Source organism: Saccoglossus kowalevskii, chromosome 21, assembly GCF_978046115.1.
Source record: "Saccoglossus kowalevskii chromosome 21, keSacKowa6.1, whole genome shotgun sequence".
Classification (NCBI taxonomy): Eukaryota; Metazoa; Hemichordata; class Enteropneusta; family Harrimaniidae; genus Saccoglossus; species Saccoglossus kowalevskii.
Window position 1 is genome coordinate 7,727,792 of NC_140661.1, and position 143,026 is coordinate 7,870,817.

Here is a 143,026-nt window from a genome sequence, read left to right on the forward strand (position 1 = left end):
TAACCCCATCATGCATTGCTGTTTGAATTCTGTTTTAGAAGCAGAAATGAAAAGCATCTAACCAAGGAAGTATATGTTTGAAATTCTCTTCTGTGATACATCAGTGTGGGAAATTCCCGCAAATAATGTGGTAGGCACCAGGGGTACCAACATGGTAGTATTCTGTAAAGGAAAATACTTGGGTGACGTCGTCAAAAGCAGCCATGTTGTGATGAATTGTTTTACCGGTTATAGTGTAGAGAAATGTGCGAATCAATGCTAAATTTTTCCAGTGGTGACGTTTGAGTGTAAAATCGTGATTTACCTTGGGGCTTCATTTTGTAGGTAGTATTCTGTAAAACTATGACCTTTGGGTGACTGCTGCTAAAAGCAGCCATATTATACCATATTTGTTTTGATTAGTGTATGGTTAAGAGATGCGTTTATTAGTACTTAATGTCTACTCATTTTCGGTCTTCATTTTGGATACACCTGTACTTGTAACCAGTATGTTTACAACAGGCTAGGTATCACTGTTTGCATAGACTTGTTTTGTTTTTAATTTGCGATGTATTATTGTTCATTTGCAACAAGTTACAACAAGATTGTGAAATTGTCCTGTTATTGGTCATCCTTCAGGTTGTTTTGTAACCAATTTTTGAATACACAATGTATCAAATTCTACTACATGTAGTTTATGTCATTACTCCACTAAGAAGGGTTGCATAGAATTTCTTGGAATGCAACATGTTTTGAAATATGTAAACCGAATCTTGCTTGTTAAACGTTTTAATTCACATTCCAAGTGTTACAATGAAGAAACAACAGCAGTTACATGAAGCTCTTACTTAACTCTTTAATCAATTCTTCACCGTGATTGGCTGTCAAGCTGGCAGTTATGAAACTCATTAACATATTTACCAGTCAAAAAATTGATGGATTTCTCAATTGCACCTGTGAAGGCAAAACAGTATTTGCAGTCTGGATGATTTCTTAATCGTGTCAAATAGTTTGTGAAACTTCCATTTTTGCTTATCTGACAGCACCATGCAATCGTGCACAGAAGAATTCCACATACATATGACATATTCAGTGACAGAGGGGCGGTCGCCCCCTTCGAAAAAAATGTTGGGGGGGCCTCCAAAATAGAGCTGAAACCTTTTATGTTAGCAAAATTTGCCCCTCAAAATGCAGGAAATAGCATTTCAGAGGGTCTAAATTTCCAAATGTTTAAGGGAGAACATGCCCCTGGACCCCCTATTAAGGTTGCCTAATCGGCACGAGGTTGGTGAGTAGATCTCGATGGCTTATTGAGTTTAAATATCAATTTAGGTATATTACAAACATTAAATATGTGTTGTGTTGTGTTGTGTTGATTTAGTTAGAAAGCAAGCCGTTATGAGGGTTGAATTGACTGGACAACAGTGCTCTGCCTGCTTCTAAGCAATATCAGTATTGTCTAAATTTAAGCATGTTTATTTATTGATCTATAATTTTATTTCTGATATTTGTGCTTATCTCCCGTGTTTTGAATGGTTTCTTCCATTCTCACCTGGAACCTAGTCGACTAATTTGCTGATGCATGATGGGTAACGTAAAATACAGTAACTGAGGTACATTTTCCAAGATGGCGGCGCGGAAGAAAGACGGAGGTGCCGATATTAAATTTTGGGAATCTGGAGAGACTATTGCCCAATTTGATAACATTAGAACATGGCTACAGAAAAACTGCAAAAAGGTAAAAACGATTGATTTCTGTTTGACCTGCAGATTAACGTCATATCACCTCGATCACTGTTTTTTATCGGCTCACATGGTCGTTCTGCTTTGTTGTCTGTTCGTTTTCATTGTTCAAACGGTTAATACATTGTCAACATTGAGTTATATTCGCCGAATTATGAACCAATGATCACATAGCAGAGTGTACACTTACTCGACATTACGGTGAATATGTTAGGCAACGATGAATTTGAGATGTTTTCTCATTTCTGAATGCAACAACGGCCAAAATGCTGTGCGAGTCCCTTTCCAGTACACTGCTAGACACTCGTCTATCCCCACTGTTTCGGATGGTATTAGGGAATGAAGTAATCCATTTGATTACGTAATTCTCTATTTACAATTTCGTGTTGTTTATATTCACTAGGGTGCAACAGTACATGATATTTCATAATATGTCGCTTTTACTATTTAGCATCAGTAAATACTAAGGATTTGTTTATTGAGATGATGAAGTATTGTGAAGAAAGTCACATTGCCTTTTGGTCCGAAACTAAAAAGATGCCTTGCGATATCACAAAATACTGTAAAATACTTTATTTTAGCTGGAATTAATTTTCGCTGAAAAGACTTTTATGGGTGTTTTATATGGAATTTATTTTCACTGATTTTTGACAAGTTAGATGTAAAATATATAAAAAAAAAGTTCATTCGCTAGATTTTATTTTAACTTAATCATTCCTTCAGTTTAAATAGCGAAAATTAATTCCAAGCAAAAATAAAGTATTTCACAGTGGACTTTTTTCCCGCTCAATATGAAATCCTGTGTTATACATAAAACCAAACATTAAAAAAAAAGGTCATAGTGGTGTCAAAACTTCTTGCGGTATTCAACAAATATGAACATAGTTTTGAGTATAATGCTAATTGAATGTATGATACACATTTGATGATTTTGGTCTGTTTTGATGAAGTAAGGGTTTCTCAATATTCCCCTCTTGAGACATCAGCATTTCAATATAAATTTTAAAATCGACGTTCAGTCTGCACCTGTCATGCAATACACAAGATCCCACAGTGAATGGAAAGTCAACTTTTCTGCTTCCCATACTTCATTCCAATTAACAAGGATTTCAGGATTGTCTGAGGGCAAATTTTGTAGTCAACATTTCATTGAGGTCTTTAAAAGCATGTGTAATGCACCATGGTAGGCACAAAAATAAACTGATTGGGAAAACCTTTTTCTTCTCATCAGTCTCCCCTTGTACTATTTTGAGGAACATTTTCAATGGTTGTTGTTTTGACTTTGGTACTTTTATTCCCAATAAGCCATTGCTCTTTTACGCCAAAATGGTATTTATGGTCTGATTTACACAGTCTGAAAAGAATTCTGTGAAAGCCTAGTATTGGGCAATGAATTACAGTACCTTTAACAGAATTTTGTCTCCACAAGTTAAATCAGAATCACGAAAATATATAGCAATAAAAGGGGTGTACATGCGCAACATAGACAGCAACTTTGATTTTAGCGTAGAAAAATACAATTTTAATTATTGGCTCATCATTTCATAAGTTTAAACAATTCTGAAAGCAATTTTCTGGATATTAGCAACTTTGAACTACCCCATTTGGTCAGTTAGCAAAACTTTAAATTACCCTCATTTGCCTGTTTACCTTTGTATACCTACCTGTCCCAGCTAAAATCTGCCTGTCTGGTACATGTGGGCCCCTGCCTTGGATGATTGTAACAATGATAATTTAAAGTAAAAATTTAGTACACATTGACTCCAGATCAAAATTCGCGGTCTTATTTGGGGAGTGTATTACATTGTAGATTGTGAGAAAATCATTGTTTATCAACACAAATTTGCACATAAGTGGCACAATGACCACTGCCCTCAATTTCATAATAAACTGGTTTACAGTAAATGTAACAACACTATTGACTTGGTTGAAGATGTCTGATATTGTTTTGTGTATCTACAGTATACCCAAATGGAACCACCCACCAACAAAAGCCTGGCTAGCTTGGTGGCACAGCTTGTGCAATTCCAGGAAGATAATTTTGGCAGGCACGTCAGTAAACCAGCACTGACCAGGTTACCGGTATGTACTACCATTTACTAGTAATTATTTACCAACCATCATTAAAGTGCCTTGGTTGTCTGTTTGTTTCATGTTCACAACATATAAACAATGCGTTTTACTTGTGTAGCACTTTGTGTCATATGCAAGTTGTATTGAATACAATGCGTTGCAATGACTGTGGTGTTTTATTCTTTTTCACCACGAGACTTTCTCGCCCATTTTTTTCTGTACTTTTTTTCTTATATTCTTCAATATTTCTGAAAGTAAACCCTAATTTTGGGGCCAACAGAAAAATTTGAGTAAATTTTCGGTTTTTACCCCAAAATTTTGACTATTTTTGCCCCAGTTTTCTGAAGGAAATTGCAGACTATAAACCAGATAATTTTTTGAATTTGTGATGAAAAGAGGAAACTGGTGGTGAAAGATTAAGGGTGTTGCTCATGGCACCATGCCGTGTTAGATATGCTATATGCTACTAGGTACTGCTACTACATGAATGACAGACATCCTGCTTACATACAATTTTCTAGAGATTTACATTGTATGGATTCATTTTCGGGAAAACGGTTCATTATGTGCTAGCTAAGGCCTCTGAAAGTCGTCATGTTCAGATCCATAGAAAATAACAATGGTAGAGGATTTTTTTATAGGATTAACAATTGATTTTGTGCAAGCGTATTTCAATTATTTTGTTTCAATATCCAGTGGTTCTCCTGAGGATAGAAACAGTGTGACTTTGCCACAGTTACTATCCTGATGCCACAATAGTATGTTATTAATCATTAAAATTTCTGTTTGGAACATTTTTACCCTCACAGTGGTTTAAATTTCTGTGGAGAAAACTGATATCAATGCTTTAAACTTCAGGGTTGATGTCATTCTGTGACTTCTTCATACTGAACATGCATTCACTGCTAATAAGTAGAGTACCAATATTTCTGAAGTCTATGACCAATCCAATGATGATACTGATATAATTGTACATGTTGCTTATAAACTGCAATTAAAAATATTGCATTATTATTGTTTCAGATGAAATGTTTTATGGATTTCAAACCTGGTGGTGGTCTATGCCATATTTTATCTGCTGTGTATAAATTTAAAAGTGATCAAGGATGGAGACGGTTTGACTTCCAATCACCATCCCGTATGGATCGTAATGTTGAGATGTTTATGAATATTGAAAGAACGCTGGTTCAAAATAAATGTTTGTCAATGCCGATAGTTTTCCTCAGATCGGAGATTGATGGCAAACTTTTAAACAGGCTAAAAGACATCGTCACAAGGCATAGGGTAAGTTGGTTGGTGTAATCATCGCACTAAGCATGAGTTATGTACTGTAAAATACTTTATTTTAGCTAGAATTTCGCCGAAAAGACTTTTTGTATGAAATATACATTCACTGATTTCGGATTAGTTGAATGTGAAATATAGAAAAAAGGGGTATATTCGCTGGATTTTATTTTCACTGAATCATTCCTTCAGTGAAAACGGCGAAAATTAATTCCAAGCGAAAATAAAGTAAGTGTTTCTCTAGTATGCATGTACATTGACTGGTATTTGTATGGAACACCAGCGATACAGTGATCAGCACTCTTTATATATTGTAAATGGGCTTCCACTAAAGATAAAATAGTTTAAGCCGCATTGGCTAAGTACTGAATTGTTTTTCTTAGCCAACTTATTTAACCATTTCGCAAATGAGAGGGAATGAAAAATAATGTGTCAGATTTGTGTAGGAAATTGTAATATGCTACTGTAACATACACATTATATCAAACAAGATTTGCAGAATAATTTATTTTTTGAAATGACTTTAACCCATTTGTGGCGAATACAGTTGAAAAGTTTGCGGAAGCCTAACATGATTCTAAATCTATAAACAAGTTCAGTTACTATGATTGCTATGTTTTGTGTCGACCCATACACATGGTGTTTTGATCAATTTACAATATTATCTTTTACAGGGTACAATCACTGAGGATGAAGACTGTGCTACTCATATTGTATTTCCACCTCCATCACAACCTGTAGAAGGTAACGATTGCTGGTCTTTATAACGAATGAAATATCACAGAATTCTGTTTTTTGTAAAGATTTTATGTTGATTAGACACCAAATTATGAATGTGCCTTTGTAAACTTGTAGAAGTTTTAGTTTCTATACCTTAACCTTTTTTAAATTGTACAATTGTTGTTTTTGTATTCAAAATTAAACTATTCCACACCTCAATCAGTAGACGTTAAACGCAAATGGTTGCCGATGTTTTGTTGAGAACATGAGCCACTAGCATTGTTTAATACTCTTTAAGTTCTATTCTCTCCTTTCATCTCGTCCACTGTAACGATAGAAAATAGAACACTGTAATGGGCAAACAAACAATTTTTGTGATTTCTTTGCTCTACAAGATTTTGGTGGCCATTTGCAGTTAAAGTCTGTTGCTGTTTCAAGATGAGCCTTATAGATGTACTGTTGATTAACTTAGTTATCACCATGGTTTGTATTTTCTTTGTCATCAGAGGATTGGCTTCGTCCAGTTGTACGACGTGATAGGAATACATTAGTACATTGGTGGTATTATCCTGACAGCTATGACACATGGGCTCCTAACTCTGATGTAGATCAAGAACCAGAAGGCACACCATCTCACCAAGGAGAGTGGGAGGTAGGATTTACCCCTACTATTGATGCTTTATGGACCTTTGTCCAGCATGTTCTGATTTGCTTCTATATATGTAAAATTACACAAAGACTGTTACATCACATGTAATGTTCTGAGAGAGAACAAACTTATCTTCGGTAGTGCCTTTTTGTTAGTCTTTTGAATGGAACTAGATATAAAGCAAGTTGATAGCACTTGTACTTATACTGGGTAACAAAGATGTTTCTTTAAATTCATCTGAAGATTACTTGCTGAATTTTGAACATATTAATAGTCAGAATCTTGAACAGTAGCAGTTAAAATCATGTATGTCTGCTTCCCAAGTTTTACTTAATTCTAAAGGACTTCGGTGTCCCTGGGCCCCATGTTAGTTGTTGTTTATTATCTAACAAAAATGTTGTGGCCTTTGATTTCCTTTGTATTTACTTATTTTTGTTATAAAATGTCAATTTCTTTTGCCAAAATATAAATTCCATAATTATAATATAATATTTATCAAGATCACTAGATTAATGTATGATATTATGTTGTGTTAATGATGTACCAGTGAATTAACACAAGTAGCTGTGTCACAGCAAATCTATGTGCATATGGACTTAGAGGTCACACTGGTTCTGATCTTACTTGAGAAGGCTGCATAATATGAATCTGACTTGATTTGCAGGTGAATGCTAAATGGTTACTTGATTTAGATGAGTTCAATGAGTGGATGAATGAAGAAGATTATGAGATGCAGGAAGAGGTGGGTCATCTTTCAACTACTGTAAAATACTTTAAATTATTTTAGCGGGAATTAATTTTTGCTTAAAAAATATTTTGGTTGTTTTGTTTGAACCTTATTTTCACTGATTTGTGAGGAGTTGAATGTAATGTAAATTAGATGTAAGGTGTTAATGAGATGCTAATTTATTCCCACACTGGGAGTTCAATTACGTAAAACAAACATACCAGCAAAAAACAAAATCTTAAATGACACGACTTTTTAATATCTTTGAGAGTGGACAAGAACATCACAGTTGTATTAAAACAAGATTTCACAGTAAGGCTTGACTTTAAGCATAACGATCAACACGATACATTGCATAAATACCTTCCTGTCAGATCGGTCGCTTCAATCAATCAAGAGCCAAGATGCAAAGGATCATAGGGCTAAATGTGTGATTGTTGGGTATCTATCTTCTCAACAGAGTCAACAGTTGAGGCAGCTAACCATAAACTGATCAAGAAAACAGTTTCTTTTTGTTTGTCAGATGCACAAGTCATTGACAGACTTATAATGCTGTGGGCCAATATTTGGCATCAAAAAAAGTTTACAAATAATTGCCAATGGTCTATTCATAAAAGTTATTTTCAGTAGCTTTTCGATGCAAGAAAATAAATGCCTTGCCTGACATGAACTGATTGACACAGTCCACAAAGCGTAACAGTTATGTAAAACCATGTTGTTATTCAATAATCCATCGATAATTGAAATGAAACAAATTGAGAAAACGTTACTGTAAACATCATTAAACATGGTTTTGTTGAGTATTCAGCAAGCTAGCACAGAGTGAACTAATTCTTAAAAAAATAAATAAAATAAAATCTAATCTAATCCAATCTACCATACTAGTTTTTAAAATGGATGGCCTAACAATGAATACAATAAATTAGTCTATTATAGTGTTAATTAAATTAGCCACAACTCTGATATTTTTATTTGGAGAACACTGCGTTTGTACTTCAATGACAGCTTCAGCTCTAGCGGTTCTAAATTTGGTTGATATATAGTGTAATATATGTACACCATACCCTACGGTAATGTGTAGTCGTATTGTGTTTTATGTTCAGGGTGATGTCAAGAAAGAGTCAGGTCGGGGTAGAAGAAAAGGATTGCGAGCTAAGACAGCTTGTGATGAGGTTGGTCATTTCATCAGTACCGTATTTGCTCTGTTTGTAAGCGCATGTAATTAACATAAATGCATGTCTAAGATCAAAATAAGTTGTTTTCATGATCAAAGCATTCCATAAATATTTGGTTTATGTGCACTTCTAACAAAGCGAATACCATAACCTCCATCTTGCTTTATTATCCATCAAATCATCAAAGTCTAAACCATTGTAATATAATGAGCAATGAATTTCTGTGAGTTTGAAGTGAAATTTAACTGAGGTTCATTAGAAAGTGGGTAACATTCAATCAGTGAATTTTTGTCATAGTGTGAATGAACATTTTTTTTGTCAAATGTAATAGTAGAGTTGTACTAGTGTGAAAATCATGCAACTAGTCATAGTGACTCATGATTTTTATTAAAGTGTGAAGATAATTGTGTTCTTTAATTATTCATTCTTTAACCATTCTCATGATGTAAGAGTTTTCCCGACTAAATTTGGCAGAAATCATTGCGATTTTTCATTCATAGAATCTCAATGATTGACAGATTTTTCCTGACTTCGAGAAATCACACACACACCATCAAAAGCTGAGTAAATTTGACATTAGAGCTACAGAATTGCAGACATATTGAAACTCAGCTTGTCTATTGCACTTTTGCTAGTCCAGGAAACAAGGTGCAATTTGTATTATAGAACACCTAATAGTTAAACCCCCATAATTGGGTAGGCATGGGATTTCTGCAGAATTGAAAAGTAGTGATTGTTTGAGCTCTAGATACGAGTATATAGATGCTTGAGATATGACATTTTGTGGTGTGTAATCATGTCATACACAGGTGTCAGAAACATAGACTTGTACCCATTATAAATCAGTGCATTCTTTCCCACTGTTCAGTTAATTCAATGTATTCATTCTATTGCAGGTTGCTCCAAGTCCTGAAACAGACAGGAGAGAAAAGAAATCCGCATCATCCAAGAAACGAAAGAGATCTCCATCCCCAGCTGATACAAAGAGGAAAAAGAAAAGGTATTTATTATCACATACAAAGTAGTTTTGAAAATAACATATTCAACCTCTTTCTATCATTTACATTTGATGACAATCCACTATAGCGATCAACTAAAAAAAAATTTAAAAAAAAAACAAACTGTTTTTTTTTTGCCATTTTGGACCGTTATCTCAGATTAATTTACTGCAAGAACGCTGGCTGTATGGGATTACATTGACTTCCACTACCAGTCACTTGATACAATAGTAATTCTCGTGATGACCTCATGTTATTGACATCAAACTGTGGACCATAGATCACAAGCGATTATATGCATGTCAAAAAATATGATTTATATTAAAAAACATGTTTAAAGCAGTTTAAAGATAACTGCATTAAGTAATATTAATTATTTATACCAATTAAGTGGACGTCCAAGTGCGGCTACCAAGAAGAAACCTGCTAAGGAGGAAGAGCCTGAGGATTACACAAAAGATATGGATGATCCACCAGAAACACCAAGTGTAGAAGAAGTAGTTTTACCAAAAGGTAATTATTAAGAGTCTGCTGAATTTTTACAGTTTATTTATACTCTCTAATTAAATATAATAGCTGATTTCCCTTATTTATTAATATCTTTCACTTCATATAAACAAGAATACCACAAGGTTTGCACAAAAGCAGTACAGTGAACTTCTCCATACTTGAGTCAAAGCATGGTTACTCATTTGCATATGATATATTGTTAATTTACATATGAATGTATCATGGTGTAATTAACATATTTATAACTTCTATGTTTTCATGAAAACACTGCCATGCCTAAAAGGCAAGTGAGAGAACACTGGAGTAGCAGAGGCCAATATGTCATTTTACTGCCTCAGTGTGTATTTAACAAAATCCTTGGATGACTTTCAAGTCATCAAGTTTAAGTCCTTGTTACTCATTCTAATTCCTTTACCTAAATTAAATTGTTTATTTCAGTATCGAGTAGTTCTCGTTCCAGTAAAGATATCGAGACTCAACCTATCAAAGGAGGATCATTAGCTGACTTAGATGACACAGACCCAATGGTAAAAACATCATCATCATAACATAAAATCATTTATCAAATTGATGCTGTATTTCAATACTAGTATTGCTTTCTTCAATTTAGTTCTGAGGCAAACTCTGATCTGCTCTATAATAGATAAACATTTATTAGGGTTAATAAGTTATCATTGACCCTCTGCATAACTGAATTCACCTTTGGAATTCAATCAGTATTTAATGTCCTGGATAGTCTCACGGATTGCACAAACCCCCAATATTAGACAGGAACATTGTAGTACAAGAAAGAATTATATTAGTGATAAAGGGCACACAGACCATATTGTCAACTGTTTTGTCACAACTGCATACATTCAGACACTCTAACAGATGTATGACAAAATATGTTTATCACATTGTATTTATGTCACACTCTGTATATTAGACATAAACAACATTTTATTTGACAGGCTAAATTTCTTCAAATCTGTCCACTTCAACTGTAAATTACAAAATAATCATAAATAATCAACAAGTCTGTTAATATATAGTTTTTAGATGGGCTCTGTTAATTATTCGACCTATAGTATAACCCAGCATAAAAGACGTACTCTTACATTTATTTTGTCCCACTGTACCACACACTTCATTTTGTTTATTCAAATCATGTGTGTTTGCATTCACAGGATGATAGTGATTCTAGGATGAAATCTGGTCCCACTACTCCCGCTTCAGAAGATAAAAGTCAGAAAGTGAACGAGGTTGATATTAAGGAAGACAACGTAACTGAACAAACACATCATATTATTATACCAAGCTATGCAGCATGGTTTGATTATAACAGTTTACATTCCATTGAAAGAAGAGCATTACCAGAATTCTTTAATACGAAGAACAAATCGAAAACCCCCGAAGTGTGAGTAACAAATGTAGCGCATCCTTAATAAAGGCGCATGAGAGATAAATAAATACTAGATTTGGTTCTATTGAAATGCATCAGCTGCACTCTGTTTTCATTACTAGCTTACTGGTGTATGTAAATCAGTAATAAATAACTGTTATTAGTCCCAGTCGTGTCATCAACCAATTTCCCAGGCATGCCTGGGCCAATTTTATTCAAACTTTGTATGAACACCACACATGATGTTTTGTTTGGTGATCATGTTCAATTTATTTGTACGTGTATTAAACTATTGCTGTGACATCAAAATTGATATGAAAACAAGACATAATTTTGTTGCTTTAAGTATTAATTCAGCAGAATACAAAGTACTGTAAAATAATTTATTTTAGCTGTAATTAATTTTCGCTGAAAAGACGTTTTGGGTGTTTTGCATGGAATTTATTTTCACTGATTTTTGATGAGTTGAATGTAAAATATAGAAAAAAAGGTATATTCGCTGGATTTTATTTTCACTGAATCATTCCTTCAGCGAAAATAGTGAAAGTTAATGCCAAGCGAATATAAAGTATTTCACAGTAGACTTAACCTTGCTTGCTTATATTTTTCAGATACATGGCATATCGTAATTTCATGATAGATACTTACCGCTTGAACCCTGCAGAGTATTTAACATGTACAGCATGTAGAAGGAATTTAGCCGGGGATGTTTGTGCGATCATGAGGTAAGATACCCATTTATAAATCTGCCTGCAAATAAGATTTGTGTATTTGATTCAAGTTTTGTCTTTCAATAATTGAAACCCTAGTTGTACTTATGAAAATAAAGCCAGATATGTCATAGGTACTTTACTGGTTTGCCATTCATCTCTCAAAATTTTTTCACTCATGGGTACTCTGGGCAACATCAAAAGTTGATGTAGGATAACTAACATAATCCCTTTGGGGTTTTTTTTTTTTTTGGGGGGGGGGCTTTTCTAAATGAGTTTCTATCTTACAAAAACGTTTTTTTATTTTAGTCCAGATGAAGTATTTGTTGGCCATGCTTAAAGTATATATGGCAAATTTAATGCTCTGAAAGTAAAAACCACAAGGTAGCATTTACTATGGAAATAATTTACATAATAATGAAACTTTGTCGTTTTGTATGTTTAATATAATAGATATGTTTTTACTATGTTCACATTTCTACCCAAATTGAACATATTGCCAATTTCATGTGTAAAAGAGGGTTAAAGTGGAGAGAATCTTCATTTGAGTTTAAATGTTGCCCCTTGTACTACATTTACTGATACCTATTACAACAGTAAGACACACAAGTTGTGATGTTCATCGTTTTGGATGCTATAACGACTGTATTATGCAGATAATTGGATATTTCCTTCAAATGCATTTAAAATTTCAGTGCCTTTATAATGTAGAAGTTGGAGTTCTTCGACTAACTGCACCAGTGAGGTTTAATTATAAAAATGTTTTCTTATATTAACAGAGTACATGCTTTCCTAGAACAGTGGGGTCTTATTAACTACCAAGTAGATGGTGATAATAAAGTAACTTCAATGGGACCTCCACCAACGTCACATTTCACTATATTAGCAGATACACCATCAGGACTACAACCATTACAACCATCTAAAACTAGCCAGGTATGAAATTATTAAATGCTAGATTTGTGCATTTCACATATGAAGAATAACCTTTTTAAAAAAGTATTTACTGTCCTTAACTAATATTTACCAACATTGATTGTTCTCTACTAATATTACTAACTGTTGTTAACTAACAATGACTGTTGCTAACTAACAATGACTGTCCCAGACAAACACTAACTGTTTAAGATTAACAGACTTTTCCTGGAAAACGCTGACTTTCTCTACCTAACATCAACTGTCTGTATGTCTAATTGTGTCTCTAGAGACAGTAAAATTGTTTTTACCATAATAATATTTTGATATTTTTGTTCACAGCAATCTGCAGCTCAGCAAGTAATGCAATTTAATGAGCCTAATAAAGATGAGAAAACCGGACCTGATTTGAATAATTTTGGTCTTAGAACTGACATGTATGCCAGCAAAAAGGCAGCCTTTGTCAAGGTAAGTAACCTTTATTTATTCATTGGTTCAGAATTTACATAAAAATTATAGAAAACTATATAAAAAAAATAAAACATTCAGAAAATAATGATGTTCAAAGGGATAAATAATATTTTTCATGTAAAATTAAACATTGTTTTTTTAGGATTTTAAAATTCAAATAAAAAAAAAACACATGCAATGTTTTTTGCAAAATAAATTGACCTGAAACTATGCTTAAAGATGCTTTCTAATTGGTTGACAAATCATGAGTCAAAAATCCACAATTTTGAAAAATTAAATTCTCTGTTTATAACCAAAATAAGCATAAAAACAAGAGAAATCAGTGGCCACAGTATCTTAAGTTTGCGCCTACAATACAGACCTTTCTCTAGCAGTCAACTTGATTTTGTTTTGACTTCAGATCACTACAAAATCGGTTCTTTTAGAGGGTACACTGCATTGGATCCATATCGAACATGACTTGGTGTGATGACTGTGATACTTTAATAAACATCTGCTGCTTTTTTTTTACTAGCATACAAATCGTACAGTAACAAGTCGTGATTGGGCAGATCAAGAAACATTACTTTTATTAGAAGCATTAGAAATGTATAAAGATGATTGGAACAAAGTGGCAGAGCATGTTGGTAGTCGCACACAGGATGAATGTATTTTACAATTCTTAAGATTACCCATAGAAGATCCATATCTTGAAGACGGTCCAGGAGCTCTAGGTAAAGACATGTACCGATATATTCAAATGAAGACATTTCAATATTATAAAGGATCTCATGTTCAAATCTAGAAATTATAAAATGTAGGCCAGCAAGCAATTCTCCTTTCTACAGAGTTCCTTGGGCACCATTAATTATTCTGACCAATAATGTTGCAGCAGCTTATTTCAAATCTCCAACACAGTATAAGTTTCAGGCCACTAGTGAATATATTCAGCTGACAAATGAGCTTGAATACTTGTACATGTGTGCCTGGGAAGAACTTGTCTTTCATTGTGTAGTTTGCTAATAAAATGTATTGTATTTTATAGGTCCATTGGCTTATCAACCTATTCCATTCAGTCAGAGTGGTAATCCTGTAATGAGTACTGTTGCGTTCTTAGCATCTGTTGTGGATCCGAGAGTAGCAAGTGCCGCTGCTAAAGCTGCAATTGGTAAGTTTACTACCCTCTAACAATCATTAATGGTGGCAAGTCTACTGCCCTCTGTCAGTCATTCCAGGGTGGTAAGTCTACTGCCCTCTATCAATCAATCCTAATTTGTTTGGTAATGTAAATAAAAAAAAAAGATGTATCATACCATCTTCGTTTCTTGTATAAATACAAAAATAAATATTTTGTTTTGTAGAGGAGTTTAGTAAAATGAAAGATGAGGTTCCAAGTGCTTTGATAGATGCGCACATAAAGAAAGTAGAAACAGATGTTGCCAGTGGAGTGATCAGTTCTAAACTAGGGTTGGATAATAGCGGTATTGCCGGTACTGGTCCAGATGGTGACGCAGGTGTGCAGACCACATCACATACTGAGGGTAAAGAGAAAGATGCAGCAAAAGATGAAGTCAAGTCAACGGATAAAGATGAGAAGACTGCTAAACCTGAAGTTAAAGAAGAACCTAAGGTACTGTAATCACATTGATATTTGTGGGGAAGGAGTAAATAAGACATAATGGAATTACTGAATTCTTGTCTTTTACAATTTTGCCTCGAGCACAAGAATCTTATTCATAGAACATTTTTGATATATCTTCCCACAAATTTTAGAAATCATTTTCAAAATTGTTAAGTTATTTTGGGTTTGGCTTTCCAATTGAGTTTGAATCATGCTGGCTATGAGAGTGGAGCCTCTCCCATTACTGGTGTACTAACTCAAGTTGGATTAAAACTCTGGAATTCTTGATAAGCCTAAAACGACAACGCTTTCGCTGTGATTGGCTGGTTCAGCATTTCTCACTTATGTGAGTTCATGCTTAGAGGGAATAGTGTAGAAATAAATATGACTTATTCTCAAATACAGGAGAAAGAAGAGACAGATGATGAAGCTATGGATACGGAGGAAACTAAATCAGAAAAACCAGAAGATGAAGAAAAGAAAGTGGATAAGGAAGAAGAAAGTGAGAAAGGAGACAAAGAAGAAGACAAAAAAGATGCCAAGGAAGCAGAAGAGAAAGATGATAAATTGAAAGAAGATGGAGAGAAAGAAAAGGAGAAAGATAGGGAGAAGGATGAAGAGGAAAAGAAAAGAGATGCTGAGAAGCTGTCAAAGAGGGAATTAGAACTGAAAGAAGGCAATATATCAACTGCTGCTGCATCAGCACTGGCAGCTGCAGCGGTTAAAGCTAAGGTAGGAACTAAAACTACTCTGTGTCATTAAATCCCATGTAAAGACATTTTGTGGCTTAATGACTGAAGAATTTTGTTGAGGAAGATAGCAGAATTTTGTAGAACTGAACATTTCACTAGGTCATGTTTCGACAATAGCTGAGAGACAGACTTGTGAATTTCATATCCGGTCTTCTCCCAATGCATTTAAAGCATGTTGCGTTCACAATGTTTGACCACTAAAATGCCAACCTTTAACGTTACAGAAAAAAAAGTTTTTGATATTTTAATTTATATTGCAACAAATAAATATGCAAATTAACTGACATTTACTATAGTAGCTGAAGACGGATAAATTATCTTTGTTAGTTTTCAATTTTGTATAAAAAATATTATTAGTCAGCAGTCTCTTTACCTCCAAAGTCAATGTTAATTTGATTTCATTGTGTATTTAACATAGAATAGTATTGTTGAAACATTACCATAAAAACCTTGTTATTGTTTTTGTTGACAGCATTTAGCAGCGGTTGAGGAACGTAAAATAAAGAGTCTAGTCGCGTTGTTAGTGGAAACACAAATGAAGAAACTGGAAATAAAGCTTCGTCATTTTGAAGAATTGGAGACAATCATGGATAGAGAAAGGGAAGCAGTAAGTTACTATAATCTTTTTATCACTTCTAAATGATAATAAAGAAGGTTCAGATGAATCGAAGATTGCTGTCTTTGTCATGCTTTTGTTATTATAGGTTAATTTAATTCCATAAGGATACAGAAAAAAAATTGGGGTTACTGAACAATTTTTCAAGAAACAATTGTCCAAAAAGTAAAATGGAAAAATTTGCATTTTTACACTGGTTTCTATGGTGAAATTATTTATTTATATCTCAAAATTTTGATCAGCGACGTATTATGAAAAAGCCATATTATCATTGATATGAATTCTAATTTTGTGAAAAAAATTGACATACTTGTTAGTTTAGTCAGTTTCCAGGGTAATAAGTTTTCCCATTATTTACAATAAGAAGTTCTCTCCCATAATGCTTTGCATATGTCTGCATTAAAATGCAGATTATAAACATTAACAGTGCAAAATTCGGTAAAAAACTGTTGTTCCTTTATGTAAAGATGTTCTACAATGATTCCTTGTATTCTAAAACACTTTGATTGAATCTAAAATTATTCATTGTTTTCTTGTTAGCTTGAATACCAGAGACAGCAGTTATTATCTGACAGGCAAGCATTCCACCAGGAACAGTTGAGAGCAGCAGAAATGAGAGCACGACAGCAAGCACAAGCCATGGCTGCTGCTGGTTTACATCAACAACAACAGACATCACAACAACCACCACAAGGAGTACAACCAGTACAACCAGCTGTTGTGCAAGCTGTGCATCCAAGTCAACCATTGCAACCAACTGTACAACAGGGTCCACAGTCAAACCAAGCACAAAGTACACCACCACCACCACCGGCCGCGGTACCACAGGAAAAACCTGCAGTTCCAGAACCAGCACCAACATCAGGTCAACAGACGCCTACAACTGGTCCGGCGACACCGCTAACACCAGCTGGGAATACTCAAGAAGAAGAACCACAGCAGCAGCAAGGACCAGGTAATTATTGCTATTCTTTGATTGACTTGTCTTAAGATTATAATCATTGTGAATCTGTAAACCAATTAAGTCCTTGTAATCAACTGTTGTGTTGTGAAATATTTTCTTATACTAATATCAATAATGTAAGGTTTACCATGCACTGAGTGGGCAAGGCGCAATATTGCAGTATGAGACACTGTTTTGCTACAAATAGTAGTTACATTACAACAAAGTGTTGCCACAGGAAGCAATGGTGACATTGAGAGCAGCAAAGCTATACCATTAGCAAAACAGTGTCTCATACTGCATTGTCACTAAGTGATCACAGTAATTTGTTTCCCCATCCTGAAAATTTTCTTTCTTCTTTATTTTCAAGAGTGAGCGGAAATCACAAAATTTTGTAGCAGTGAAAATTTCTATTGTAGCAAAACAACTTCAATAAACATTCAATGCATTCGCTGTACATTTATTAGCAATGTTGGCAATAACTTGAGTTTAACATTTACATGAACAATATCGTTCAAAGAATGACTGACATGATAGTAACAAATCGTCACATCACGTGTAACACTCCAGCACGTTTTCATCACCAGAATTTCTTGTATTGTCATGTACAAAAAGACAAAGCCAAACCTCTGCTTTCATTTAAAACAGTTTGTAATATGATTGCAGGTACACCGTCAGTGGGTAGTGGACCAGGTACACCAAACCCTAACCAAGCAGCAACACCAACCCCACCACCTGATCTACAGACTGGTAGATCTACACCAATAAGTGGTAAAAGTACACCAACATCAATTGTTAGTCAAGGTATGTGTATACTGCCCTCTAGTGTTCATTTTTCAGAGTAGTAGTTTGCTGGTATGCATTAATTACTCACTGGGTTTAATTTTACTTTTAGTATTTTTGCTGATATGTAAAATCTGTTAAATTAAATTTTGATGAACAATAGAATGCATTGTTTCAATGGTAAATTCATAAACATAAAAATATGCTCAAAATAGTGAATTTATATGCCAGCGAAAAAAAATGTTTTGCAATATAACAATAGATGTTTATATATGCATATGTAATTTAATTCATGGTCAGTGTTCTTGCTTCATTGTAATGAGCCAGCATACACTAATTTAAATTTTTGATTCAGAGTATAATAAAATAAATCTTCTTCAGCCAATGTCCATTTGGTTACTTACCCCCATGTTAGCATGCCATTCTTTATTGTTCAAACATTTCTCTATTGATGACCAATAATTTAAAAATATATATACTTAGTTATATACAAAGATGATAGAATTCCACAACTATTGATGGGAAACATTCCTTTTCAAATCGTTTTAAATAAACAATGTTTACATTATATGTATTTCGCTTTAACAATATAGAAAGCTTACAATAGTTCCAATATTTTTCATTTCTATAGGTAACCAAGGTGATGCAAGTATACCATTCTCCACATCAAGTGATGCAGTATCATCTCCAGCAGCTCCTTCACCCAAACCAATGGAAACAAATTCTTGCTAGTTGTATGTGCTATCATTATAGATAGGGGTGTGGGGCTAGTGATGGGGGTGTGAGTTTCATTGGATGACCATTTTCCTTGCACAATACTGACAGACTGATAATTATTTATAATCTAAACTCTGTTCACAAATAATAATTTTTTGAATAAAACTGAATCATAATATGTTACTTGTACTTATACAAAAATTTTACTCAATTGTCCATATTAAGGAAAATAATTATTTGTAAATGAAATCATTGGATTTGATTGAACGTGAAATAGCCACTGCTGAATTTGACCTGCATACTTTATGCATACTCTTAAATTCTCGTACTAAGCATGGAATTCATAGTTGGTAATGGTACAACTCTTCATTACTGTATTCTGCTAGACCTATTCATGATTTCATGGTTTTAATGGCGTTTGTGTGGACATTGTTTCAAGAAAGTTACTGACTTCTCGTTTTTAAGGGAAAAACCCAGTGAAAGATGTTCAGTGCTTTTAATTTCCCTGACTTGCAACATTTGTCTCGCAAAATTAAAGCTGTTTACCATCTATCGGTGTCAACTATCATGTAAATTATGGACACTCTGATAATGGTGTTAAATTTGAAGTAAAAAGTAGACATATTTATTGCATTTTATACTTATTTCTTTAGAAAACTTACGAATAATAAAATCACATTCTTATGTATATTGATGATTTTTATTTGTTTATTATTGTTCTGGTGTATAACTTAGTGAATATTGTCCACCTCTGTAATGCACTGCTTTTGTACAGATTTATTTTATCACATTTATCAAAGGATTTCAAGAATTTACTACTAAAGTGACTTTTTAAATGGATCATGGCTGCCCATATTTTTACCAAATGTAAACATGTGGAATAAGATGTTAGGATGTTCATGTTTCACTGTGAAATCTTGCGTAATGTGTGAAAGACGCGAACCAAATGTCTGCTGGAAAAATCTAATGATTTGATTTTGAAATTTAATTTGTCTCTTTTATAGTTCAGTGACGAAATGCTTATCTTTCAGAGCGGAATATGACTTTGTGATATTCTTACTTCATCAAAATTGTCTATCATCATATGTGTATAGCACATTATTTAGGCGAGTAAATACCCCCAAAAATCCATTATGTTTGTGAATCAAAAATACTTTCACTTTTATGAATCCCACACGATGTTCTGATGTAACTGTTTAATTTCATGCAGGATCAGGCAGTGAATGGGAAAAATGGTCTATTTGTTTACCATTGGCATATGTTATATGATACATAAACACTTATTGGTTATCACTAAGATTATGTTGTCACAATATTTCATGTTTTTTCAAAAAATTGTAAAAAACATTCCTCATACACTTTTAAAATTGAATCGTGTCAAAAGAAAGTCCTCTACAAGATGACACTTTGAGTAGTAAATTACTTGTATTTTTGATGTTTACTTTTCTCAAAAACTGCCCTAATTTTTTAAGCATTTATAGACTTAGATATTCATGTTGATTAAAACTACCAGTGTATTGGAATAAAAGCTGAAAGTGAATTCTTGGTGATTTTGTTCATTATCAATTCTTCGTAGACTGCCTTCAAATCAAGACAAATGAAACTCATTTTTATGAAGACTAAAATCATTTATTGTTAGCATCTAAGTGTACTGAAGTTATTCTGTCCCAATAAACTTTTCATATAACTGTGTGGTTTTCTTTTTGATGTTGAATTATAGATATAAATACCTGGTGTGCATGCCAGTATTGATTGTATTATCATTAATAATACTATTTTTTGGCTTGTCTGTTGTTCAGTCCGTGATAGTGGACAGTTTTCGATCAGCATTTACTAAGAAAGTACTCAACATGTAGCTCACTATATGTGCATGAATCAAGTGCGATTTCACAAGTCATTGGTTTTGTCAGTTTATACAAAAGGAGTTGTATAACACGTGTACACTTACAACCCACCCAGAGAGACTGCAGAAAAAAAGCCTAATTCTCTCAAAATTTGGCGTATTACCGGTAATCATTAAAGTTTGGCAAAATTTGACTTTAATTGTTGTAAATACCTCAGTCCATGGACCCCAAATAGGCTAACTAACGCTAGCAACTATTATAGCCATTCCTTAACTTTTAAATATGAACACCTTGTGTTGATTGGACATCATGCAAAGACAAATCAGGCTGATTGGATCATTGTTAGATTTAACCTTTTCACTACCAGACTTTCTCACCCAAATTTGTCTGCACTTTTTTCTTTTTCAATATTTCTGGAAATGAACCCTATTTTTAAGCCAACAGACAAAATGTTAGTAAATTTTCGGTTTTTACTCAAAAAATTTGGTTATTTTGTTCCAGTATTCTGAAGGAAAATGCAGACTATAAACAGGAGTATTTTGTGAATTTGTGATGAAAAAAGGTTAAACGTAATCTGGATTAGCATTAGGTATAAACACCTTGTGTTGATTGGATTATCATGGAGAAACAGGTTGTCTGCACTTTTTTCTTTTTCAATATTTCTGGAAATGAACCCTATTTGTAAGCCAACAGACAAAATGTTAGTAAATTTTCAGTTTTTACTAAAAAAAATTTGCTTATTTTGTTCCAGTATTCTGAAGGAAAATGCAGACTATAAACATGACTATTTTGTGAATTTGTGATGAAAAAAGGTTAAACGTAATCTGGATTAGCATTAGGTATAAACACCTTGTGTTGATTGAATTATCATGGAGAAACAGGTTAAGCTGATTGGATTATCATAAGGTGTAAACACTGCTGATTATAACTAGATTTAAAAACATTGCCTTGATTGGATGTCATCACTGGGTATAAACACCTGGTGTTGATTGCATTTTCATTAGCTTTTTATTGCTGTGTTGTTCCCATGTTGTGTATATTTATTAGCTGCTAGTTATGATGTATTATCACCTGCAGGCAATAGTGTAGTGTTATTTCTAAGAGTATTGCCAGGTGCCAAACAACTATGACGTGGTTAGGCCTGACTTTTTTTATTCCTTGTTTCTCGAGTTTTTATAAGGCTTTTTTTTTTGAGGATGGCGGAAAAAAATTAAATTAATTCTTTTTTCCATTAGATTTGTGTAATTCTCAAAGAATTGTAAGTGAAATCATTGATTGGAGAGAAGAAATGAAATAAAATGTTATTCTATGTTTCTCATCTGCGCGAGACTTCGGTACTCGCACGAAAATGCAACTTGGGTTTGTTACGCAGCGGGCGGTAAAAAAATGAAGATAAAATAATATTTGTTAGCATTTTTTGCGCTTACAAGTCGGCGGGCGCGAGAAATTACGCTGAAATAAAATTTTATTTTTATTTCATTTTCGGCTCCTGTTCATTCGACGGGTTCGCGAAACAAGGGATAATAATGGCCTTACATTTACAGACACACAAATCTCATCCCAACCTCCCGCCAGCAATAATGGTGCATCCTTAAGTACTTCCGGTGATTGAACACATGGCATTTTTTAATCCGTATCGTCTCGATGAACAAACTTAAAAACTTCCTGTTTGTCCCAACTAGTTGTGCACAGTTATCAACGTATGAAGGGAGTGCTTTGATTTAGGATGCTATTGCTACATCCTGTAACCAAGGCAACCAATGACCATGTCTGGATCGGAAATGACTATATTTCCCAAATGATTAGATTTGACCATGGATTTCCTTTTCCGGCGGAATGGGAAAAGATTTTTGGTCATGGGTTATCGTACTAATAAATACCCCCCTCCCGGTTAATGGCTCACCCTGCCTTTTCATTGACATATGTGCTGTCCATATGAACATATTAACTACAAAGTTGTCACCATGATGCCGGGAATGCAAACTGTTATAGTAAAAGACATAATAGTAATCGACCTTACAAAGTCACCTGATAGGATTTTTTAGAAAGCATAATGTGGGTTTCATACGATATAGTCTCAATAGTTAAACATCGAGAAATATAATATGTTTTTTGTTCAATGGAATGTAGTCACTCCAAACTAACTACAACATGATGTCTGTACGGACACTAATTGGGGGATTATGGAAATTACTAATATAAACGATATTGTGTAGACTTATAATTTGTTGTCATATGTTGTTTGAATACTGAACTCGATTATTGGACGTGGTGACTACATATCATTAGTGAATCACAAAAAATAAGAATTCACTCGGAAAACAGAGTTATGATAGAATGATCATTCGAAGTACATAAACACATAGTTAGGTTCAGGTAAGACTCCAAGCTATAAGTCTACCGATTCCATCTTAAAGTGGGGGAGTCGTCATCTGTGCATGGGTCAGTTGGCCATACCATGTAATTGTTTACAAACAAGCGTTTACCATAATCATTTGCGCTTTCAGCGTGTGTTGTTATCGTTGCTTGGGACTCAAATCCCGCGCATGCGCAGGTGACAACCCTCCCGCTTTAACATTTTGTTCATTTTGATTGCCCCAAAACCAATATGACCGTGAATTATGCGACTCTCTTGCAATATGCAGACCAATAATTCCTAGACCTCAAATGATACGTCAAATATTGATTTTTTTTAAATAAATTGAGCCAATATTATACTTAAAGCGCGGTGGTCGTCGCGCAGTGCGTGTTCGAATTTCATGTAAATAAACAAGGTATTTTACTTGCGTTGTATACGTCGCTATGAGTCCCATATCGAACAGAACGCGGCGTGGCCAACACTTTCATTTAATATGTATTCATTGCTATAATTGTATTGCTCAATAGCATTTTACTTATTAGTCGTCCAGATCCGTACTTTGTAAAATCGTGTTTGTGTTTCTCATATTCTCCGTATAGCATTTTTCGTTGGTCGCCGTGGAAACGGACGTATCTTAGTAAAATAGTAGTCATCTACAGTCGTACTTTTCGGTTATATGAACTCGATACCCACCCCAATGTATTGGCTAGGCGAATAAATGCGCCTGACTGGCAGAGATGATTTTTTAACGCATATCGCAAATTCTACTTTATATTTGTGTTTTTGGCTGCAATATGCTGGCCAATAACCCCTCCCTGTCGAGTCCGTTTCCAGATCTTGTTTTTTTTTTTTTACGGAATCGATAAATTACATCAGTCTCTTCGATTTTGGTACATAATTTAGAAATATGGAATAAATTCGTTTTTGCGGCGCTAGCAAGTAACCAATTGTATAAGTATTGTTTTTTTTTAAAGGACATGACATGTACGTATCGCGACAACTACTGTGTATGCGGGCAAGATTTACATAACTCGAGATTGTTGTGATAATTTGCGGTCATTAAATATTCATAAAATAACTTTATCTTTCTATACTACATGTATGGGCATCTAGTTCACGTCACTTGGCCCATTGGTCCCTAGATTAGTAATAAATAGGTTCCACGGTTGTTTTCAATATGACATAGTTTTGTAACCAATATTGTGTTGTTGTTGTTGTTGTTGTTGTTTTTGTTTTTGTTTAGGGGCAGGTCGAGGTTACTTTAATCAGATGATGACAAATATACATAATGGCCAAAACATTTCTGCTGGCACTTCATTTGACCAATGATTACGTCATATACCCTCGCGTCGATTCTACCGCTTACGTCCTGTCTTCCACAGTACTACGGACCTACCCTATCATATTTAATACTTGAACTTTATTTCTTATTTTTCTAACTTTATAGTTCCTAGTTGTGTTGTATTTTGTATGTTTTTAATAGCCTTTTTTAAAGACAATACTGCTGTAACTTTTTGCGTCAGTATCGCGTCAATGAAATGAAATATTATTATTATTGCATACTAAAGGGGGGTGTTACAGTAATCAGAACAGCCATGATCGTTGTAAGCTGAGCTGTCTTGTGGGAGCTTGAGAGAAAGACGAAGTCGAGCTCAGATTTCTTTACAGAACTACTGTGGGTTATTGATGGTCAGTATGTTTCCAACACAATAATCGTGAAATAATCCGCTTATACACCCAACCGGTGAGTACATGAGTGTTTCATAACCGTTACTTTTAAAATATCCCAGCAAATTACGTCGACCTACACGACACTGACTCGGACCCGACAGGAAATCGCTTGAACTTGGATAATTACACAGATTCAAAGTACTCAATTAACTCTACCAGTCAACGTGAGCAGGATACTACTACTTTCCGGTACAAAGAACAGACATAATCACTGCAACAGCACCATCGGTTCAAAATATTTCTACGGTAACCATTTGTTTGTGACTGGGTTTTAACATTTTTGAATGTTTGCAGCAGACGAAACCCTAACCCACGTATAAGCCGACACTCAGGACAAAATCATATTGTCACAAAGTACAATGCATTCAGCGGCGACACCCCTACAAGTATAGTATGCATTTCATTTGGTTCTTTTCAGAACTAAGAACTGACAACCTTTGTTAGACGTCTGTCAAATTGAATGACAATAGTCAGACCGAAGTGATCTGTTATTTAAAAGTTCAGTCGTCTGTAGACTGAGGTTTGACGTATGAGGCTTGCTGACGATGCACACACGGATTGTATAGGCCGTTGCTGCGTTTGGTGGGTACCGTAATAGTATATGTCACCTTACACCGGCCTTAATAGTATTTACAAAGTTTTTTTATTTTTTTATTTTGAGCTGCAGATAATAGTTCTTCTGTTAGCATAATGTTGTTTTCTTTCTTATTCTTGTTTTCACAGTTAAACCATTTAGGTACCCAGTAACCGTTTGTCAAGTATCACTAAGTTGTGGAGTATAGAATCAGGGTTTCCAATGATATTTAGCGTAGGGGTCAGTTTATAAAAATAGGGAGTTAAATTTTCATTCTCAATTGAACTATTAATTTCTAATATAGAAAGTGAAGTACGGCTGCTTACCATCTTGTAATGAAATGTCTAAACACGAAAACAAAAAAGTGTTTAAAGTTTAACCTTTTCACTGCCAAAGTTTCTTTCCCAAATTTTTCTGCAGTTTTTTTTCTTATATTCTAAAATATTTAAGCCATAATTTTTGAGCCAAAGGACAGCAATTTTGTAAATTTTCAGTTTTTACTCAAAAACTTTTGTTATTTTTGTCCCAATCGTCTGAAGGAAAGTGCAGACTATAAACAGGACAATTTTGTGAATTTGTGATGAAAATAAAGAACTGGTGGTGAAAAAGTTAAACTATTTTTATTTATTCCTAACTTGCAGGTAAAAGTTGACTTCACTGTGGTCGTTGGCAGGATGAACTTAAAAGACTTGTGAGCTACAGTGGAAGATTCAATTTAAACAGATGTTGTAATTTAAAGGAGTCGTATCCCAAATCAATTGGAGACAGGCGACTACTATTTCCACTCACAAAGCAGTCTATTATTGTGGATTACAGAAGGACGTTTAACAAACTCAATACTTGACTTATCATTTGGGATTAGACATACAGACAGTATGTCCAGTCTTCTGTTTATCATCGTTTGCTGTCATTTGCCTGTATTGGTAGTCACTTTGGATCATTGGAATCACTGCCAGCCACCAGTCACTCAGATTATCACCTTTCAAGGTAAGAGTAACCCTTCTTATGAATATTAGGCTCAAGGCATACAGAAGTTTACCAAATGGCAAGTCTCACTATCATAGTCTGTCAGTTTAAATATGCTGTGTTGACTCCCAAGCTACCACGCAAAATATCACATTACCATTCCATGACCCTAATTCGCAGTTCTTTAATTTCCTTCTTGATAGGATTTGCTGAATGAGAACTTTTCTTGTAGATAATTTGAGATATATCCATATTAAATTTCATATAATTGCCTGTGCAGCATGTTTCATTTGACAATCTGATTGTTAAATTTCACTCCAGTCACAATAATTATTGCTAGGGTTCTGCTGCGTCAGTGTCGGTGTTATTTGCACTGTAGTATTTAAAGTGAAATGTACCATTGAATCGCTCTGTGGTATTAAATCCATAATAGTTACATTAGATGGTGGCAATTCATGCCGTTTATATAATCATGTTTGGTAAACTGCCTACATCTGTTTTAAGGTTTTCATCAACTTTTAATTAAAACAAAATAGCCCTCCATGTTAGTTTATACATGAGAGTTACCTTCCATGGTTTCCCAACCGCATCGAGGTCATTTGGAGCTCTTAATTATTAACCTTCCAACTTCCAAACCCTTGAATGCCAAAGTCATCTTTATTCACCTTTCATAAAATAAAGCCAATGTAATTTTTTTTTCATATTTAAAACATTTTCAGCAAGACCTGTACTCAAACACTTTTAGTGTGAGTGGCCACTATGCTTGTGTTAAAGCAGCAGCCATACACAATAAAGTTCTAGGGTGCAAGACCTGTAGTCTAATAGAAAATATGACCATTTAGTCTAAAATTAACAAGGAAACTAAGAAAAATTCATAAAAATAGTCAAATGCAACATTTTAGTGCGGACAAGTTTGTGAAATGGTGAAAGGTTCACATAATGTTACTTCACTATCCGTTGTCTCTGGACGTATGTTGTCAGTTTTGTTGTTAATTGACATATTTTACCACACTATGAAACTCACTATGGACACTAGGTTTTAACACTCAATATGCATTATTGTACATCTTTTTCACAGCCTTATTAAATTTCCTATTACAGTTTAATACAACACCAGTTAAAGACCTGATTGTATTGGTTATTTTAAATTCCAAGTCGTATATATTTATAGTCTGCAGAGTTTGAAGTGTTCTGTTTATCAACAATTTGATCCATTGCACTTTGCAGTTTCCAGAGTTATGACCTCAACTAAAATTGCTAGCAAGCTTTTAAAATTGTTCAGTTCAGTACAATTATGAAAAAATTGATGTGACAAAATATTAAACAAAGTTAATACCATGCTCCCAGGAACTTTTGGTCTGTGTGCACAGTATGTTGAAACCTATTTATATTGGTGTATATAAAAAGAGCCAAACACTAAACTGCATTATAACTGTAACAGAGATGTCCATATATATAGGATATTTTATTTGTCACATAAACAATACATTTCAATTAAAAAAACGCTTAAAACTCCTTGGAAATAATCAAAATGGTTACATAACCAAGACAAACATACACTCGTCAACAAAATTCACAATGCACAAACAATATTTACGGAAAAATAAAATAAAATGCAGAACTCAATATATAACACTGTAAAATGCAAAAAAAAATTATATAGTGCTTGAGCCTATAGCCCGGACTTGAAAGTAATATTTTTGTTGGGAGTTGGAGTAGGCTTAATGGGTAGCCAGAATTTGTGATGTCTTTGCCCTGCTACAGTCAAATAAAAATAAGAAGTAGCAATACAATAAGCTAAGAACAAACACCTTATTTTCTAAGTGATACATGTAGTAGAACTTATATACTAGTATACAACAGGAGTGTGTTCATGGTCAAAATAAGTCATATTGTAATGATCCAAGTTAAAATAAATGAAATTTTCAGAGGTAGAGATAGAGTTCTATCGAAATGTGCTTCTAATATACCAAATATGGTATATTTTATTCTAAAAAAGGCTGAAAAAAAACACAATTTTAACTTGCAAGTTATATTGCTTGGAAAAAACGTGAGTGTCTTGGAGTTCTGGTGTGAGATTATGTTGCAGTAGCTCAGTAGTGCCTAATCCACTCATGCTGTTATCATAATGTAACTGGTTACAAAATAATCATTTGCATATTTCATAATATTTGTACATGGCATTCTATCTTTGAAAGGCAATCCTAGCAATAACCTTATGTAAGAACAGATTCTAGTGCATTGTTTTGGGGTTCATGATGTGTATAATGCTAAATATTTTATTTGCTGGGTTTTATTTTCATTTAGATTATTAATAAATTCAAAATAAATTCAACAATAAAATGCATTTTTTGTTGTTGTAAATTAATGAATTTAAAAACCTTCTACAGTAACTCGGGGTTCTTCTAGAAATAAAGCATGACATCATACCTAATTTTCATAACAATACATTATGTTAATCATATTTGTTGTGTCAAAAGTATAGTGTTCTGTTGTTGAAGGGCAGTAGTCGTTGCATCGCATTCTGTTTGATATAGGACTCACAGCAACGTACACAATGCATGTAAGATACATTGTTTATTTACATGAAATTGGAACACAAGCTGCATGACAATCACATTTAAATTTAATATATTAAAAAATAAGAGTAATGTCATTATTAGTAACTATGGTTGTAGCATAAAAAATGAAAGTGCCTGTATAAGGACATTGGGGAAAAAGATGGTAGTGAGTAACCAAAGGTTTGTAGTCCATTTTTTTGTGACACTGCATTGTTAATGCAATGAACAGGAATCTTTCAATCAACAAATGCAGACTGTTGTAATTCAGGCCAGCATTGATGTCTGTCAAAACTGTAGTGTGCTGTCTAATAAGATGGGGTGGTTGAGTAGGCTGGCAAAAAGCCTTCCAGCCAGATATACTTCAACAAATTGTATGGTACAAACCAGTGTGGGGTTATGGATGTTTTATTTTGGTAGCTGTGGAAGAGTACAGCTGTTTTATGCCATGCACTCAGGGACCAATAAGATATAGAAAGAACATAAATACATCAACAGTTGAAACAGCTGCTTTAGTAAAACATCTGCAAAAAAAGTTTTCAGATACTATTTTTAAAGAATAATGATAATAATAAAAACCGGTCAACATAAAACTGATGAAATAAACCTTGAAACAGTGATATATCATAATATATTGAAGCTGGGATTATCTTGAGAATGGGTAATGGTATGCTTTAAATATTTTGCATAGTGTAGTACCCGGTATATTGTAGTGCTGTGTAATAATCAATACTAGATATAGTAGTATTTGTTAGGTATTAAAGTTGTGCACCAATCTTGTACGAGATCTGACATACATCTACTAGATGGAATTAATTATAGTAGTGTGACTTATTGTAACAGTCATCAATGTGTTGACTTCATTCCCTATACCAATAAATTAACCACCTGACTTTTCACATCAAAGTCATGAGAGTCCATTGTTATAATGCTACCAGTAGTAACAATACTCAATTGTTATGTAATTAAGAAGTGAGAATTAAACAGTTTTTATTACAGTGACATTTTAGGATAAATATGCCGTACATATGTTGTGAAAGATAGGACCAGAATAAAAAGGTCCATGTTTTGGTTCATCACACTTCCTGTCAGAATATTTGAAAAAATTCAAGAAAATTAATAAAGTTTTCATGAAAAATCATAATAGTTCAATGTCAAAATACTGATCTTTCAGAGAGGAAAATGACTTTGCGATATCCTTACTTCATCAAAATTGTCCAACATCAAATGTGTTTATAGCACTTATGCGCATAAATACCTAAAAAATATTTTTTTGTTCATTGAATCCCATGTAATATTTTGACGCTGCTATGACGCTTTGGCCTTTGTTTGTCCTGTTTTTATGTTTGATTTCATGCATAACGTGTGATCTTGCAAAATGGTCTATTAAAAAGTAGAAAATTGATTTGGTGTTTTGAATATACAAACAAATTTAATTATAATAGCCTCATTATAATAAAATGCTTTGTGGGACATACCAATATATCATAGACATCGAATCATAACATTATTATTTTATTGACAGTAATAGTATTTCAGCAATTACTAGCAGTGAATGCCATCACAGCTAGCCCAGATTGCAGATAAGTTACATACTTGATATGCCAACATGATGACACCAGGCCGGGTTCAACTATTCGAATGGAATCCACTCTTTGAGTTCAGTCAAGTATTTTAATGCTCATGTCTAAACTGTTTGACTAAAATGACAGCGAGAGTGAAAATTGTTTATTTGACTGAACTTTTCAATAATTCCTTTGTATTCATACATGTAGTATTCAAAATAATTTGTCTTCTGGATGGCAAGTTGGAAGTAAAATTTGTCATAATGTATGTTGCCTATATATTTACTGTATTTTATTACGGCAAGTGAATACTGTTCAATTTTCAGAATGGAAATTTTAGACTATACATGTCACAATCGTAAAGGGAGTGAGGAGTCGGGTGTGTATTGTTCGCTGTGTGGTATTCTTTGAGTCGTTGAAACTCACTTAGCAGCGGAGGTACAGTGATCGTTGATGTACACCCATTCAATTAGAATTATGCACAGAGACAGGAAACACACTAAGATTTGAAGATTGCTTGAAGGTTTTTAGTATATAATCTCACCAAGCTAGTTTGTCCAAAACTTTATACTTTTAAATTAGTGTAAAACTTTGACATTGTCATTTATATACATAAAGAGGTCACATAAAACATGTTCAATTTGCATTTTATGTAGAGCATTTATAGCACTTGAACTTTTGTATTCTGAGGTCAAACATTTCCAATGCCAAAACTTCTAAAAATGCATAAAATTAATTGAAATTGTGAAGGATATACCAAAGAATTTTTAAAGCACCAAGGCAGTCATGACAGACGTCAAATACAACTGCCTTCATGGCATCTGATTTCAATCTCTGAAACGTGAAAGTTGCTGTGTGATGGGGTAACTGTAAGAATGCAGTAAATTAATGATGGAATGAAAATACACAGTATTATAAAATTGTTAGCTGGTCTATATTGACTTTAGCATTAATGTGTCTAGGTACTTTATGATTAATTTCTTTGTTATGATAAGTTTACTGGCACTGATTAATTGTCTGAACCTGGTTTTTGCTAGTTGTTTCTGCTCAATGCACAGCAAATTTTGACCCATTCACCCTATGATATTTTCCAAAATGGAATGGCCTAACCCTGGATATCATGTGTAACGTGCAGGTGTATAAGAGGCTTATTTGTAAAACAAATAAGATTGGACCCTGCAACCCTGAGAATTTTCAAGTACCTGATTTGAAGTTAATGCTATTGATAATTTGAGAGAAAAATAAATGTTCATATGATTGAATACCTAAGTGTCTTGGTTTTTTCTTGTTTGTTTTTTTCAACTACCAACCCTCCTTAATGTTGATTTATTTGCACTTTTCCCTCCCGAGACAGGGCTTCCAATAGTGTAGAAAATAAGCACATGGGAACTATTGTGTTCAGCCAATAGACCGCAAAACAAGAAGTCTATAATTAAGCCTTTAAACCGATTCTATGAGTTTGCAACAGACTGTTATTTTGTTTAGATAATACTTCAACTGCAATTGTGTAATGTTCATTTATTTTTTTAACTACAGGTAATTTTCTGGTCTGTATAACAGTCATACAAATTCTATGAATTCTATGAATCATTTTAACCGATACCATTTGAAATGTTTATTTCCTTTCTGCATTATGCTTAATTTAATGGTTTAATATATGTCTCTTTAACTTGCACAAAGCCTCAGGACTGTTATTCAATAAATCTACAGCTTTTATCTACAATCTACTAACTTGAATGCTTCAGAGTCTTTTAACTTTATTGATGTATATAGTCTGACTTTTTAAAACTATTGAACTGCATCACCAGTTTCTGTGAGAGTGTTTTCCGATCAAATGGATGCATTATTTTTCATGAAGTAAACTATATTATCTTACTCAAAGCAATATATAATAAGTTACAGCCGACTATAATTTTGAGGTGCGTTTGCATCTTTCCTTATTTGAAAATCCCCTGATTTTCTACCCCTTACACAGTTGTGAGCTCCACCACACAATTGTTATATATTTAGATGGGAGAAATTAAAATTTTGACTACCTTCTTGAAATTCTCCAATGATTCAATGTCACTTTTTTTTCTATCTGAGATGTATTTAAACTTATAAAAGTTATTTGTCTGAATGTATAATAAATCTCATAAAAATCCATGACAGTACATGGAAGTGTATTGACTATGGCAATGTAGAGCCAATTATTTGTTTAATATCATATATATAGAAATACTGTAATTGAAATGTTTACTGTAGTATTTTGCTAATTAGTATTAATTATACTTAATTAAAGGCATTATCCTGCTGTTAAGTGCACTGTTTTATTTACTGTGAGTATTTTGCTAATTAGCATTAATTATACTTAATTAAAAGCATTATTCTGCTGTTAAGTGCACTGTTTTGTTTACTGTGAGTATTTTGCTAATTAGCACTAATTATACTTAATTAAAAGCATTATTCTGCTGTTAAGTGCACTGATTTGTTTACTGTGAGTATTTTGCTAATTAGCATTAATTATACTTAATTAAAAGCATTATTCTGCTGTTAAGTGCACTGTTTTGTTTACTGTGAGTATTTTGCTAATTAGCATTAATTATACTTAATTAAAAGCATTATTCTGCTGCTAAGTGCACTGATTTGTTTACTGTAGTATTTTGCCCAATTAGCACTAATTATACTTAATTAAAAGCATTATCCTGCTGTTAAGTGCACTGTTTTATTTACTGAGTATTTTGCTAATTAGCACTAATTATACTTAATTAAAAGCATTATCCTGCTGTTAAGCGCACTGTTTTGTTTACTGTGAGTATTTTGCTAATTAGCATTAATTATACTTAATTGAAAGCATTATTCTGCTGCTAAGTGCACTGTTTTGTTTACTGTGAGTATTTTGCTAATTAGCATTAATTATACCTAATTGAAAGCATTATTCTGCTGCTAAGTGCACTGATTTGTTTACTGTGTATTTGGCTAACTGTGAAGAGCACTCTTTTTGTAAACATGACTTTATTAGCAGGAGTCAAAAAAAAAGAGGATAAATTGTTATTACAGGAATAAAGAAATCCCGATTTTGGTGTGATAGCTGTCATTTATAGTGTGTCTTCACTCTTTGATCAAACACAGGATTGAAAATGGGACTAACACATATTGAATCATTGTACTTGTGTGTAGAATGAATCATATTTTATTTTAATACACCCACATAGTTTAGACTATAGGTGTTTATTCTGTGTTGTTTGTATTGTAATAATAATAATAATTATAATAATAACTTTATTGCATCCTTAGAATTACAAATGTTCTATTGGTTTACAGCAATAAATATATAAGTGATTAAAAAAATCAAATTGTAGTAAAAGGACCATTTTGTTTGCACATTTTATCAGTCTGAGTCAAAATCAACAATGACTTAAACTACTGTAAAATGACTAATTTTCACTGGGTTTAAATTTCACTGATTTACCATTTCAGGCATATTCAGTGGGTTTTAAATTTACGGTTTCGTCATTTAGATAATGTGTTCTATGCTAAATTTTACATATTCACTGGGTTTTAATTTAGCGCATTTTCCAGTCAGCGAAATAAGCCAAATTAAAACCCAGTGAATAATTACCCCCTTTACAGTATGTTGTTCATTTGCCTGTATGCCACAGTTTGGTTATCCACTTGTACTAATATACCGGGTAGTACATGTATCATTAAATTTTGGTAAAGTACTGGTAGTATTTATATGCATTTTAGGAAGTCTTTGATTATACATATATATATGTTTGATTAAACCAACAAAATAAATGTCTCTTATTCTATTCTATTCTATTCTATTCTATTCTATTCTATTCTATTCTATTCTATTCTATTCTATTCTATTCTCTATTCTATTATTCTATTCTCTATTCTATACTTTTAGAGGACACTTATTTTCAGGGCCAAAATTAATGAAATTCCCTCAAGGCCATTTTAATGTTGACGTTCAAATAGTGTCTTATCTTCTCCACTGTTCTAAATACTAGTGAACACGATAATGATGGAAATGAAACACTCTTTTGAGACGCAAAAACAAGTCTTGTGATTCTCTCTCTTGCTTCCTTTTATTGCTATTTTTGTGGCCAACTAAGCAGATGTTAAAGATTTGAAAACCCTTAAAAATAAACCATAAATATTATAGATACATTCCACTAGTGTAACTGACTGATTCAGTATTGAAATAGAATCTAATAAAACAGCAGGCAGAAATTTTGAATTGGAATAATATATATCATAATTTGTACCACAGAATTGACACAATGCTCTTTTCAATAGAAAAGTTGACTTTTGTAGTGGTCCAACACAGCCTTATAATCGATATAGTTACAGCAGTCAAGAAAACATGTATGCTAAGGATTCATCCTGGAGTCACTTTTATTGTCTAAACAGTTAAAGTTATGACTTGTGACTATACTGGTAGCTCGATACGCTGCAGATTCTATCATATGCTCCAAATGCCATCAAGGAATGGTATGAGCTTAACCACATTTACAATCACTTATGAATGAAAAGAAGATGAATCTTTGAATAAACATGCCAGATTAGTCAGATTATTGTATTACCATGTTTATATGACAGCATTTTATCTGAACACCTAGAACCAGCAAAAAATACTGTAAACGTGTTCAACTCAATCTGTTTTCAACTGTTAAATCTTTGGGGTTGAACTCAATAGGACTGAGCCCCAATTGTCTAAACAGCTCTTGGTCGACCACAACCATATAAAAACACTTCAGATTCTGGTAATTGGAACAAAAAACTAAAATAAAATGCTATCAAGTAAACCTAGCAATTATAGCATGAACGTAGCTTTTATTTCTGCACTGTGATTGTTATATAATGTATTTTCTGTACAGTTATGTCAAGCTCTTTAAATATAGTGAATTAGCAGATCATACACAGGACCACATCAAAATTTTGAAAAAGTTGTACTGTATTGGGCGAAAAAAAGTATGTTTTGTTGATTTCAGAACATTTTTCTATTGTTTCCCATAGCAATGATAATTCTCAATATTGATGCATTAAAATGTTTTGTCTGAATAAATGACACATTTAAGCTATGCATATATTCCCAAGGATAGTATGGGATCCATATCATCTACACATGATCCTGGCGACTAGTGTAAAACAATTAATTATTCACTGGGTTTAGTAAAATCCACTAAATTAAATCTACATAAACATGTAAAATAACAATAAAACTCATTATTTTCTTGACAAATTTGTGAACTTAAAACACAGTGAATATGCTCAAAACATCAAAATTAAATGTCAGTGAAAATAAATGGTTTTAGAGTACCTTTAATTATTAGCTGTATTTTATTCCATGTTTCAGATGAAGTTGGAAATCAGAGATTATAATTTTGGTTTTGTATGTCTGTCTAGAACCATGTTTTAAATGTGCTTTAACCAATCTCATTCAACTTATCACAAAGACCATGTAAGGTGACTTACAAATGCACATTAATTTACATTATTATTTGATTGAATATGGCTGACTGGTAGTCTGTAATTTTTCTGGGAAACAACTTATTCTGACAACCGATAATACCAACCATGGACTATGCGTTGTTAGTGCTTGTTTTCTTTATTTCACTGATAGATAAATGTACTATAGTTAAAACTGAGTGAATATGCAAATTTAATATAAAACCACATGAATATATTTCCATGCAACATCAAATCCACTAAAATAAAATATTTGTGTGTCAGTACTTGAGTAGTTACTTCTGATTTATAGAAAGTCATTAATGAATCTCAGAGTTTCAGTGCACTGTGTTATATGTCTTCCTTAAGGCCACATCATAACACTGCATGCAATGCCTACTGGGGTACATTCTGTGGGTACAAAGACATCAATATTTTGTAGTATTCATAAAATTGGGGAAATGAAGGAATATAAAATATGTAATTTGAGGCTATTTACATGTTATTTCAATTGTTCCAATAAACATTGGTCCGATTTTCACCCATTAATGTCAACTGCAATAATGAGAATTGCCTCATATGTCCGTGGACGATTGAAGTAAGGGAACTGATCATTACCACCCAGCCGGTTTCCTGTGAGTTTGACTCGGTTTACCGTACCGGTCGTTGCTTTACCGTAGCGGTCATTGCTTTACCGTACCGACCGTTGCTTTACCGTACCGGCCGGTGCTTACATTTTATTGTGAATGAAAGAATAAATCATCTGCCATTTAGTTATATACCGGTACTCTTAGGAGTGAACATCCAGGCATTTTCACTGCCTTAAAACCATCGCCGTTGAAAACAACACTTAGAAAACTGTACTTTGGGCTAGTTGTTGAGATTCTTACATGCACAACATATCAATTTGGTTGCTGAGGATTACATCAAAGTTGAGGTTGTGCTGTTTTCTTGACTTTAGCTGTTTTCATCAGCTCTTATTTGACCAGCTTATTTGAAGCTTATTTATTTATTAACACACAACATCCCCCGGAGGGGATGAAAAGGGTTACAAATCAGATATTAGTAAAAGAAAAATAACCACATAAAAAGTAAGGGAACAAAAAGGCATAAAAAAAAAAAAAAGATAATAATTTGAATACAAGGAATGTATTACTGGCTTAGTTTATGTAGGTGCTGCTGTCTTGTATTAAAACAGTTTTTTAAATATTGCGCTAAAGGAATAGACATTTTCTCGTCACTTAGTAATGATATGAATTTATTTTCATTACTAAATTTGTCAAAATTTGGTATACGTTTATTAGCTACAATGTAAAGTTTTAATCTTATTTCATTGTAATGAGGACAATTTGTGACAAAATGTTGTTCATCTTCAACATGGTCATTGTCGCACATATTCAACAGCATTCAACAGAACCCATAGAAATACATGATACAGTAGTGCTCATCCAAACAACACAGCTCTATCCCAATAATAGTACTAATTTTGAATGATGTCAAAAGCATTTCATAATTACAATGATTCAGACAAATATGTGAACAAATTAAGTATGGAACAAACATTTATAATGGTTGTGACACTGAAATAATTTAGCAATAACTTTGTTCAAAACAAATCAAAAGCAACAACAAAGAAATTGGGCTTGAAAAGATCTGCACATATTGTCAGCATTTGATCTTTTTCATATGCTGACATGTTCTATCAGTTCTATTTTTATATCCACATTTGTATCTCAGATATAATTTGTCATTTTTTCATATTAGATTTTTTCCTTATAGTATCATAGAATAATTACTTTGTCTGCATTTGTTATTTACTAACTGTATTTTCCTTTCATTGACAGATTTAAAAGATATAAATATATTCACAAGAGATGGTGTTACTAACTACCTGAGATTAATTGTTGATGAAGAAAATTCTCAGCTTATTGTTGGTGCAAGGTAAGACAGATAAAACGGACAGGCTTCTTGTTCTCTTTTTCTTGGGGTACCACAGTTACACTGCACAAGTGAAAGTGCATGAATTAGAACTTGTTATAATTCTACTTATCACGAATGTGCATTTTTATGCATTTCACTATACACTATACCATACTATACAGTTTTGGGTTGTCTGTTTTATTCATCTTGATACAAATTCTAATTATGGTGTGAAACCTATAGCAACCATGCAGTCATCACTGGTCAAAGACATCAGTCTATTTCATAATCTCCAGATTGAATCCCACATCGTTCTCAGTCTCAGTAATGATTGGTTGTTTTATGGACAAGGGAATGTAGAATTAAATTGGAAACTGCCAGCTGCTTGAACACACAGTTTGTCTAATAATAAAAACCATACATTGTGTGATAATCCTCATGAGGACATGTAATTTAATGTGTTACCAGTGGAGACTAGGATCAAAGCAGCTTGACTTATAGATAGTTGCAGGACATCTTTACAAATAACACTTTAAAGGACAGATAATTGTGAAAACAAAAAGAACAAGCCGGTAGGCTGGTTGGCGATCCGCTCCGCTCAAAAACAAGCAACATGTTTTTTGGCTGTTTCCATGGTGACATAAACGTGAAGCTGACGTTGGTTTATAACTAATACGAAGTTCGCAAACACCATTCAGTCTTTAGAAGTCACTTAGTTTAGTACTAGGACCACAGTTACTCTCTCCTAGTAGAGTGACTGTGCTAGGACGTATTCTGCTGTTACATTTATTATTTCCAACCGTTTTGCGATAGCATTTTTTAGAATGAAGCGTTTCCCGGAAATGCTGGAAAGCGAAATAATGAAATAACGAAATGGTAAATATTTACCTAAATTGCAGTGTGTTGACCTTCATAACAATATACTTCATAATGCAAAACACTAGTCACAGTGAGTAATTTAAATATACGACTCCTAATCGAAAAATATGACCACAGTCCAAAATTTCAGACGGATATTAAGCAACCTAAGAGCATATCAGAAGCATTTACTCTAAAATATAAAAAAAGAACTGCAGTCAAAAGTCAAGAATGCCAGCAAATAAAGGACTCTGTCCCACAATCCTTTGTGCGCGTTATTACGGACACGCGCAAAAAACTGTACCACGCTTGTCAAATCTGGGTCAAATATACAGTACGCTACTATCTTGCCACAGATTGTTTAATAGTGGAGTGTTCGGTGACCATTGAATTAGCCCGTGATTCATATTTTATGTGTATTAATTTATTCATCAATTTTCGTGACTGACAGTACTGCCCAAATTTTAGTCAAAAAACGCAACTGGTGAAACAGAAGAGCATCGCCAGGCGATGGACGCAGGGCTCTTTGGCAACGACCGCATAGAGGTCAAAATACGCGGTCTATTTTTACGCGTTAAATTTGGCTCTTCCTTTTCGCCCCCTCCGGAATGTTCTACTTTTGCAGCCTAATAGCAGGTTTTTCGAAAAACGTCTAAAAAACACAAGAATTAGTAGAAATGTTCCTGTTTTGGGCGGATTATTGATAGAGAATAATGTCTTTATTACAAAAATGCTGAAAAACCGTGAGTTGTTGCCTTAGTTATGTTTTATTGGCGAAAAACTGCGAACTCGGCAAATTTGGTTGCACAACTTCCCTTTATCATATACACCCAGCGACACCGATGCCAGCTGACTGTGTACAAAACTGGTAGGAGGTAATACATTTGGGGCGAAAGTATTCAAAAATCAGTTTTTGGATGTTGCAATGGCAGTGGTGGGCCAGGATTTTTTTCCAATTAGTGACGGCACGACCTACCTGTGAAGTATGAACAAAACCAGCGGAGCCGTTGCTGGTGAAAAGTTACCCCAACTTTGGGGTCAAATTTCTCGGTAATGAAAACAGATATCAAAAATTCAAATGGTAACTTTGTGCCCACACTCAAGCTGAGTAGAATGAGCTATGTTTGAAGTATTTTATCCCAAATTTGTAGGAGGAGATACATTTGGCGCGAAGCTATCCAAAAATCAGTTTTTTGGCTGTTGCTATGGCAACGGTGGGCCAAAAAATTTTTCCAGATTTTTCCTTATAACTAGGGTTAAGGTGTGACCTACCTGCCAAGTTTGAACGAAATCGGCCAAGCCAAAAAAATCACAGAAGAAATAATACGTGAACACTGGAACACTGGAAATGTACACACACAGACACACACACACACAAAACGACAAAAGTGATTATAAGGGCAATCCTAGCAGAGCGGATCGCCAATAAATTTATAAAATATGTTGTGTAAACATTTTTCAACGTTTTTAAAAGATTTACTCAGTTCTAAATCACCACAATGAGAATTAAACAAATTTAGTTAGTTTTTGTTTAAATTAATTTACTTGCGAATAGTAAAGCTATGACACCATAAAACTTCTAATTCTGATAGTGGTGTTTTTATAATAATTTAAACTGCTCATATTTGCTTTATATTTTTACCTCTGGCCATATAAATCAATCTAAAATCCTTGACTTCCTGGGAAGCCTACAGCTGGGCAGTTTAAGGCAAAGCTAAACACGTAAAAAACATCTTCTTATTGGCATAATTCAATAAAATTTAAAACTATATAAGGCACGTCCTCAGGGTTTGACATTAACATCTAAGCTCACTTTATGTTGCCTATCTATTTACTATAAAGGCACGTCCTCAGGGTTTGACATTAACATCTAAGCTCACTTTATGTTGCCTATCTATTTACTATAAAGGCACGTCCTCAGGGTTTGACATTAACATCTAAGCTCACTTTATGTTGCCTATCTATTTACTATAAAGGCACATCCTCAGGGTTTGACATTAACATCTAAGCTCACTTTATGTTGCCTATCTATTTACTATAAAGGCACGTCCTCAGGGTTTGACATTAACATCTAAGCTCACTTTATGTTGCCTATCTATTTACTATAAAGGCACGTCCTCAGGGTTTGACATTAACATCTAAGCTCACTTTATGTTGCCTATCTATTTACTATAAAGGCACGTCCTCAGGGTTTGACATTAACATCTAAGCTCACTTTATGTTGCCTATCTATTTACTATAAAGGCACGTCCTCAGGGTTTGACATTAACATCTAAGCTCACTTTATGTTGCCTATCTATTTACTATAAAGGCACGTCCTCAGGGTTTGACATTAACATCTAAGCTCACTTTATGTTTAAATGCCTATCTATTTACTATATAAGGCACGTCCTCAGGGTTTGACATTAACATCTAAGCTCACTTTATGTTGCCTATCTATTTACTATAAAGGCACGTCCTCAGGGTTTGACATTAACATCTAAGCTCACTTTATGTTGCCTATCTATTTACTATAAAGGCACGTCCTCAGGGTTTGACATTAACATCTAAGCTCACTTTATGTTGCCTATCTATTTACTATATAAGGCACGTCCTCAGGGTTTGACATTAACATCTAAGCTCACTTTATGTTGCCTATCTATTTACTATATAAGGCACGTCCTCAGGGTTTGACATTAACATCTAAGCTCACTTTATGTTGCCTATCTATTTACTATATAAGGCACGTCCTCAGGGTTTGACATTAACATCTAAGCTCACTTTATGTTGCCTATCTATTTATTATAAAGGCACGTCCTCAGGGTTTGACATTAACATCTAAGCTCACTTTATGTTGCCTATCTATTTACTATAAAGGCACGTCCTCAGGGTTTGACATTAACATCTAAGCTCACTTTATGTTGCCTATCTATTTACTATAAAGGCACGTCCTCAGGGTTTGACATTAACATCTAAGCTCACTTTATGTTGCCTATCTATTTACTATAAAGGCACGTCCTCAGGGTTTGACATTAACATCTAAGCTCACTTTATGTTGCCTATCTATTTACTATAAAGGCACGTCCTCAGGGTTTGACATTAACATCTAAGCTCACTTTATGTTGCCTATCTATTTACTATATAAGGCACGTCCTCAGGGTTTGACATTAACATCTAAGCTCACTTTATGTTGCCTATCTATTTACTATATAAGGCACGTCCTCAGGGTTTGACATTAACATCTAAGCTCACTTTATGTTGCCTATCTATTTACTATAAAGGCATGTCCTCAGGGTTTGACATTAACATCTAAGCTCACTTTATGTTGCCTATCTATTTACTATAAAGGCACGTCCTCAGGGTTTGACATTAACATCTAAGCTCACTTTATGTTGCCTATCTATTTACTATATAAGGCACGTCCTCAGGGTTTGACATTAACATCTAAGCTCACTTTATGTTGCCTATCTATTTACTATATAAGGCACGTCCTCAGGGTTTGACATTAACATCTAAGCTCACTTTATGTTGCCTATCTATTTACTATAAAGGCATGTCCTCAGGGTTTGACATTAACATCTAAGCTCACTTTATGTTGCCTATCTATTTACTATAAAGGCACGTCCTCAGGGTTTGACATTAACATCTAAGCTCACTTTATGTTGTCTATCTATTTACTATAAATGCACGTCCTCAGGGTTTGACATTAACATCTAAGCTCACTTTATGTTGTCTATCTATTTACTATAAAGGCACGTCCTCAGGGTTTGACATTAACATCTAAGCTCACTTTATGTTGTCTATCTATTTACTATAAAGGCACGTCCTCAGGGTTTGACATTAACATCTAAGCTCACTTTATGTTGCCTATCTATTTACTATATAAGGCACGTCCTCAGGGTTTGACATTAACATCTAAGCTCACTTTATGTTGCCTATCTATTTACTATATAAGGCACGTCCTCAGGGTTTGACATTAACATCTAAGCTCACTTTATGTTGCCTATCTATTTACTATAAAGGCACATCCTCAGGGTTTGACATTAACATCTAAGCTCACTTTATGTTGCCTATCTATTTACTATAAATGCACGTCCTCAGGGTTTGACATTAACATCTAACCTCACTTTATGTTGCCTATCTATTTACTATATAAGGCACGTCCTCAGGGTTTGACATTAACATCTAAGCTCACTTTATGTTGTCTATCTATTTACTATAAAGGCACGTCCTCAGGGTTTGACATTAACATCTAACCTCACTTTATGTTGCCTATCTATTTACTATAAAGGCACGTCCTCAGGGTTTGACATTAACATCTAAGCTCACTTTATGTTGCCTATCTATTTACTATAAATGCACGTCCTCAGGGTTTGACATTAACATCTAACCTCACTTTATGTTGCCTATCTATTTACTATATAAGGCACGTCCTCAGGGTTTGACATTAACATCTAAGCTCACTTTATGTTGCCTATCTATTTACTATAAATGCACGTCCTCAGGGTTTGACATTAACATCTAAGCTCACTTTATGTTGCCTATCTATTTACTATAAAGGCACGTCCTCAGGGTTTGACATTAACATCTAAGCTCACTTTATGTTGCCTATCTATTTACTATAAAGGCACGTCCTCAGGGTTTGACATTAACATCTAAGCTCACTTTATGTTGCCTATCTATTTACTATAAAGGCACGTCCTCAGGGTTTGACATTAACATCTAAGCTCACTTTATGTTGCCTATCTATTTACTATATAAGGCACGTCCTCAGGGTTTGACATTAACATCTAAGCTCACTTTATGTTGCCTATCTATTTACTATAAATGCACGTCCTCAGGGTTTGACATTAACATCTAACCTCACTTTATGTTGCCTATCTATTTACTATAAAGGCACGTCCTCAGGGTTTGACATTAACATCTAACCTCACTTTATGTTGCCTATCTATTTACTATATAAGGCACGTCCTCAGGGTTTGACATTAACATCTAAGCTCACTTTATGTTGCCTATCTATTTACTATAAATGCACGTCCTCAGGGTTTGACATTAACATCTAACCTCACTTTATGTTGCTATCTATTTACTATATAAGGCACGTCCTCAGGGTTTGACATTAACATCTAAGCTCACTTTATGTTGCCTATCTATTTACTATAAAGGCACATCCTCAGGGTTTGACATTAACATCTAAGCTCACTTTATGTTGTCTATCTATTTACTATAAATGCACGTCCTCAGGGTTTGACATTAACATCTAAGCTCACTTTATGTTGCCTATCTATTTACTATATAAGGCACGTCCTCAGGGTTTGACATTAACATCTAAGCTCACTTTATGTTGCCTATCTATTTACTATAAAGGCACATCCTCAGGGTTTGACATTAACATCTAAGCTCACTTTATGTTGTCTATCTATTTACTATAAATGCACGTCCTCAGGGTTTGACATTAACATCTAAGCTCACTTTATGTTGCCTATCTATTTACTATATAAGGCACGTCCTCAGGGTTTGACATTAACATCTAAGCTCACTTTATGTTGCCTATCTATTTACTATAAATGCACGTCCTCAGGGTTTGACATTAACATCTAAGCTCACTTTATGTTGTCTATCTATTTACTATAAATGCATGTCCTCAGGGTTTGACATTAACATCTAACCTCACTTTATGTTGCTATCTATTTACTATATAAGGCACGTCCTCAGGGTTTGACATTAACATCTAAGCTCACTTTATGTTGCCTATCTATTTACTATATAAGGCACGTCCTCAGGGTTTGACATTAACATCTAAGCTCACTTTATGTTGCCTATCTATTTACTATAAAGGCACGTCCTCAGGGTTTGACATTAACATCTAAGCTCACTTTATGTTGTCTATCTATTTACTATAAAGGCACGTCCTCAGGGTTTGACATTAACATCTAAGCTCACTTTATGTTGTCTATCTATTTACTATATAAGGCACATCCTCAGGGTTTGACATTAACATCTAAGCTCACTTTATGTTGCCTATCTATTTACTATATAAGGCACGTCCTCAGGGTTTGACATTAACATCTAAGCTCACTTTATGTTGCCTATCTATTTACTATAAAGGCACATCCTCAGGGTTTGACATTAACATCTAAGCTCACTTTATGTTGCCTATCTATTTACTATATAAGGCACGTCCTCAGGGTTCGACATGAACATCTAAGCTAACTTTATGTTGTTATCTATTTACTATAAAGGCACGTTCTCAGGGTTTGACATTAACATCTAAGCTCACTTTATGTTGCCTATCTATTTACTATAAAGGCACGTCCTCAGGGTTTGACATTAACATCTAAGCTCACTTTATGTTGCCTATCTATTTACTATATAAGGCAAGTGAGCTACTTTAGAATACTTTATTTTAGCTGGAATTAATTTTCGCTGAAAAGATGTTTTGTATGGAATTTATTTTCACTGATTTTTGATGAGTTGAATGTAAATTATAGGAAAAAAGGTATATTCTAAGCGAAAATAAAGTATTTTACAGTATTCCGTTGTCCAATGCAATTTTTACTTATGGCCCTGTCTGTAAGACTACCCATATTGTCAAGCCCTGGTACGCCTCTTCCACTTTTTAGCTCCGCTGTCGACTTTGTCGAGCCGAGCTTATCATATGAGTGATTGTCCGTCATCGTCCGTGTCAATGTTTTACTTTTTCGACTTCTTCTTGAAAACTACAAGCCTGAATGCTTTGATACTTGGTGTATATGTACCTTGGGTAGACCTCTCTCAGATGTGTTCATTTCATGATGATATCTTCAATTCTCTAATTTTGGTGAATATTTTTGTCATTTTGGGTAAAAAGTGATATTTTCAACTTCTTGTTAAAAACCGCAAGTCCAATTGCTTTGATATTACATATATAGGTACTACATGTGGACCTCTCTCAGATTTGTTCATTTTGTAATGATATCTTTAATTCTCTAATTTTGGTGAATATTTTTGTCATTTTTGGTAAAAAGTGATATTTTCGACTTCTTGTTGAAAAACGCAAGTCTGATTGCTTTGATATTACATATATAGGTACTACATGTGGACCTCCCTCAGATTTGTTCATTTCATGATGATATCTTCAATTTTCTAATTTTGGTGAATATTTTTGTCATTTTTGGTAAAAAGTGATATTTTCGACTTCTTGTTGAAAACCGCAAGTCCAATTGCTTTGATATTACATATGTAGGTACTACATGTGGACCTCTCTCAGCTTTGTTCATTTCATGATGATATCTTCAATTCTCTAATTTTGGTGAATATTTTTGTCATTTTTGGTAAAAAGTAATATTTTCAACTTCTTGTCAAAAACTGCAAGTCCAATTGTTTCGATATTACATGTGTAGGTACTACATGTGGACCTCTCTCAGATTGTTCATTTTGTAATAATGATATCTTTAATTCTCTAATTTTGGTGAATATTTTTGTCATTTTTGGTAAAAAGTGATATTTTCGACTTCTTGTTGAAAACCGCAAGTCCAATTGCTTTGATATTACATATATAGGTACTACATGTGGACCTCTCTCAGATTTGTTCATTTTGTAATGATATCTTTAATTTTCTAATTTTGGTGAATATTTTTGTCATTTTTGGTAAAAAGTAATATTTTCGACTTCTTGTTAAAAACCTCAAGTCCAATTGCTTTGATATTACATATATAGGTACTACATGTGGACCTCTCTCAGATTTGTTCATTTTGTAATGATATCTTTAATTCTCTAATTTTGATGAATATTTTTGTAATTTTTGGTAAAAAGTGATATTTACCACATCTTGTTGAAAACCGCAAGTCTGATTGTTTTGATACTATACATATTGTTCATTTTTTAATGATACTTTCTGTTCTTTAATTGAAATGTGCATTGCTAACAGCGGAGCTATCTCAGCCGAGAGGCTGCTTGTTGTACTTGAGTTTTAGATCCAATGTCCTATTCAACATATTCTACTTTATCTAATCTATTTATGATTTACTCAAGGCAACTTTGATTCTACATTCAGAGCTAATAAATCATATTAATCTGTATCACAAACAATGATGGCTCCACATACTATTAGTTCATCTTATCATGATGACCATACGCTGCCAGATAAGGCAGACACACAACAGAAATAGATTCTAAAGCATATTTTTGAGATTCTACATATAATTGATTTCCTGTTTTTCATGATAAATTATGACACTATAATGGTATTCACAACAACAGTTTGATTGGTCAAAACTGTGGTAATGTTATAGTTACAGCATATAAACCATGAGCACAAGTGGAATGTGTCATAACCAACAAGTGATCATGATTTTAACGGCAATGTAATTTGCTACTTTTGGCCATTCTAATTGCTGTTATGACTACACATAGCTTTACCTCTTTACCTTTTGACCACCAGTTCCCTCTTTTCATCACAAACTCACAAAATAGTCCTGTGCATTCCTTCAGAAGATTGGGACGAAAATAGTCAAATTTTTTGACTAAAAACTGAAAATTGACTCAAATTTTGTCCAGAAATATTGAAGAATAGAAAATAAAAGTGCAGAAAAGTCTGGTGGTAAAAAGGTTAAATAGTAGTTGATTTGTTGCATATTTGGAGTTGTCAGGACTTTGATCTCTTATACCATGGCATAACCAGGTTACGTCATGTAACCTTTGAAATTCTAGAATGCCCATTGGCCAATTTTAAATAGCATTAGAATCAACAATTACTCTTTGGAATGACTATAAAGTCAGATTTTATATGTAACCTTGGTTCGCCAACTAATAATAATGAAATTTGTGACAACTATTCTTTACACAAATTTATTTGACTCTGTAAAGTTCATTAGTTGTTCATTAGTTGTCCGCAGTTACAAAATTTACCCTAACCGCCAAAGTTTAATTCTCTAATTATTAAGTGACTTTTCATTCGTTGTAATACAAGAACACTGTAACTTTAAGTGTGTGCCCGGCTGGAAGGCCAGTCCTCACCGGTTCTCAGTGAGGTTATCATCCAATGTAAAAGCAAAAATAACGCACACGAAAAATTTTTAAAACCGCATCCTATTGTTATGCGCAGCCTAGAATTATATATGTACATTACATTTTATTGTGAAGTCTTGTGCACTAGTGATCAACAAATGACTAATTTTGTTATCGCAAAAATAAACATCATTATCACATTCCATCCTTGTATGCACTATGTCTTTGTTATGTAATCACTGTCACTCTCATCACCTATGAAGTGTTACAAAAACCTCTGACCTGAATTTAAAGTTAGGAGCATGTGTACATATCTTTACAATGCAGGTTGTGAATGTTCCTATATTTTTACCATTCTGAGAATTATTTGGACAGTCAGTCAGCAAGATGGCTTGCAACTTTACAAAACACTTTGGTTTTTGATCAATCCAGACTTGAAGGCGCCATTCCATTGACACATAAGCACAAAGTTTCAGATCATTCCATTATCATACCAAACAAGGGTAAAGTGCAGTTTTTCAAAATGATACGTGACAGAATACGTGAACAGGTTATTTTGTAGTTTTTTAACCTTTTCACCACCAGTTCCCTCTTCCTGTTACAAAATAGTCCAGTTTGTAGTCTGCACTTTCCTTAAGAAAATTGGGACAAAAATAGGCAAATGTTTTAGGTAAAAACTTAAAATTAACTCGAATTTTGTCTGTTGGCTCCAAAATTAGGGTTTATTAATATATATATACAAGAATATAAGAGAAAATGCAGACAAGATTAATATTTCTTGAATCACATACAATGTAAATACTCAAAAAATGAATGATAGTTATTGAATATGTACACTAGATTAGCAAATCAACATGTTGACAATTCCTATAAAACAGTGAAAATCTTGGTGCCGTCAAGTCTAGAACAATACAAAAGTCTAGTGTTCAGCAAAGCTTCAAGCCGTCTTGCTAACTGACAATAAATTGGCATTTACTATGGTTCTATGCTGTAACCTTGTTATAGCATTTTATATGAGATCAAAATAATGACAAAACAGAATATGCATAAATGCAGTGGTACAAATTCAATGACCAATTGACCATAATTTATCTAATATATACTACAAGTTCATGAAGATATTGCCTGTTTGTTCATTATTAAATTTGAAAAGATGGAACTTTAAAACTCAAAACTAACACAAACAATAATTTGTATTATGACTTCAGAGTTTAAAAATTAGTGTTAGAAGTCTTATAAAAGTCTGTGCATGCAAAAATGTGTATATGAATGGCCGGGACTGAGTCAACACATGCCCGAAAAATGAAACTTCAGATCCCAATATGTTTAGGCCAACTAGGGAATGAGGGCGTAATTTCTTTACGAGCTGAGTAAGTTGTGAATGGGTCTCAATGTGCATCAAAACAACTGGGTTAATCCTTCTACAAACATGTAAGATTAAAAATGTTCTGCACATCCGAGACGTATCATCAACACACTATTGAATATATCAGCAGACACAACACTGACATCAAAACTCTTCACAGTCATCACAAACCCTGTTTGGCCTTCATCTTGTTGGCTACCACAAGGAAAAAAAAGGGAAAGTAAACTTTCATGCAAAAAGCACCTGTTGTGGTGTGTGTTAAAGGGTTTGAATCACATTACCAGATGATACACTTATTTCTTAAAAATTAACTCTGAAATAGAACTATCGGGTATACACATTTTACATGATTTCTCACAAAAGTTAGAAAATGTTTCTTAAGCAGAACCATAACCCTAACACTACACCCCCTCTCCCATGTAAGTTAATAGGGTTAGGATTAGAGTTATGGGTGAGCTCACTAGCGAAAAAAGTTACCCAAAAGTTTGTACCGGTACTGCATGTAAATAGACATAACAGCTTTGGATTGTCAAGGATTCAGCATGACTCAAAGTAACAGTCGAAATCAGACAGAAATGAATTTGTGAATTTGTTTGCATCGTAAGTTTATAAACACCTTTAAATTGTATTTCCATCAGCAAAAAAAGCACTTCATTCAAAACCAAATGCTGATTTTGCGCTTCATGTGTACTCATGAATATTTAAATCATAGCTCTTGGAATGCAGTGGTAACAAAATACTATATGGCAGACATGAATGCTTCTCAGATGCTGTCACATACATACAAAATATTTTCAATCTGCAATGCTCAAATTAGGTCAAGTTTTGCTCAATTTATTTGGGCTAATTTGTATATGTTCATAAACAAGCAGAAATCAATACCTATGATGGACATTGTAATCGATGGTAATTAGCCAAATTACTTTCCAGTATACAAACTACTTAGATGACATAAATAAACACATTTCTTCTCAAATTACAAATACGGAATTGAAAGTTCTAGTAATACTACAGGAATTGTTAGCTCATAAGAGTTATATTTTTGTGAATTTTGCAGCAGTGCAATCTTTTTTAGGAACTTGAAGACTGAGTCACTCCATTGGGATTTTTAAGAAAGCAAGTAACAGTGACTTTTGTTGCAGCAAACATTTTATTTTGGGATTTTTAAGACAGCAAGTCACATTGACTTTTGTAGCAGCAAACATTTTATTTTAGGATTTTTAAGACAGCAAGTCACAGTGAATGATTATGTGAAATTTCACCAATGTCATCAAACAATCAAAACATCAATGGACAGCAGCAAATATAAAAACAGTTTACAGTGATTCTGCTCAAATTACATTCATATTAATACTACAGGAGTTATTTTTGATGACACAGCATACCAGTATCTCACAGAAACTTTGAAATTCTTCAGCAGTACATGATACTCTTATAGTTCAAGTTTATAGCCATTATGAGGTTAACAAATCACCACAGCTGGACATCAAATACTTACCATTATAGGCACTAACTAACTCTACAGTTTATAAATATTGTATTTTGTTTAGAAATTCCTGCCTATGTTTTATGTATATTTACATCTCATCATTCATGGAGGTTCAGTTTTAATTGGAACAAACCATTAGGGATTAGGGTAATTAAGGAGGGATGTGGTGGAAAATTTAAATGCTGTACAAAATATTGATATTTCACTGTATGAAAGGTTCTATGAAATTAATAACAAATAGAGCAAATAAAAGGATGGTGTACCAAAAGTTGTTTCCATAGAAATAATGACTTTGTAGTTTCCCATAGCATTTATAAACCCTTTGGTGGCCATTTTGAATTGGTATGGATTGGTCAAATTTTTTTTTCTGGCCTTTCAAATACTATATCTAGTTAGGGAATAACTTAGCAAGATTTTCTGTGTCAAGAGTTTGTTAGCCTGTGACCCGTAATAATGACATGCCTTTACACAAATAACAGCAAAAACGGGAATCAAAATGGCACTCAAAATGATAGACTAAAACAGTACCAAATATTTGGGTCAACATCCTTCACTAGTGAAATCAAAAGAAAGTGAACAACAGGAAAAACAGCAGTTAAAATAGGAAAATCAGACAATCACATTAGGGGGAAGGCATTACAAATAATGTTGATCCCAGATGGTGAAAGTGTGCTTAATTTGAATATGACTGAAATAAAATTTGTCTTTATTTGTAGTAAACTACATCAACATTGGTGTGTCCAAGATTATTGATGTCCCATTTGAAACTTTTTTTGTTTATATTGGACACAGAGGCACCATGACGTGTTACAGAATTAAAATCCCATCACTAACCGCAAATGTTTATACAATGCAAAAAGTTGGTTGATACAGTCACCTCTGCCTTTGTGCATACTTTGTGGTACTCATGTGACTTTTGTGACTATCAATTTCTGTGATTTGATAATTAGAAGGTACTTGCAGGAACTGAATTTAGGGAAAGACATGCAATTGTGTCTCCACTGTGGTCTGACCTTAAAGACCGCAAATGAAATGTTCACTACTACAGAAGTTTTTTCTCTCATAGATTTTTTTAGTCATTCTGAATGAAATGGAAGTTTAGCGAGGCATAAATAGTTGACTACTAAAGTTTCTTGTAAGTGTTGCAACCACCTCCCACAAAGAGACGGGTAATATAGTATGTTTGTTGTTTAGTAATGTCCTTTCAGCATAAATGATGCTTAACATTTTACAAATCGGTTGTGAAATTTAGACTGTGTAACTGCTATATACTTGGGTATGGCAAATCGAATGGGACAATGGAAAGCCTCATGCCATTCTTTTAAAGTGCCCGTGTAATGGACATACAGCTACTTTGAGCTTTAGTAACAATTTCCAGAGAGGAATTTTTATGGTTATAAAATTAGTGCAGAGGAGGCGAAATTAGGACCTGTCCACCTATCCCAGACAGGTAGAATTCTTTACAAATGAAATTCAGTTTGGATACAAAAAATGCATGAATAGCATATCCTGTTTGATTTCTGACCATATATTACGATTTTGTAAGAGTCATTTAATACATATAATTTCTGTTGACACTAGACCAGCCAATTATTCACTCTAAATTATTAACTATGCTTTTGGTGCATATTACTTTATATTTGGCATGAATAACTTTCCCTCTAATTCCAACGGGGACTATGTCATTAACAATGACTGTTGTTATAGATAAAAGCCTTTGCTTAAAATATTGATTACCAAATATTACCAAAACTACTATATATCATATTTATTGATCCAAGCAGTGTTTATTTATTTAATATTTTTAGGTTTTTTTCTTGGTCATTGTTGCCTATTTAAGAATATGATGAGCATGAATAAGTACACTGGTTTATGAAACAAAAATTACTAAATTTCCTGTTTTTTTCAACAACATAAAAGCATTTTCCTAGTAGTATTGATAGGTTAATAGAATGCCCCTATCCACCAATCTTTCAAATCATCACAGCATGACACCTTTATAACACTCGCATTTTAATTCAGCTTTAAAACATTCTTATTTCCACTCTAATTGTTGTCAATTTGAGTACTGTGATTGATTGTTTCATGGGTATATGTTAGCGTATATAATCAACAACGCCAGTTGATTAACCGTTTAAATGTAAAATGCTACTCATGAGTTCTAACATGCTATTTCAGCCATACAGTATTTTCACTTAAATTCTGCAAAAGGTATATTCCTGTGAAGAGATTATTGGCATTTTAACTATTTAATAGCATTTACTAATTCATGATTCAAATTTGCTAAAATGGCCAGTACAGTAAAAGTGTTTTAACTATCTAGCATGCCTAAGATGAATTTTGTAGGAATTCATAGTCAAACTGGAATTCCCAAAAATCAAGTTGAGTCAGATTGTTGACTGCCGAGGAGAGATGTGTTCAAGAAAATTAAAATACAATTGTATATAACTGTGTCTAGGTGAATTAGGGCACACACAAAAATGTTCTTTGTTTTTACAATTATTTTGTTTAAAAATGCAAATTTTGTTTTACCAAATTCCAAGGTGTATATAGATATATGTATGATTTTCTATTGCATCAATGATGCGCCAGTGAATTAGTATATCTAGCTGCGTCACATGAAATCTCTGTGCGTCAGTGGTGCGTCATATTGGCTTAAAGGGCAACTGGCAGCAGCTAGCTCAACCTTTGTTTTCTGGAACTTATTTTCAAGATGGTTGACTCTAAGTGTATTCGTGATCTATTCACATACATTCAAAAGATTGATAGGAATAAAATTGCCATGTGCAAGACTGTTTGAGGAGGTTTAGTCTAGAGTTCATTGATTGTGTCTCCAACATCAATAACCTCACAGACTATGGTGATGTGTATTTTACCTGATCACAGTATGGTTTCCTACAAATATGTTATTAGTAATTTCAATATTATTAATATAAATAAATACATATCCTGTGTGGTGTAATCAATATGTCTTATATTTCTAACAAACTCAACATGTTTTTATTTTACAGAGACTATTTATTTCGACTCTCATTAGACGATTTAACAGAAATTGAGGTTTGTTTTTCATATTTCTAGATTCCAATCTATTGAATACTGTATTTGTTATATTAGAAGCACATCTTCAATAGAAGCACACATAAACAGGGTTCCTGTGGAAGTCTTAACCCAATTTTTCTTTTTTTAAGTCTTTGAAAATGTTAAATTATGAGCTATCTTTTGGAAATGTTTAAATTATGAGCTATCTTTTTGCAATGTAAAGTAAATGTCAGAAAAACTTTCAGCATTCAAAATTATATACTTGGACTAGATTATTGCTAGGTAATCATTTATTCAATTGCTCACAACATGTCTTTACCCATAATCCTTCGCTGGAGAATCAAGATGGTGAAATACATAATACTGATGAAAAGTTGAATAATCTATAGAAGAAAAATTTATATCAATTGCATTCTTCTACATTTGTGCAGCTTTTTCATTTCAGAGCAATATGTAATTTGACTGGTCTTTATAATTGATGTAAAATAAATATTTATAATTGATGTAAATGAAAGGTATATCTATCAAAATATGTCATGTTTTACTGATCCTGCATACAATAAATGTAATAGCTGGTTTGTGTGGGCTTCTGTTGGAGATGCACTACCGGTACTAATAGCGTGAATATTCTATATGCTAGACCAAATGTACTTATTCTATTTCAAATCTTTTCTCACTACAAAATTTGACGTATGAGTATTTATAATAAATTTCATGTATGTTATCTCCCATTCTACGATCAGTTACGGAATTGAAACACGATATAAATTGTTCAATGACTCTATATTCTCTGATTCAGAAGTTTGATAATTTGAAACTTCCTGTCAACCAGCGTAACTGTACAACTATAAGTTCTACACTACAGTTGGATAAAGAATTCCTTTTTTAAACAACATTTCACAGACTATTATTCTTCAAACTATTTTAACTAAACGTAATGTTTAGCATAACTAAGTCTCAAAACAATTAGTTGTATTTTAATGAGAAAAATAAATGTACTATATGCTAAATGTTTTCATACATATTAATATCAGACCATACACATGAAGCCCAACAGTACCTTAATAGTAAACAATGTTTTGAGCATTATTAAACTTCCATTGAGTCAAAAAGATGCCATATTTGTGTATTATAACACATTTCTAATAGAGGTTAAAATGAATCATTGAACCACAAATCTTTTTGCCATAGACAGTGATTCAGTAATTTATGCAAACTTATAGGCACGACAAATAGAGCAATTCACATTACCGGTAGGTACCAGATATAAAGTAAAACAACATTTCTATATTCTCCAAATAATGAGATTGGCAAAAAAAATTGTAAGTTCAGTTCTTTAAATTATAGAAGATGTTGTCATTATAATTATATTACTATCAATGTTTCTCTCACTGTCTCAAAGTTGTATAAATGACCATAAAAGATTGATTCATCTTGTTAGTATTTGTTTTGAAATTAAGCTGGTCAAGTTGGCATTTGATCAAAAAACTTTTATTTTTTATATAATCAAGGATTTGCAAGGGTATGTAAGTTAGCTTCATGATAAAGATCCCAGCTTGTACCCATGTGCATGTCCATTGAGCTTGTTCTAGCCAATGGCATCATAGGACGTTTGGAAACACCTGACTGTGGAAACAGAACTGAGCATAGTTTAAAAGACAAACATAATGCAAGTATGCTAAAAACACATTTCATTTGTAGATTCACAGATTTGCATTTGCATTTCTAGAAATAAAAAATTATTTTGTGATGTTGTAATCATCTCGTAATTTATGTGATTTTAAATGGGATCTTTATGACATATAACAACAGGCATATACTCTTATCTCATTGATATAAATTATAAATAGCTTGAAATTAACTTTTTGGAAAGTTTACTACCCGCATATTTTAAAAATCAAATCAGATCATTTGTACAAAACATTGGTGTGAGTAACCTAGGCAATGCTTTGGTGGCTGAATACATTGTAAACTCAAGTGCTGCTTCACTACTAACAGATCATCAGTGACGTTTGGTGTGTCATGTTATTTTGCCAAGACTCTTACACATGTACATATAGTTGATTCAATGATTGCCTCTTGATATTTGTCTGTAATTTTACTTTATTTTGAAAACATTACAGGCAGTTGAATGGGAAGCAGATGATACTGCTGTAGAGGAATGCCGAATCAAAGGAAAGTCCCAAGTGAGTCTAAATAATAATAGTCATACCAGCTGTGCGTCATTACTAGGTGTCATTTGGGGACTATAGATGTAATGCAATGGAAATGGATAGTAAATTAAATGTCTTACCAGCTGCAGATTGTATTATGTCATGATGAAACTATTTATGTGCTTTTATTTGCTCTGCTGTTGACTTTAATAGGGCAGAGTTATTCATATATTGCTGTCTTTTGTCATAAATTATTACACTTTCTTCTTTAAAAACTCTTGGCTGTGTCTGTTTCATACCTACTACAAATATTGGGTGGTTCTCTCTTAATTGTTCATTTTATTGAATTGCGTATTCCAATTGCTTTGATATTTGATTTGTAGGTACCTTGATTGTACCTCTATCAGATTTGTTCAACCGTTGAAGATAATTTTCATTCCTGTAATTCTGTATAGTAAAACTCTGGTGAAGTTATGTTTGCCATTTTAATTGTGTTTGAGCTGATGAAATTTTGTTGTTTATTGTTTTTGTATGCAAATCTTTGATCCCATGATGCGTAGTATGCAAAACTGAAAATGTTTCAAATTTTCACATGTCCAAATTCAATTATTACAAACTTGTATGCTATTTACTGAAAACATGACTAGACTACCTAGTTAACTATTGAAAAGTCACCAAAAAATATGTTTCTCGATCATCATGGCATGGATCATTAAAAAAAAAACACCCACTATTAACGGTGATTAGATTATGAGATGAGTCAGAATACTTATTCCATGGTGAATACTGTAGTAGGATAAATATTCACTAGATTCAATTTATCAGATATTATGATCCTGTATGTTTTTATAATATTTAATTAAACTCACTGGTTTGTGAAGAAAACAGTACTTTCTATTGCATACTCACTAAGTATGTCAGGGACCTACTCTAAAGTTTGTGAAGTAAAAAATAGATTATATGGATGGCTTTGCATATTAGGGGTTTTAATTTTGAACATTTTCTTGTCAGTGAAATTAGGTGAAAATAAATTAAATCATTGAATAATTAAATCCTATATAGTCGTAAAAAGTGGAAGTGACACCAATCATCACTTAGTATCTGCATTTTGAAACCAGTTGGATATAATTTTTCACATCAATGAACTAATTGACTAAGTCTAAAGGTGACTTGTCTCATAGTACAGCTGTTGGTGAAATCATGATGCTAAGGAATTTCAGAGATAATCGGTTCACTAGGATCATGTAAAAGTCATCATTCCCAGAGCCAGTACTAGCTAGCATTAATTGTTTTTGCATGTAAAAACGTAGTTGTGGTATTTCTTGTAATTGATGTCCATCCATTAATTGATTACTTTTGGTGGTGGCTGAACTAGAAAAAATAGTTTGAGAGAAATTACAATTTATTACATTTTTTGAATGGTTGAACTGAAGTAGCTGTATTATGGTTGTGGATTTCAAGATGTCATATGTGGAGATATTATCAAACAGGAAAAGTGGGAGCCTAGAATCCAAACACAAAAACTCAAAGTTATAAATAGTCGGATTGATTTGCAAGTGAATATAGACATATCCTGCCAAGTGATTGAATAGAAGTGTTTTCCGGTTCCCCAAGTTCCCTTGTTGCTTCACTACCAGCACATGAAAGGGTGTTTAATCTATGTGAATTCACTTCCAGTCAGCAGAAATACATAGTTATTTTACTATACCAGCTCAGTTTTGTTGATTCTGTATTTTAGGCATTCAAGATTACCGTGAAACTTTTCATAAAATATAGAAAATGGGTTTTTCATTCATTCAAAATGAATATGGACAATATATTATTTATATCATTATGATATCAGTACATATCTTTGTAAACTATTTCTGAGGGACAACATACAAGCATATATATATTAAACTGAAAATATGAGGTTATTACGAGAATTCCGTGATGTATGTACAAAGGCAGTGAGTGTGGCGTTCATATCGACCATCCCATAGCGGATCTTAATGTGTTCCTGTACTGCACATTTTGCGATATTCTTTCGTTAACCTATTATATCATAATGAAAAGATTACTTTTTTGTTTTCTGTGTGTTTCTGAGGCCCTACTGTTGAATTCTGATAACTACATTGTGTATCCCATATCAAGGATACATCCATTGCTTGCATGTCCTCTGATGATGCCATACTTGTCACAATGTACCGGTAGTATTATTTCTTCATTTCCTGCTGCTCCTGATTCAATAACCAGCTTTGTTGGAATGTATATATATGTATGTATATATTAAACGTATGTTGCAAAAACAGTTATCATGGTTATTGCAAGTAATACTAGTATTAGTAGTTTTCCTCAACACTTATGGTTGAGCAACTGTAACATTAACAGCATATTTAAATTATTTTGCTAATTTTTATGTGTTTTTCGATAATTTCTATGTGAATTTTGTTCCAAACTGACATACTGTGGAATACTTCAGTGAAAATAAAATCCAGCAAATATACCTTTTTTCCTCTATTTTACCTTCAACTCGTCAAAAATCAGTGAAAATATATTCCATACAAAACAACCAAAAAGTCTATTCAGCGAAAATTAATTCCAGCGAAAATAAAGTATTCCACAGTTACTTCCCTTGTCCACATGATCAAAATTTTTGAAAAGATACAAAAAATTGTGCAGGTTATTTTGAGAACGGTTAAAATGGTATCACTCAACACTTTTGATTGAAATAACAGATACTTTAACCTCTTCACCACCATTTCCCTCTTTTCATCACAAAATAGTCTCGTTCATAGTCTGCATTTTCCTTTAGAAGATTTTTTGAGTAAAAACTGATCCAAATTTTGTATGTTTACTCCATTCATTCTGATGGTGAAAAAGTTAAAAAAAGAAGATATCCCATAGTCAGCTTGATTGTTAGTAGATCAAGGGTCAAAATAACTCTGCCAGGTTTAAGGACTGCAAGCCTACAAGCATTAACTTTATGAGTTCATTATTCAGGATATAAATCACTCTAGGCAACCTGCTTTAAAATAATGTATCTATTTACAGTAGCTAGCCCTGTTGTATTCAAAAATCTCTAAACACATAGAATTTTTGCTATTTTCGCCAAAGGGATTGTTCAGTGAAAATAAAATCCAGTGAATTTACCTTTTTCCTATATTTTACATTCAAAATTTAATACAAAACACCCAAAATGTTTTTTCAGGGAAAATTAATTCCAGCTAAAATAAAGTATATTACAGTGCAGTACGATTTGTCTTTTTGTTTTATTGTTCTTCCATGTTTATTTATTTGAAATAAACTCCTAGTTTGTTGATCAGTTGTGAATTTTATAATAGTTTACATTAACGACTCTAAATACTGATAATGATAGAATAAAATTATAAGAGATATTTGCTTTGAAATTTCATTGAGGCAATAAATCCTTCTATGCAAATTCAATTAATTAAATTGATTTATTATTTCCTTCTGTACATCATCTGACCTTAATTCTCATGGTGATTGGTGACAGACATATAGTGATACTGAGTATGTTATCCTTTTTAGCTCCGCTGTCGACTTTGTCGAACGGAGCTTATCATATGAGTGATTGTCCGTCACCGTCGTCCGTGTCAATGTTTTACTTTTTCGACTTCTTCTTGAAAACTACAAGCCTGAATGCTTTGATACTTGGTGTATATGTACCTTGGGTAGACCTCTCTTAGGTTTGTTCGTTTCATGTTGATATCTTCAATTCTCTAATTTTGATGAATATTTTTGTAATTTTTGGTAAAAAGTGATATTTTCGACTTCTTGTTGAAAACCGCAAGTCCAATTGCGTTGATATTACATATATAGATACTACATGTGAATCTCTCTCAGATTTGTTCATTTTGTAATGATACCTTTAATTCTCTAATTTTGATAAATATTTTTGTCATTTTTGGTAAAAAGTGATATTTTCGACTTCTTGTTAAAAACCTCAAGTTCAATTGCTTTGATATTACATATATAGGTACTACATGTGGACCTCTCTCAGATTTGTTCATTTTCTAATGATATCTTCTGTTCTTTAATTGCCATGTGCATTGCTAACAGCGGAGCTATCTCAGCCGACAGGCTGCTTGTTTTCCATGTAGGGGTGGGTGTAATCCTGTTTGGCCAACTTTAGAAGCCATTTTGCTTCTACATATTTTATGTGTCATACAATAACAATAAACAACAAATTTACTTTTTTTATTGAACCAAATTTATCTATAGTTACCTACAAAAAACGTGGAATAACCAAATATGATGATACATAGAAACATTATTTTGCTATTTGATTTTATATAACTTGTTTGATAGACAGCCATTTGGGTGAAAAATCCATCATTTGAATGTGTCCACTGTATATTGGTGCTGTGCAATAATCAGTGGCGGCAGGCTTTAGGCCATCAACCTGTCAACCTGTCATTTTAGACAGGCGCTGCACATTTTAGACAGGTAAACAAATTCACAGGCAAAATTTTGACAAATCTGTCCAACTTGGATTGAAAATTACCAGTAAATTACAAAATAACCATACATATTCAACACAAATTGATCGTAAGTTTGTGGTAACAGACTAGGTACTGCTATCTTTCGTTTGATAGTTTTAAGACAGGCACTTTCTATTTTCTGGCTATAACTCTGATTGGTGGACATAACATAACAATGGTAGGATGATTAAAAATGGAGGGTTTGATGACCTACTCAGACCAAAATATTGTGACACACACCCACAAATGACAATGTCTGTATTCTACATACCTACAGTTTATACAGTCACCTGCTCAATAAATTATATAAATTATGTGATTTAGTTTTAGTCGACTTTGGCACACAAAGTGATAATCCAGTATCATGCTACATGGTACTTAGGTAATAATAAACATTTGTTTTTATATTACAGAATTGGGTATTACAGCAATACTGTAAAAATTACCCATACTTCTTGTAGCCGATGTGATATGCTATTCCACTCTATCTAATCTTTTCTTGTTTTACTGCAGAATGACTGTAGGAATTTTATCAGGGTGTTGTTGCCATGGAACCAGTCACTATTTGTATGTGGAACCTATGCATTTGCTCCTCAGTGCTCTTGGAGACCAGTAAGTTATATTTTCTTTCTGTCAGAATCCAATATATAAAAATATTTTGCACATGAAATTGATACTCAACATCAATAGTACAAAATATGGTGGCAGTTGTTAACAGTAAGTGAGTTGAAGATTACATAAGCCAAAAATTGCATTTTATATTTTATGCTGATCCCTTAAAATTATAAATTATTATGAATATAGACATGCCTCTGTTTTTTACTAAAGCACATGCACTAATGATAGAACAAATATGATATGCCTTGACTGATCATGTTCATACTATATATATACATCGTACATCATTTTGCTGAATGGCAGTCATTTTAATGTTAAACTAATCAACAAAATTATACATTTCTGCCATTCTGGAGCTGTTTCTCTGTTGGGTGTGGATGGATTTTGTTCAAACTTTATACATACATTGGATATTATGGAATCGTGATGAATGTCATTGTTTTTCAGATTTGAAATGGCTGACTGGTAGCCATTTGTTTTAACAAATGCAGTTCTGAATCCATATCTGAGACATGTTTTGACCATTCATGTCCGAACTATATTATGATAAACAAAACTATATTTCTTAAACTTGTTAACTATCACGGATTATGTAATACAATTACTTGTAAATGTTTGATTTTCATGTATATACAGTTGCTTTCCTAATATACTATCAACTGGTACTGAAATACAATGGACAGTTTACATTAAACATTTTGTTGCAAGACTTTATGCAAAGTGACTGAATGACTTAATTTTGTTTCAGATCGCTAATATTAGTAAAGTACTACACAGTGTGCATGGTACATCTAAGTGTCCTTATGATCCATATCATAACAACACAGCACTGGTCGCATCTACCGGTGATGTCTATAGTGGTACTGTCACTGACTTTACAGCTAGAGATCCAGTCATTAAAAGAGTACATGTACAAGGAAACTTACCAACACTTCGAACAGTGCAGTCTAATTCAAAATGGTTAAGTGGTAAGTGCAAATTATGAGAGCACTTTGAATAACTGCAGTATAGAAAATTCACCAACACTTAGAACTGTGCAGTCTAATTATTAATAGTTGAGGACAATGACAACAACAATAGGAGTATCTAAACTTCTCCAATAAAACTTTGCAGGCTAATAGACCATTTTCCGTACACTGCGAGAATCACGCGTTGTGCGTGAAATCGAACGTAAAAACAGGACAAACAAAGGTCATAGCGTCGTAGTGGCGTCAAACATCGCGTGGGATTCGACAAACGCGAAAGTATTTTGGGGACATTTCCATGCTTAATAATGTGCTGTACAGGGGTATGTAGGGGTATACTTAAGTGCTGATCACCCCATCCTTGACCAAGTGGTTCTTTCCTGAACACAGTCTGTTATGAGTCATATGATGCTTTCAGACCAGGTCATGTATAGCACATACCTCTACACATGCTGCCTTGCATGATGGGTGTTGCCCTCAAAGGCTAGGCCCACTGCCGAAACAGTGGATTGGTGTCAGGAAGGGCATCCGGCCAATTATCTCATGCTCCAAAAAACCTTAAATTGCCACTAGTTTATTAAAGGTGAATCCGGCCACCCTCGTCTTCGGGGACCAAACCGGATTTAAAACTCTGGACTACTACTACTACTACACATTTGATGATAGGCAGTTTCGATTAAGTAAGGGTATTCGGAAGCAATATTCCTCTGTCGAAGATCGGCCGGTCGGTGTAAGTTATGAAATAAAGAAATTCTAGTTCAAAATCAAATCGTTCGACGCGCGTTTTTCATACATCTCGCGAGATCTCGCAAATGTACGGAAAATCCCCTATTCACGAGTATTGATAGGATAGGAAGGTGCAAGTCTAATTCAGGAGTATACATGGAATAGAACTGTGCAGACTATTTCAAAATAGAGGTTATGGTCAACTATGGAATTATCCATAAAATAGAACTGTGCAGTCTGCTTCAAAAGGATGGTAATTACTGGTACATTGCTATGGGACTATCCGTAGAAGAGAATTGTGCAGTCTAATGGTGGTTATTGCCAACTATGCAGTATTAGATTTATGTTACCCGAGTTCAAACCCATACTGATGTAGTTTATTTGATATACCCCGGTAGTCTGAACTCTTGTTTGTTTCATCTTTGGATTAACATTTGACATTTGTTCTAGTTCTCTGTTGATATTTGATATCTAGTGAAATAGGTCGGGCACATCTTGGAATGAATGAACCAGAGCTTCTCAATTCCCAAAAGTGGAGCTGTGTCACAGAACATTTTTTGTTGCTAAGATAAACGTGCTCCACTGTACCATGTCTTTTTATGGGCTCCAATCCTGAGCAACTAAATTTATATATGTTGCATATGTTGTGGTAATTGTGTTACACTGTTCAGGGTAGTCTCAACAACTATCTAAGTATCATTTTCTGACAGTTTTCGGCCGATGTTTTCACCGTGATGGTTGCCAGGCGTTGAAAATGCACTTAATTTAAATTTCGCATATGATGCAATCTCTTGCAGTGAACGCAAAATGAATTTTTTGTCAAATATTTCTGCTCCATTATTACACACATTGAGACCATGTTGAATCATATTTTAGTATTCTATATATATCCAATAGCGTAATGAATCAGAGATAGATGTAAACTCCTGAAACTCAAAAACTCAGCCATGCTACCAAACAAAATTATTATTAAATATTAAAAATATTAAAGATTGGTAGGTTTATAATAACTGGAGCCAAAATGATTTGATACAATACTTTTTTGACTCCATAATAATTACAAAATAAAACAACTTTTCAGCAAGTCTCAGATGCATTGGGACAGCAAACAAAATTGCTGGTTTTGGACTATTGAAAGGAGATTTGCGTACAATTTGCATATTACCCTTTCTGTCACTAGCAATTTCTAGTAATTTCTAAAAACAATTCTTAGAAATTTATGAAGTTTTAAAGGATTGATGAAAGTATGCAAACTTATGTTAACTTATATTAATATGATTGTATACACAGACATTATGTTTTGGTTGAGTTACATCACATGTATATGGTCTGTCCTAGTAGAATTTCGAATAAATTTATTTCATCATAGTTTTGTTTATGTTAAGTATATAATTGTAATGTTATCGTCAAATAATTTAATAGAATTTTTGATCTATCAAAAAAATTACTTGAATGTCAGGAACTATTCATGACAGAGGTTCTGAGTTTGTGAACTTTTAACGTTTAACTTTTGAATTGAAAAGCTCCAAACATTTTGCAATAACATGTTTACTTAACTGTCCCTATAATCAGTTACAATCAGTTAAAGGACAATTGAACTGTCAGTCAGGTCATCATGACATTCCTGCCATGATCCAGTCCTCATTTCATGCACATGCTGTAACCTTGTCAACCATTTATAAATAGATAAACGAACTCAATTTCTTTGTGGAAGACTCCATTTAAAACCCATTTATAATATTTTTTTTAAGAGTTAGAGACATTAAGATATATAAATCTTGATAATTATGAATTTACATTCACAACTATAGGATTTATAAATAAAATCTTAATTTTATTTATTTACAGATCCCAACTTTGTGTCGTCTTATGAAATTGGATCATATATTTATTTTTACTTTCGAGAGACAGCAGTAGAGTATATGAACTGTGGAAAGGTATACTATAAATATTTGTTTCTGAGTGATGTGTTTTTCACTTTTCATGCCTACATATGGAAATTCAAAGCTCATATTGAAATTCAAACTGGACAGGTTCAATCTGAATGTTAAATAATTATCTAATTAAATATGCAACCAATCATATTATATCTTACAAACTTTATGGCGTTTTACTGTGGCTCACTCTGATTGGTTGAAGTATGGGATAAAGCTATACAAGTTGGACCTGAGATAAAATGTTAAGGCCGCAAATTTTTACATTTCATCGTAGGGGGAACTTTATATCCAAATAAGTTCAAAAACTTTAAAACACACTGCCCAAAACATAAAAATATGTTTTAGGGAAATTCTCTGCTTTGGAAGGCATTTAATTCTGCACAAAATTTTAATAGCAAAGAAAACCACCCCTATTTTTAAATGGAATATGCTATAAAACCTGGAATGTTTATGATGTGAATGAAGTACACAGTGCTACACTGTTCTCATTTTCATACTGAAATCGTAGCAGATGGACCCTGTATGCAAGATCTTCTTAAAGATCATTTTGATGAATATTCATGATCTAATGCGAAACATCTTGTAGCCAACGAGCAATGATCAAAATCATATTACAGATAGCTCAATGGGTAGCATGTAAATCACCACATTTGTTGTGTGAACTCTGAGTTTGAACCAAGCCTTTGTGTGTTTTTTGTTTAGCACGATATTTATTCTTTGACCTTTGTTGGTTACTTTCAAACTCAAATATACTTTAATCAAATTTGCTGGGACATCTAGTTGGGTCATTATTTCTGATAACAATAGAACATGTGTGTAGTACAATAACAGAACACAGATGTCTTAACTCCTAGTTGTTTAATGTCAAGTTCATTCTCTTTTAAAGTCAACAAATTGATCAAGTACAAGTATGTTTTGTTAGGGTCTTAAAAAGAGTCTATTTAACATTCCTAAGTCAAGTGTAAAGCAATGTTCCCACAAGCCACCCTAAATAATGTACTTGTCTTGTAACCATAGAAATGCACTTGTCTTGTAACCATAGAAATGCACTTGTCTTGCAACCATAGAAATGTTTCCTCTTTTACATACTATATTTGTTCTATTAGAAGAGCATCTCCACTATGAACCCAAAGATTGCTTAAATTGTATGATGAGCCATTAAAATATTACTTATTTTGATCATAAAAGCATATGTGTAATTTAAGTGCATACGCTACTAAGAGAGCAAATCAGAACACTTTATTATACATATTAAATGCTCAATCAAAGGGCATCATTTACAGAATAGAAGAGAGTTTTATGTTGGTGTACTGAAAATATATATCTATTAAAGAACCAGCATATTATACATATTAATCAGGGTAATCAAGCCTCCTCATCATAACCCAGTAATATGCTGAAAATAAGAAAAACAAGAATTCAGACATGTCCCCCTCCCCCATTAATACTTCTCACCAGCCTATCCCCTCCCCCCATTAATACTTCTCACCACCCTGTGTTTGGTAAAACTAGTATTGACTTTGTAAATTTGCCACCCTACATGATTGCTAGTACTGGTATTGACTTTGTAAATGTTTCTGTCAAAACCAATCAAAAACTGCTTGATAAACTAATAAATAATGGCTGTTTAAGACACCTTCGGCGTTGAGGGCGCCCTTCAGATACCTCACCACTTCAGACATGTACTGTATCTTAGATTTGAACCAGTGATGTATGAGAGCTGTATATAATGAATTTCTATTTTCTAAAAATTTGTCTGTTTAATTGGAACACAAATAGTTAGGAGGATGTTTTGGTTTGACCAGAAACATATTCCTAAATATAGCTTTATACTTTATTGGCTGCACAGTCTTGATCAAGTTGATCTGATTACAATCTGTGGAATAGACCTGAATAATTTAGGTTACGGTATTATGTGATTTATTTAAGGGCAGTAGTAGTTGCGCCACATATGTGCAAGATGTGTGTTGAAAATCAGTGATTTACCCACAACCCAATACATTCTACCAGTTGCAAGCATCAATTTTGAAGTTTTAGACATTTGTATTTAATGAGAGTTAAATTCCCATTCATTTTATCACATTGTAAACAAAGTAAGTAAAGTTAATAAATATAAAAGTATACCAGTACTGATATTAGGATTCATATCAGTAACAACTTTATAATGTCACTGAGCAAAACATTGAGATATGAAGAAATACATTCTACATTAGAAGCAATTGGAAATCTGATCTTTTTCTATGATCAAATTCTTGTTTTGTAAAAAATTCATTGACTGCAATTTTCAGCTTCATTATTGTAAGTGTATTATTATCTCATATTATTGACAGTATGAAAAAAATGATATTTAGTTTTTGAATTGGTCCAAACCTTCTTAAAATCACATTCCCATTTTGCTAATATGTAAAATATCACTCCCAGAACAAGCTTAATACATAAAAAATGTAAAAATTATATTGAAAGTATATATCCTACCCTTACTTTCCCACCCATTTTATTTTGAGAGTACTGGAGGGTCTTAATTTTGAGACCAACATATCTAAAATGTACATGTAACGGATCTTCAAGGATAAACAAAGCCTTCTAATTTGGTGCATGTCTGTTGTTTACAAATCTAGCTAATTGCCCATTTGAATTCATATTCTGAAGCTAATTCCTCCACAATCTCACATTTGATGATGTATGTATTGGTCACAGATTTGCAAAATTGAAATGTAACTTTAAACGACTGCTTTTGTATGAATTGGATTGATGATAACCATCCTGGTCAGGGTTTAATCATATACCTGGTAAATGTCAATAGTAAAAAGAACCAGGTGTGAAAAAAGTCATCTCAGAAATTTGATAGACTGATTTTGTTGGGATCCTGAGTCAAAATCAAGGTGAGTCAGATTCTTGACTGATGGGGATGTTGGTCTACAAGAAAAATTAAAATTGTTTGCAACTGTATAGGAGGCACAATAAAAAATGTTTTTGCTTCAGAAAACCTTGTTTTTACAAAAAGCAACTTTTATTTTACCAAATTACAAATTCCATTACTAATAAGATTTTTTCAAGATCACTATATCAAAAAATCAGCACAACTAGTTGCAAATGTTTTTGCATCAGTGGCATGTCATATCAGTTAAGAGGGCACACTGGTCTACATAGTCTTTATCAATGTTTATGTCTGGCTTGGTTTCCACCTAATAGTTGAGTCGCTGACAGTCTTAGGTGTGAAATATAGTGCCTGTGCTGTTAAGTCTCAATCGTACCATTGTTTGTTCCATACTTGAGGCTTTCATGTATCAAATTATCTCAAATCATGCATGAAAACTCATTTCCTTTCTCTAAAATTTAATGACTTCTCTGTTTTCATTTCTTATATTTGTTAGAAAGTACTTTATTTCTGTGTGAAAGTTGTTTTAGGGATTGCAAAGTCTGAGTGTAATTACAGTCGCAACTAAAGTCAAACTAAAATTTCGATCTTACTGGTTGGGACAGTGTTTTGGTGACAATAAAGCCTATGGTTTGCCTGCAATATTAATAAACAAAACAAGTATTACCCCCCCCCCCCTCCCCAAGTATATTAAATACACCACTTAAAATGTTTTATGACCGTCGTGTAATTGACTGTATACTGTTCACCAAATTCCATCTTTCAACATTTATTTTGTGATATGATTTGCATGTGTGAAGCAATGTGCCACCAAGGCATATATCATGCACATTATATATATTCATATTACGTGCTTTGGGAAAAAGTCACCACAAAACTGATAGATGTAAAAAATGATTTGTATACATTTATACTTGCTTTATGTTTTATTCTGAAATATGCTCTTAATATTAATTTACTAATATTATGACTCCAGTAAATTAGTTTTTTATTTGTGTGTAAATTTTGAGACAGAGCCATTACGTGTAGGTTAAAGGTGTTTCAACTCAAGACCCTTAAGCATTTATTGACATTTGTTTGTTCGTGCAAAAATTTTGTTCAATTAATTTTTATTTCAATTTTTAGCATGAGTAGTAGTCAAAAACCGGTCACTGGTAGCATAGTGGTTGTCGCATCAGACTCATGATCGGTAGACCCAAATTCAAATCCTACTATAGGCTGAACATTAAAAGGGTTGACCCCTACCCTGGGTGAGTGTGCCTCAGACTCAATGGGAAGGCCAATCCACTGGCCAAGATTTATTCATTAACGAATGTGACTTTGGGGGAACCTTGGTTAAGGTCTGCAGGTGCTTGTGTTTGACCGAGCCTGGTTGACGCCAGGATAGCGCATTAAATTGCCATTTGATAGGGAGATGGCCACACAGCCCTGTCATGTAGTCCCAAACAGAAAATGACTTCAATGTCAGCACTAGCACTTGCAATTTGCACATACAAAAAAAGTCAGGAGAGACAACAGTGACATTCAATGTCCGTAACTGTCGCCTGGCACAAAAATTTTTAAAAAATGAGTACCGTAGTAGTCAAGTTTAAAAAGTTATGGTATCCCATAATTCCATGGTGCATACAATAATTCCTTGAACTTACCAACAATTGTTATCATGAAGGATCATGAAGCTCTATGGAAGGATTGACAGGGATATAGTAAATTCTGTGAAGTGGGACTTTAATGCCAACCTTGTTATAAATTTAAGATTACTTAAGTTCTTATGTTCTACTTGATTTCCAAAACCCATGTGCTCAACTTTTACAAGTATTAAAGGTTGATCCATTTATCTAACTTTGGTGTATTTTCTTTCACCTTTCTGTTTGGCATCATTTTAATGAAGTAATTGTATACATTTTGGAATTTATATGGATCAAATAGAGATTAATGAAGACTGTTGTTGGTTAACCAAAAATACACATGTTTTCCATCACTTGATTTGCCCTAACCTAAACCTAACTTTCAAAAATTTAATACATATATTTGATATATATTTCTATTTTGTTTTTTACAGACTATTTATTCCAGAGTAGCCAGAGTATGCAAGGTAAATTATTTCTATACAATACATTATTTCACTATTCCTAACCAATCAAACTCACAGTGTATCTTTCTACTATTTTCTTTACTGACAATACTTGCCTAGTACTCTACATCATAAATTTTGTATTGAAAATTGTTAGTCTTACTGCAATATATATTGCTTCATTTACTAAGATGTAGAAATAATAAAGTGAAAATAAAAAAATTATACTAAACTAGACCCAACTATCGGTAGCTCTAATCACATATCTACCTTAAGATGTGTTCAGCAAAACTGTCAGCATTTTAGCTGGCCATTCTAGGGGACAGACATATGAACATTTTCACCACCTGGCAACCATCACAGTGAAAACAAATGCCGAAAACTCTCAGAAAACTGTTGTTTGAGATACGTTGTTGAGACCCTCCTGAACTGTGTAATTAGATTATCCTTACATATGCAACATATAAAAATTTGGTTGCTCAGGATTACTTCAAAATTGAGTTTGTGCTGTTCTTTGACTTGAGCTGTTTTCACAATCTCTTCAACCGGCATTCCACAGGAGCATGTGCAAAACCTATAGAAATACATGGTACAGTGATGTATGTCTTAGAAACATAGAACGCTTTGTGACATAGCTCCACCCCAGAGAATAGACTATATTCTGTTCACTGTGAGATCCTGTGAAATGGAACATAAAAACAGGACAAACAAATGTAATAGTGTCAAAACATTGTGTATGATTCAACAAATGTAGTTTTTTGGAATTTTTTCACTTTTAATAATGTGCTGTATATGATTGGTCAATTTTGATGAAGAAGGATATTTCAATGCCATATTCCCCTTCGAAAGATCAGCATTTTTGAGCTGTAAAAAAAGAAAATTTAGTTCAAAATCAAATCATTTGATACATTTGGGAGGCATTCGCTCCACACATTTCACACAATATAGTAGTGACAGTAAGCTGTAACCACATCACACTTTATAGTCTTGTAATTAAAATATATTGTAAATTTATCCCATAGAATGATTCTGGAGGTCACTTTTTACTGGAGGATAACTGGACAACTTTTACTAAAGCACGTTTAAATTGCTCACTTCCTGGAGAATTTCCATTTTATTTTGATGAATTACGTAAGTTTTTAAAAATTCACACCAATATATCTTAGGTTTCTTCTTTATAATTTCTATAGTCGATCACTTGATGGTGTTATTTCATCATTCATCTCAAATAGTACAACATAATTTGGGGCAAGTTGTATAGGCAAAATAGTTTTTGTGTTTCGTTATCTGAATTTCAGAAAGAGTTCCATAAGGCCCCTAACCTAAACCCTAACACTCCAGCTTCAATGTAATTGCATTCGCCTCTCAAGATCGATTTATAGGTGTTGGGGCCCAAAAGAACTCTTGCCTGAACTTCTTACAAGTGTCTTTCTCGTTACAGAGGGTACATTTTATATTGAAGAAGAAAACTTGACTTATGCAGTTTTTACAACAGTCAAGTGAGTAATGGTATTATGTTTTGAGTTAGTACTTGGAAGATGTTGATGGTTTACTATTACATTTTATGTAAAGTCACTAAACCCTCAAACATTCAATCTGGTGAAACAAGCATGTAGAGTATTTTCTATGAGATGCATGCAAGTGTTGTATCTTAAATACAAATGAATTTGTTGGTGATGCTCACAACTACTTTTTATCAGTGCAACCTATGACTTCTAATGTGATCTGTCTAGCATATCTGTATATCGATGTGTTCCAGTGGGCTGGAAACTTTGGTACTGATTAGATAGGTGAGGTGGCACATTGTTGACCTGTTGGGCTCTATGTCCCTACATAGTGTAAGCAGCCAATAAAAATGGTATGGTACATTTTGTTTATGTGCTTCAAAAAAACAATATTATTTTTGCACAGTTGAAAACCAATAATAATTTTACCTCTTCATTTTTGGTATGAAATCTGATAAGTTTATAAGATAAATGACCATAATTTGAAAAAAAAGCACTTTTTTAAAGTACACTTATCATAATGTTATACTTGTCAAACAAGCTGAATTGATGCCATTGGTCTGAAGTTAATTGATGCTCAAAACTGTGAATGATTTCTGTTACTGAAGAGTAATTTATTTTCATTTTTAAATAAGTTTTGCAGAGTTAAATGAACAAAGATAAAATCAAATTAGTTTTCTGCCTTATGGTTTGCATGTTATAAATTTGGAAAAATGAATTACTGTACATGTGTCTAATCTAATTAAGGTATTTAGCAAAAACTAAATTCTAAAAGTAATTCACAGTAATAGTTAAAACTTTGTTTATTGTCTATCAAATTTTAGAAATAGTATACATGGTTCAGCAGTATGCGTGTATGATACAAAAAACATACATGATACATTTACTGGGGATTTCAAATACCAAGAAAATGCGCAGTCAGCATGGGTTAAAATAAATAACCCTGAACCAGACTTTCAGGTAAGTGTGACTGAATTTACTTAGTGTTTGTGATCAACCAGAGAAAGTGAAGTTGATGCATGGAAATATTGAGTTTCCTGTGTTGGTCTCATTGGTTTTATAACCTTATTTTTTACCTTGCCCGTACCATCAAAAATTTTGTCCAGCGTTGTCGTCGTTGTTGTTGTCGTCGTCGTCGTCGTTAATAATTGTTATTGTGTGCATAATAACTTTACTAATTCTATTCCAAACTTTATCAAACTTGGTCACCTTATTCATCAGTATAAAGTCTTCCCTGAGTTTGAACAACAGATGTCCTGTATGAAAATATGCAAAAATTGAGAAAATCTGATAAAATATTTTGACTGTTTCTACTTGACTGATCACTGGTGATACACATCAAAGGTCACTGATCTCAGTGGAAATATGCATTGTTGTATGTGTTCAATGAAGCAAATGATTTATCTTGTAATAATATCCTTAGTAATGTATCTCAGAATCCCATACTGGGTTTCAAAACCAACTCATGGAGAGATTGCACAGTCTGATACACATTTGCAAACCTACCAATAAATTCTTTACAGAAAACAAGATGTCAGAAAATCAATATAAGCACTCCTATGAACTGAGTGCCAAACTTTGATCAAGATCTGAAGCTAATAGAAAATCTGTTTAGTTCAAAGTTATCAAATCAAAAACAATACATAAAAAATACATTAAAAGCAAAACATTTCATCCACATTTTAAAAAGAAAAATATTCTAAAATATATGTATTCTGTATTTGACAAACAGTTCATTCGACAAATGAAAACTCACAGGATTATGTTTCAGCTATTAGAACAGAATGATAGAGTTTTTATAATACTAGTTTAAAAACACACTTCAAAGATTGCAGTGTTTGAAGATGTAGATTCTCAGGAAGCAACAGTACTGTTGACTTCTCCCTCCACTGGACACCAACTAACTATTTAAGTTGATTTGCATACAAAGCAGAGCTTGCAACATGATAGCTATTCATAAAGAGTGTATTTTTTTACTTTTCATATAATACAGTAGTCACACAATGAGGCAGTTCATATTTGTCTCAGTGAATCATTAATTTTTGACAGACACTTGTACAAAATACTTGGACTAAAGCCAGCTAAAATTTTCTGTTATCTTGCATGTTTTATGAATCTATTCACATCTAAATGCAGCACTTTTTTTTTTCAATGAGACATTTGTTTTTATACTAAAATATCTGAATTACTTTGAAGAAAGCTGGAAATTATGTCCCTTAAAATAATTAAACAAATAAGGCACCATTGTTTTTGTAAGATATTTACATCTTTTAAGGACATTCGGTAGAATGATTCCCCACTGTTGGTTCAACCCCAAAACTTGTTTGTATTCAAAATTAATTATGACAATGCATATTTATATTGAAACAAACTATGATAAAGGGAATTATATTATATAACAAAGGGCAAGGTCACCAGAGTTCAACTATGTTTTGGTTTTAAACCCAGACTCCATATTTAGTACTAGTGACATTAACATGATGTAATCCATAAACCTTTTGTTGACTATGGTAGTTATTTTTTATTCCTGCCAAAAATTTTATCAAATTTTCTGTAAATTTCAACTTAATTTTGAATCATACTGACATTGGCTTTTAGGTTTTGATTGAAAGGTTTTTCGATTTCTATCAAGATTTCAGAAGCAGACTATACAGAAATATTTTGAGGATAGTGGCCAAAGTTGACATTGACGTTCAAAATGGTTCAATTGTTCTAATTAATTAAATTAATCAATCGATTCACCCTTTAAACGCCAAAATAAACCTTTGTTATTTTTCATAAATAGAAACTTTTTTTAAACAAAATTATGAGCAATTTTACCTAAAATAAATAAATGAATTAACTTATTGGTGTGATAAATATTTGCTGCTTAACAATTTCAAGATTTTTCTTTAACATTGAAATTTATGAAAATTGGAAGATCATGAATTGTTTCAATATTTGTTTGCGTTATGTTGTACTTTTGCAGTGTGATACAATGGGTCCAGATTACGGTAAACCACAACAAACTGTGAGGAAGTTAGAAGATGCTAGAAAGTATCAATTGATGGATGACGCTGTACAACCTACACAAGCTGTACCATTATATTATGAACAAAAACATGATGAAAGGTATGATGTAATGAAAATACTACCTCCAGCAATCAAACCTACCAGTACTTATTCATGTACCCATATTTGTTAATTCTATTTGAAATATTATGTGAATCATTGTATTTTTGTAGGTTTACTGATATAGTTGTGGATATTGTGAGAGGAAAACATCAAACATTTCATGTCATGTTTATTGGTACAGGTATGTAGGTTGTAATTATGTTTTCAGAGTTAGAAGTTTGAAAGTATGTACCCAGTAGATGGTGAAAAGTGTGTGAGAACTTTAGGGTGGAGTGGTTAGTTTGGATTCCAATTGACAGATTAGTTATAGTGAAAATGACAGTTTGCTGATGGGGTGTGTTGTGGTAATCAGGTAGGGCTAATGATGCGTAAGATTTGATAGGTGGGAAGGGTGTGGTATTTGGCCAGTGGGATGGCAGGTGCTTGTAGAATCACATAGTTGTGGAGGTAATCCAGAACAGTGTGTGGTAATGCCAGTTGGTCACTGAGAGGGTGTTTACTGGTAGTAGTTTGCCAGTGGGATGGTGTGTGCTGGTGACAGTTGGCCAGTTGGATCCGGTGCCATCTGTGTACAATGAATTGATGCCGTATTTTCACAATTATGTTTTGATTTTATGGCACATTAAAAATTACTATTTCTGGTTGTGTCATTTGGAATATAATAGTCTCTGGTCAGTCCTTATGTAATGTCCACTTTTCCAATATCTTTTAATACATAGAATCTGGTATCATAAAGAAAGTGAGCAAACCAATTGGTAAAACAGACTCCTGTGTGGTAGAAGAAATCCATCCATTTGATGTAAGTTTACATTGATTCTCCTCATTCATATGACTTCAATCGAGAGGTTCAAATAATAGAATGTCATATAATATGTATTTCTCAATTCATTGATAGGATGGTGATTTACAACCAGTTAAAAATATCAAGTTACTCAGCTCTCAGGTAATACAACATTTTTATTTCAGTGCATAAAAAAAACATAAATTTGAATAAAGCTTTCTTATACTTTCTTTTAAATTAGTAATTTGATTTTAATAATATGATAAATCTTCAGATGCTGTTGTCAAGTGCTGAAGCATGCCCTTAAGTTTTCTCATATGATATGATATTGTTCTATAGACTGTTGCACTTGTTCATGTTTTGCACACATGTACATGTACAGTGACTAGTTGGCAAGAACCGGTCGCTCACACACAAATGTATAATAACAGCATTGTTTAATTGCTGCTGTTGTATTAAATATACATGTGTCTCTGTTAAAACCACAGGAAATGTTGTCACAGTAAATCTAGGAACTAGTTCTGATCAGTAAGCAACATTGTTACCAAACATTTGCATGCTGTTGGCAAAAATGTAAACAAATTATGTAACAGTGCTTGATGTATATAATTATGTATGGTGATGTTTTTTGCACAGAATATTTACCTTATTAGAAATTACCGATACTAATTTAATATATGGAACGATTGTGCAATATTTCTCAGAATCATGTATATTTCAACACAGATACATAACAAGAAAGTTCCTTGCCCAGTTCTCTGGGTTACAAGTGGTTTGATCAGTAAACTGTATATTAAACATACTTCAGTTTATACATTATCCTTGAAGTGACTTCATAAAATCATTTATGAGTATCTTTGATATGCCTTAGGTCACATAGATTGTTTTTTTTTTTATAGGGTGCCCTCTATGTTGGTTCTGAAAGTGGAATAATGAAAATTTCAGTACATCGCTGTCACACGTACAGTTCCAAAAGGTCAGTTGATAGAGAGAAAAAGTATAATTTACACTTTTCTGTAGAGTACAATTTGAATATATTCCTGTTAAGGAACTTATAAATGTACAATATCTGTTACTAAAACAGAAAATTAGTATACTCTAGTTAATGTCTTTGACCAAAATAATTAAATTGGTGATTTTAGGAGATGTCTGGATGCTATGGATCCTTATTGTGGCTGGGATTCTAAATTGGGTTCATTGGGACAATGTGTTACTTACGATGAAAGGTAAGAAAATCCTGAATATTTTTGACGTTTTGTCAAAATTGATGTTCATAAACTAACATAGTGACATCAATGGGTAATAATGTGTGAATTAAAAACGAATTCACTCAACAAAATATTGAGCACTGTCAATTGGAAACACAGTGCTGGATGTATATGAATAAGGGAAAGTTATGTAACCATGGCAAAACATGACTACTAAATGCTAAAATTCATATCATTAAAAGAGTACTCTTCTGAACAATAAATTACCATATTCTGAATTTTGGGACCTTGTTTTGTTGTTTTTCACTGACAGCAGTGTTATTAATTAATAGACATGTTAATGTGAGGTTATGACGAGGATACCACAAAGTATGCATGAATACAGTGCAGAGAGTATCGACTGATGTGCAGTGTCCAACGATGCAACCATATACTGTGTTTGTGCAAACTTTGGGTTTCCTTGTAATAACCTTATTATACATCTTTTCCTGTCAAGAATACATCACGGAAATGCTGAAATCCAACAAGTATAAAACAGATTTAGCGAACTTCTTTGTGTGGGATCGGTCAAGCCCTGTGGGCTGCCATGTTTGCTTACGTGTGTAATTGTTCCATATTTGAAATTTGCATTTCCTAATATGGTAGGATGCAAATACCCAGTGCAATACCGCAACTTACGGTGACAAATGTATAATAATAAATAATATACTGGTCTAATGTATATACAATTGTATTCAGTGTTAATATAGCACATTGGCACCAAGATATGTCAAGTTGTCCCATATTACATGGTATACCAGTAAATGGTAGATTTGGTAATTGGTCAGACTGGGAGCGCTGTAACAAGATGCATGGTGATGACACACCATGTATGTGTAGAAAACGTCAATGTAATAATCCATTGCCAGAATGTGGTGGTAAAGAATGTAAAGGAGATTATATACAAGTCATCAACTGTACAGGTAGTTACATCTAACTATTTGAATACTGTCATTTTCCTATCCAGAATTTTTCACATTTTGGATGTATTTTTTGTATGCTGTGAAACTATTTTATTTTCATTGGCATTTAATTTCACTATATTGATGTTTGGGTCTTTTCACATTTTACAATTACTTTTATTGTTATTTTACATGTTCATGTGGATTTAATTTAGTAAATTTTACTTATCGACAAAAATAGTGAAATTAAAGCCAAGTAAAAAATTAATGCATTTACAGTATATAATTTCTTTGTTAATGATCAAAAAAATTTTGGTGGAAAGTGATGAGAGTTGGCTTTCGCAAATGATTAATGACAGGGTGTGGGTAAATCCTCCTAGTCTAATATTGTGTTGTGCAGGAAATTATAATGACATCCAAAATAGCAACAATCTGAATATACTGAATATGCAGCATTCATAATTGAATGTGTTCAAATACAACCCATTCTAATGTCTCATAAAATTGGCTGTAATTTGGTAGCGCTTATACAAGACAAATATTTTACTCTATACATGCAACTACATTGTACATCTAAATATGAGTCAAGCAAGGCGCATGCAGCATGCATGAGAGACATGTAGTAGGGTAGTAAGTTTTCACTTCAAAATTTTGAATTGTTGTAAAATTGTCTATTAATTCTAACTGAAAATCATTGTAGAAATTTGGGTTTGAACCTGTGAATAAATGGTGCTGACACATTACATTTGCCCTGACAATCTATAATTTGTGGTTTCCATTTGAAAACTGGGTTGGGCTGGAGGACTGTGTGAAAAAAAAATTTGTTGATAGCAATTTCTGTGTAAGTATTTACCCATGGGTCAATGTTAGAACCTAGTCCAAAAATGACAACTTATGGATTATCCTTTGTGCATCTGTTTGCACCTGTGTACAACAGGGACTGTGTCATAACATGACTTGTTTCGAGTTGGGCTTGAAATTCATTGATACTATATGTATTTTGAATGTAAATATGAATAATAATTTAGTAACAATTACATGCAACACAGAATTATTTTTCAGCTAAAATGAGGTATGGATCATATTATACAATGATTTCTTTTCAGTACATGGTGGTTGGACAAAGTGGTCAGCATGGTCAGGTTGTTCTAAAACTTGTGGTGTTGAAGCAGTAAAAACACATCAAAGATCTTGTACAAATCCTTCACCAATGTATGGTGGTAGAGAGTGTGTTGGACTTGATATTGAGCAAATGTCTTGTGAATATACTCCATGTCCTTCAGTTGGTAAGTTTTACCTACTACTGTAAAATGACTAATTTCACTGGGTTTAAATTTCACTGATTTACCATTTCAGGCATATTCAGTGGGTTTTAAATTCATGGTTTTATCATTTGGATAATGTGTTTTATGCAAAATTTTACATATTCACTGGGTTTTAATTTAGCGCATTTTCCAGTCAGCGAAATAAGCCAAATTAAAACCTAGTGAATAATTAACCATTTTACAGTATAGTCTGTTCAGAGTTTTGTTAAGTATATACTGTTAACCCAATCTTTTCAAATTCTAAGTTAATGTTAAAATAACGGCGTTGTTCACTGATGTTGTCATCAAATATACATGTATGTGTCTCAGTCAATAAAATAACTAATGAGCATTGTCACTACCATAAAAACTCGATTAATTCGCGGTAGTAAAAATAATTATTTTTTCAAGTGCACGAATTAATAGCGTCAAAACGGAAATTATTGGTTTTTGGTGCGCGAATTAAACGAGTACTTTTAGATCGATTCAAAAAGGAACTGTTTTCATAAATTTATTAGTGATTTGTTTTGTTTTCCAATGAACACGATTACCGGACGTTTTTTTAGTGCCTCTGAGACTCATGGCTAGCGACATTCATGGCGTATAGTCGGACAGAGAACACGCACTGCGTCAAGGACCACGCACCATGTTACACTTGAAATGAAACAGTGAAAAATGGCAAAGGTCACTCTGTACACAAACAAACAATGAACACGTGGCTACAAAGTAGCCGTCTGGCTGTACTGCCTTTTTTTATTTTTCTAGGCATCGCCCGGGCGATGTTATGGCAGATATTACGAAGCCCATCTTGTTTGGAAAAATAACTCTGCGTTGATAAAATCGGTCTCAGAAAATGTTTAGAAAAAATAATGTTTCGCGTTGACCAAATATAATCATGCAAAGTATAAATTCAAAGTGTTTTAATACATTGGTGAGAGGTCGCATTTTACGTGAACAAGAAGGAAAAGCAGGCCAAAGTCGAAACGGGGTGCATCATGGACATGACACAACACACGCTGCGACAACTGAGTGATCAGCGACATCATTTTGGGACGCAATTGAACTTCAAGTACTTTAGCGAAACTTGTTGCGCGGCGATGCTGACATCAAGTGTGTGTTGACCGAAGTTTGACCCCAAGTCACGCACTGAACTGGCGCGTTACCTTAGCAACCTTTTTCTTTCGTGCCCCGCGCATCAAACTAGTAAAATTGTTATTAATTATATCCGAAGGTACTGTAATTACGCAACTTGTATGCAACTCTGTAATGGCTTGAATATATCAACGTCGTTTACTTAGTGCACTGCTTTTCTAATTACGCAAATTTGTTTACAATATTGTACCAGCTCTGAATATTTCAACTTCGTAATGTATTGCTTTCATGATAATTAGTTTTTTTTTAACTATTGTTAGGGCACTGACCCGGGGTATTAGGTCTGTGAATATTTCAATATCACCGACTTGATAATGCGTTGCATTCGTAATAATTACGCAAACATAAACATACCATGCGTCAAATTAAATTTTACTATAATATAATAAACTCTGGGTAGCGGACTTCGATCGCATTATTCACGTAAAGGCGGTGATAACAGAGATCATCTGCGATTGCGGCGACACCAAATACTGATAACATAACATTATATGTATATTTTTAATGTTCATGCAATATATTCTGAGTTGTCCACTTTATTCTGGCGCCCGAATTAATAGGATACAATTTTAAACATGTTTTTGAACGCCGCGAATTAAAAGGATACATTTAAAAATTAGCCTTCGAAAATAAAATGGGTGCGCGAACTAATAGAGACCGCGAATTAATCGAGTTTTTACGGTACTTTTGTTATCAAACATTCTCATGCTAGTTGGCAGAAATATTTGATGTTGCAGTGGAAAGGCCTAAAAGGTTTGTCAGAGCTTTTCTGATACTGTATAGGGTTTAATTATTCACTTGGTTATATTGTATATTATTTTGCTGATAGCCAAATGCACTAAATTTAAACCCAGTAAACATTGACACTAGAATGTATATGTATGAATGAACTTTATAGTTCCCGTGTAAAAAAGAGTAGGTTACATAGGGTGTTTGCAACAATAAAGAGTTTTTATTAACAAGACAATATTTTGAAAGTAACTTGAATGAATGTACTTAAAATTCACAAATAAATAAATATGTATAAAAAAAAAAAAAAAAATAAATACACAAATAAATTTTTAAAGAAATCTAATCTCTAATTTTGGTCGCAGTTAAAATAAAGTTTGATATCTCTTGTTGAACTAATTTATCTTGATGTGAAAGTATTGTTTACTTCACAAACCTAGTCCAACCTAAAATCTGCTAATATTGAACCCGGTGCATATTTCCCTTGCATCTTGGGACATGACTTGTAGAATATTAGGTTATTACGAGGATACCTTAAAGTATGTACAAAGACAGTACAGCAGGAGTATCGACCCATGCGCAGCTGTAACATATGAAGTTCCGGTGACAGATGTATTATAATAACTTTTATCTGTAATGTTTTTTTTCAGGTGAATGGAGTGCTTGGATGGATTGGACAGAATGTAGTTCTAAATGTAATGGTGGTGCTCAGGTTAGAAGTAGAACTTGTATCAATGGTGGACAATGTCCGGGTAGTGATATTCAGTATAGAGCTTGTCGTCAATCCCCATGTCTAGGTAAGTTGTTAATTTATAGAGGGAGGGTCATCACCTGCGCACACGCAGGAATTGAGTCCCAAGCGACGATAACAACACACACTAATAATGCAAAGGCTCATGGGTAGACGCTTGTTTGTAAAGAATGACACGCTATGGCCATCTGACGCATGCGCAGGTGATGACACTCCCGCTTTCATTTCAATAATAATAATAATTGTAGTTTACCCTTTTCTTAAAATATTCTTGTGAATTGCCAATGTTTACATGCACGGTCTAGATACATTAGCCAATAAATATGATTTGGGAAAAAGGTTCATTGATGATTGTGTTCGAATGAGCCTTGTTGGAATAAAGTGCTTTAAATAGGAAATCACTATCGCATATGGAATATGGTTTATGCATTTTCCAAATGCACTGAAGTTAAGCATATGCAATTTACATATAGAAATAGCCTGAAGAGACAATATAACATTCAGTGACAGCGCAATCAGCTAAAAATTAAACCCAGTATATTTCTCCCTGTGCTAATAGTTATAAACAAACAAACAAATAAATAAATAAATAACTTTGTATATTTCAGAAGAAAAGAAGAGTAGTCCCTGGACTGTCTGGTCAGTTTTCAATAAAACAGATGATGGTTATTATGAGCGCAGACAAAAGTATACATTTAAAGCTCGAGTACCTATACCACAAGATTTATATTATGCAGGCACAAAAGATGAGGTCAGATACTGTCCCAATTTAAATAATCCATGTGTACCCCCAGGTAAGTGTTTTTGCAAAATAAATTTTGTTGAAAAGATTTGTTTGAGATTTTTTTTTTAATTTAAAAAGAAATTCAACAAAATTTCATTTATCAAAATAAAGCACAAATTCATGACAATTTAAAAACCAATAATCACCTATCCCATTTTGGAAAAGAAATTGTCTAAAAACTGTTTTATTTTTATTATTTTATTTTCCTTACATAGTGACTCTTTGTATTCATCTTGTCTGTCCAATTTCTGACTAAATAGGTATATACCGGTATATATATATATATATATATATATATATATATATATATATATGAGGAAAATATTTTGCCTCTGTTTTAGCTTCAACCTCAAATTAATTATACTGGTCTCCAAGACAAATAAGTCATATCACATACTCTCATTTCAGATTATCCATTGTTGTCCTAAAACATTGGCTTCTTCTTTGAATTTTAATCTACATTTATAAATATTTACAAAAGTGTACAGTTAACAACAACCGTGGGTAATCAGATATTGGAGTACTGTCTATATTAACAAAAATGAATATTTGGTGGTATTGAACCAAATCAATCACATACTTCATTGTTAAACAACAATGGTTGAAGAATTATTTGCTGTTCACGAGGCACTGGTCAAATCAAGTTTCACTAAACCACAAAATATTCTATTCTAAACCAGGTGAAAGTGAATTAACCTCACAAATATTTTAATTTTGCATCATTAATTGCTTTATAGAGGAAAGAATATTATCATTAAATGGTACCTGGTCTTCCTGGTCACCATGGTCATTGTGTAGTACATCATGCGGAAGTTGTAGTGGTCTACAGTTACGAGAGCGAATCTGTCAACATCCTATAGATGGAAGTCCAGTCAGCGACTGTGAGGGTGCAGCATGGGATTCTAGAGTATGCAAGAAACAAAAATGTGTTGGTAAGTCAAGTCAGTGATTGTGAGGGTGCAGCATGGGATTCTAGAGTATGCAAGAAACAAAAATGTGTTGGTAAGTCAAGTCAGTGACTGAGGGTACAGCATGGGATTCTAAAGTATGCAAGAAACAAAAATGTGTTGGTAAGTCAAGTCAGTGACTGTGAGGGTACAGCATGTGATTCTAAAGTATGCAAGAAGCAAAAATGTGATGGTATGTCAAGTCAGTGATTGTGAGGGTACAGCATGGGATTCTAAAGTATGCAAGAAACACAAATGTGTTGGTAAGTCAAGTCAGTGACTGTGAGGGTACAGCATGGTATTCTAAAGTATGCAAGAAACACAAATGTGTTGGTAAGTCAAGTCAGTGACTGAGGGTACAGCATGGCATGGGATTCTAAAGTATGCAAGAAACAAAAATGTGTTGGTATAAAGTCAAGACAGTGACTGAGGGTGCAGCATGGGATTCTAAAGTATGCAAGAAACAAAAATGTGTTGGTAAGTCAAGTCAGTGATTGTGAGGGTACAGCATGGGTTTCTAAAGTATGCAAGAAACAAAAATGTGTTGGTAAGTCAAGTCAGTGACTGTAAGTGTAAGGGTACAGCATGTGATTCTAAAGTATGCATGAAACAAAAATGTGTTGGTAAGTTAAGACAGTGACTGAGGGTGCAGCATGGGATTCTAAAGTATGCAAGAAACAAAAATGTGTTGGTAAGTCAAGTCAGTGATTGTGAGGGTACAGCATGGGTTTCTAAAGTATGCAAGAAACAAAAATGTGTTGGTAAGTCAAGTCAGTGACTGAGGGTACAGCATGTGATTCCAAAGTATGCAAGAAACAAAAATGTGTTGGTAAGTCAAGTCAGTGACTGTAAGTGTAAGGGTACAGCATGTGATTCTAAAGTATGCATGAAACAAAAATGTGTTGGTAAGTCAAGTCAGTGATTGTGAGGGTGCAGCATGGGATTCTAAAGTATGCAAGAAACAAAAATGTGTTGGTAAGTCAAGTCAGTGATTGTGAGGGTACAGCATGGGATTCTAAAGTATGCAAGAAACAAAAATGTGTTGGTAAGTCAAGTGAGTGACTGTGAGGGTACAGCATGGTATTCTAAAGTATGCAAGAAACAAAAATGTGTTGGTAAGTCAAGTCAGTGATTGTGAGGGTGCAGCATGGGATTCTAAAGTATGCATGAAACAAAAATGTGTTGGTAAGTCAAGTCAGTGATTGTGAGGGTGCAGCATGGGATTCTAAAGTATGCAAGAAACAAAAATGTGTTGGTAAGTCAAGTCAGTGACTGTGAGGGTACAGCATGTGATTCTAAAGTATGCAAGAAACAAAAATGTGTTGGTAAGTCAAGTCAGTGATTGTGAGGGTGCAGCATGGGATTCTAGAGTATGCAAGAAACAAAAATGTGTTGGTAAGTCAAGTCAGTGACTGAGGGTACAGCATGGGATTCTAAAGTATGCAAGAAACAAAAATGTGTTGGTAAGTCAAGTCAGTGACTGTGAGGGTGCAGCATGGGATTCTAGAGTATGCAAGAAACAAAAGTGTGTTGGTAAGTCAAGTCAGTGATTGTGAGGGTGCAGCATGGGATTCTAGAGTATGCAAGAAACAAAAATGTGTTGGTAAGTCAAGTCAGTGATTGTGAGGGTACAGCATGGGATTCTAGAGTATGCAAGAAACACAAATGTGTTGGTAAGTCAAGTCAGTGACTGTGAGGGTACAGCATGTGATTCTAAAGTATGCAAGAAACACAAATGTGTTGGTAAGTCAAGTCAGTGATTGTGAGGGTACAGCATGGCATGGGATTCTAAAGTATGCAAGAAACAAAAATGTGTTGGTATAAAGTCAAGACAGTGACTGAGGGTGCAGCATGGGATTCTAAATTATGCAAGAAGCAAAAATGTGTTGGTAAGTCAAGTCAGTGATTGTGAGGGTGCAGCATGGGATTCTAGAGTATGCAAGAAACAAAAATGTGTTGGTAAGTCGAGTCAGTGATTGTGAGGGTACAGCATGGGATTCTAAAGTATGCAAGAAACAAAAATGTGTTGGTAAGTCAAGTCAGTGACTGAGGGTGCAGCATGTGATTCTAAAGTATGCAAGAAACACAAATGTGTTGGTAAGTCAAGTCAGTGATTGTGAGGGTGCAGCATGGGATTCTAGAGTATGCAAGAAACAAAAATGTGTTGGTAAGTCAAGTCAGTGACTGAGGGTACAGCATGGGATTCTAAAGTATGCAAGAAACAAAAATGTGTTGGTAAGTCAAGTCAGTGACTGTGAGGGTGCAGCATGGGATTCTAGAGTATGCAAGAAACAAAAATGTGTTGGTAAGTCAAGTCAGTGACTGTGAGGGTACAGCATGTGATTCTAAAGTATGCAAGAAACAAAAATGTGTTGGTAAGTCAAGTCAGTGATTGTGAGGGTGCAGCATGGGATTCTAGAGTATGCAAGAAACAAAAATGTGTTGGTAAGTCAAGTCAGTGACTGAGGGTACAGCATGGGATTCTAAAGTATGCAAGAAACAAAAATGTGTTGGTAAGTCAAGTCAGTGACTGTGAGGGTGCAGCATGGGATTCTAGAGTATGCATGAAACAAAAGTGTGTTGGTAAGTCAAGTCAGTGATTGTGAGGGTGCAGCATGGGATTCTAGAGTATGCAAGAAACAAAAGTGTGTTGGTAAGTCAAGTCAGTGATTGTGAGGGTGCAGCATGGGATTCTAGAGTATGCAAGAAACAAAAATGTGTTGGTAAGTCAAGTCAGTGATTGTGAGGGTACAGCATGTGATTCTAGAGTATGCAAGAAACACAAATTTATGTGTTGGTAAGTCAAGTCAGTGACTGTGAGGGTACAGCATGTGATTCTAAAGTATGCAAGAAACACAAATGTGTTGGTAAGTCAAGTCAGTGATTGTGAGGGTACAGCATGGCATGGGATTCTAAAGTATGCAAGAAACAAAAATGTGTTGGTATAAAGTCAAGACAGTGACTGAGGGTGCAGCATGGGATTCTAAATTATGCAAGAAGCAAAAATGTGTTGGTAAGTCAAGTCAGTGATTGTGAGGGTGCAGCATGGGATTCTAGAGTATGCAAGAAACAAAAATGTGTTGGTAAGTCGAGTCAGTGATTGTGAGGGTACAGCATGGGATTCTAAAGTATGCAAGAAACAAAAGTGTGTTGGTAAGTCAAGTCAGTGACTGTAAGGGTACAGCATGGGATTCTAAAGTATGCAAGAAACAAAAATGTGTTGGTAAGTCAAGTCAGTGACTGAGGGTACAGCATGGGATTCTAAAGTATGCAAGAAACAAAAATGTGTTGGTAAGTCAAGTCAGTGACTGTGAGGGTGCAGCATGGGATTCTAGAGTATGCAAGAAACAAAAATGTGTTGGTAAGTCAAGTCAGTGACTGAGGGTACAGCATGGGATTCTAAAGTATGCAAGAAACACAAATGTGTTGGTAAGTCAAGTCAGTGATTGTGAGGGTGCAGCATGGGATTCTAGAGTATGCAAGAAACAAAAATGTGTTGGTAAGTCAAGTCAGTGATTGTGAGGGTGCAGCATGGGATTCTAGAGTATGCAAGAAACAAAAATGTGTTGGTAAGTCGAGTCAGTGATTGTGAGGGTACAGCATGTGATTCTAAAGTATGCAAGAAACACAAATGTGTTGGTAAGTCAAGTCAGTGATTGTGAGGGTGCAGCATGGGATTCTAGAGTATGCAAGAAACAAAAATGTGTTGGTAAGTCAAGTCAGTGACTGAGGGTACAGCATGGGATTCTAAAGTATGCAAGAAACAAAAATGTGTTGGTAAGTCAAGTCAGTGACTGTGAGGGTGCAGCATGGGATTCTAAAGTATGCAAGAAACAAAAATGTGTTGGTAAGTCAAGTCAGTGACTGTGAGGGTACAGCATGTGATTCTAAAGTATGCAAGAAACAAAAATGTGTTGGTAAGTCAAGTCAGTGATTGTGAGGGTGCAGCATGGGATTCTAGAGTATGCAAGAAACAAAAATGTGTTGGTAAGTCAAGTCAGTGACTGAGGGTACAGCATGGGATTCTAAAGTATGCAAGAAACAAAAATGTGTTGGTAAGTCAAGTCAGTGACTGTGAGGGTGCAGCATGGGATTCTAGAGTATGCATGAAACAAAAGTGTGTTGGTAAGTCAAGTCAGTGATTGTGAGGGTGCAGCATGGGATTCTAGAGTATGCAAGAAACAAAAGTGTGTTGGTAAGTCAAGTCAGTGATTGTGAGGGTGCAGCATGGGATTCTAGAGTATGCAAGAAACAAAAATGTGTTGGTAAGTCAAGTCAGTGATTGTGAGGGTACAGCATGGGATTCTAGAGTATGCAAGAAACACAAATTTATGTGTTGGTAAGTCAAGTCAGTGACTGTGAGGGTACAGCATGTGATTCTAAAGTATGCAAGAAACACAAATGTGTTGGTAAGTCAAGTCAGTGATTGTGAGGGTACAGCATGGCATGGGATTCTAAAGTATGCAAGAAACAAAAATGTGTTGGTATAAAGTCAAGACAGTGACTGAGGGTGCAGCATGGGATTCTAAATTATGCAAGAAGCAAAAATGTGTTGGTAAGTCAAGTCAGTGATTGTGAGGGTGCAGCATGGGATTCTAGAGTATGCAAGAAACAAAAATGTGTTGGTAAGTCGAGTCAGTGATTGTGAGGGTACAGCATGGGATTCTAAAGTATGCAAGAAACAAAAGTGTGTTGGTAAGTCAAGTCAGTGACTGTAAGGGTACAGCATGGGATTCTAAAGTATGCAAGAAACAAAAATGTGTTGGTAAGTCAAGTCAGTGACTGAGGGTACAGCATGGGATTCTAAAGTATGCAAGAAACAAAAATGTGTTGGTAAGTCAAGTCAGTGACTGTGAGGGTGCAGCATGGGATTCTAGAGTATGCAAGAAACAAAAATGTGTTGGTAAGTCAAGTCAGTGACTGAGGGTACAGCATGGGATTCTAAAGTATGCAAGAAACACAAATGTGTTGGTAAGTCAAGTCAGTGATTGTGAGGGTGCAGCATGGGATTCTAGAGTATGCAAGAAACAAAAATGTGTTGGTAAGTCAAGTCAGTGATTGTGAGGGTGCAGCATGGGATTCTAGAGTATGCAAGAAACAAAAATGTGTTGGTAAGTCGAGTCAGTGATTGTGAGGGTACAGCATGTGATTCTAAAGTATGCAAGAAACACAAATGTGTTGGTAAGTCAAGTCAGTGATTGTGAGGGTGCAGCATGGGATTCTAGAGTATGCAAGAAACAAAAATGTGTTGGTAAGTCAAGTCAGTGACTGAGGGTACAGCATGGGATTCTAAAGTATGCAAGAAACAAAAATGTGTTGGTAAGTCAAGTCAGTGACTGTGAGGGTGCAGCATGGGATTCTAGAGTATGCAAGAAACAAAAATGTGTTGGTAAGTCAAGTCAGTGACTGTGAGGGTACAGCATGTGATTCTAAAGTATGCAAGAAACAAAAATGTGTTGGTAAGTCAAGTCAGTGATTGTGAGGGTGCAGCATGGGATTCTAGAGTATGCAAGAAACAAAAATGTGTTGGTAAGTCAAGTCAGTGACTGAGGGTACAGCATGGGATTCTAAAGTATGCAAGAAACAAAAATGTGTTGGTAAGTCAAGTCAGTGACTGTGAGGGTGCAGCATGGGATTCTAGAGTATGCATGAAACAAAAGTGTGTTGGTAAGTCAAGTCAGTGATTGTGAGGGTGCAGCATGGGATTCTAGAGTATGCAAGAAACAAAAGTGTGTTGGTAAGTCAAGTCAGTGATTGTGAGGGTGCAGCATGGGATTCTAGAGTATGCAAGAAACAAAAATGTGTTGGTAAGTCAAGTCAGTGATTGTGAGGGTACAGCATGGGATTCTAGAGTATGCAAGAAACACAAATTTATGTGTTGGTAAGTCAAGTCAGTGACTGTGAGGGTACAGCATGTGATTCTAAAGTATGCAAGAAACACAAATGTGTTGGTAAGTCAAGTCAGTGATTGTGAGGGTACAGCATGGCATGGGATTCTAAAGTATGCAAGAAACAAAAATGTGTTGGTATAAAGTCAAGACAGTGACTGAGGGTGCAGCATGGGATTCTAAATTATGCAAGAAGCAAAAATGTGTTGGTAAGTCAAGTCAGTGATTGTGAGGGTGCAGCATGGGATTCTAGAGTATGCAAGAAACAAAAATGTGTTGGTAAGTCGAGTCAGTGATTGTGAGGGTACAGCATGGGATTCTAAAGTATGCAAGAAACAAAAGTGTGTTGGTAAGTCAAGTCAGTGACTGTAAGGGTACAGCATGGGATTCTAAAGTATGCAAGAAACAAAAATGTGTTGGTAAGTCAAGTCAGTGACTGAGGGTACAGCATGGGATTCTAAAGTATGCAAGAAACAAAAATGTGTTGGTAAGTCAAGTCAGTGACTGTGAGGGTGCAGCATGGGATTCTAGAGTATGCAAGAAACAAAAATGTGTTGGTAAGTCAAGTCAGTGACTGAGGGTACAGCATGGGATTCTAAAGTATGCAAGAAACACAAATGTGTTGGTAAGTCAAGTCAGTGATTGTCAGGGTGCAGCATGGGATTCTAGAGTATGCAAGAAACAAAAATGTGTTGGTAAGTCAAGTCAGTGACTGTGAGGGTACAGCATGGCATGGGATTCTAAAGTATGCAATAAACAAAAATGTGTTGGTAAGTCAAGTCAGTGACTGTGAGGGTGCAGCATGGGATTCTAGAGTATGCAAGAAACAAAAATGTGTTGGTAAGTCAAGTCAGTGACTGTGAGGGTACAGCATGGTATTCTAAAGTATGCATGAAACAAAAATGTGTTGGTAAGTCAAGTCAGTGATTGTGAGGGTGCAGCATGGGATTCTAGAGTATGCAAGAAACAAAAATGTGTTGGTAAGTCAAGTCAGTGACTGTGAGGGTACAGCATGGGATTCCAAAGTATGCAATAAACAAAAATGTGTTGGTAAGTCAAGTGAGTGACTGTGAGGGTACAGCATGGTATTCTAAAGTATGCAATAAACAAAAATGTGTTGGTAAGTCAAGTGAGTGACTGTGAGGGTACAGCATGTGATTCCAAAGTATGCAAGAAACAAAAGTGTGTTGGTAAGTCAAGTCAGCGACTGTGATGGTGCAGCATGGGATTCTAGAGTATGCAAGAAACAAAAGTGTGTTGGTAAGTCAAGTCAGTGACTGTGAGGGTACAGCATGTGATTCTAAAGTATGCAAGAAACAAAAATGTGTTGGTAAGTCAAGTCAGTGATTGTTAGGGTGCAGCATGGGATTCTAAAGTATGCAAGAAACAAAAATGTGTTGGTAAGTCAAGTCAGTGACTGTGAGGGTACAGCATGTGATTCTAAAGTATGCAAGAAACACAAATGTGTTGGTAAGTCAAGTCAGTGATTGTGAGGGTACAGCATGGTATTCTAAAGTATGCAAGAAACAAAAATGTGTTGGTAAGTCAAGTCAGTGATTGTGAGGGTGCAGCATGGGATTCTAAAGTATGCATGAAACAAAAATGTGTTGGTAAGTCAAGTCAGTGATTGTGAGGGTGCAGCATGGGATTCCAAAGTATGCAAGAAACAAAAATGTGTTGGTAAGTCAAGTCAGTGACTGAGGGTACAGCATGTGATTCCAAAGTATGCAAGAAACAAAAATGTGTTGGTAAGTCAAGTCAGTGACTGTAAGTGTAAGGGTACAGCATGTGATTCTAAAGTATGCATGAAACAAAAATGTGTTGGTAAGTCAAGTCAGTGATTGTGAGGGTCCAGCATGGGATTCTAAAGTATGCAAGAAACAAAAATGTGTTTGTAAGTCAAGTCAGTGATTGTGAGGGTCCAGCATGGGATTCTAAAGTATGCATGAAACAAAAATGTGTTGGTAAGTCAAGTCAGTGATTGTGAGGGTCCAGCATGGGATTCTAAAGTATGCATGAAACAAAAATGTGTTGGTAAGTCAAGTCTGTGACTGTGCAGGGTACAGCATGGGATTCTAAAGTATGCAATAAACAAAAATGTGTTGGTAAGTCAAGTGAGTGACTGTGAGGGTACAGCATGGTATTCTAAAGTATGCAATAAACAAAAATGTGTTGGTAAGTCAAGTGAGTGACTGTGAGGGTACAGCATGTGATTCCAAAGTATGCAAGAAACAAAAGTGTGTTGGTAAGTCAAGTCAGTGACTGTAAGGGTACAGCATGGGATTCTAAAGTATGCATGAAACAAAAATGTGTTGGTAAGTAAGTCAAGACAGTGACTGAGGGTGCAGCATGGGATTCTAGAGTATGCAAGAAACAAAAATGTGTTGGTAAGTCAAGTCAGTGATTGTGAGGGTGCAGCATGGGATTCTAAAGTATGCAAGAAACAAAAATGTGTTGGTAAGTCAAGTCAGTGACTGTGAGGGTGCAGCATGTGATTCTAAAGTATGCAAGAAACAAAAATGTGTTGGTAAGTCAAGTCAGTGACTGTGAGGGTGCAGCATGTGATTCTAAAGTATGCAAGAAACAAAAATGTGTTGGTAAGTCAAGTCAGTGACTGTGAGGGTGCAGCATGTGATTCTAAAGTATGCAAGAAACAAAAATGTGTTGGTAAGTCAAGTCAGTGACTGAGGGTACAGCATGGGATTCTAGAGTATGCAAGAAACAAAAATGTGTTGGTAAGTCAAGTCAGTGACTGAGGGTGCAGCATGGGATTCTAAAGTATGCAAGAAACAAAAATATTTTGTTATGTCAAGTCAGTGACTGTGAGGGTGCTTTTGATATTTCAATTGGTAATGATCACATTTCAATGAAGCTTGGTACATAGATGTCATAGGACACTGCACAGACCTGATAGTTTTTAGGGTAATATCAGTATATATTAATTACCTAATTTGCATAATTAATTAATTTTCAGCTTTTGATATTTCAAGTAGTAATCATCACATTTCAATGAGACTTGCTACATAGATCTTCTAGGACTATGCAGAGACCTGATTAGTTTTAGGGTAAATAATTGTGGATATTAATTACCTAATTTGCATAATTAGTTAATTTTTTCCATAAATGTTCCACTGATATATAAAGAACCATGAAATGGATTTTAATGAAACTTTTAAAGAGTACTCATCATCACATTTCAATGAATCTAGAACTATGCAGAGACCCAATTAGTTTTTGGTAAATATTTATGCTTATTAATCACCTAATTAACATAATTAATTAACACTGATATCTCAATTACTGATCATCACATTTGAATAAAATTCGGTACATAAATGCTCTAAGACAATAGACTGATTAATTTTGGGATAAAATTTGTTCATATTAATTCTCTAATTACCATAATAATTCATAATTTTTTTGTTCTGTTCTGTTCATATTAGTTACCTGATTTACATAATTAGTTTTTCAGCTTTGCCATCAATATCTCAGGTACAAGTAATTTTGAATTAATTTTTAATGTGTTTTCAATACTCTCAGCACACGGGAGTTCTTTCTAAGCTTTCTTTGATTTCATATATTGTATCCAAAGATATGTAAAAAAATAATAAGCTAAATAAAAACTTAATTTCCATGGAAACAAATATTCTGCATTATCATTTTGTATAAAATTCTTCGTATAACATTTTGTTTTTTTCTTACTTTCAACAGTGGATGCGGTTATGTCATGTTGGTCAGAGTGGTCTGAATGCACAGTGACATGTGGTGGTGGAATACAAGAAAGACTACGCACGTGTGAATATCAACCACAAGGCGGTGGTAAAATGTGTGAAAATAATACATTGGAAGTAAAAGAATGTAATATCCAAAGATGTCCAGGTAAATTAAGGATTTCACTTTGGCTTTGGCTTCATTTGGCTATTTTTTATGTTCTTTCAAATGTTTTAGTTTATCGTGACATAGTTAAGCTTTCTACCACCAAACTTTCTTGCCCAAATTTGCCTGCACTTTTTTCTTGTGTTTTTCAATATTTCTGTCAATTTTCTAATAAATTTTCAGTTTTTACTCAAAAAATTTTTTTGTCCTAATCTTTTGAAGGAAAGTGCGACTATAAACGGGACTATTTTGTGAATTTGTGATGAAAAGAGGGAAGTGGTGGTGAAAAGGTTCAGGCCACTAAGCTTGCAATACATTATTATACATCTGACACTGAAAAAAATAGAATTTAATCATCCGTAAAATGTTGTATGAATGTATTTGAAAGTGTTACAGACTTATTTGAATGTCTTTCTTATTTTAAAATTGTGTGTCACGTTTACATTACATTCGAACACGTTACTTTGTTTACTTTTGGCACAGAACTCTATCTGCATATAATGGAAATAGAATCCTGTCTCTGAACATTTAAGCATTTGCACCAGTGACATGTCATGTTGACTTAAAGAACACACTGACTATGGGCTAACATGTGACTGTATTGTTTGTGTTTCTTATTAACAGGGACTGATGGATGGGAAAATTGGACTAAGTGGTCATCATGTGGACCAAATAATTTACAATATAGATATAGAAAGTGTTTAGTAACATTTCCTCCTCAAGGTGTTTGTGAAGGGCCTCAAGATGATACTAAACGTTGTCAGTATAATGCCATCCCTGGTAAGTTGAAAATGTTATCAGATAAACTAACCCAAGCATACTATTGTTATGGTTATGAATGAATGAATGAACTTTATTGTTCCAGTGTAAAAAAGAGTAGGTTACATAGGGTGTTTGCAACAATAAAGAATTTTTGTTAACAAGACAATATTTTGAAAATAACTTGAATGAATGTACTTAAAATTCACAAATAAATAAATATGTATAAAACAAAATAAATACACAAATAAATTATTAAAGAAATCTAATCTCTAATTTTGGTCGCAGCTAAAATAAAGTTTGATATCTCTTGTTGAACTAATTTATCTTGATGTGAAAGTAAATATGTGAAACAAGAAATGTTATTGTCAGCCGGGACTTTAATTTTATGTAACAGTTGAGATCTCTGCTGTTCATATTTTTGACAATCTAAAAGGAAATGAATCTCATCTTCAATGCAGTTATTACAAAATTGACAAAGTCTGTTATTTATTGGTACTTTTGGGATAGAATGTCTGCCTTTTTCAATAGCTAAACTATGATTGCTAACCCTGAATTTAGTGAACATTTTTCTATTTTCACCGTTCAAATTAAGTAAATAAGGCTCCAAATTATACTTTGTTTTAAATTTTGAATATGTTCTGAGTTTAGAATTTTCATTTGATATAGCAGTTCTCCACTTGATTGATTTGATTGTAAAATTTTACAAATTGTTGCTGTTTGTGTTTTGAGGATTTTTCTTTTCAGAAGAAAATCTAATGATGCTTCCTGTAATATGGTTTTAAGATTAATGAACCAACTATTTGATATAGATGACTTTTTCTGTTCATAGAATGCTTGTTTAGTTAGATTATCATCTGGTAATTCTACGATATGCAGCCAATATTTTATTATTTGTTTTTTGATGTCAATTAAAAGAGGATATTGCCCCAATTCTGCTCTTGCTGCTAGATTACATGAGTCCTGTTAATCTGCAAAATTTGCTTACAAAACTTCAAATGAATTTTTTCTATTGTTTTTTTCCAATTTGTTGTTGTTGATGAAACTTGTCCCCATACCTCTGATCCATATAGAAGGATGGGTTTTATAAAAACGTTAAATAAATGTAAAGAAAGTTTAATATTTTTATTATCCCATAGTATTTTGTTCATACCAAAAAGTGCTTTTCCAGCTTTCTCTGCTATATTGGCTGTTGCCTCATTGAAATTACCATTTGAACTGAAAATAATCCCTAAATAAATACTGTAGAATATTTTATTTTAGCTGGAATTAATTTTCGCTGAAAACACTTACGTACATGATATGCCTTGTCTCAACTCCGGCCGAAAGACTTTGCACGCCGTCGCTCTAATACAGTGGTTGGTGTACACTCGGCACAAATCTGTAGCTTTCGAAATTACCTTCATCATCTCCTGTAATTTATTTACCCATAGTGAAGAATTACAATACCATATATCGTCGTCGAATCCTGCGTTGTCCCGTGTTTTTTTAAACAGATGGCAATTACCCGGGTGCACTGCAATTTTGTCAGCTGCCGCTGCCGGACCGGTGGCATACATTTTTGCCTGTGACTCATAGTTTTTTTTTTTCATTTTTATGTCATTAAATCCCTCAATTATATCTTGTACTTAAAGATCATGTTTTCTTTGTTGGAAGTTCGCAATCCATCTCAGAGTAACAACACTGAGAACATAGCGTTCTGGCGTTCGTGTAGGCACCTCACGGTGTTAAGGGACGGTGGTTTAGGTTTGTGTGGCGAACGACAATCACCCAACGACCGACGCTCACAACTTGGATCCCACCATTAACAAAAAGCAATATTATAGTTATATAACTTTTCAGATGTTTTTAATTCAGTATTTTTTTTAATATTCTTCTAAAATTCGACCACTATATTTCCCTAAAAATCAAATAATACTGGTTTTATGTATTTTCGTATTCAACCTGTAGTCAATTCATGTTCCAGGGCCACTTGGTTTAGCCGTGCATTATCAGCCAATATACCATGGATTGCATATGCAAATTTTGTGTTTGGACCAATCAAATCAATGGATTAACGCCATCAATATACTGGTATAATATAATCAATGCTAACATATGGATCATCCATGGATAGATCCAAGGGCTTGAGGACCACCACTAAACCATGATTTGCAATTTAGAAAGAAATAATATATTGTAATCTGTACCATACCATACTTCCTTTTTTCAACCCTGAGGTTACAATTACAATTTTTACAATGTTTTTTTTTCTACTACCTTGAATTTTATTCAATTAAACTCAATTAAAACACAACCTTATATATTTGCAAATTAATTGAGTTTAAATAAATTGCATTCCAAAATGGGATTGCACTTTAATTTATAAATGCAAACTATAAATTGCAAATCATGATTTAGTGGTGACAGGTTTTAAGGGGATTTGTACAAATCCAGTAAACCCATTATGGATCGGCTCCTGGTCACTGGTTAATATTAACATATTTGTTTTTATTTTCTTTCAACAGAAATGTCATATGTATCACAATGTGATGATGACAGTGGTAAAGTGCATTATTCTTACCTTATCATCAGTATTTTTGTCACAGCATTCATCGTTTCACTTATCACCTTTATCATCATGATGTGTTACCATAAGCATAAACACATAACTAATCAACCCACTGATGATACGTACAGTGAAGAATACAAAGAATTAAAATTCAAAGAAGGCATACCAAATAAAGGTTTACGAATCAGTGTAGCAAGTAGTAATGGCAGTAATTACTATATACCATATTTACAATATAGTAGTAATATGACTGTTAATCAAGCTGAAAAAAAAAGAAGTTCCTACATTTCATCCAATTGTGAAACATTGTAGAAAAATCACACACCAATACAACATTCTAATCATGCCTTCTAGAAATGAAAGCTTTTATGACATACAGATCCCTCCCCTTAAGGTGAGTGATTGTTAGTAAACGATTCGTTTGCTCAAAATTTCACCCAGAGAAGCTAAACTGTGTTACCGGTATGTCTTTTATATAGATTAGACCTAAAAAAAAAGGTATGTTTCTGGTCAGTGTGCACACCACCAAAACAAAGTGCTAGCTGATCTTTTCTTTTTCACTTATTTTTTTTTTTGCCACTGTGAAGCCATCTGCAAAATTTGTGTCCTTTAAAATATTTTAACAAGAAAAGAAAACATCTTATTTTAAAAAAAAAAATTTGACCAGAAACATTTTTATTTTGTGAGACCTTACTTAAAAATTACTGATTTGTACTTTCATGCAGAGTTCTGTAAATGGGTTAATTATGCATTGGGTTTTATTTCACTGACAGGAAATTTAAACCCAGTGAAAATTAGTCATTTTACAGTACATTGGCTCTCATTGTGCTGTGTAAAATAATCAATAATGCATGAAAATATTTATCATGTTTCCATGAACTGGATAGCGGATATGCTGATCCTGTCTATTGTGTACATGAATGTTTACATAGCAACATATTTCAGTGATCTCATTCAATTCAGCCTTGCATCAAATGAACTGAATGCTAGCATTCAATAAAATAAAATTATTTCTTAGGGTCAATAATATTTCCTGTGACTGCAAGAAGAGATGGATCAGCCATATTGCAGTATGAGACACTGTTTTCCTTTTTGTGGCAACACTTTGTGTAATGTAGCTATTGTTAGCAAAACAGTGTCCTACTACAATATTCTGTTACATTCTTTCTTGCAGTCTTAGTAAGGGCTAAGATAAGTAGCATGTTGGAGTGGCGTCTCCAAAAAAAGAAACAAAAAAAGCATTTTTTTCTGTACACATCATCTACAGTTTAAAGAAACACTAACACAGCCAAATATTTGATATATTTGGCTGTGTTAGTGTTTCTTTAAACTGTAAATGTATGTATGTTTTGCACTGAAATGTGTATTATATACACATATCTATATAAATCTTTTTTTTAGAAAACTAATATACTTCTAATATATAAATTAACCAAGTTTTTGTGATTAACCTATTACATAATCAGAATTAAGAAAAAAACATAGAGAAGGTTCTATGGAAATACTCACTGCCAAAATGTATAAATTCATCCAAGGTTTCTTAGTGTTTATTTTCATGTAAGTAGATTTTATGCTAAAGTTATTTACTAGAAAGGTGAATTTGTGTTGATCACATTTTCAGGCATAGTTAAATATTATAATCATAGTATAGCATCTTGACATAAAAATATTATTGTTACTTTCTGTTAATTTTGGACCAAATTTTATAATTTTACATTTGAAGGTCTAATCACCTTACACAAAATCATTATCAACTAAAATGATTTAAATTGTTTTAATTGACAGTTGACAGCGTGAGAGCGAAGAAATAAAATATTTTAACTTGACAAAAATCACATGCACAAGCATGCAACATCAAATATAATCACAATGTTATTACTTCCAGTAGTTTCAGTAAATATGTGTAAAGTGATTAGCTATATGCAAATATTATTTTATTGTATTTAATAAAATCATTGTCAAAGTGATTCTCGCTTTTAACAAGATCTCAACAGCCATTTGCGACTTGAATGCATGGTATTCTAAAACTGTCTAAACCCTTTTAACATCAATACAAAAACTGATCAACTTCTGTAAAGAATGGGAAATTATATGCAATGGGTTAACTTGTTTGGAATATCTGGCTTCAACGTGACAAGACAAATCTTATAAAAATCATTCATGATACATCATTTTCAAAATTTGCATAATTAACTTAATATCAAATTTTAGAATAGAATAACAGTTTATGTGTGAATTATGAACACAGCTGTAACCTGGTAGATTAATTATTTGTATTGAACATATTAATAACATATAAATATATAATAATATAATTGATTGGACAAATTTTAAAAAAAATTATAATATTGGTTATAAAAAAAATTGTGAGAATTTAAACTTGTTAACATTAATTACTGTTTTTGTTTTTCTTTTGTTGAAATGATATTTATATATCTTGTGATTTTGTTTTTAAATTTTTGTCAGTTTTTCGTTGCAGGCATTTATGTGCAGGATGTCCTGACATCTGCAAAATGCCTTGCTGTAGATTATTTTATGAACAGAACTTTGTTTTCCGCTCAGACATCGGCCGTCCCCTGTATTGGCTTGAATCAGTGAGTTAGAAATATGCATGTTTATGCTGCTCTCAACTTTTTATAATACCGTATTTATCCGGGTAATCGCCCAAGATCCTGAACAGGTATCACTGCACATCTCTTTTCGTGAGTGAGTTCACATTTGCTATGTAACAACAAATTAACAGACACTTATCTTAGCTAAAGTGCCAACAATCTCATTGTGAGAATATATTTTTTTTTTAATTAGCAACATCTTGAATTAGCAAAATTGCAGATTAGCTAAATTAGCTAAAATTAAATGCTAGCAAAAAAGACAGTAAATATTTTAGTGTTCTTTGTTATATACAATACTTCCTCTATGTTCATGTCTTAATTCTGTGTGTAACAGAGAAACTAATATGAATGAAAGAAATCCTTTTATTGTATTTTTATACCTTGTATATTCTTCAGAATAAAAAAAAAAAATACTTTTTTTCTCCACATGTACTGCAATAAATTTTGTTTATTCTGATAGACTGTAGGACCATACAGGGTTGAAAGCTTTTTAGTTCATATTAAAATATAGTATTTCATCATATGCAAATTTGATATTTATTGATTTTAATTGTCACTCTCTTGTATTCTGGATATTCATTTGAAGCATGGTGAAACAGATTTCTAATCAGTATTTCCTTCTACCCAAACACCACACGAGTTGCTTGCCTGATTACTTACTTTATATTTTTCAATAAAGTAATTATTTTAAATATACAATACATATAGGTTTGTTGCTGTCTATATATTTGTTGTTGTATATCTGTATGCACTTGTTGATTGCAAGACTGGAGATGCTGAATTTTTTGAGTTACGGATATGAGTTACTGTAAAATCTGTATTAGAAGCCGCGGCTTCTATTAAAATACTAGTAGTACAATGCGGTTTCTATTTGAGCATCTACACATATGAGAAATAATGTATTTTTGGTTCTCAATTGTTCAAAAAGAACAGGTGCGACTTCTATTAGGGATGCGGCTTCTAATACAGATTTTACGGTACAAAACATTGAGTTACAAAAATGACTATGCCCCTATTTTAGAAATCATGCCAACTTTTGCAATACCACGTCCAAATTATACCTCAATGTTCAATGTTAGCAAAAAGTTACGAGCAACATATATTGATGTTTAAGTTGAACGTCCACATTTAGTACCCAAACATTAATTAACAGTTAGCCAAGTAATAGGCAACATAAATTTTTTTGTTTGGTTCAATGTTGTATGTTGCTCATAACTCGAAGTTCAGTTAACTGTTAATTAAAGTTTAAGTTACGAAATGCGGATGTTCAACAAAAACAAAAATGTATGTTGCTCTTAACTCAAAGTTCTGTTAAGTAATTGAACTTAGAGTTACAATTCGGACATGGTTTCGCAAAAGTTGGATGAGTATGGTCATCTTTGCAACTTGATGTTCATAACTAGATGTAACTTGAACAAAAAACCATAAGCTAATAATAAACAACAATACGGTAAATGCTGAACATGGATTGTTGATTTGTCTTATTATAATTATCCAAATTTATTCAACAGTCACACAGTGATCCCTCTACAATAAATGCCTAGCATGAATAGTCAGTTTGTCTTATTAGCCATGCAAATTTATTCAAAAGTCAAAGTGTTGACTGACGCCTTTAAAATAAATGCCTAGCATGGATGGTTGGTTTATCTTATTAGCCATGCAAATTTATTCAATGATAACGTATTGACATCTCTACAATAAATGCCTAGCATGGATGGTTTTCACTAGGTTTATATGAGTTTACAGAACATAAAATACTTGTGTTGTAATGGCGCCCTCTATACACATTTATTGTATACTTATCTGACCATTTGATGCGTTTTCACTTTGCCTGTACCATAACAGATGGAATGGAAAGGTATATTAGGGAACAATTTCTGTCCATCGTTGTCGTCGTTGTTGTCGTTAATAATTCTTATTGTGTGCACAATAACTTTACTAATTCTATTCCAAACTTTATCAAACTTAGTCACCTTATTCTACAGTACAAAGTCTTCCCTGAGTATGAACGACAGATGTCCTGTATGAAAATATCATGCAAACAAATCTGATAAAATATTTTGAAAATCAATATAAGCACTCCTATGAATTTGGTGCCAAACTTTGATCAAGATCTGAATTAAATAAAAAATATGTTTAGCCAATGTTTTTGTAAGATATTTACATCTATCAAGGACATTCGGTTTACTGCTTTCCCATTGTTGTTTCAACCCCAACACTTGTTTGTATTTAAAATTAATTATGACAATGCATATTCATATTGAAACAAACTATGATGAAGGGAATAATATTATATAACAAAGGGCAAGGTCACCAGGGTTCAACTATGTTTTTGCTTGTAGGTAAGATAACTTGTGCTATTCAGTGCTTTTGAACAAAATGTTTTAACTGAATTATCTCAATTCGAAACATTCCAGGCAGAAAAAAAACGTTATTGTTTTTAATAAGTTTTGTACTTTTCTGGAATTTTACCTGTAGAATTTATTTTTTCATAGTTGTCTTAGTTTTTATTTCCGTCTTCTAATGGCAGATTTTGGGGAAAAATAAATATTGCAAATGAAAAATAATTATAATTGATATATAGTGAAACCAATCATGACTCCAAACTAGTGCTCCAAATTTGATGTTTTACTACATTTTTCATACAATTTTCGCTGTTCTGGACAAACTATCCGTGGTACTACCATTTTTTTCCACGACAGAAACCTAATCGATCATTTAATATTCTGTCCCATTACAGCTTGTAGCTTGTAGTCTCGTTCCAAGTTGATTCATGACGCATCGTAAGTTCAGCGGCTCATGCAGATTTAACATTATTATAATTTTGTGCAATTGTACTACGATCATTACCAACACCATTACTATTATCATTATGAATTCCAAACTTTCCCAAAATAAACAAATATTTTTAATCAAGGAAAGATAAATACTGCCCGGATTCCCGTATTGCTGGTATAGAAACGAAATTCCCGTATATCCAAGCCTGATAATTGTACTTGCTCATTTTATTCATATTTGGATTATATAATCGGTTGATACATAGAAAAATGAAAAATCCTCCAAAAATATTTCCTGCTGTGTGAACAAAACCTAGATGAATATATACAGAACAAGTAGTTGTTGTCGTAGAAATTATAGAAATAAATTGGCGAAAGGTCTGAAACAACAAAGTCAATGTTATCTAGTAATGACTTGCATGTGACTAGCATATTTACGATGAGTCATGTTACATCCCAACTGAGTATCAGAAGGTACTCTGCCAATATATTGGTGCTCAATTTCACCTATACACGTTTTTTTGATAAATTAACACAACTTTTTTCATCTAAAGTTTTGAAATCATGTCACAAGTCATTGAGAACTGTAAAAAAAAACTTCTTTCAAGGTTTTATACCGAAGTTTTATTAGACTTATTCCAGAGAATGTGAATACACCTTTCCTCAGTAGTTGTTACGCCCTCTATTGACGAAGCGACTCTGTGACGTAGACATTTTACAACGTCGAGATAGCTTCGATCAGCAATCGTCCTTCAATAAAACATTTGTTTAGAAGGTAACGTTTCTCTGCTTGTTGCATTGAACGACATTAAATCACAATGTACGTCATTTTGGTGACACAGTGGATGTATTCCACGCGACTGAACGTGTCGGTAGAGGGCGCAACTAACCATTGACACCCTCAGACCAAACCAGATTATAGATTGCAGCTAAATACACAAATCATGTAATAAATTTGCTCAAAATACTCGCTATTTCTGTAAGCTTTTCATATCGAATTTACCCCCCCCCCCCCGGCATTTCCCACGAATGTCCTGGTGAATTATGTCCCAGTAGACATTTATTCCAAGGCCTTACATGTCCAGACCATTGAATTTCTTACCTTAACGACGGAAGTTACTTTGTTATCGTTATATGAAACAATATAATTTGAATATAGTGACAAATTGAATTGATCACTCGATAGACAGTGTGCCAGCTACTTTGATGGATTAGTTCTAAAAATAGAGAGAACCTGTGCAGCATTTGGCGACATACAATATGGTGAACGTCTTTGTTACACTCGTCCTAATTGGACAAAACCAGTAATAACTTTGTTTTCAACCAATCAGAGATCGAGATATAAAAGTTTGTAGTGGCTTTTGGACACAGCTGAAACAATCAGCATAAACAATATTATAACACTGATCGACATAAACAGTTGGCACTCAGACTGTTTTATAATCGTCATGTGATTTAACGACTATGGGGCACACGAAGTCATAGCGTACACAAGGAGACCATTAGTGGGTAAGTAGTATTTGTTGTAATGTCATTACACATATATAATATACTAGTATATCAACAACTAAAACATATAATTGTACACTGTGTCTGTATAAATCCAATCATGCGTGACCGTGGATTTAATCAATATGTCGAAACAGAAAAAAAATATAATACCCACACGTGACAAATGACACAGACGATTTTATTAAACACGGTTAATAAAACATGCAAGACTATTAGGTGGGTTTGCTGTGGTTTTATAATATTCGTAGCATACAATCTATATACTTCTACATAAGGTTTTGAACTATCCAATTCACAACCCACAATGATCCGTCATTGTTAACATATGTACCTGTAAGAGTTTTGAGTATAAGTTACATCACTTTATAACTGTCTTCTCGTTTGGGGTCATCATTCATTCGACCTCGTTCTCAGTCCATCTAACACTCGCAGCACACCGTGCGTGCCTGGATAACACATTGTTTACGCGAGTGCCTTGATACTAATGTATGGAAAATACAATGTTTATATGAATGCCCTGATGTATAAATACATTGTTATGTAAAAACAAAGCTGTAAACACTGACGATATCGTCCATGCTTTAAATCGCTTGCCAAGTACATGGCATAAATGCCGCCCTCGGTGATATATATAATCCCCATACAGTCTCAATACTAGTATTTATCGTGTCTGTGAGATCTCCGAGAGTTGATATCAATTGTGTTCAGTGTACACACATAATGGGATATTAATCCCGTGAACTCGGTCCGTGAGTCGGCATGGAAACCAGTAAACACACAAGTTCGTGGATGTTCACAGTTTTGTTTACGGGACTGAAGGGGTTACAGTTCGGAATTATTGTCAGACTTTGCTTTGACGGGTGGATCGATATTTTGATCACGATTGTCAAGTAGTAAAAAAATAGAGTCTGTCCAACTACAACGTTAGAAGTCTTCATTGAAGTATGGGAGCACACCAAGTGGTTAATATAGTGGGTAATAAGAAATAGTAGCTCAACCAGAACTTGATCTTCAATATTTTATTTCTACTGACGTTTCGGTGACATGTAATTTGTATTAATATTACTGCATAAATATCTGTAACAGGGTATGTATATATATAAGGGACTTTAAAAATAAAGGATTAAGAAGTTATAGATTGTTTTAATCGTTCGTATAACACTTAATTTTTTGACAGGGTCGTACAGTTTTGTAAGACTTGTACTATGAGGCAATAGGAATTTACGTTCATTTGGTCAACAATTACATAGAACAGACTAATGTTATAAAAATAATATAAAATTGTGCAAAAACATCTGAATTTGTTCAAAAATAACTAATATTGCCACTTTCAAAAACCACACGGCAAATTTGAACATCTTAAAAAAACTTTAGTATATTTTTAGGGGTATACACAAAATGGGTGGGTAGAGTGGAAACAGGAGGGAAAGAATTAGTGTTGGCGTTATTAAAAAAGACACTTAGATAGAGTGTGTGTTGGAGCATCCAATTTAAAATTGGGCTCACGAAGTCGACGTTGGGTCGCTTTTTGGCTCGAAAATAGCCCCGAAATTGGCGTTTACCATCAAAGCATTGTTCACGGTTAGTTAAAATTGTCGAAAATATGTAGAATGGGGGTAAAAAGATCGGCTGAATCTCAAAAACGGGGGTTAATACTGTTGAGCATACCGAGACACCTTTTCAATGGAAGTACCGCGGGTTAGAGGTACATATATTGGTATCAATTAATAGAGTAAAGTGCATTGAACCACTATTCTGTGGCTACAAGGAAGTCAGATAATATGCTTAATGCACAGTGGGACATACCCTGCAATCGGTGTTGTACCACGGTCCTGCTGGGAGACATCTACCACGCACGTACAAAGTAAGCTATGATATTTTGGAATGTGCCGTGTTGTACAGTTCAGTTTTAGAGATTGTATTTTGTTATACAGTGTGATGTTGTGTCAAATTAATCTTGTTCTTGCTCTAGAAATCGACGATATTTCATATCTATTGTGTTACAATACAGTAGTAAGACATATTTTGATATTTTCTGTTTGTTTGCAGGATCGACGACATATGAACCTGGATTATAATGCAGTTATAAGGTTTTTCTTAGAAACACAGCGAGTTAATGAGATCCGTGTTACCCTTTGACATACTGCGACGCACGACAGTTGACACAGAACTCTGTCGAACCATATTGTAAACGAATACAAAGCCGGAACCACCTGTTGAGCAACACTATATATTTCGCTTCATGGTTTCAGGATAGAAACAGGGATTGAATCGCTATATGCATTATGTTTTCCGCACTTCGACGAAAAGGGAACTTGAAATTTGCTAACACGCCTCCAAAGAACTCAGATTCGTCAACAATGGAGGAATCTTCACCTAACGAATCGTACCGCCGTATTAGTGATGGCAGTTTACCCAACCCAGGTGAGGTACAAACAGTAGCCATACCGCAAGGATTGGTGCGCAGGACCACGCCAATCGCCCCGCCTCAGCCTGCACCGAGATTACGGAACGCGAAGCAGGCACCGGTAAGCGTGTACAATAACAACCCTTCGAATATATCCGGCGACGAATCGCAAATTCTGATATCCGAGGCGATAGGTTTGCTTCAAAGATCTTTATCTCTAGAGGAAGAGAAAACCGCAGCATTAAACCGAGAACTGGATCAACTACGCGCACAGAACAAGCAATTAAAGGAACAGGCTTCTAGTTTAGAACAGCAGAATGCGTTGCCAAATGGCGGAGAAAGTTCGATTACTGCGGAAGAAAACGAAAAATTAAAACAATATCACCATATGCTGAAACAACAATGTCAACAACTACAAGTTGCAGCGAGTAAAATGGCGGAAGAGAATCAGGATTTAAAAACACGGTAAGCAATAACCATGGAGATAGACGTAACGTGATAACTCAACATAAAAGATTATGACGTCATCTGTAACAGAGTATGCATGTTTGTTGTATCGAAATGATGACCTTAGGTCAAATGTGAAAATGTAGAATACTCTATCGCTGGTTGTCAAAGGTCGATAAATACAACAACATAGCGCCGTAACAACACGTAATGGGCGGGGTAACATCTAACTGTTCGCGATTAATGGCTGTCAAACCCTTATATGTCGAACAAATGTCTCGTACGAGATTAGATTAGTTGTTTTATTTTAACTGAATGATTTATTCTCACTAACACCGTGAACATTTTTTCACTTGAGAATTATTAACGTGTGGCGGTTGTCGCGATGACGTCGTGTTCGATTAGGGTCCGACACGGTGCATACATCGCCTGTCAAATACATTTGTTTACATAAAAATACGTGCTGCACGCCGACGGACGCCTCTTAATTTCGCCATTTCCGACGATAAGTGAAGAACGCCAAATTAAACAAATTAAATTTAAACCCTGAGAGAATCAAAATGATGAACATAAACACCGGTGATACTAACTCATAGGTTAAATTAATGTCTTTATATATTAGTTCATTTTATGGGACTATTCCATAATGGCATGTGCCCATATTCTCTGATAATATTCACCAAAACTCAATCAGCTTCAAGCATTTTAAAAATGGGTGGGTGGGAGAATGTGACCAGTACATTTTTTTGACGTTGTCTTATCTGTACATTTTTTATCTTTCTTTCAGTTTTTTTCCTGCATTTGCTTGCATATTCTTCACAGCACATTTGTGCAATATGTGCTTTGACCGCAATGTTCACCGTAGTAGGTCTTTGCTTGATTTTTGTGTGTGGATTTTAACATATACAGAACGCGATTGTGTGACCCAGTTTTACATAACTCGTCCCTAGATAGTGGCATTGATCAATGCTTAGTGATTGTTCTATTAATAGATTAACGGAAATGATGTCAGCCAATACCACTACTGACAGTGCGGAGAGAAGGGCGGAAGTAGAAAGGACTTCGATCATCTCCAATGTGGTGTCTTCTTTTTGGCACCTCGAAAGTCGTGAAAGAACCCGGACACTGAAAGAACTAAATAACGGTTTCCAGGATGAACTCAAAGATGAAAATCAAAGAGTAGATTTTCTTTGCAATTCTTTTATGGTAAATTAAACACTATCTACAAATTCGAACATATTATACGGAATTTACGCCATCTAGTGGCGAGGTTCAAGTTACTTCCACGTGGTTTTATTTACCTTTATTGAACCGAGGCCAAGTCTACCCTAAAATAACATTTTCGAATTGTGTTATTCTCCCTCTACGGTTTTGCTCCAATATGATTAAAATCTGATGTAGGTAAAGGCTTCATTTTAAAAATAATGTTATATACATATATTATTTTATGATTATTTATGACTTATTTTGTTTATTTATGTTTATTTATGACTTATTTTGTTTATTTATGTTTATTTATGACTTATTGTGATTATGTTTATTATGATTTATATTTGGTTTTACTTGCCGTTATTAAGTTGTTTATACTTGCCTTTATTAAGATTTTTAAATCGTATATAAAAAAAACCTAAGAACGGCAAGTAAAACCCTCCAAAAATATTCATAAATAAACATAAATAGCATTAAAATAATAAATATATAGTTTTATATATAAAAGATTGAAAATTTAAAAAAAAAAGAAGCCTATACCTACATCGTATTTCAATCATAATGAGTCTTGCTCGTAACTACATGTTTATAATTAGCAGCAATTCGTTGAGGTGTGCCAAGACTAAATCGAACTTTGATCAGTAAATTAAATTCTCACTTAAGGTTTACTATATACTGACGGCCATTTTGTGTAAATGAATGCACTTCTAGAGTCATATCTATGATATGCTTTGACTGATTATGTTCAAATTATATATATTCGTTATACACCATATCATAGATATATAGATGTACATAAAGTTTTTTATATTTGCCGTTATTAAGTTTTGTATATCATATATCAAAAAAACTTAATAACGGCAAGTGAAACCCTCCAAACATAATTATAAATAAACAAAAATAACATTAAAAATATATAATTTTATATATTGTTACGATTTATTGTTATGTTATTAAACTATATCCCATAATATTATCTGTCTCCAATAGGCATGTTTTCGTACCGCTAAATATTTAGTGATGACGTTGTATGATTTATTGTCCTCAATTCTCAATAGCCCTGGTAATCCACCCAATGCGTTGGATACAAAGGTGTGTACGTCATTTATAGATATCATTACGTCATTACTAGCAAATCACGTCATTGCTAGATTGCATAACATCGCTTTGATGACATTACATCAAGTTATCAATGAAAAACGTTACCTCATTTCTAAATAATATTACGTCATTTTCTTGTAACATTACGTCTTCACGAGTTAGCACGATGTCATTAGTCATTAACTAGATAACATTACTTCATTTCTAACAGTGATTCACTAGCTACTGTACACCATTGTGTCATTGATAAAGCCATTACTAATTAATACGGCATTGTCAAACAGGTTCATATGTCAAATTTAAGCGTTGTCATGGTTATTTTTTAAACAGGACACGTCTGAGGTAGAACTACCAGCGTCAATGAGAAGAGAAATCACATCCTTCCTAAATGAGAATATGAATTCATGCCCACTGACAGAAATAGAAGAGGTATATACAAATTTATTATAACGCGCCCTCTTGTGACACGAAGCACAGAAGGATAAATTGATGACACGAAGCCTGTTCAAAGCGTCAATGTTATTTTAATCTGTAATCGACAATCAATGAAGACTGTTATTGAAAGATTCCCTCCATAATGTAGATGACGAACTTCTACACAACCAAACACAGTTGTCGATTTGAATGACATAGACATCACCCATATACGTCATGTTGACGTCACAGATGGTACATTGTCGTTTAATTATTTCATCTGCAGAATAATGGATGTCATTCCTTTTATTTTTGGTCTCCCGGAAACCATTTCTTTGGCCCACGCTTTTTGACTTTAGTTTGGGGTACCTTACTTAACGTTAATAAGGACACAACATAAATCAATTATAGTTAAATAGTTTGAAACAGAATATTTCAAATTTACATAACGATTTTTTTCATTTATTTATATTAATCACCTTAATTTACACGTCTTCCTTTTGCAGGGTTTGTATGACTGGATTGAAGACGACTTTTCAGAATCATTTATTAGTAAAATAAAAGAAAACGACCAATTCCAACGATACGTGCAAGTTTGTTGCAAAGTGTCATGGCAACTGAATATCCAGTTTCCGCCATTAGACGTTTCGATTGACAATCGTTGCTATAACAGCACCGAACATCAACCGGACAGTACCTGTGACGTCACTCCAAATAATGGAGAAAGAATCGTCCGCTACGTTTGGCCTTGCTTGTATGAAACGGAGAATGGCAAGCTTCTTAAAAAAGGAATAGTTCTCTTGAGTGAAATGCTTTCATCTTAATTCTCAGTGTTCTTAAACGGGACTGCGTGAACACGTGACTGCCAAATATAATGGTGCTGGTTACCTTAGTTACCAAGATAAATATTGAGACAAATCAGATAAGGAATTCTTGCAATATGTTCAGATAGGGGTTGATAATTCTGAATGGAGGAGGGACCAAGAATGTATTGGACTTTTTTTTACCATTCCCATACGCATTTTCATACCAACTTCTAAAGAACACAGCATTGTAAGAAATACACATGTAATTTTTTATAAAATGCAATGGATGGATTTACGATTTACATTACTTTTGTTATTACTAACATTTACATTGCAAGTTAAATAACATGGTCCAATGACCGCGTTGGGTGTTCGTTTTTATGGACACCAATAAATATCAACTGAATTATTTACCACCCCCTTTGTTTCGAAGTATCGACCCTTATGCCTGAAAATAATTCTAGTCAAATTGTTTTTCCAAAATGGAGTATTGATGCGATTGTGCTAAACTATTCAATGACGTACAAATTTTGAAGAAATGTTCAATCAATTCGTCAACGCTGTATAGTGACAACTTAAGTGGGAAAGACATCGGCCTTCAATTGTTTTGGTGTTGAACTGACCAGAAGCATATGGTTTGTTAGGCCCCAATCACTGTGTTCAAGGTCTCTTTATCTGAATTGCTGACCAACATATTTTTTCAACATATTGGACACTGAATATTCAGCTCACCGCCATCAAACCTCCATTTCCAGCCTTATTTAGATATATCGGCCATTGTAGCAAATGCATCACGGTTATCAAATATGAAGTGCTGATTATAGTATTATTCAAATTAGATTCATTCTGACCAATTCATGTTAGATATTAGTTATAAAAAATAATTTAGTTTGACGATATAACGGATTTTAACTGCAAATGTGTTCTGACACTTAACTAAATATACGGTCTGCAAATATTCAATTATAAATTTTATTGTGAAGACGTGTGCGCCACCATAGGCGATTTAAATATACACCTTTGTTTTTATCGTATTTTGTTGCATATAAATTTGAGTCCTTTCCTGTATGTCTGGAATGAGTTGTATTGCTCTTAACGCCTGAGTAAGCTGCAGTTATTGTGGTATGGGCATTCCATTGATATCATTATTGTAAATTTTGTTTCCTGTATTTTTCCTTATTTTCTACTGTGAGTCTGTTTACATATATATGTACACTTCAATGGCCGGGCTATTGAATTTTGTAGTGGAGTGTCTGTCTGCATGTTACTTCATTTTAACCAAGAATTGTGTAAAAATTGTGTGAAATGTAATACATTTTTATTGTGAAAGGGTGAAATGAAAATAACTCCTATTTGTTTCTTCCTATTGATCTAGGGTTGTCTTCAGGGTGATGCTGTACATTTTTTTTCCTTTCCTCCAATGCTTTTTTTTCATATAAATAGTTTTTCTTCTGTCATTTTCTGTGTAGCACCTATTTTTTCCAAAATTGTTGTACATGTATGTGCAGATTTTTTTTGTAAATATTAATCCCTTTTTTTGGATAGGTGGAACAATTTCTGATTTCATTCAAAAAAAATAACTTGATAGCAACTTTCAACAAATCAACTTTATTTCACTTTAAATCTCAAATCAAGCTATGTACATGTGTGAAAAAAAAAATAGAAATTTGCATAGCAATGGAACACGCAGAAAGTGCTGTAAATATAAATCATGAACTATGAGGGCGCTGTTCATTCTCCATGTGCAGAATTAAAGATATGTCAAAGGTTATTAATACAATTTAAGTCACTTTTTTTGAATATGTACAGGAAAAATTTGAGAGGATTTTAAAAATCATTCTTAATAATGAAGGTAATATTAAAGATGTAATATATATACACAACAATGTTGATTATGTTTTGTATACCAATATTTTGATGCAGAACATCATTTCAAAATCTGGATTTGAAATAAAGAGTGGATCACTGCAGATGAACTTTGATCTTTGACCTTTGACCTTTGACCTTTTTGACCATTATGTCTGCAATATCTTGCAAAAACTATTTGAAACGTGAGGTAATAATATTGAATGAAAAAAACCAGCACCATTAAGTGACAGCATCCTTGAGTTAAAATTAGAATGCCTGACAATGGGTAGTGGAAGTAAAATCAGACCCAAGAATCTAAAGACTAAACAAGATTTATCTTGTAAAATTATTTCTCTACTTCAGAAGTCATTCATTTAACCTTTAGTGAGTAAAAAATCCAGCATTTCACTCAAATAACCAAACGATGAAAAGATTTTCTCCTGAAAATACTTATCTCTTAGTCCAGAAGGCAACATGACATTTTTTCAAAATATTTACATAAACTTGGAAATCAACCAATCAAATGACAATATTTCATATATCATTTACATAATTGAATATTCAATCTAATTCATTTAGTATTCTATTTGCTGATTGGCTAAGTAGATGCAAAATATAAACTGCTATTAAGTATCAGCCAATCAAGTAATCTCTTACATCTCAAACCAGAAAATCACAATCAAAATGTAGCAGCCAAATAGTTTTGCTTTAAAAATCTGGAAGGCACAAACTGTGAACAAATTTGTAAAGCTTATAAACTAAAAGTAATAAAATGTAAAAGTTATCAAAACAATGTGCAAAAAAGTCTTAATTTTTTTCAAAAAAAATCCACACTTGTAAAGCGTGTATAAAACAATATTCATATCCCACTCAATACGGCAAGTCAACAATGTAAATTTGTTAAAACATTAAGTTGTATCTCTCAATAAGGGAAGAGGGATTTCGGGAGGGGTGGGGGGTGGTAACAAGATTAAGCATAGTTATCCATAGAAGTTCAACACTATAAAACAAGAGCATTACTAAGGTATTACTATTATAATGGTAATATTTCAGTCAAGCGAAGCTATGTTATCACTTATAATTATGGACGGATGTCAATTATTACCCACAAAGCATCAGAACAACAGGAAATGATGTCATTTTTAGGCAGGCAATAAATAAATCTACTATGGTCTATATACATTATTTGCAAATAACACAACTATCAATTGTTACAGATGAAAATTACCCATAATGCACATAGAAAACAACCCACAATGCATAGAGAATAGTTATATATTGCCTGTATGGTGAAAAAAAAAAAACATTAAAATGTCTTCTATAGTTCTATGATCCTGTAGAAATGTACATATATCATAGTTGCTCTATTAGAAGTGCATCTCCATTAGAAGTGCATCTCTATTAGAAGTGCATCTCTAATAGAAGCGCATCTCTATTAGAAATGCATCTCTAATAGAAGAGCATTTCCATTAGAAGCACATTTCTGTTAGAAGCGCATCTGTTAAAAACGCATCTCTATTAGTAGTGCATCTATTACAAGTGCATCTCCATTAGAAGCGCATCTCCATTAGAAGCACATCTCTAATAGAAGCACATCTTATTAGAATCGCATCTCTATTAGAAGCGCATCTCCATTAGAAGTGCATCGATAAGTGCATCTCCATTAGAATCGCATCTCCATTAGAAGTGCATCGATAAGTGAATCTCTATTAGAAGCGCATCTCTATTAGAAGCGCATCTTTATTAGAAGTGTATATAAACCAAAAGTTACATTTGTTGTGTACTGAATCATTAAAATATAACAAATTAATTGCATAGAGTTCATGAAATTGAGTTCACAGAAAACAACAATTTGTTTAGTTTGGAGATGTGATGTATCAATTATAGTTTTACAGTTTTTTCAGCCTTTTCCCTGTCACGATTCTCAGTCATAAAATTTGATACATTAAAATTTCTCAATTTTAACTATTCATTAATTACAATTTTTATAATAGACATGATTTGATTTCTTTTTATCCAAACTTTTGAAAAAAATTATCATTTAGGGATGGTGTATAGATAATACACAGAGTAAATGTGAAGGAACACTGTGAGTGAAAAGGCAGATTGTTGTAAACTTACGCACATCAGTCCTAACCAAGAGACACACTGTATGAATATTCTATGCTACGCTGTCCAATCATGTCTAGTGCCAATGATAGGCATTTTCACCTTGAAAATCATGTTTCATCCCTTCCGTTATATTTTCACGTAAATCGGGGTTGTTTTCTTGGAATGTAGAATGGAACTTTCTATGTGCATCGGTTCTTGTGAAAGAGTTTTGTAAAGGTATTAATTTTGACTGTGGACGCGGCGTGCCTTGTTCGGCCCAATCTGGCGGGGAATACTGTAGTGATGGGTGAGTCGTTTGCCCGGTTTCACGAGGTAGGTAATCCAAGTCCACTGAACGATTCAAGTCGGGGAACCAGTGCTTATCTGTCTGCGGTGCAAAGCTAACGTTACCACGGTATTCTTTAAGATTTGGGACAGATGCTGGTCTAGTGATTACGCTCAATGGTTGGCCATTTCCTCCGGATGCTACTTTAACGGTGTCTGAGATTTGAACGCTCTTCATCCCGTTCTTCTGTATAGGGGACAGCGAGCGAAACGGTTTGGGTATACTGGAATGCAGGTCACGTAAATCATACTTATCCTTTGTTGCGGTGGTAACAGTTTTGACCAAATCTGGATTATAGTCATACGTGTACACTGACTGCCCAGGTGGTTTCTGTGTGAAGCTGTTCTCCAGCCGTGGTCTCCCATGCAACAACTGAAAATTAGAATATTTCTTCGGTTCTTTCAAACTTGGATTTTGACCGGTAGATCCAGCAAACTGGTATTTGTCCCAGTCTTTCTCCGATACTTGAGTGGCTGGTGACTTTTCCGCATGCTTTTTCACGGCCTCTTCATCTTGTTCTTTAAGTTCCAGATGGGATTTCGTAAGATGATACTCCCACGGGGTGACATCATCAAGTTCGTATGGATTCGTGCCGTCATAATAAAAGGGTGCTCTACACGTATGGACTTTATGTAAAGTATCGTAATATACTGGTGGTTGCATAATCGGCGTTTGATGACTGACTTTGCGTCTTAGTAACGATAAATCATCATGGTGTTGCTGCTTCTCTGCCTGTTTCCATCTGGTATTTAGGGTAATATCTTCAAATCTGTTCTTTTGCCATTCTTCCAATTCTTTCTTCCAATCATCCATGGACATTTCTTTTTCTTTTTCTGGAACAAATAATTGTGGAGTTTCTTCCTTCTTTTCTTCAAGTTTTTTGAGAGCAGTAGATGACGTCTGTTCATTTTCTAATTTCTTCCATTGCTGTGTTTTTGGGTCTTGAAAAGAGTCGTGTGTCTCTGACGGTAGATTGGGATGCTCTCTCACCTAAATAAAAAACAAAAAATATTCAAAATATAAAATGATACTGCAATATTTATCAACATTTAGAAAAAATGTGTTTGTGTTTAGACACTCACTATTTGTTGGTAGAAACTATTATAATTTGTTTGGATTTTGGATTGCAGATTGATTAACATTTTTGAAGATCAAAACTTTTATGATTTTACATTTTTCTAGGTTTTATTTGCAAATTATTTCTACTGTAATTTCACATTGTCTTAATTGTTCGCAGCACTTAAAGCATTCTGGACATTTCATTTCTCTATTCATCGAAGCATGTACAAGGATTTCTTCTCTGTGTCATTTAAAACAATATTTGGTACAGATTATTATTTTCTACCAAATGTTTTCATGCATTCGCCACCCCCCAATCTGACCTATGCCACCCAGCAAAAATAATGGTCCATTCTGCATATTATTATGATAATTTATTTTAGACTTTTGCAAGGCTCAACCTTCGAATGCTGAGTTAACTTTTGTCACCTCGAACGAAAATAAAATTTGTTTCCTCAAAAAATAGCAAATAGGAAATTATGCCTATTTGAACAAAAAATAACAAATAAATTATGGACAAATGAACAAAAATAAGCAAAAGTTGTATTTTGTAAAGGTAAAAAAATACTGACCTTATCCATTTCAATATCAACTTTAGGCGTAAATGGCACATATTCAATTCTTCCATCTTTAATAACACATCTAACAGCCGTAGCAGGACCAATCATACGAGATATCCGACCTTCCAATGGACGGGGTGGTAAAAAGGTGTTATAAGACCTTGGACGCTAGAATAGAACAAAAATAAATAACATTACTAACATAAGCAGTAATATAAACTGAGTCATTACATATTACATTATACGTTATTTGTTAAGAATTACACTTAAAAGAGCTCAAAGTGGTCAGCAAAATTTGACTCCCCAAATCAGATATGAAAACCTTGTCGTGAACAGTAAGCAAAAATGTATTTTGAAAAAGAATAAGGGTTGACCATTTGAAATCCCAAGGGGGAATCATTTCATGTTAACACTTTATTTTTTTCAATATAGCATTATATCGAATTTTCAAAAAACTAACAGACTTTTGAATATAAACATTAAATACTAGCTGACTCTTCCTCCTACCCACTCTCATTTAGTTTCAAGTGTTTCAAGTTCAAGTGCTCATATCAGTTTCAATGGGACCTGATTTCTTATCTGATTTGGTGAGTAAAACTCTCTAATTTTAGATCACCATTCACACACCCTCTACCTGAACACAGGGACATGTTCAGTTTATGGATAAACTTTATTCACTATGATCCCCCATGTAGTATTTTTTTATGACTTGTAAAAGTGTTGATTTTAATTACCGAGGCTTGTGACAGTCACAAGATTTCTTTCCTAGTAATGCCATCAATTATGTAAAATGATATAATATCTACGATAATGGGGAAATTTTATTTAATTTAATGTGTTATCAGACATACAAGAACATTGGGTAAAATAATCACTGCTGAGTCCCTGCCATATTGACGATCTGCACGGAATTGCTGCAACAATGTTACGTTACGTTAAATGATGTCATTACGTTAATTCGTAAAGCTTTATGTTCCTATATTTGTTTCAAGGTTTTGGGCTTCCATACATGGTTTTATTGATTTTTATAGTGCATGTTTCTTGTTAAGTTAACCAACAACACACCAGAATTACACAAGATTAAATATAATAGTCTAAGAATATTTTTTACAATTTAGTTTTCCTGGAAACAACATTTTTGAAAGTTGTATAACATTTATTTTACCACTGAATAGTTACAAGAAAACCAGATTTATATTTATATTTAATAATTTTGTTTTTACCCAGCAAAAAGAAATTCCAAGTAAAATAAAGTAGTCTACAGTATTCTGATTTATAGCACATGTGTCTCCTTAAATTATTCAAACAGATCTAGAACTCAGATACTTGTTTATGTTTATAATTTTTTCAAAAATTTAGACAGTATTCATCAGCTTTTTTACTTTGGCTAAATACATGTACCTGTATTGGACATGCTCAGTAAAAGCTGGTGTTATGTAAATTAGTTTACTGAGCATGCTCAGTTGCATGACAACCAGCTCAATCACCTTGACTACAAGGAATGTATCAGGTTTTTTGCCTGCTGACTTGATATGGTCCACTGACTATCAATGTTGTTTCTATAGCGATGTGTAAACAATTGGGTTATTTGTGATATCGTGTTTACACATCACAGTAAAGTAGAATCAATATTTAATTACGTAATCAATACGCAAGTTGTAATAAAATGCCCAGGTATATCAGGTTTATTCTTTGGTTGGTGTCTCAAGGCCCCACAATTTCAAATGAATGAGTTTTTTTATTGACACTACACTGTAACCTTTTCACTGAAATTTTTAATTCGTGTCACCTTCCGCAAATTAAAAGTAAGTCTGCAAAAATAAACATTCTTGTTTCTCATCATCGTACATCAGTTAAAAATGTGTGTTTATCAATTTTTATAAAAATAACTTCAGAACGAATAAAAGAAAATTTTGATTTTCATGAAAAATCCAAAGACATGTCCTGATAGTATTTGGATTTTTTATGACAATTGAAATCAAAGATGAAGAGAATGCCTTTGTTGAGCTGAGAGTAAAAACACTATTATTATAACAATTTTAAGCATGTGATTTTTTATAACAATTTTTTTTTTTTTTGGCCATAGTCCTTCTGTTAGTTGTTTGATTCATGACAAAATGTCACAGTAATTGACCCTAGTGTCACTGTTAGAAGGGTTTTAACTAAAATATAACATTTTGTAGTGCAGAACACCTTTAATATATTTATATACATGTATATACATAGGCAACTAAGATGACACTAGGTTCTCTCTTATCAAGAATATTTGCAAAGACAAGTAAACATTTTTAAAAATATAAAAGCAAGAGTTTACGTCTGTGAGAGAATGATTATTTAGAGATTATCCTAATGTCTTGTGAACTCATAGCGTGAGGTACTGGATGTTATTTTCATTTTGAAATAAAAATGCATTGACGTCTGTTGTTTTCATCATCTATAACCTATATATAAAAGATGCATTGTAAGATTGTTAATTATTCAATATCAAAGATTTCTGAAACAAGATTACCGGGGGGGGGGGGGGGGTGGTACGTCTTTCATGGGCATGTGATTATATGAGCGATAAATATTTAACATTCTGCATGATGTTCTGTTGCATTAGAATGTCAGGAATTTTAATATTCAGTAGCCATGTTGCAATTTTTGATTGTGGAAACAATAATAAGCAAGCAACAGATACTCTCTGACAAATTCATCTTCTGTTATTAGAAATTTATATTTTTCTTGTGATTATCTCGCACAAATTTAACAATTTCGCCACATTTCATTCCCGGTTGCATAAGTTTAACCCCTTAACTTAGTGTACTGTTGTTACTATTAACCCCTTAACTTAGTTTACTTTAGTTACTATTAACCCCTTAACTTAGTGTACTTTTGTTACTATTAACCCCTTAACTTAGTGTACTTTTGTTGCTATAAACCCCTTAACTTAGTGTACTTATGTTACTATTAACCCCTTAACTTAGTGTACTGTTGTTACTATTAACCCCTTAACTTAGTGTACTGTTGTTACTATTAACCCCTTAACTTAGTGTACTGTTGTTACTACGTAATGTGTCTTACCAATGTTGTATCTTCAACGCCATATACAAGTTCTGTTGTTTTCTTATCGGCATAATTATCCAATTGCAAGGCATTAGCGGGACCGAATCCAGTGAAATTATTTTGATACGTCGTGACCCATTGTGAACGTTCAACGTTGCGCAGAGTATTAGCAGATTGTGGACTTAGTGTGTTGTCAAGGGAACGAGCATTGTGATTTGGTAATACCATCTTTGGTGGAGTTGGGTAATACTGTTGACGTCCGCCAGATGTTGACCTCGCAAGCTGCAAAAAAATAAATAAACAAAAGTGGTTTGCAGTTTTTATTTTTAACAAATAACAAATAATGATGTTTAGTAAATATACTGTATTTTCTCTATTAGTAGTGCATGCACAAGTGTCTATGGTCAAAATTACACACATCGGAATAATTCAGCATACAATAAACTAGTTTTAATAAAAAATAAGTTTTTCTCTCAATATATGTCACTTGTCAATCGGTGAATTTTTAATGGCAGAAATTTGTACTATTTGATGATGTCCATCAATGAACAGAAATTCTACCCCCTTATTATGGTTGGGAAATCAATTGCATATTGTGAGTTTTTGTTACCAAGGAAATTTACTACTTGCAAAACTCATACAATTTACAAATATATTATATTATATGTATACCTGATAGAAATTATCTCCCGGCCATGAGAGGGCTTTCTTGTGAGATTCTGGTGGTATGACCTGACTTTCCCTTCTCAACGCATGACCTAAAATAGATGACATTATTCACAATACAGATATCAAGGTGAAGAACTTGTCTGCACTACAAGAAAAATATACTGTATGCGTGTCTGTCTTTCTTTTTTCTTCTTTTTTTTATTGATATATATAAGTTCACATGTATTTGTTTTAGCTCATTTCACTTATCCGAGAAATTGGCGAAACTAAAACCCAGTGTACTGAAAATGCATTTATTCATTGGTTTTAAATTTTAATATTTTTGTTGATACCGTAAATGTATTAATTATTCACTGGGTTTTAATTTCGCTATTTTCGCTGATAAGTAAAATCTGTTAAATTAAATCTACGTGAACATGTAAAATAACAATAAAACTTATTGCCCAGTGAAATCTCTCAAAACATCAAAATAGTAAAATTAAATGTTGGTTAAAATAAACGGTTTTACAGTAATTTAAAGGGACACAGTCTTCTGTTCTTTGATTGGTTAGCAGCTACATCACTCACAGTACGATGAGTCTGGACTTGTGTAATACTTACCTTTGACCTTCTCTTCCACTTTTACATCATACGGAGCGGCTGGCTGCGAATGATGTAATGGTTGGTTATATTGTGCAGCTGTCCCGGTATTTGGATCATCCGGATTACTACCGTAAGTAGGAAATAGGGCAAACTTTGGCTGATGAGATGCATACGGGTGTTCAGCAGGGAAGGGAAGATTAATCTTCAATTTTCTGTAAAAATAATCAGCATCAATCAGGATTAAATAGTAGGGTACGTGAAACATCTTGAAAAGCAGGGGAGTCGTCACCTGCACATGCGTCAGATGGCCATAGCGTATCATTGTTTACAAACAAGTGTCTACCCATGAGCCTTTACGATTTTAGCATGTGTTGTTATCGTCGCTTGGGACTCAATTCTTGCGCATACGCAGGTGACGACCCTCCCACTTTAATATTAAGGTAGAATGTGAAAGATAAAATGCTAAATTTTAGTCGTGAGAAATGATATGATGATATAAAGTTTGCGAGAACTTCATTTCAAAAACAATTGATTTTAATGGTACTTACGTCATGTCAATGGACTCTGGTCTTGGAACCCTGGGAAAAAAGAAAAAAAAAACAATTAGAACATAACAATGGTAACAGCAACACAGGTCAATGCATCTAAAAATTAATATTTTTCTGTCTGAGATGAGTTAGGGACAGTGAAAAAAATTAACAAACAAACAACATATTTGATCATGTGTTTACATAAATGACAGAGATATGTCTATGGTCAATATAATTTTTTTAATATTTTAATAAAACGCAACTTTTGTGCATTTATTAGAGATGTGCTTCTAATAGTACAATTATGGTATTTATCAAACAGTATTTGAAAATGGAATATAGATGACAGGTTTATTAATATTTTTGTTTAATATTCCATATTTGTGTGAATACTGGGTTGTGATTCATTGTAAACTGAAAATAATGTATTCTCTTTTAAATTAGTTTTAAAATATTGCCTTATTAAGAACAATTATCATACGGTGAGACTATTATAAAGCCTTCTTCTATCGCAATGTAAAATGTTGCACCAAACTTTTGACAAAATAATAATTGCATTTAACGAGTAATTATGATTGAAATAATAATTAGAATACTTACAGTTCATCGTTACTTCTGATGTTACTTCGTTTCAATGAAGTTAAGTCATAATATTGGTTGACTGGAACTCCTCTGAAATGAACAAAATATTTATGTTATTTTGGGGAATTAACTAGAATTCATAGGACAATACAATGATGGGGAAATCAAAATTTCATAAAATGTTATATGAATTTTTCTTGTCTCCAACGAAGATGATGTGATAAAGCTGACAGAAATGTACAAAGTTTACCAAGATTTAATTAAATTGTAAAATTGAGTATCAATTCAGAAATAAAATGTGTCTATTTTTGTACATTGTATAGTACCATATTTGTTCTATTAAAAGTGCATCTCCAATAAAAGCACAGTAAACCAAGCATTGTATGTAATGTATGCTGAATTTTTAAAATGTGAATTATTTTAATGTCTGTCATTTACATATTAAAGTGTATATTCCACTAATTGAGCAACCACGTTATTACTGGTAGGTAATAAATCTGACAAACATTTTTTACTGTATTCACCTATATCTAAGCTTTCAGATGATGTATACTTTGTTATAACAGCATTTGTAGTGAGTTTAAGGGAATGTCTGATTCACAGATCAGTTTTTAACTTGTTTTTTTCTCTGTTGCTACCTTCAGTTTCTAAAAGTCAACATATAATAGCATAAACAAGTGTGAAATAAGAACTTCTTGCGTGCAGGTGAAAAAAACACTGAACATACTGGTAATCAAAAACATTTAGGATTAATTAAACCAACGTAATAAATTCTAAATTCCAAATAACAACAAAATCTGCCCAGTTCATTGTTGTCAAACATACTTCAATAGTTGACCTTTGACCTCAGAGTGTGCAAATTTGTCTGCTAGTCTACCCATATCTAATCAACATTCAATCATGAACCAATGTTTACTGTTCACAGTAATTCAAGTTCAATGTGAGTGCAATGTACATTACTAAAATATAATATATTCAGTTAAATCAAACATACAACGAAATGTCATTGTTTCCATGGTAACAATGGTCCTGTGAACCATTGCTCACTCTGACGGCCATTTTGAATAGGACAATACATAAAACCTACCTAATCTTATAGGCTATTAATTTCTTAATTAGTTGAGGAACCCTAATTATATTCTTTCATATTTTCAAAATTTTTTTTTATCATTAATTGTAGTCTTTCAAAGTGTCAGTGTCTTCCAAAATGAAATAAACATATTGCATAAATTTCAAGAAGTAACATTTTAACTGTTTACAGAGGTAATGGATGATAGGAATGACATAATGGGATAAATGAGAATAATATAAAAGCCTATGTGATAATGTGTTATAAATTTCATCGGAAGCTGTATTTTCACAAAACCTCCCCAGCTTTGATTATAATTTGTCAGAATACTGCTATAGGTATATAAACCAGAGCATAAGATATGTTACTGGTATAGTCCGTTCTCTCAAGCTGCAATGCAGAGCAGATGGTGAATAGTATAAGAGTATAAGAAGGAAACTTTGACAATCATGGTCAATTAGAAATACTTTATCTACTATTCTATCTTAGAGTATTGGAAATGCTCTTGCACCTAATTATTTAACTGGTACTTTACAGCGGAATTACAAAATGATTTTAATAAAGCCTGGTCACGCTTGTCGGCTTTGACGATAACTATATATACGTTAATCTTATCATATACTATGCACACACTATAAACTCATAGTTTATATATTCTGAATAGATAAATGGAATGAAAACATATTACACTGATGTGTTCTGGCAACGCAATATGAACTCTATACGTCCACGTTGAGGCAGAATAAATTCAATAGTTATCTTACTTCTGGTACACTGCACGTAAGTTCTTCAAGTTTGGCAACTCTGGTAGAACTGGGAATGCCGTCGGAAGGGCGGGCAAAGTTGTCATTTTCAACCGTTACTAAATCAGAGATAAATCAGTCTAATTTTACGGAGAAGATTCCAACCGGCCCACTGTCAACTGCTCGACACTGTGACTGGTGGCGTACACGTAACCATGGAATATATGCTAATTAGGTAATTCTAGAATCAATACCACACTGTGAGGTGTACATTTAATCCTCATTAACTGTATTTGTGTATTTATGCAAATTGAAACAGATCTTAATGTTGTGATATACCAATCCAATTGTATTGTACAATGTGGACTATTCCATTTGATGCAGGAGGTGAAGCTAGGTAAAACTATCACCTGTGATATAGCAGGTAAACTGGAGCTATCTGTCAACAAATCTATCCCTTGTTGAGGGGAGGCTAGATGAGTAAAACCTTGCAAATCCCAATTAGATATATATTCGAGTATATGGACTGTTCTATTTGTGGTATAGGGGGTTAAGCTTGCTATGACTTTAAACTGTCATGCAGTGTAAATTTATAGTTATAACTTATACTTTTACACATATTGTAATTTATATTTCTACATTTATACTTATTCAATGAAACAATATTTTTGGGAGTTAAATGAAGAATGAGGGTCTTCTGGGTAAATGTTCACAAATTTTCATAAAAAACATAATGCCTTTCTGAAATTTACTGTAATTGACATATTTGTAAATCTGCTTATTTAAATAATTTGTATATAAAACAAAGTCAAAGTATAAAATAATTATCTTGACTGGTTACCTTGGAAACGGATCAGCCCCTGTGCCAAAATGACGATGTCCCTTTTCCACCACTGCGGGCGGCTCACTCTTTGGTCTATGGTCGTCGGGTAAGTTGACAGACTGGATTCCTCTATACTCACGGTGTGTTCCCCACGGCAATCGAGGAACTCTCTCCAAGGCGTTACGGTAATGTAGGTATCTGGAGTGAAAACAAAAAACGACAACATATCATTGACTCGAGCTCTATGACCTCTATCTTTCAGCGGCGACGGTGCAACAGCAAAATGACCGCCGTTATGTCTTGACTCTAACATTACCATAACAACGATCAAATTAAATTTCCTGATGTCAAACCGTGAACAAACGTTTGTACAATTTATAAAACGGCGCACTTAAGGGATATTCACGGACTTCAAATACGGTGAAGCCTGGTTACTCAACGACTGTACACCGTCCCTATGTATTGAACAAGGTCGTCGTCGGTGACTCGCGGTCCATTCTTGTGGTATAGCGCCCCCTATTGGTGGTTTTAACAACGATGTTTTAGTTTGTTTTTTTCTCATTTTTTAAAAAAAATTTGGCCTCATTCCACTATTTCACATTCTTGCTCGTGAGAGATTTTTTTCGCCACACTTCAAACAAAATTTTGTGTATTGACTATCAAAAAGCCTGAGGTTTATCCACAAGGTTATTTCAGTTATTGAAATGCACACATACATGTCTGATTAGTAAAGTTTATATCATATTCATGTACTGAGTTGATATGAAAACATTACGGTTTATAAAAACTCTATTGTTTAAAAAGGTACAAAAAACACTAATTTGTGTCCATAATTGGCTACTGCTTTATGTTTAGATCAACCATGGAAGATACTAACGGATCAACGTTGAGTGGAATTCTATCATGTAACCCTAGACTTGAAAACAGTCATTTTTTCATGTTTTTAATCCAATTAGATTGCAGAAAAAACAAGGTGAATGTGAAAAAAACAGAAAGTTGCTTGTTTTCTGTGATCATTATTCATTAACACAAACATTTTGACTGTTTTTTTTTGGTTTTTTTATTTTTGAATAAAACAATTACACTTGTGAGCAAGTTGATAGTTGACCATTTTTTACTCATATACTGTTAATTTGTTATTCTCATAACTGACATTTATAATTCAGTTTACAAATAAAAAGAAAATATGTTAATGAGGCACTTGCCTACCATTAAGTACTAGTATTATAGTTGTATTTGTATTAGTTATATTTAGTTCTAAGATATGCGCATTCATTGCGAAAAAAATATCACCACAGTTTTATAAATTTGGTAGTGATTGAGTTTTCAGCATCTTAGAATACCATCAAATCACTAAATTGATAAGGATTCTCTGTTTAATGATTGAAGATAAAACTATATTCTGAAATCAATAACTCATGTGAAACATTATAAATTAAGATTTATCATGTTTAATTGTTTTTAAAAGCCATTCACAACTGCTTACATTTTCTAAAAATTTAATCAAAAAATTCTCATTCATAGTCAGTTTGTACCCACAGAAAGTACCAGGATGTGTGACCTTTAGGGGTCATGCATAAGTACAAGGATGTGTGACCTTTTGTAATTTGCAAATGACCTAGCTATTTTCTATAGAGATATAAGAATGGATAGTTAGTATGATAGAACAAACTTCTGAAATTTATGGTTTTAATATTTTGTTGACTACTACCGGGTATCTCTTCTTATTGCTCACTGAGTTACACAGGTCCTTTTCCCATGGGTACTTTCGTTGCAGGCATCATAAAGAACTAAAAGCAGCCATCATAGAAAACAACTATTTTATGATCCACACCTTAATTATTCATTGATGCCTCTGTTTTTGAGGAGAAAACACTCAGTTTTAGTACATAATCATGGTTTGTTTTATTACCTTCTTGTCGTCTTCTTAATATATCTTAATTATATTTTTAACTCATAACTAGGTTTATGAGCCAGTTACCTTGGCAACCAAGGTATATAACCTTATATTGACATTTACATGTTAGATTGATTGCTAATAGTAATATTGTGGTGTATTTCTAAATAAGGTATCTATAAACAATTCACAATAGAGAGGAACTAAGTGCATCATTTGACACTTGTTGGTGAAGGGTATAACAATTTATTACCATTGTGTTGACATTCCCATGAAAGTTATAGTCGTTCTTTCTCAATTATTTTCATTTCAAATTCTTCAATTCTTTAATAGACATTTTTGTTAACATTTTTTTTATGTATTTTTCTAGAATTTTCTACCAAATGTAGATAAATTCCCATTGGCTACAAATTGAAGTCTTGATTTAAATTTTTTTAAGTTTATTTTGTGAAAGGTGTCAACAATTGACATTATTTATTTATTTATTTATTTATTTATTTATTTATTTATTTATTTATTTATTTATTTATTTATTTATTTATTTATTTATTTATTTATTTATTTATTTATTTATTTATTTATTTATTTATTTATTTATTTATTTATTTATTTAACAGAAAAATAAATTATCAGTAATATTATGAAATTTACAATTTAAATGTGTTGTTGATATAACTGTGTTTTCAAATTTCTTGTCAAAACATGCAGCACATTACTTTTCGGTAGTATATTTAACTTATTTAAGACCATTTCTTGTTTATGATATTGGTTTTATTTGTGATAGGAGAGTACATCTGGATTCCATGATTTCTTTGCATTCAGATACACACACAATATCATGTTTATATATGTCAGACTTGTTATTGTAAAATGTGACCTTTCTCTCAGAGGTCAACTGTAGTGCCATGGGGGGGTGGGGGTTGCTAGGGTATACAAGACATTGCTAGGAAACCACCAAAACTGTTGCTAGGGCAGACCAAAGTGCATGAAAAACCAATAGCCAATGGTGTGCTTGTAACTGAGTTAGTATTTTGTATAGTATTATTAATATTTCATGCTTATTTAAGTATTATGAGTTAATTTTATTATAATAATTGGCAGGTGTTATTTTAAAAAAAATTACATGTTTTATATTGTCTATGAATAAATGATGTATCCTAAAATTCCTGGTATGGAATCTTCGTAAATATGTCTGCTTAACTCCCGCAGTCGTCACCATAACATGTAGCCAGGCATTACAGTTCACTACATGATCCTTGACTGGTAGAGTCATTACACTTTTATGACCAAGCAAAAGAAAATGTTTTCTTGACTGCAATCGCCATAGAGAACTGAAGACAAGATTGTCAAGTTCAACGAAGGGAGAGCAATCACCGCTTGATTACGTGCACTGTACCGATAGAACACGCTATGAAATAATGGCAGACAAGTCAATCTTGTTTGTTCTTACAAGATTTGCTTTGAAGACATTGGAAAAGAATTGAAAAAATGATAGATTTGATTAAACTTGGATTTTCACTTGGAATATTATTTCACTTGATTGCATCATTTATTTATATACACTGGATAGGTTTTTCTCATTAAACTTTGTAATCCGTAAATTGCCCTGTCCAATTTCTGTAACACATGTATTTTTAGCGTGCACACTATTTTTTCTATTCAGCAATCCTTTATTTTTGTGACTTCAATGTAGCTAGTTTGAACATAAATTTTTTTGCCTAAATTTAGTTGCAACATTCCCAAATTTATATGTAGTTTTCTATCATTTCTTTGTTAATTTTTAACCAAATGGACAGAATTTACTATTGACTACAAGTCTGAATCATTTTTTTTTAACTATATAAAAAAATGTTTTTGTGAAAGATGACTTTGGGGTTCAAAACGTATACAGTCATTTTTACAAAAATGACATGCAACTATTTCAAATGTATATATGTTTTGAAATTTAAAATGTTCAAAATACATGTGTTGATGTTTTAGTGATGCCCTATTTGCCATGAACACCTGATACGCTATCGACATGTTAAATAATTCATAAATACAGCAGAAAATATATATAATAGAAGAGTGCGTAACCTTGGTGATTGTAATACATTATACTCTGTATTGTAGTCAAAAGAAGTTTTTTTCTATCTTTTCAGATCTATGTTTCTGATTTGAGTCATAATTTCAATAAAGATTTATTTTTTAAAACTTTCTTGAAAAGTTACAAATTGATATGTAACAGTGCATTTTCTGCTTAGTGCTTACATAAATGACGTCAGTGTGTCTATAGTAAAAAATAAATAAATCATGTTTTAATGATTCAGTATAAAATAAATGTTTTTTCTGGTGTACATTCATTTTTAAAAGAGAAAATATGGTAAGAATAATTTATATTTATTTTCCATTGGCTTCAGGTCTCAATTAAAACTTTAGAAAAATTGATGCAAGTTAATTTTGAACACAATTTGTATTTTACAAACAATTCTTCATGATTCAGTAAACTAAAATTGTTAATATTGCCATGGCAACTATGCTGACAGCCATGAAGTGCATTTCTACGGATTATCAGCTTTAATTTTAATAATTAGTCATTAGTCATAGTAAATTAATACAATTCTGTACTACTTGTTGCCATGGTAATAGTTGGTTAGACTACATGCATGATTTGTGGTGACTTATGGTTACTATGGGAGATACACTACACTGGTGAAATGAACTATGGGAAATACTGTAAAATAATATTAATTACCCTCTCTTTCATTAAAACATCTTACATTTTACGACTAATTTGAAAATAAGCCATTTTTATTGTGGTAATGGTATCGTAGATTACCATGGCAACATACATAATATTTCATTGAATATGTGAAATGCATATAAGATATGGAAATAATGTTACTGAAAGAAAAAGAAAGAAAAGAAAAGAAAAGACACACCAGAAGCACAGAAATAAGTAGTGGTAGATTTATAGGTGTAACAGTGACACTGCTGTACTAAAATATGCCTGGGGAGAAGAACACTGCATGTAAAACTATTAAATAATACCTGCACAAATCCAGTGGATTATACTCTTTTTTTTCTGTCTAATTCTACTTATAACCTGTAATTCTTTAATTTCTTTATTTCTTCAAACTTTTCAAATTGAACAAAAAAAATGTACTTTTTATGCCTTGTGTACATCGCGTGGAACCCATATATGAACACCATTCTTCAAGATAAATCGGAACAAGAACACTGTACACACAAAAGACTGATATATTCATGTAAAGCATCATCCCAGGGTTGATTAAGAGGGCCTTTTTATGGTTAGTATAATTTAATAATTATTCACCTTGTACATATATATGACTGTCCACAGTCAGTCATACCTAATATTAGGCCCAATGACTGTCAACAGTCGGTCGTACCTAATATTAGGCCCAATGACTGTCCACAGTCGGTCGTACCTAATATTAGGCCCAATGACTGTCAACAGTCTACCTGTACATGTATACTAGTATGTTATTAACAAAGCATTGAACAATTGATGAAACTATTCTAGTTTTGACGCCAAAATAAACTTTCAGCTGTGTTTGTTTGTTTGTTTGTTTGCTGATTATAGGGATTACTTTATGGACTTCTTATCACCATGACAACTATTATCACAGTACATGTCTTGAAGCAATGGTTTATGGATTACTGTTACGTAAATCTCAGACTAGTAATACAATACTAGTCTGAGCGTAAATGCATAATATGTATTTAAACTTTAAAGACAAGACGTATTCACCCAGTACCAGTAACCAACTGCCGCCATTTTGTATTTATTATGTCCACAACCATATCAACCAATCAACAGACAATAATGTTGATATAAGTTTACACCCCTTCCCCGTTGCTTAAAACTTTCAATTCTCGCCTTATATCAGTGAATACATGTAATTTTAAGTGTCAAAGTCACTAAATATTCAAAGTAACTTGTTAACTTCGGTAACTGCTCCTTAGATTTATGTCTAGACTGACAAAGTCGGGATTTCTTACGCGGTCACGCTAGTTTTAGCGATCACGCTAAAAATGCTAAATTGACAATTATTTTTTTTTTAGTAAAACAAAAAAGAAGTCCCAACTTTGCCAATCTAGTTTATCATATCTGCTTTGTTCACAAATTTTAAACAAATTGTTCAATTCGTGAATTTTTTAGAACCAAGTTGTAAGCCAGATAAAATCCTGCATGTTCGGTCTAAAATTGACATCGAAACTTGACAAAAATATAGAAAAAGCGAAAATATTTGCACCGACAATTTGGCCGGAAAGGAATGGTAGGCTAGCTTGGCTAGGTGTGTTATGTCTCATTTCAATCACGACAGTTGTATTGTTCTCAATTCGTTAGTAGGACATATTTACCTCACGTAAACCATTGAGCTCGTACACTATGTGCTGCTTATTATGTCAATTGTACACTGTACTCATTCACGAGCTGGCACTTACCAACAAGAACATCTCCATGGCAACAACCAACTTGATAGAAATAATTGTTCTATCAACTTTACAGTTTTTCAGTCATACAATGTGTATATATATAACAATCTCGTCAGAACGGTTCTGTACCCACCCTTCGTATCGTAATTCTAGTTTTCTCTTCAAGTTGAAGGGTTGTAGTTTATTTAAAAGCCACTCAGTTCGTGTATTTATTTTACTATGAGAGGGTAAAGGTACTGTATAATGACAAATTTTCACTGGGTTAAAATTTAACTGATTTACCATTTCAGGCATATTCAGTGGGTTTTAAATTCACTGTTTTATCATTTAGATAATGTGTTCTATGCTAAATTTTACATATTCGCTGGGTTTTAATTTAGCGCATTTTCCAGTCAGCGAAATAAGCAAAATTAAAACCCAGTGAATAATTAACCCTTTTACAGTACCCCCATGTTCCTGTCACATATATGATTCTCGTATGATCTTACTGTTTTTTGCTACGAAACCTACATAAATAATACTATTATAACCGAATTTAAATTCAAACATAAGAAAATAAAAAATAAGTTTAATAATTAAAATACATTGTTATACATGAAAAAGTGGGTTTCCTTTTCACTACTTTTTATATTTAAATACATTGTATATACGGTGATGTATTAGTGATATACTCGATATTGTTGACTATGTACTTGTTCCTCGTGTTATCATATATCATCGATTGTGTTGCTATGGAAATAATCCTTAAACTCACTTGAACGTGTGGGAGTATAAACAGTATAATCCTCGTCAGTACACAATAGGTTTTTATTATCAGTAAATATGAATTTCTGAATAATGCATTATTAATGCCTGCCACTTAGCGGTGACCATCAATCTAATCTAACTGCACTTGTCGAAACGTCCCGTGACCTTACTTGACATTTAGCTGTTGCTAAGGGAAGGTGTGGCTTGTATAAACTGCACGAGAAGTATGGCGAGCAGCCAGGTGGAAAATTCAATTCTTGTCAGGCGTTATTTGAATTTTTTTTGTCTCTCAATAACAGAAAAGGTTTTGAATATCCAGCTAGTAATAAGGCACAACCTGATGGCCCCGGCAACAAACTCCGACACTGTGCCGACTCGCCGCCAGCTTAACAATATAAAATCATGTATGCTTAGTGCTTGGTGAAAGCGGCGGAAATTAATAAAAATAGATTATTATTTTAGCTATGATAACGAGACAATGTCTGTTTTATTTGACTCTAACTTTACAATGACGTCTTAATTCCTTTACAACGCACGTTTTATTTACCGATAATTTGGTATTTAGAGGTGTATTTATGCGAAATAGAGGTTTATTTGAGGTCGAAACCACGTGCACGCGCAGTATCATTGAAGTCAGTCCCCGAACAAAATGCTGATGGTTGCCATAGTGCACATTGCCCGACACGTAACAGAGCCACCGCCGCCGCCATTTTGATTGCCGGTCTAGTCACCAATATGTGATGACGAATCGTTTTATCGGACTTTTTCCGGGTCTATTTGGTTTTATTCCTAATATGTTCTGAATTGTAGTTTTTTTTTTCAATCCACAAATACATCAGGATTGATTAATTAGGCCTCGCCTCTGCCTCTAAAAACAAAACACTACGGTGATTGTTTGTCGATAAACTATTCCAATAACTTGGGTGATTCCGATAGCATTTTACGATTTCTGTTTATTTTGACTTTAGGCGATGTCATCACATGTAACGATCTTATTGCACATATAATAGTAATTACGTAACATGATATTTAATAGTTACGCACAATGTGGCAAAGCCTATACTCATAGCATGTACACTGCAGTCAGACGTGTCAACTCAAGTAATTTGAAGATCTAACTGAAGTCGTTAGTTGTTGCTGGAGTGTATGGGGTCAATACAAACTAATAATGAAAGACTGAATTATTCAGACTTGTGTTGAATGTCTGAATGTATACTGACGTGTATCTATGTACATTATCGTTTCCAACTGGTTTCAATTCAGACTGTTTTATTTTCATCGATGTTGATTCGGTAACATGTTATTATATAGTAATTTAAATAATGATGTAAGATTGTATCATCGTGCCAGAATTTATCGCAGTATTGTTAAATACTTTATTCACGTTTGGAATTAACTATCACTGTTTTCGCTGAAGGTGGAAATAAAATCCAGCGAATATACCTTTTTTCCAATATTTTACATTCAACTTGTCAAAAATCTGTGAAAATAAATTCCATACAAAACACCCAAAAAGTCTTTTCAGAAAAATTTAATTCCAGCTAAAATAAATTATTTTACAGTAGTCTGCATACTAGCAATGCAAACAAGTCACAAGATAGTAACATTCGCAATGTTGTGTAAACAGGAAACACAAGTTATTACAGCACATTAAGTTTGCCAGCTTTCAATGTAGGTATCACTTATTACGTCCGAGTCAGTGTGATGTCATAGACTCGTTGAATGTTTTAATCGTTCTGATACAACCACAAACCTACCGGCCACTAACCACTCTATACCAACCCACTGACACGGGTATGTTTGAATAATAATTACGGACCTGACAACACGAGCCGTTATAATAAATCACGTGTTAAAATCGAGGTCACGAGTCATAGACAACCTACATTGTAGTGTGCCACAGTTATACAGGCATTGACTCTGTCAGAATTGAACACTATTATAAGCAGTTTTTCATGTCACCAAACACGATATCGGTTTACGGCATACTCATATTAGACGATTTTAAAAATGCAGGGAAAATATTCACTGGGTTGCAAAGATGTCTACCGTGTTTTACGTTCTGTGTTAAACTTTTATATTCACTGGGCTTTAATTTAATGTATTTATTTTACATTAAAACCCCAGCCAATAATTAAGCTTTCTACAGTACCTGCTTCTAACCGGTCTTTACAAAAGTAATGTAAATCTCATACGTGCGTGACCAAAACAACCTGTTTGTTGGAAACAATACAATACGGGTTTTTTTAGTGTTAATTAAAGAGCTCCGCGGCGGGTGGGAGGGAACAGTGCGATTCATTCTGGCATCTCGGGCAACGCTCAATTGTGCGGCGCAATGATAAACTTTTATGGAAATTACGATGTTTTTAAAAACAGGGGCCGCACTTATTTTAATGAATTGTAGGTAACTTCGTCTATATCGATTAGTCAATGTATGCTTATAATTGCTACAATGTGCCATGATTACTTTATTGATTACTCCGTCTTCAAATTTGGAAGTCTGTATAGTGAATATTTTATCGTACCTCACAGAGAATCGATCGCTTGTTGCTGCTTGCAAACATCGTCTCCATCGATGTGAATCGACCAGAAATCGTCACCGTGCAACATAAAAATAGACATGCTTGCGTGCACCTTCAAGTCCAATGTGTACCGATCTAGTTCAATATAGCTATTATCGTGTGTTTATTCATTGATACAGATATAAACACATCAAACATAGTATCTAGGAGGCGCGATAGTGTTCAGACATGCGTGGTGCTACAAAACTGAGCCCTAGTAGACGATGCATGGAAACACGAGACGATTTCACAATCAACAGTGTTATTTTTATATTTATTATAAGTATACAATTAATATGTAGTGTATTTGATGTCTACATTCGTGTATTGACACGAGATTATTGGGTCTGTCGAGTAGATCGACGAGAGGTACTCGTGGGACTATAACAGCGCCCATAGACGCAGCTATACAAGTATTTAAACACGCTCTATTAGATATGAATATTAATAAATTATTTTTATGCGTAACATAAATTCATGAGTCATAAGTGACGTCAATACAATGCAAGATATTCCCATGTGTGGACCACTGTGATGAAATACGCCACTGCCCCGCGGTGAAACATACATCTACAAATGACATTCACAGTCAAGGCCCGGTTGCCATCTTTTTTTTCTTTCTTTGCTAACTCGCCATACCTGTTTGCTTGTTTATTCGCAGAATAAAGACATGTTACAGTTCAGACAGAGGATAACAATGTATAGACGTTTTCTCTGATCGACACATGAATATGATACGCCAACATTTATAGCCGACTTAATAGTTGGTCGAGACCGCCATGGGGGTTATGCGGTGTTCAATGTACGTGGTTGTCTTACCTGAGTTCCGACACTGTGGGTCGTTGCGGTAGTGAATACGGTGTAAAAAGTTCACTGGACTGGTAATTCCTTGATAAGGAATCGAGGCCCGTCGTGTCTCGGTAGAAATGGGACAGTGATAGAGAGTCTGTGGCTGCCATGTTTTGTTGAACTTGTACCCCAGAGACAGAACGCTACATAGCCAGGATCGCTATACCCTCGTTGTGTGTGTGTGCTTATTTGTAGCGGCGGGCTACGATGTGTTCACAGCCAACACACCACGCTAATTCCACAATGGCAGCATGTAACCCTAAACATTCAGGTAGCCAAGGCGACGACGTTTGCCGCCATTGGCTGTCTCGACAAGGTAGTTATATTGTTATGTTAATTAGCTGATTGTTACAAGTAGTGAGGTACTGAAGTTAAGCGATTGGAACAATTGAATCTTGCTAGTTAAGAAAAGCAGCTTTATTTTGCAAATATATTGGCTGTGTTCTACATTCAGGAGTCAACACACAACCGGGGTCTGGTGTAATTTGCTCCCATATACGTCACTGGAAGTAAAGACTAGCGTACAGTTGAAACCACGTGCATTCTGATGACACTCATAACACACTTCGAAGATATTTGAATGTTATTAACAAATTCTGGTGAGAGTAGAACATATTAAATTATTGATATCGTAAAGGTGAAGATAAATTATATAATTCTTTGTGATGTGCCTAGTGGTAATACTCGATGTGAGTGACTCTATGATATGAATTTGCCAATGAGTTCGTATAATTCTAATTAATAACATTTTGAACTCTGAACACAAGTCTAAAGAGATTGTAAACGAGCTTTAAATAAAATGAATCAAATCATTAAACCACAAAAAATAGTCGGATGGCGCCACGTTTGAAAAGAAATCGTGTACTATGGACCTTTTCAATAGTAGTAGCATACTTCATGTTGTACATTTCTTCATTTTATAGCATTCATGAGTTCAATTTGTTCTAATGGTCTGTCCAATTCATTATTATCACAATGGTGTTTTCTTAATCTAGGTTAACATTTGTATCTTTAATATTGTCATTCGAAACATTTGATTTTTATATTTTATCAAAATATGAAAACCAATCACTTAGACCAATTGAATGAATGTCAGTTTTAGATGAAGTGTCCTCATTCACTTCGCTCAATATCTTCCAACAAACTACAGTGATACCTTTTGAATTTTCAAGATTCTTTAGTTTATTAACTATCATTTCCTTGTTTTATTTAAATGTTTTTTAATTGTTTTTTTTTTTAATTTGAAGAAATTACTATGTAGATTTTGGGGTATTTTTCAAGATAAGTATTCTTTACGATGAAAACCATAACACATGCTGAATTGTTCGAGTTACGGGAAATCGAATTACAAAAATCAAGTTAATGAAACATACGAGTTACAAAAAGTCACCACGACTACATGTTAGAAACTATGTGCTTTTGTAAAACCACGCCCTAATTATAACTCGGTGTTCCATTAACAGTTAACCAAACTTCGAGTTACGGGTAAACTTTTATTTTTTTTAAACTTAACAGACACATCGAGTGACGATGGGCAAAAAAAAAACGGTTGGTTCAAAAGTGAATTATGAATGTTTAACTGTTAATTGTGAACAAAGGTATTTTTTCCGTAAATATCAAAATAATATAAGATATGATAAATTCAAAATACTTTACAGAATAATGAAGTGACTTACAGATGAATAAAAAATCATCGCAATTACAGCACCTAGGGGGTAAAACATATGAGTGCTCCCATCAGATCGCCGATAGTAAGTCCGTTTAAAATTATCAAATTACATTCTAGGCATAATTGAATACATTTTCGAGCGAATTTATTGACACAGGATGATGAAATGATGTCCGTATTATTAGTATTTCCGTTGCCATTGAGGTGCAAGTTATGGGGCTCTGGTTTTGGCATATAGCAACAAGATCCTGATTTTATATGTTTTCCTGATTTTCTATTTTTTGATAAATCATACTTTCCCGTGATTGTCAAATGTAATTTTAAATTATTTAAACATTCTAAAAAATAGTCAGTAGTACCCACATTTTCTCTTTAACCCCCCCCCCCGTCCATTACCACATTTTAAACCAACACAATTTTGTTCATATGTTATGAAAATTTTGGTTCAAAACCTGGTCCAAAATTACCAAACAAATTATTGAAAAATACTAGTAAGTAAAATGTTGAACCTAAAATTTTCCTGGGAAAATATATTGCACCTAACTTCCTTGAATTTTGCTATATGATTTTGTTTTATGCAAATAAAATGAAATGTATGGTTATTAAACCACCGTTCGCACATGATTTTTGAGCTTTGATAATTGGTTTCTTTAGTTCATAAATGGAATGTATTCATCCAAGCTGTAAGATAATGTTAACGTTGTAGCTATGGTAACCGCATGACCCTGGCAACACACAAAAATCGTGTTTAATTATACTGATAGATTAACTTTTATCGTTAGTTCTATACGGTTACAAGGAAAGACGCAATCACATTGATTGTTGGACAAATACAAGATATAGGATGTTTACTTCAACTAGTTTTGATTTTTTATATATTACTAGTATATTACATTGAAATTTGTTTTAGTTTAATAAGTCTAGTTGTTTGTTATTTAGTTACTTGTGTGGATGCGCTTTGCATTTCTTGCACGTACTATTCCATCACACAAACAATATTTCACGCAGTATAAAAGCAACGTTATTACTTTATACGATCATAATAGATAATAGTCTGTACAGGAAATGCCGAACAAGTATTCAGCTTCACCCGCATTGACTCTTGACGTTGAGGGCAGCACACAACACTAACTGTAAAATGATTTGCATAATCATTCACCAAGTGCAAAATATACATACACTTTTAATATAATGCCTATAATTGTCACGTGACAAACAGACCGACTACTGCTCTGAAATATGTTATTTACAGTACATTGCATACAGATTATGGCATAATCTTTTATTAAAAACCAAATTATTCTTTTCATTATTTATATACAGCCTTGCAAAGTATATAGCTTGTTCGAAAAATATGTTAGTATGTTGTACTTGTGGTAGAGCTCTGATTTTTTACAGTCCAAGGTCAAGACTGTCTATACCAAACCAAATAATATAATACATACACCAATAATAATACATATACCAAACAAAATAATTAAAAACATATTTTTAAGTTTTAGAGTGGCCACGAACCTACTATATCCGTCTTAAAGCGGGGGATTCGTCACCTGCACATGCGGCAAAAGACCATATCGTGCCGTCACGTTGTTTGTGCGTCCATGAGCCTTTGCGTTTTTAGCGTGTGTTGTTATCGTCGCTCGCGCGTGCGCAGGTGACGATCCCCCGCTTATTTACAAATGCAATTGTTGCTAATGCAGTCAACGTGAACACACAATGAACATTTATTTTCAATGTTGATCGTCAGTATAATCTAAATTCAGAATGACGTTAAAGTTATTCTTCAAGGTAGAATCCTACTACATCATTTTTGACAAAATTGGTCACAATTCGCATGACAATGTTTATTAATTTAGTATGTACAATCATGAAGCTAATGTCCCATTGCACAATCGAATAGCATTATTTTGTGTGTTGCAGTTAAGCGTTTTGAGAAACGTGTCCTAATATTTATTGAAAATCGCTATTTTTACATTTCCGTAGAAAAAATTGCATTTTTTGACACTTTTTAAAACCCAGATTTTTTTTAATAATTCACAACAACAAAAAAGTACTTTATCATTAACAATATATAATTTTTCAGCCAGGCTAGATTTTAAGATATTGCATAATATCTCTGCCATAGGAACCAGTGGTAAAAGCATTATAATAGTATCAAATGGGCGACTTACCACTGAATTACAACCATCAATTTCTCGAAAATAAGGCTGGTGACCCCCAACTTTTTTTTAAGTCAATATTCTTGTATTGCCTTGGAGTAAATTATTACAAAATGAATGAATTCTGGATATTTCAATTTATGAGTAAGCTTCTACCTTAATACAGTAATTGTAATATATGTAAAATTTATTACTAAATTTATGATTCAAATATTTTTCTCAAAGAAGAATTATCTGTGTGTATACTCGTGCATCTCATTAGAAGCATGTATTCCAATTATATGCCAAATCATAAATAGGATGTAAATCTGATGGTCTTGTAGTAAGTGTTTTATAAAGCGCCTAAGACGTATTCACTGGTCTATTGTGAATGGATTCCACAGAGCGATGTCCCATAGGAATAACAACTTGTCAAGTAAACTGATTTCTTCATAAATTATATACAAACCTAAACTACGTGTTCAATTACTAGAGCCTTAACCAGATCGTACTTGTCGTCGTTTTATGCCGAATCTGATTTTTTTTCAACATATTAAGCTGGTGATTTTGTTGATTTCAGCTATTTGCCATGTTATTGTCACAGTGAAGGGGACTACGTTTACTGACATGAATGGGTTCAATTATCAGTGTTCACTGGTGACATAATTGACTGGCCCTCTAGAGGCGAAATGACGCCAGGCAAAGCGGACGTTTGTCGTCTGCTTCACAGCCCGTTTTATATCCGATTTTTAGGGCATTTCGCAGCATATACAACTTGTTTTTATCGACAGAATTCATTCATAGATCTCAAATTGCATGTACAGAGTGTCATAAACCAGACCTCTGCTCCCCTTTAAGTTTATAGTAAGCGTCAAGAAGCAATCTCACGTGACGACGAATATAAGTTCTTTTTATTTTCAAGACAGCATTTTACAAGGGATGCCTTGCTTATTAGTAAAACTGTTTCACTCAATACGATTCTAGAATAACCGATTTTTAGATTTCCGGTCGGATTTGCAATGGCGGATTGTCACCTCTACAACAAGTACTCTATTGAGTCTATTTGTATTATCAGTATATTTGGTTCGGTTTCATTTGTTAAAATTTTAGGTCACTAGTTAAATATTTTCTCATTATTTTGACCTTTAGAAAACATATGACTATGGGCTATGTGTACCTGTAGAACCTTTACTTTGTTGTCTACGTGGCTAGTCTATCGTTGTCTACGTGGCTAGTCTATCGTCGTTGTCTACGGGGCTAGTCTATCGTTGTCTATGCGGCTAGTCTATTGTTGACTACGGGCCCACAGTAAATACGGGGCTAGTCTAGTTTTAGTGTGAAGATTTCTGTTTGTACTTATTAGTCGAATGTTCAGGAATTAGCGCCCTCAATGTTAATACGGTTCATTTATATCGGTGTTTCTTGAAGTAACAAAAAGACGCAACTTGACACTCAGTAACGTATTCGTTTATAAACCATATGTATTCCTTGCACTCACCTGAATAATGTCTTACTAATATTTAATACCATATAACTGGACAATGGGACATTGGCCAACAGCGCGCAACGTTAAAAAAAGGTTATTAAAAACATCTATATGGCACAATGTTTAAAGCGCGGTGGTCGTCACGCAGCGCGTGTTCGAATTTCAAGTAAACAAACAATGTATTTTACACGCGTTGTGTATGTCGCTATGAGTCCCATATCAAACAGGACGCGACACGACGATCACCGCTCTTTAACCTATTTCTTAGACCGAGATAAATAATTTAAAAAAAAACAAAATACATGCAGGCAGCCTTCAATTGTGCGGTCAATCACCTTAATACGCAGTTGTTTTATTTGAAAAAAATATATGTGACAACCTAACTATTAATGACTCACTGTAAAAACATAAATATTATTATCGCGGACTACGTTGTGTAAGGTAATGTTATTGTAGTGAAATGGCGCACGCGACACCGAACACGTTCTATTTACGTATATTGATGGGACAGAAACAATAACCACAATTTTCATTCAAAGGAATTTCATAACATCAAATTATTCGATTTTTGCGGCAGACGTTCGGTTCGCGCCGTCCATATTATACGAGATTTCGGAGTGAACGGTAAATCATTCATTGTCGCATATTCCTAATGACATTGGGTCGGCTGTGATGTCCCTTCAGGCAGCGAGCAACGTCTTCGGAAATTAAACGTACATTATATTGAAGTAAACTCCAGTCCCGGAAGCGAAAATTGAAAAGCTACTCAGACGAAATTAAAAAAATCTCTTTTCGTACATAATTCAAGATGACATGAAGAGATGTTTACATACTGAGCAAAACGCGACTGCACGTTCTGGGTAAAATGCGGGAGTCACAAGGTATATGTAAGTAAATTGAGCAGCCAATTGAGCCTGACATTCTAAATGCAAATGTTACGGGCAAGGTGTGGGTCGACGTCTCTGGAGAATAAGAGAACGAACGCTGCCATTAATCGTCCTGTACTGCGCTTCATTGGAAAGACAAGGTCATTGCGGTTAGTACGCGATCGTCGGCATCTGCATTGCAAACTAACGACAAAGAAATTTATTTTTTGTTATAGACTTCAAAATATCAAGTTTTGGTTTTATTAAGTAATCGTTACACGAACACTTGAATTGGGGCAATTCTAGCAATTCACAAGCACGTGAATAAACCGCTGCCTTGACTGAAGTTTCCCTCCTTATTTTGGTGATATTTGAAGCTTTTTTGCATATTTCCCATAACAGTTCTCTTTTTTTTTGTATTTCGACATACAAAAAACTATTGTACAGTACATATCTAGAAATCCACTCGTATTATGTGGGGGCCATTGCTGACTAATTTGCTTTCCAAACGTCCGGTCCAAGCCTCGTTATCGGGTCCCCTGCAACGATACGATACGTACGATTTCGATTCTCCGCCGAAAAACCCACCAATGCAATCAGTCAGCAATGACGTCGTGTGATAAAAGTAAACTAACTCGTGATGACTAATTATCTTAATAATACTTAGTGTCTTTTTCATATAGCCTCATGATTTACTAAATATAAAATATAATTGTGAGTTCAATGTCAAAGAATAACTGTGTTTGGCGAGTGCGTTCGGTCAACATGCGGTACTGTAAATTCCGATTTACTGAAAGGTTCAAACATAGCCAAAAGGAAACTGCAAACTATCCGATTAAAGGCGACTGCATCGCCTGTCGGGAGAGCTTGCAAGCAAAACATTTACCGACACTCCATTCATCATTAGGTCCACACATCATACATACAATAAATAGACTAATCTATAATCTTGCCATGGCATTTGAAGCGGGGGGGGGAGGGTCGTCACCTGCGCATGCGTCAGATGGACATAGCGGGTCATTGCGCGCTGTGTCGTCACAGGAAGCGCTGTCGCAGCACAGACCTGTGTCATAGGACGCCTTACTAGCCGATTTTGGCTAAAATAGCGCTCCACCGACCTGCAGCGTCAATGGGGTCATTGTTTACAAATTAGCGTCTACCCATGAGTTTTGCGTTTTTAGCATGTGTTGTTATCGTCGCTTGGGACTCAATTCCCGCGCGTGCGCAGGTGACGACCCTTCCGCTTTAATACACCTAAATGCGGCCAGGAAAATATAGTTCGTGACCGTAACGTAATGTCGACGACCATCACTCAGTCACCGAACGGTGATCACGTACCCTAACGCAGTCACGGCGATTTCAGCGAAGTTGTATTCATAGCGAGTGACTAAAACCGAACTTACTTGTTTCTAAGACAACGAATTAAGTTCTGTTTTTATTATTCAGTATAGAACGCTCGTTTTTTTTCAAGCACATATCATACAAATCAACCGATGAGTGACATGGTTACAGCTGTGTTAGTTGATTGATTATTACCTCCAGGTAGCGAAGTTCTTATCTTTTATAGATCTGTGTACATACCCCCGACGCGACGTGATCACGCCAGTCACTTCACACATCATCAACGACCCGTGGAGCGTATTGTCATACCGGAAGCGAGAAGCAACGCTGTACTTGTTATTATTTAAAAAGACAGTATAGATAACTGTAAATATTGTTGGCATGTTGAAATTATCTTGTTTCAACATATCGTAAAATAGAAACGTTCCTTTGACAGTAAACATCACAGAATTCGTTCGACACAATAATTAAAACACCAGTGTGCAAGCGTCTGTACGTATACCTAAATCCAGGACGCATGCGCACGCGAGGCATTTCATCGAATGGATACTCATAGTTTTGCTTTTAAAGGTACAATTTATTTTTTCTCTTGATCCTACCGAAATAAAATATCAACGAACCATACTAAAAAATATTCACATTGCTTCTAAAACTACGCTATGACCTTCTCGAGAGGCTAAAATGGCGACGTGACCAGGAGAGCAGTGACACGTTAGAGGGCGCTATATAGTATGATTATGATCGGATGGATTCTACTCTTAAAACTCCGATGTGTTGTAATATCATACAACCTTGTGTAACCCTATTTTAGTCAATAAATCAATACAACTCGGGCAATTATAATCGTACCCGTCTTATATAAACATATACAAAAATCAATAAATCCGAGAAAGTGGCTAATTATAAAGAAGGAAATCGTAGAATCCCAGAGGAATTGAAGATAACATGACACTGGAGGTTCGGATGAAGGAGATGATATCAATTGTACGTTAATTAAATTGTGTGATTTGAGTGTTCATTTTTGAGAGCGATCGATGTAGTGATTGTTAGTGCGGAGTACTAGTTTATAGGAACTTTGGGATTGAGCGGAGACCATTGCAATGTGACAGTTAAAGGAGGGAGTCGTCACCTGCGCATGCGTCATTGTTTACAAACAAGCGTCTACCCATGAGCCCTTGCGTTGGGACTCAATTCCCGCGCGTGCGCCGGTGACGACCCTCCCGCTTTAACATTTACTTTTTAGTCTGAACAAAAATGTAATAGTCCCAAAGTTAGATTATGTTTAGTTCAATCTTGATTGTTTCTGCAGAGTGAGGGCGTATTTATCAAACTAAATGACATTGAACCTTTTCAATATGGTAACAACATTTGTAATTATATCTGGCGTGATTGCCTTGAGCTATATAAGAATATAAAGACAACACCGTAGTCGCGCCCTCTAGCGGTAAAGCGTGACAGTGAAAAAGACAATGTTTACAATGTTGCTGTGGAAATTGTTCTTGTTTTATCGTTGCCACGGAAACCACAAAAAGTTGTCTGTAGTTCGAGCCAATTTCTTTGATTTTATCTACGGATAATCTATAAACTAAAATAGACCATAAATACGGAGTGAAGAAACCCCTGGAAGACCACAGGTAGAGGATTATTGCCCGTTATCACCTCAGGGAGATTTCCCTTCCAAATCAATTCTAAGATTTGTGTGTATTTCATTTGCTTCATATCTTTTACAGTGTCTACAAGATATGTCGATTGTCACCCAACTCGTTTTTAACAACACAGGTTACTGTTCTATCAAATATAATTGGCGTAAGTGGATGTAAGGTAATTCATTGAATTGATCTGTGTAAGTGGCTGTACGTTAATTCATTGAATTGACCTATGTAAGTGGATGTACGGTAATTCATTGAATTGACCTGTGTAAGTGGGTGTACTGTAATTCATTGAATTGACCTGTGTAAGCGGATGTACGGTAATTCATTGAATTGACCTGTGTAAGTGGATGTACGGTAATTCTTTGAATTGACCTGTGTAAGTGGATGTACGGTAATTCATTGAATTGACCCATGTAAGTGGATGTACGGTAATTCATTGAATTGACCCATGTAAGTGGATGTACAGTAATTCATTGAATTGACCCATGTAAGTGGATGTACGGTAATTCATTGAATTGACCTGTGTAAGTGGATGTACGGTAATTTATTGAATTGACCTATGTAAGTGGATATACAGTAATTCATTGAATTGACCTGTG

The 143,026-nt window shown here is 33.9% G+C and overlaps 4 protein-coding genes across 8 annotated transcripts; 3 read left to right on the forward strand and 1 right to left on the reverse strand.

Annotated features, from left to right (window-relative positions):
- Positions 1 to 1,569: 1,569 nt before the first annotated feature.
- On the forward strand, positions 1,570 to 20,289 carry LOC100369326 (SWI/SNF complex subunit SMARCC2-like). Of its 2 annotated transcripts, none has more exons than XM_085495204.1 (22): positions 1,570 to 1,717; positions 3,685 to 3,804; positions 4,819 to 5,079; positions 5,754 to 5,823; positions 6,306 to 6,451; positions 7,113 to 7,190; positions 8,279 to 8,347; positions 9,247 to 9,350; positions 9,740 to 9,861; positions 10,297 to 10,385; positions 11,028 to 11,257; positions 11,854 to 11,967; positions 12,732 to 12,888; positions 13,210 to 13,335; positions 13,853 to 14,051; positions 14,363 to 14,485; positions 14,679 to 14,947; positions 15,344 to 15,670; positions 16,163 to 16,297; positions 16,847 to 17,261; positions 17,898 to 18,053; positions 18,664 to 20,289. In XM_085495204.1, exons 1-22 carry the CDS (start codon positions 1,607 to 1,609, stop codon positions 18,762 to 18,764), a joined length of 3,522 nt encoding a protein of 1,173 aa, XP_085351330.1. In that variant the 5' UTR covers positions 1,570 to 1,606; the 3' UTR covers positions 18,765 to 20,289. The 2 variants fall into 2 exon arrangements, with proteins under 2 accessions (XP_085351330.1, XP_006818225.2); XM_006818162.3 differs by having other exon boundaries at positions 17,916 to 18,053.
- A 4,285-nt stretch (positions 20,290 to 24,574) lies between these two features.
- Positions 24,575 to 98,861, forward strand: LOC100329102 (semaphorin 5A-like protein). 3 transcript variants are annotated; one of them, XM_085494774.1, is made up of 26 exons: positions 24,575 to 24,696; positions 25,899 to 26,244; positions 37,630 to 37,726; positions 53,397 to 53,442; positions 55,548 to 55,610; positions 60,575 to 60,673; positions 61,428 to 61,647; positions 64,219 to 64,307; positions 69,245 to 69,277; positions 70,279 to 70,387; positions 70,698 to 70,755; positions 71,586 to 71,721; positions 73,730 to 73,872; positions 73,986 to 74,056; positions 74,595 to 74,674; positions 74,771 to 74,818; positions 75,556 to 75,632; positions 75,799 to 75,882; positions 76,603 to 76,826; positions 77,912 to 78,091; positions 80,641 to 80,787; positions 81,350 to 81,535; positions 82,263 to 82,457; positions 92,072 to 92,239; positions 92,861 to 93,016; positions 95,503 to 98,861. In XM_085494774.1, the coding sequence occupies exons 2-26, from the start codon at positions 26,133 to 26,135 to the stop codon at positions 95,856 to 95,858; spliced, it is 3,177 nt and encodes a 1,058-aa protein (XP_085350900.1). In that variant the 5' UTR covers positions 24,575 to 24,696; positions 25,899 to 26,132; the 3' UTR covers positions 95,859 to 98,861.
- A 3,489-nt stretch (positions 98,862 to 102,350) lies between these two features.
- LOC144358030 (uncharacterized) lies at positions 102,351 to 110,288 on the forward strand. The gene is made up of 6 exons (XM_085495220.1): positions 102,351 to 102,444; positions 104,497 to 105,319; positions 106,294 to 106,507; positions 107,501 to 107,602; positions 107,942 to 108,040; positions 108,532 to 110,288. Exons 2-6 carry the CDS (start codon positions 104,733 to 104,735, stop codon positions 108,847 to 108,849), a joined length of 1,320 nt encoding a protein of 439 aa, XP_085351346.1. The 5' UTR covers positions 102,351 to 102,444; positions 104,497 to 104,732; the 3' UTR covers positions 108,850 to 110,288.
- A 132-nt stretch (positions 110,289 to 110,420) lies between these two features.
- Positions 110,421 to 133,526, reverse strand: LOC100378923 (uncharacterized). Of its 2 annotated transcripts, XM_006820520.3 has the most exons (9): positions 133,246 to 133,526; positions 122,797 to 122,976; positions 120,162 to 120,233; positions 119,580 to 119,609; positions 119,050 to 119,243; positions 118,453 to 118,538; positions 117,799 to 118,062; positions 114,748 to 114,903; positions 110,421 to 114,106 (listed from the first exon to the last, which is right to left on the reverse strand). In XM_006820520.3, exons 1-9 carry the CDS (start codon positions 133,383 to 133,385, stop codon positions 112,865 to 112,867), a joined length of 2,364 nt encoding a protein of 787 aa, XP_006820583.2. In that variant the 5' UTR covers positions 133,386 to 133,526; the 3' UTR covers positions 110,421 to 112,864. The 2 variants fall into 2 exon arrangements, with proteins under 2 accessions (XP_006820583.2, XP_085351345.1); XM_085495219.1 differs by lacking the exons at positions 122,797 to 122,976; positions 133,246 to 133,526 and adding an exon at positions 121,977 to 122,103.
- Positions 133,527 to 143,026: the final 9,500 nt, after the last annotated feature.

Excerpts from the sequence above, each read along its gene's own strand:
- LOC144358030 (XM_085495220.1), top strand. The coding sequence starts at position 104,733 with ATGTTTTCCGCACTTCGACGAAAAGGGAACTTGAAATTTGCTAACACG. Across the intron at positions 107,603-107,941 it reads CCAATGCGTTGGATACAAAG|GACACGTCTGAGGTAGAACT; the intron begins GTGTGTACGTCA and ends TTTTTTAAACAG. Across the intron at positions 108,041-108,531 it reads CACTGACAGAAATAGAAGAG|GGTTTGTATGACTGGATTGA; the intron begins GTATATACAAAT and ends TTCCTTTTGCAG.
- LOC100329102 (XM_085494774.1), top strand. The coding sequence starts at position 26,133 with ATGTCCAGTCTTCTGTTTATCATCGTTTGCTGTCATTTGCCTGTATTG. Across the intron at positions 74,819-75,555 it reads TCAAGTTACTCAGCTCTCAG|GGTGCCCTCTATGTTGGTTC; the intron begins GTAATACAACAT and ends TTTTTTTTATAG. Across the intron at positions 75,883-76,602 it reads TGTGTTACTTACGATGAAAG|TGTTAATATAGCACATTGGC; the intron begins GTAAGAAAATCC and ends AATTGTATTCAG.
- LOC100369326 (XM_085495204.1), top strand. The coding sequence starts at position 1,607 with ATGGCGGCGCGGAAGAAAGACGGAGGTGCCGATATTAAATTTTGGGAA. Across the intron at positions 3,805-4,818 it reads CAGCACTGACCAGGTTACCG|ATGAAATGTTTTATGGATTT; the intron begins GTATGTACTACC and ends TTATTGTTTCAG. Across the intron at positions 12,889-13,209 it reads AACCATCTAAAACTAGCCAG|CAATCTGCAGCTCAGCAAGT; the intron begins GTATGAAATTAT and ends TTTTGTTCACAG.
- LOC100378923 (XM_006820520.3), bottom strand. The coding sequence starts at position 133,385 with ATGGCAGCCACAGACTCTCTATCACTGTCCCATTTCTACCGAGACACG. Across the intron at positions 118,063-118,452 it reads CGGGAGATAATTTCTATCAG|CTTGCGAGGTCAACATCTGG; the intron begins GTATACATATAA and ends ATTTTTTTGCAG. Across the intron at positions 114,904-117,798 it reads GCGTTGAAGATACAACATTG|CGTCCAAGGTCTTATAACAC; the intron begins GTAAGACACATT and ends GTTCTATTCTAG.